The sequence below is a fragment of the Alligator mississippiensis genome, chromosome 15, assembly GCF_030867095.1.
Source record: "Alligator mississippiensis isolate rAllMis1 chromosome 15, rAllMis1, whole genome shotgun sequence".
NCBI lineage: Eukaryota > Metazoa > Chordata > Crocodylia > Alligatoridae > Alligator > Alligator mississippiensis.
The window spans coordinates 16,597,131-16,730,124 of NC_081838.1; the positions used below are offsets into that span (position 1 = coordinate 16,597,131).

Here is a 132,994-nt window from a genome sequence, read left to right on the forward strand (position 1 = left end):
TTGGAGCTGGGACAGCCTGTACTGAGAGCAAGGCCTGGGCCCCGACTCCAGCATCCCACCCTTTCCCCGGACGCCGGCTGCAGGGTGGCATCACCCTGTGGGCAGATCCCAGAGGTCCTGGCAGCCAGGTCCAGCCGGGAGCCCCCTCACCAGCCCTTGCCCCCGGCTCAGTGCACAGGGTGAACACAAAGCAGCTGTGCAGATTAGCTGGCAGCTCTAACCCTGCTCCCCAGGGCACATGGACCTGGCAAACCTCTACCCTGTCCTGGGGCAAGCCATAACCTTGCCCTGTGCCTCAGTTTCCCCTTGCATAAGGCAGCAGTGGGGATGCTGAACAAGCAGAGAGTGTCCCTGGAGAGACAGGCCTGGAGAGCAGAAGCCAGACCCAAGCAGTCAAAGTCCCAGAGCATCCCCTGCCAGCAGTTCAGGGGAATGCACCCCATTGCCTTCTAAGGAGAGGGGGTGCCTTGGTTCTCTGCTGTACCACAGGCCCCTCAGGTGACTGCAGCATGTCATGGAGATCCCCGGTGCCGGAGCTGGCACAGAACCAGACTCTGCCACAGCCTCGGGCCCAGGATGCAGGCTCCCTCGCTCTCAGCCTGTGCAGCACCAGGCTCATGGGGCTCTGCCGTTGCTGAGTTTGGGCAATGCCTGGCATCTTGATTTCCCCATCCGGCATGAGGGTCCCAGTGGCAGGTGGAATCTGCACATATCCAGCTGAGCTGCGTGTCCCCCAGAGAAAGAACCGCAGGGTTGGGGTTCAGGTCCCCCCTGCCCCCCGGCATTGCAACACCCCTGGGAAGAGCCCTTTGGGACAGCCTGGACCCTAGCCAGCATTGCAAGGGGGCTTAGCTCCACCTCCCAGCACCATGAGGTGCCACAGGATCTAGGCTCTTGTCCCAGAGCCAGGAGGGAGTGGGGAAACCCAGCCACAAGCATGGCCAACCAGGTGGGCACAAGTTGAGGGGGCTGCTCCCATCACAAGGGAGAGCCCCAACAGCCAAGAGAGATCCTGGGAGTTTAAAGCCACAGGACAGAGAGAGGGTCAGGGTCAAGGTCATCACTCCTGGCCCTGCTATCTCTGTCCTTCACACCTCCCTGCAGCCAAGGGGATCTAGGCACTGGGATCCCTTTGCTCTGAGAACAAACTGACCTCTTGCAGGCTTTGCTAGTGGCAGGAGACATGTTCCCTGGAGGCATGCAGCTGGGAGTGGGGTCCCCATACTGCGGCGGCTCTGATAGGGGCTCCCAGGGATCAGCTCAGCAGCTGCAGGTCATATGCTTGGCTGTTTGCAGAGCAGCCTGCAGGGGGGACTCGTGGACCGGCTCTGGCACCTCCACAGCGCTGACGGAGATGGGTGTGCATGTGTCTAGGCGCGTGTGCACGCCTGTGGATGCATGGTCCTCATTCAGTCACTGCTCTCCGTGCAAAGCTGTCTGTTCTGGGTACGCGGTAGTGTCAAGCGCTGGGTCTAGGCTCTGCCCTGCTGCCTTCCAGCAGAGAGGCTGAGCAAGGACCCGGTGCCCAGGCTTGGGGGTGCTTGGCTTCCTGGTTCTGCCCTGACCCACTGCAGGCAGGAGGAAGCCAAGGGGGTACAGGCAGTGACCACCAGAGCCTGCCAGCTCCATCCAGAATCAGCTCAGACCCCTCCCCTCCCCCCATCAATTTGAGACCCCACTTGGGAAACACTGGCATTCAGTTTCAGAAGGTGGAAAAACAGCAGAGATTCTTCTGTTGCAAACACCTGCGGGAGGGGGGGGTTGGACCCCCTGGGCATCCAGGTATTTGCCACCTCTGCATTGATCTGGAGAACCAGATTCGCACCCAGTGCAGCACCTTTGAAAGGATCTCCACCTCTCCAAACCCTGCCCGATCCCTGCCATCTCCTTCCCCTCTCCCACAGGCTTGGTGAGATGCCACATGCCCAGGGCTTGCCGGGCCCAGCCACAAAGAGCAGAAAGTGGAGAAAAATCAGGTCCTGGCTTCAACCCCAGGGCCTGGCTCTTCCCCCGGGGGATCCCCAATGGCCTTGTGCCAGATCAGCCTGGCTCTATGTCTCAGGGGCTGGTTTTACCCCCCAACCCAGGCGGGAGGGGGCTTGGCGGAGGCTGGCCCACGCTGCGCTCAGCTCTTCCTTGAGAGTAAGTACATTAGCCAGCCTCAATTGATGTCAAGCTGCCGTTAATTGCCTCTCCTCGTTACGCTAATAACTCTAATCACTCATAATGATTTTCACATTCCAGCGCGCCGCTCTGGCCCCCCTGCCCTTGCCCGCTCCATTAGGACCCCAGCTCCCCACACACCATAAATCAGGCTCAACGGCCCCGGGCTCCATGATGGATGGGCCTGCGGGGGGGGGGGGGAGAAGGCAAATGGCTCAGGGGGTTCCCGGTCTTTCTGCAAAGGAAGGGGAAGGAGATGGGGGTGGGACCTGTGGGAAAATGTGGCAGAGACCCCCGGTGCTCCCTCCCATGGCCACCAGGGTTGGAGGGGCAACCTGTTAACCCAGGGTCCTGCCTGGATCCCTGCATTAGATCACAAATACAGGGGCCTCAGGAGATCACAGGATGGAGCCTGTGACCTTGGTGCATGCACATGGCCTCAGCGGTGTTATCCCGAGGGGCAAGAGGGCACCCCCAGAGGCAGGGGGTGGATGCTCTCCCATTGCCATGGCAACTTGGGATGCTGAGACCCAGCAAACTCCTCTTCAAGACCCACTCCCCCCAGCTCTCTGGCTCTGGGTCACAGCTTCCTCCTGCAGACCCCCACCCACTAGAGAGCAGGGAGCCCCTAGCCCTGGGCACTGCCCCTGAAACAACCTGTCCCCTGCTCCACTTCAACACAGGCAAAGAGATTATGGAGAAATCCAGCTGGCCTCGCCCCCCCCCCCCCACATCCCCCCAGCTGGGACAAAAACGTTGTTCAGGGACCGTTAAGCATCACTTCAATTGTGCCTCATTAGAGCAAGGAGGCCTCTGCAGCTCCCCCCACTCCCCGCAGCTCCTGATGGCAGCAAGGACCAGAAAAGAAGGGGGGGGAAGGAGCTCCTAGGTCAAGTGCATCAGAGCAGCTCTGGGCTTGTGGAGCACAGGGCAGCAGGGGCTGGGTCCCCAGGGCCTGATCTGGGCAGAAAACCCAGCTAGGGGAAGCGGCAGGGGAGGGGAGTGTTTTTCCACCAGGAATCTGGACAGATGCTTGTCCCCTCCTTGCAAAACCAACTGAGCTCCGGCAGCCACAAGCTGCCGGGGTCTAGGGTCCAGGCCTGCCAGCAGTGGGGTCTCGGGAAGGTTTGCACCCTGCCCGCGGGTCCTGGCCCATTCCCACTGCTCCTGCAGCAGTCACAACTGGGTCAAAAACTCCCAGGCAGTTGCAAAGCAGCTGGTGACCAAAAGCAAATCCCAGAAGCCCCCGTCAAAGCACTTGCCTCAAAACCCTCCTGCCTGCCACTCACCGGTGATGGATGAATTGCTTGAGTATTTTCCTGCATCAAAACCCACGTGAAAACAAGAGGCGGCCTCTTCTGTGGGTGCCTCCAGTCCAATGGGGGTTGCCTTTGGTCTAAACCAGTTGAGATCCCCTGGTCTGAGCTGTTCCACAGAGCTGGGGCTGTTTGTACAGCACCTGACACTACATGAGGAAAGGGACTTGTACAAGGCTTGTGCCTCCAGGGCTTTGTTTCAGGGCACAATTGGCACAAATACCCACTCACCGGTGGGGGTAAAACTACTCCCCACCCCTCCATACACCAGCTCATGCCTCTGCTTCTGGATGTCCCATATCCTACACTGCCTGCTGCTGTCTTCCCAGTGCCTCCCGCTCTGGGGATGCTCCCGCAGGTGCCTTCCCTTAAAGCCCCAGCTCCCAGAGTACTGTGGCAACGTGCACAGCTCAGCTGCCATTGCAATACAGTGCAATGCTGATCCCAGCTGGAAAGCACGATCCCTCCAGGCTCCAAGTGCAGCCAGGACCCCCCCAGGACCCCGGCCCTGACACTTTCAGGTGCAAACCCAGACCTGGAAAGCAGCAGGGGCTCTCTTACGGCCACGTCTCTCCATGCCCAGGTGGGCTGAGCACTGGCCCCATCTCCCTGCAAACGGCCCAGTGCACTGAGACGTGGCAATCAATAACCCGCTCTTATTCAGAGGCATTAATAACGGCATCCCTCCCCTGGCCTCCACACCAAGTGCATTAGCCCTGACCACAGGGCCGCGGGCAGCGCGAGCCACTGATGCATGGAGGGACAAGGGAGACCAATAGCTTCTCCCTGGTCGTATTTTCCGAGCCACGGAGCAAGGAAAAGATCCCCCAGGGTGGGGATTTCTGAGCTTTCAAAAGCACAAGAGAAAATCTTTCCGGGAAAGATGGGCCCGGGTGCTGAAAGAACGGGATTTCCAGCTTCAAGAGAGGTTTCCAGACTCTGGTTGCTGTCCCTGAGAAACCCAGATTACTCTGGGTTTGGGCTGGGGCAGTCCAGCAGCAGGGGCTGGGAGTCAGGACTCCTGGGCTCTTTTCCCTGCCACGCTGTGGGGGGAATGGGGTCTGGCAGCAGAGCAGGGGACTCAGCATCAGGACTCCTGGGTTCTCCTTTGCTCAGACTCAGGGCAGCATTTGGCTCGTGCCTCGGTTTCCCTACCTGCAGAGGCAGCAGCAAGGCCGTGGGGCTCCTGGCTCCACTGCCCAAAGAGTCAATCATTAGTTATGGTAACGGCCGGCCTGCCTGGAAGGCCCTGGCAGCCCCAGGCAGGGGGACCCCTGACTTCATGGGTTTTGTGGGCAGCCCTAGCAGCTGTCAGGCAGAACAGGCACCTGGGCCCCTGCCAGCTCTTGCTCTGCACGGCCGCTAAGTGCCTCAGGGCTGTGGCTCGTGCAGCAGCTCGAGCCAGGCCTGCCCTTTAAATAAACTAGGGCATGCTAGGAGGGGAACCCAGGAGTCCGGCTGGGCCAGAGCAGCCAGGATGAGGTCTGAGCTGTGAAGCCACAGAGGCTGCGAGAGTAAAGGCGGCCGGCAGCACGAAAGCCAACGCCAGAGTCTTCTGTGGTCAGCGGAGCTGGAGCCAGGACGCCTGGGTTCCCTCCCTGCCCCCTTGGTCACGAGCAGAGCCCAGCTTCCTGGCCTGCGGGGCGGGGGTGAGGCCGGGTCCCCACAGGGCTGTGAGAGGCTTCATTAATTAATGCTTGTAAAGTGCTTGGAGACTCAGGGGCGCAGAGCGGCACATGGTGGGGCATCAATCACCCCGGAGTGCAGGGCCTGGCGCAGCCGTAAATCTCCCTCTGCCTCTCGCTGCTTTTCCCCGGCGCTTCATCAAATGCCCATTAGCGTCCGGCAATCGATCCACGCGGCCAGGAGGGGATGGTGGCAGAGTCCCCGATACAAGAGAGATGCCCAGGCCTGACTGGAGACCCCAACTTGCACCCTCTGTACCCCCCCGCAAGGGAAACAGCTCTGGGGGGAGGGAAATCAGCCCCTGCTGTAGGGGGTAATGAGTGGAGAGAAGGGGAAGGGGGTCCCAGCATAGTGCTAGGGGTCACCGACTACTGCTGGTGGAGGGGATCCATCCATCTCACCTGGGTCCCCGCCAGCCCAGGCATGGGAGGAGCAAGTGGAGTGGGCCCCAGTAGCCTTCAGACTGGTGGCTCCGGCCACATCAGGCCCGCAGGATCCCAGCTGGAGGGAGCTCCCAGGCACCAGCTGCGCCATCCTGTTCCCCGAACTCAAGGGGAAGAAGGTTTTCCACCCCCAGGGACAAGCTGGAGGAAGCAATAAGCCCCTGCCTATATCCGCTGGGCGCCCACATAAGAGCTTTGATGGGGACTTTGGAAAGAAGGCTGTAATGGGGGGAGGCATCAATCACGGCCAGGAAGCCCGGCAGAGAGAACAGCACCAGCCCTGCTGCATCACACAGAGGCTTGACCAGGCCCCTTGCTCTGGCCAAATGGATCCAGGACTTGAGCGAAGCAAACCCCGGATCCCGAGCAGCCCCGCATCAGCAGCGCCAGCTCTGCGGCGGTGATGCGCCCTGCACCGCGAACGTGCCAGCGCGCCCGCCAAGGACATGCTTCTCGCCGCGGCAAAGATGGCGTGGATACGTGCCAGGCTGCTACTTACGGGGAAAACTTCCACGGGGCTGGCAGCCTCCGGCAACCCTGCCCCGCTCAAAAACTGGGGGGCAGAAAGGAGGGTCAGGAACATGCCCCCATAATGACCCTGCTGGCCTGGCCATGATGCAAAACAGCCACCTGCTTGGGGTGAAACAAACTTAGAGGGGACTCAGCAAGGCAGGAGAGGGTGCTAGGTGCTGTACGCTGGGCCAGCCCCTCTCCAGGCTCCGGCACTGCAGCTCCACTTACTGCCAGCTGCTTTGGCACTGCCCAGGTCCCTTCCCCACTCGGCAACTGGTTCATGGGTAACAAGGGCTTGGCTGCCACGAGCTCCCAGGTCCAGGCCCTTGCGATCAGCAGGGTGAGGATAAGTCTCCCTGGGCAAGCCAGGCGGCTCACAGCCCCTGGAGCAATGCCAGAGACCCTTTGCTGCCTGTTCTGCAGATGCCAATCACCTGGGCTCCACGAGGCCCCTGATGACTGATAGAAAAGTGCTGGCTTGGGGGGAAAAAAAGAAATCTTTCCACTGACTTCACTGCAGGCTTAATGCACTGCCCGGTCTGGGCTGTGAGGAGGGGCCCGGCTGCCCTCCTGCACGTGTCATGGGCACCATACTGCTACAGGGTTGGAGGATTCTCCTCGGCGCAGCCCCAGCCTTCGTTCTCCCTGGCTGTGAGTGTGCAAAGGTGCTTCCCTTCCCATTATGAGCGCCTCACACGAGGGGCCAGGTCCAGCTACAGCCCTATAAGTACCCCCCAACCCCCACCCTGGCCCTGCCTGGTCCCCGCAGCCCCCAGCTTCCCGATCCCAGGGCTGCATTTGGCAGCAGCAGCAGGACCCGAGGCCCAGGAGAGTTTTCCAGCGAGCAGAGCCGTTAATTACCTCATTGTCAGAGTCCATTACCGCTCCCCCCGGAGCCCCCGCACCAGAGATGAAATGGAGAAACTGCTGGGGTGGGGGGATCAATCCATGCTAAACGCTTCAGGGACCGCAGGGGTGGTGATGGTGGGAGGGGGTCACCGTGCTGCACTCTTAACCCTTCAGCGGATGGCACAGGCGAGGGGGCTGGGACCCTGCTTGCTGCCAATCCCGGGGGTTGGAGACTCACAGGCTGGTTTGGACCCCAAACCCCAAGGAAGCCCCCTGCAGTTTGCTTCCCCAGGGCAGTGGGGAGGGGGTGCAGTCACAGAGGAGGCTTGTTTCCTCCTGGCTCCATGCCGCCCCCTGGATCCCCTCCCCAGCTGTTAAGTGTGGTTGTTACGCACCCCAGAGGTGGTCGCACCAACCCAAGCCTTGTCAAGCCTCACTGGACACAGCCATAGCAGAGCTCATTGCCAGTGTCAAGGGCATGGGGTCACATCCGCTGGCTGTGGTGTCCGATGGGGCCCCAGGACAGCTGTCCATGGCTGCCCCACTTCTGTAGCTCTGGGTCCAGCCCACATAGCATTGAAACCCCAAACACCCAATGCAGGGAGGGAGAGAGACTGATATCATCCCCATCTTCCCCCATTCCTGCCCCCCAGACCCTGGCAGGGCCGCGCTGCCTGGCTGTGACCCTGCCACGTCAGGCTCCAGGCATGAGCCGTCGAGCTGATGCGGGCTGGCAGCTCCGCCCGGCGCTGGTGCATATGCGGAGCAAGATGAGTTCAAGACCCCAGTTCAAGCCCTCGATGGAGACTGAAGCCCTGCAGACCCCTGCCCGGCTGGCCCAGGTGGGCACTGTGCACTGGCCCTGGTTTCCCAGTGGGTGCAGGGCTGGAGTAATAGCTTCTGGATTGATTTCAGCTGCAGGAGTCAGTGGGAGCCGCCGATGTGGCGTGAGGCACTGGGGACGGCTCTGGTTTCCTGGATGTTTTCTCACTGCAGTAAACAGCCCGGGCGGCTCACGTGTGTCATGCCACTGAATCCCGGAAAGCCCCGGCCTATGCCAGGGGAAGGCAATGGGGCAACACACACGGGGGAGTGGGGCTGTGCATCTCCAGGGGGGCTACATGCAGCTGGCTCGGGCATGAATGGGGAAAGGGGGAGCCCTGAGGCATTCATGCCCATCTCAGCTCAGCTGCATCCCACCAGGCCTAGCCCAACCCTGGGCAGGGGGCTGGGACCACTGCTCTCACCCCTCCCCAGCCCCATCTTTGTCTGGGCTCAGGTTTGCAAAGTTGCAGCCCTGCAGCCAGCTCTCCACTCTGCCTTAGTTTCTCCACTCAGGAAACCCCCCAGGGAGGGCAGGATGGCAGGTTCGGGTTCCTGCCTTGAGCCCCAGGTCCGACACACCTTGGACATGCCCTCGGGTTCGGCCACGACAGCCTGCCAGCTCTGCAGTGCCTCTCTCTTATCTCCAGCAGGGGCTAGTGACAAAGCACGGGCTGGGACCCAGGCAGCCATGGCTAATTACCCAGATGCAATCCATTCAGCTCCATTACGGGCAGACCCGGGGCTCGAACATTAGCGGTAGAGCAGGCCCATGCCGGCAGATGTGATTATGGGGACGCTGCGGGGCAGGCGATAAGGCCTCTGATTCAATGAAGGGCATATGTGTTCCTGCCTTGCCGGTGGCAGAGACAGAAGCGAGGTCCTGACGTGTCCCAGAGCGTGGTCACGGTCACCCGGCTTCGGTGAAGGGCAGGTCTCAGCCGGGAACAGGGCAAGGCAAGGTGGTGGGAGGGGAGGCACTGAACCAGCTGGGCTTGCTTTTTCCTTCCCAAAGTTTTGCAAACTCTTTCAGCATCACTTCATGCCCCAAGTAGCCGACGGTGCTGGCAGGTCCACAGGCAACCACGGGACCCTCCCCTGGTGCCTTGGCTCTCGGATCCACACCAAGCAAGAACAGGGCAGGAGCCCACCATGGTGCCAGGCCCCCACCCCAGCCTGGCGGCGCCTGAGAAACCCAGCTCCGACCGAGGGACTTGGGCAGAGGTTTTATTTCACAGCAGGTCCCTGTGCAAAGCCACGGGTGCACGTGGCCCCAGCAGCTGTGCTCGTGCAAGGAGGCCCAGTGACAGGGAGGTCCCAGCTGCTGCTAGACCCATGCGGACAGGGTCGAACCAGGCATTGCTGCAGCACAAGCAGAATCGGGCCCATTGCGTAAGCCCAGAGCCACCTCCATCACCTCTGCCCAGTGCCAGCTCCTGCCATGGTGAGGTCTCCCCTTGCTGCAGACCAGCCCCCTTGGCCCCCAGGAGACCCCAACTGGACCTTGCAGGTGGGAAGGATGGGAGCCATGGCCCCCATAAACCCTTCATGGGTGCAATGGATGCTCTAGGGCTGCGATGCAAGATGGTGCAGCCCCCCCGGCTGCCATGAGCCTCTGGTTCTGTACAATCAGGCACCCCCCACCCCGCCCCGAGAAGCCCCTATAGCAATGATCTAGTGCTTACAAGAATAAATAGGTTTAGAAACACACGGGGACTGCGGGACAGCCCCATCCACCCCCCCGTCCCATCAACCCTATTGGCCAACCTCTGATCGGGAAAAGCAAGAGTCCGGCCCGCTCCGAAACACAAGCAGCATCTGGTGGCCCCAGATGCAGGGTAAGGTGGGGGTTGAAGTCCAGGCAGCCCCCAGCCAGGGACAGGGAAAGGGTGAGCAGGGCTGGGGCAGGCACCCAGCAGCAGGAAGCCTCCACCCGTCCATCCTTCGCAGGCTCACAGCAATTTAGGCATCCCCGTCCCGGGCTGCATCGGGTCTGAGGGAGCAGTGGGAGCTCCCCCGGCGGCAGCCGTGGCCCCTTGGCTGCTAGCCCAGGATGTCCAGGTAGACAGGCGGCGTCTTGACCAGGGCTTGCAGCCGGCGGTGGATCTCCTTCATGCTCTGGCGCTGGGGAGGCTCGCGCTGCCAGCAGCTCTGCATGATGTCGTAGACCTCGGAGGGGCAGGTCCGCGGGCGCTCCAGCTCCCGGCCCTGCGTGATGCACTCGATAGCCTAGTAGTGGCAGGGGGACGAAGCGGTTGAGACCACCGCCCCTCTCCTGCCATCCCCCAGCTCAGCACAGGGAGGTCAGCCCCCCGAGGATCTCAATGCCCCCCGGCAGTGACAGTCCCAACCCAGGTCCCCTGACCCCTGCCTGCTGCTCCCTTTTGGGTGTGGGACCCAGGCGTCCTGGTTTCCATTGGCTGCTAGAGCTGGAGGAAGAACCCAGGTGTCCAAGTCCCCAGGGGCAGCCTGGATGGGCCCCGTGAGGCTGAGCCAGCACCCCCTGGCTCCCTAGGCCACCTTCTTGGCCCCCATAGCAGCAGCCGCCTGGACCCCCAGCCCCGCCTATGCCCCCCGCCAGCCCCACACCTCGGTGTTGGAGAGCTGGTACCAGGGCTGCTTCCCGTAGGTAAAGATCTCCCAGAGCACCACCCCGAAGCTCCAGATATCGCTCTCAGTGGTGAACTTGCGGTAGAGGATGCTTTCGGGGGGCATCCACCGGATGGGCAGCATCGTGCGGCCCCCCACCTGCCGAGGTGAGGACAATGATAAAAGGGAGAGAAGAGGAGAGAGAAAGAAAAGTGAAAGATGGAGGAGAGCCCCTTCTGCCCCTGGCTTGTGCCAGGCAAGCAGAATTGGGCCTGGAGACGCCACATGCACGCCCCACCCCCTCGCTGCTCCCCCCCGCTCCACCTGCGCTAAGTGCTCTGCCTCCCCCTTGCCTTGCCAGGCCCCATTAAATATGAATACAGGGCTGGGGTGGGGCAGGAGCTAAAAGGGAAAATTGCAAGCGGCCCCCGGAGCCCCCCGGCTGTCACCACACCGCTCCCAGCAGGGCCCTCCCAGAGATGGATGGAGATGGATGGCTCCAGCCCCTGCTACCCCGGACTCCCGCCCCCACCCCAGGCGAGTGGGCAAGCTGCCATGCCGACCAGCCCAGAAAGGAACAGGATTAGAGGAGGGAAGAAGGACGAGCCTCCCGGGCAGCCAGCAAAGGATCTGCCAAGGGGAGAGTTCAAAAGGGAGCTCCAGAGACTGCACTGGCCAGCAGGTTTGGGAAGCTGTTTTCCTGCCTCCCCTAGCTGGCAGCAGTAGTGAGCTGTTATCCTGCCTAGAGATCAGCCACTCCCCTGGATGGCAGCAGTAGTGAGCTGTTATCCTGCCTAGAGACCAACTACTCCCTTGGATGGCAGCAGTAGTGAGCTGTCATCCTGCCTAGAGACCAGCCCTCCCCTAGCTAGCAGTACTGAGCAGTTATTTTCTATGGGCACAGGCACTACAAGGGGACATGGAGGATGCACACACACGCCCGCCGTGCTCACTCGGTAGTAGTCGGTGCTATAGATATCCCGGGACATGCCGAAGTCCCCAATCTTCACCACCATGCCGTGGCCCACCAGGCAGTTGCGGGTAGCCAGGTCGCGGTGCACGAAGTGCAGGGAGGCCAGGTACACCATGCCCGAGGCGATCTGCGTGGCGATCTGCAGCATGTGGCTCAGTGTCAGCTGCCCAAACGGTTGCCCATTCCTGTTGTCCAGGATCTTGGCATCTGGCCCGTGGGACCTGGGCAGGGCATGGCAGGGCAGGGGTGAGGTCTGGAGAGTGAACTGGCATCTCCAGTGCCCTCTCAGGCCTTTCAGAGCAGGGAAATAGCTCCTGTGTCCAGAGCAGGGGTGGCATAAAGGCTTCATGCCCTGTCCTTCACCCTGGGCAGGGTGGCAGGGCCCCGATCCTCTCTGCTCAGCAGTCTGGAGCAGCCCCGAGGCTGATCCAAGTGCCACTGAGATCAAATATCTGCATGGACAGGGGCAGGGGGGCACCAAACATGGCTCCAGGGGGGCACCAAATGCAGCTCAAATCCTCTGAACACACCCGACACCTCCCAGACCTCAACAGCCTCCCTCAGCCGTGCGTGAAAGTCCATCCGTGGCTTTCCGCAAGGCCACGCGCCTGCTTTGATGCCAAGCGGTGCTGACAGCAGAGGGCGCGGAGCCATTTACGCCAGGTCTCATCACCATCATAATCTTAGCTGCGTCTCCGCGCTCGGCCCGTGGCCGCCCGGCAGCCCCCCGTCTCGCAGCAATGCCTGGGGGGCCCATCGAAGAGTCTCTGCTTATTGCAACTGATGGGCAATCTCCCTCGCTGCCAGCCTCTCAGACAGCTAATCTAATCAATATTGCAAGGAGGGCCGCATTAGCAGGGAGGCTGTCTGAGCCGCGCCAGTAATGGAGCAGTGGGGAGGGCACGCCAGCGGCGGCCAGGGGAAGCAGAAAGAGGAGTGGGTCTCCATGTGGGGTGGGGAGCGTGCAAATGTGTGCAAACATGTGCACGGGGATGAGATTTGGGGAAGGATTAAAAAAGCCTTGAAGGGGTTGTGTTTGCCCCTCCAGGGTTTCAGGTTGGCCCCAGCAGACTAGCTCATGACCCCCTGCTACAGCCCCAAGGAGCTCTGAGCCAGGCCGGGGCATGGATCAGGCCCAGGTGGGTCAGACCTCGTCCCCGGCCCCCACCTGAGGAAGCGGTTGAGGTCGCCGTGCTTCATGTACTCGAAGACCATGATGAGGGGCTCGCCGTCTGTGCACACGCCGTAGAAGCGCACGATGTGCTCGTGCTGCAGCACCGTCAGCAGCTCTGCCTCACGCTGGAAGTCCAGCCGAGCGCTCTCTGTGGCTTCCTTCAGCGCCTGGCAGGGGGGAAATTGGAGCAATGCAACCCTGGGGCTGGAGGGGGCAAGCGGGGAGGCCAGGCCACCTGCCCCCACTGGGCATGGGGTGCAAAGGGTGAGGGGCGAGGGGGCCACACTGACTGCCTGGGGGACCCTGGGCAAGTCCCTGGGAACAAGCTCATGCTGTCATCTGTGCACGCAGCTGCGAGGTCTGGGGGGGACAGGGGGCACCCGTGCAGCTCCGGGCACAACGAAGCAGAGCTCCCACTGCCATCATAATCAGGAGATCTCTGCAAACCAGGGCTGGGAGGGCTGGGTGCTGACTCTCCCACAGGCCTGGACAGGGCCCAGCGGGGTGTTTGTGTGTGCGCCTGCATATGTGCATGCACACCTGCCAGGGGAAATCAGTCATGTGTCATAAGCCCTATACCGCCGGCAGCTGGTGGGGATTCCCCGGAGAGAAGCCCTGGTTGCTGGGAGGGAGTCCCCTGCCCTGGAGACTCAAGCTGTGGAGTGGGGAAGAAAGGGCTGGGGGTTACCTTGACGGCCACAAGCATCTTCTCCTGGTCGGGGATGAGGTTGTAGCATTCGGCCAAGAAAACCTTCCCGAAGGCGCCCTCACCCAGCTCCCACTTCAGCACGATGTCCCGCCGCTTGATGTGGTGGACACCTGCCGGACAGGGGCCGTGAGCCCTGCCCTGCCCCTGGTCTCAGGAGGTAGGGGGGCTTCTGCCCTGTCCGGGTCCAGCTGAACAGGGGTGGATCCGGATGCAGGTGTCGCTCTGGGGCCAAGCGGTTCAGTGGGGACCCCAGGGAAGGGGACTGGACCGGGGCAGAGCCTCCGTACCCACTCCATTCTCAACCAAACCCCGCTAGACACCTCCCACCCCCAGCTCCTACCAGGACCCCCTGGAAGACCCCAGGGCATCTCCCAGCCTCCCCAAAACACCCCAGGGAGCTCCTAATCCCACCCTGCCCTATCCCTTACAGGTGTCGCAGAAGTACTGGGGGTTCTCGATGACGCTGGCTTTCACCCCATCCAGTTTGCTCTCTGCCGAGGACAGGGGGCTGCTGCCCAGGTTCATGAAGTGCAGGGACATGGCTACATCGTCCTCCTGTGCCAGCACGGCCGAGCCTGCCATGGTGGGGGGGGAGGAGAGATGCCAGGATCCCATGCCATGACCCCAAGCAGGCAGGAGCCCATGCCATGAACCCAGGTGGGCAGGGATGCCCTCCTAACCCATGGTCCTGATCCGGGGCGGGGAGAAGCCCCCCAGCTCTAGGAGCTGGTGGTGGCATCGATGCGGGGATGGGGAAGGTGAGTGAAGCACATGAAAGCCCCGAGGGGTCAGGGCCGAGTGCCGTGACGCACCCACGGAGCAGTGAGCACCCCCCTCCCCTCCCCACTCCCAGTCCCAGCCCCGGCCCCGGGGGGAGCCAGGCCGATCAAACCCATTTAGAGGCTGAATCCGTTCCAGGAGTGAATTAGCAGCTGCCGCCTGCCTTGCTTGTCACATGGCTGCGGGGGGGTGGGATTCTCGGACCCGGGGCCCTACATTGCCCCCCTTCCCCATTGCTCCAGCTGCAGGCACCAGCTCCAGCCTCCCTTGCTCCCTGCAGGCAGGATCGGGGCCTGGGCAAGCGCTGGGAGCAGTCGGGGGTGACGCATCCATGGACACGGCCCCCCTTGGACCTCAGGGCATGCATCGAAGCAACCCCCAGCCACCAGCAGGTTTACTCCCCATGGACACAGGGCCGGCTCGTGCAGGGTGAGGGACTTGCATGGAGCCAGGCGGCAGGTTTGAGGCCCCGTGTCAGGGACTTACGATTGATGCCGAACTTGGAGTGTCGCCCACACTTGTTGAGCACAATGAGCATGACGGATAGGAAGACGCAGGCGAAGACGGCCAGCGCCACGGCCACTGAGACCTGGGGAGGGGACACGGCTCAGCCTGGACCCCGGGCACTGCTAGGACAGAGGCCGAGGCCATGCCAGACCTGGCCGTCCCAGGGAGAGACAGCACAGACCAAAGGCCAGGACTCCTGGGCTCTCTTCCCGGGGGGGTGGTTCAGAGTCAGGGCAGGCCTGATGCTGCCTCTGACCCACTGCAGGGAAACAGGCCAGTCCCATGCCTCAGTTTCCCCACCCAGGGAAGGCTGAGCTGGCAGGAAGCAGCAGATCCTGGTGCTTGCCCTGTCCCAACAGAGACGCCCTCTGTGCTCCTCCACAACCCCCTCACCCCAATGCCATGGTCCTCCGATGTCTCCACCGGCCCCTCCTGGGTGCTGTTCCCGTGGCCTGGAGAGAAGCAGGACAGGCAGCATTAGCGCAGGGGGTGCAGCTCTGCCCCCTCCCCCCCCCCCCCGGTGAGGGTCTGGGGGGCTGGTAATGGGGTACGGACCCCCCCCCCATTCCAGCTGTGGGGGCTGCATCTGGAGCAGAGATCCCAGTGACCCCCACCCCGTCCACCAACTTGATCCAGGGCTGGGCTCGTGCATGTGGCCTGGGGTCCCTCTGCGGGTGCAGGCAGGGTGGAAAGCAGCCCCCCAGTCAAGACTTACCCATGGGAGACAGCGACACTGCAGGCGGTGGTGAGGGGAAAGAAGAAGCAGTGTTACTCACCAGCCCCGGGACCCCACTTGCCCCCCCAATCCACATCAGAGCCCCTCTCACTCCCATCTCACCCCTCTCCAACATGGATCAAATGACTGCGGGGAGAAACCAGACACCTGGGTTCCCTGCTGCCTGGACTCGATGCCCAGGGTGGCATCCTCCCATCACCCCTGCCCCTAATAGAGTCAGAGGAATGCATGATTCTCCAGCTCCCCGCTCCCCGAGGGCTCCTGATAGCAGAGAGGCAGGAGGGGAAACTGAGTCCCAGAGGGGTCCTGCTACCCTCAGCTCCCTGGGCATGCACCTGGGATGGGCTCTTCGGGGTTGAAGCTGAAGGGGTTGTCCATGAAGCGCCCGTAGATGGTGCGGGCATCGGTGCCCAGAGGGTTGCGTACGAGCAGCGTGTAGTTGCCATTGTTGACATGTGTGGGGCGGTTGAGGTGCAGGCAGCCATGCAGCACAGTGGAGTTGAGCTCGGCCTCCACGATACGCGTGTAGATGTAGGGCCCTTCAGGCAGCGCCGAGCCGTTGAACAGCCACCGGATGCTGGGCGCCGGGTTCCCGTCCACCGAGAAGGGGATGCACCAGAAGTGCTGCGCGATGGCATCCTGCAGGTCCAGGATCACGGCCGGGACTGCAGGACAGCGGGAGCGTGGGGCAGGGGGCCGGGGACAGCCCCCCACCTGGCCCTCCCGCTGGGAGCAGGGGCTGGAACTGGGGGGCCTGTCCCTAGGGCTCGGAGCTGGGGCAGGCCCTATGCTGCCTTGCACACCCGTGGGTTCACACACACACGCACCCCCACACCTGCAAACACACACACATCCTCATATATGCACCCCTACACGCATGCTTACATGCACACACACATATGTACACCCATAAACACATATGCACCCACATGCATGCTCACGCATCCATGCATGCACGCTCACACCCAGAATGAATACCTATGCATGCCCACACACGTTTGTGCACCTGTAGACACATGTGCATCCACATGCATGTTTGTGCACCTGTAAACATGTATGCATGCACACACAAGTACACACACCTGTGCACTCATACTTACAACCATGAATGCACACCTATACACACCCATGTGCATGTCCACACACCTCTAAACACGCATCCACATGCATGTTTGTGCACCTGTAAGCATGTGTGCATGTGTGTGGATGCACACAAACCCATGCACGCACATTCACACCCATGAATGTACACCTATGCACACTCACAGCCACATGCATGTCCACACACCTGTAAACACATTGTGTATCCACATGTGTATCCACATGCATGTTTGTGCACCCATGAACACGTATACATCCACACAAACCTGTGCACACATGCTCACACCCATGAATGCACACTCACACGCATGTTCACGCGCCTGTAAACATGTATGCATCCACACATATTTGTGCACCCATAAACATGTACTCATCCACACGCAAGCACACATGCCCGTGCACACATACTCACACCCAGGAATGCACACCTATGCACACCCAAACACATGTTTACGAACCTGTAAACATGTACACATCCACATGCATGTTCGTGCACCTGTAAACATGTACGCACCCATACGCATACACACACGCTCATACATGCATGTTCCCAGGCACCTGGGTCTACATGGGAATGCAAGGGGCTGCTGTGAAGCTGCTTGGGGCTGCTAAATGACATAACCAAGACCCCCCCCATGGGCAGCAGTGGCAGAGCCCTTGGCTAGCCCCACACCCATTGTGCCCCACTCTCCCGCCCCCCTGGCCACCTGCACAGGGCTCACAGGTGACATTGAGCTGCACGGCCTCCTCAGTGCGGCCCACCCCATTCTCGGCCCAGCAGGTTACATCCTTGCGGTTGAAGGCAGATGAGACATTGTAGATCTGCAGGGAGACCTCCGAGGCTGACACCTGCAGAGACAGGCCCGGCCTGAGACCCCAGCAGTGGGCAAAGCAAAGCAGGGCTGGGCACCCTCCCTGCCGGCAGCCTTGCCAGGCCATACACACTCTGGGCTGGGGGGAGAATCACCCCTCGCTGGGAACAGTGTGGGGGCTAGGACCCTCTGCTGGGCTGCAATTGCACCTGAGCCAATGGGGCAGGATGGAGCAGCTGGGGACAGAGGGGTTTAATGGAGAACAGGAGGGTGGGAGGCACTGGGACTGCCCCAGCAGGCAGCATACAGCTGACCCCCCCTCCCCCCACCCACAACAACCAAGCAAACCTCCCATGGCCTCCAGCACAAAGAGGAGGCTGCAGGTCATGAGGCCGCAAGGTCAGGACATGAAGGCTGAAAGGCCCCCAGGGACAAGGAGGTCGGATCTGGCACTCCCAGGGGTCAGGGGTTGCTTTCCAGCCGCCTCCTCCTGGGAAGGGGAGCTGTACAGGGGAGAGAAACTGAGGCCCGCAGGCCCAACTTGCCTGGACGATGACAGGCGGTTCAAGGCCCACGTCAGGCACGATCCAAGCACCGGTGGCTGGCGGGTCACCCAGGATGTGGCACGTCAGGTTTACACTCTCGCCCTGCTGCACCGGCACGTCATGGTGCTCGATCCAGATCCGTGGCAGCTCTGTGCGGGGGCAGGGGGGAGAGACACAGTGCCTCAGGGTGGGCACAGCACCCCTTCCACATGCATACACACACATGCACACAAGAACGCGCATGGGCATGTACGTGTTTCTGCATGCACACACATGCACTTGCATAAGCACACACGCATACACATGTACATAGACAGAACACACACACATGCATGCATACATGCACTTGCACATGCACACAGAGAGAACACACACATATGTGCACACCAATGTACTTGCACGTGCACATGCCCACACATACGAACATGCATGCCTGCACACACACAGGCACATGCACACAGGCAGAACACACACACATATGCACATGCAAGCACACGTGCACATGCACATGCATTCACACACATGCACGTGCACATGCATATGCATTCACACACATGCACGTGCACATGCATACACACTCCAGGTCTCAGGGCAGGGCCCACGTACCACAGTCTGGGACTTGCAGCTCAGCCAGCAGGACCTCCACGTTGTGCCCCCAGCAGCTCAGCGACTGGTTCCCCAGCCCAGCCTGGCCACTTCGCTGCCACAGCTGCAGCCACAGGAGGTCACAGGAGCACTGGAAGGGGTTCCCCACAAGCACCCTGCACGGGGACGGGGGTCAGGGAGCAGGACCCTGGGGTGGGGGGGCAGGATCCACCCACTCTGCCCATCCCACGATCACCCCAGCCCTCGGATCACCCCTGGTCCCTGCTCCAGGGCCCTTCCCGGGCTGGGCCAGGCCCTGGCAGTACCCATGGGTACTCACAGCTCCTGCAGTGGCAGGTGGCGGAAGGTTTTCCAGGACAGCGATGCCAGTGCGTTGGATGAGAGGTTCCTGCCGGGGGCAGAGACAGGCACATGGAGCAGGAGCAACCCATCCAGGGTGGTCCCAGCCCCCCTCTTACCCAACCTCAGTGAGGCTGCAACCCCCATTGCCCCAGGAGGGGAAACTGAGGCACAGGGAGATGGAACCCCAGAGCACCTGCGAGGACCCCAGCCCTGCCCACCATCTGGGATGTCTCTCACGCCCTGCCCCCATGCAATGAGTGCCCCTGCTATTGCTCCCCTGCACCACCCACACAGCTACAAACACCCCAGAGAAGGGGGCACTTACAGAAGGGCAAAAGGGGAGCAAGATCTGCCCCAGCAAGCTGGGCAGGGGGCATCACCGGGGGCACCTGGGCCTTGCCCCAGCTCAGAGCAGCACTTCCCCCCGAGCTGCCTCCCCCTCCCCGAGCCCCAGCTGCCGGCAGATTGAGTTTTGCAGCCGGCATTGCTCTCCAGCGCAGGGACAGCTGTGCCCGATCAATCCCTCGCCCCACGACACACAGGGAGGGGGAGGCCGGTACCCGCGATGCACAGACGGAGGCAGGACAGGCCCCATCTTAGTCCCCAGGACTCACAGGTAGCTGAGCTTGGGGGTGGCGTGGAAGGCGTCCTCGGTGATGGAGTGCAGCCCTGAGCCAGAGATGGTACTACGAGGCAGAGGGACTGCCATGAGCAAGGGGAGGCCACACCCCCCACCCCAGCATCATGGAGGGGGCAATTTGGGGAACCCAGGAGGTCACGTGGATGCACCAGAGCCGGGTGCATGGGAGACCCGAGCACCTGCTGGAGCAGCCTTGAGGCGGCTCTCGATAGCCCCGGGGGCTGGTTCCCAGGGGTTGCATCTCCCTTTGCCCCCCCAGTCTCTGCAGGCTTCATGGGGGAGGTGTATTGGGACAGGGGATCTGCCCCCAACCCGCCCCCTTGCACACGCGCGTGTGACGCGCCAGGGATACTCACAGGTTCTTCAGCTCCCGGAAGGCCTTGATGTCATCCGATGTCAGGCGGCTCAGCGCCCTCTGGTTCTCGATGACCCTGGGAAGCAGCAAGGCCGTGAGCAGGATCGGGCCCCGGGCAGGGTGACAGGAGGCAGGCAGCGCTGGGGGCTGATGGATGGGGCCATAAAGGGGCTTCTTCCCTCATTATTCTGCTCCTCCCAGCTGCTCCAGGCCTGGATGGAGCATCTGTCCCCAGCCGCCGATGCCCCTGCTCTCACTGGGGTGGAGGGCCATGGTGCCTCAGTTTCCCCTGAAACCAGCTTGGGGCTGCATTAGGGCACTTTGCCAGTGGGGCTGTGCTGGGCGCTGGTCCGGGTCCACTCCACAGTGATCCATGTCCCATGGCTGGATTCCCCCTTTGCCTGTGGCCCACAAATAGCAATTCCCTTGCTCCCTGGACCCCCCCACCCCAAGATGTCCCAGCCTTGAACCCAGCACCATCCCCCCCGCCTGCCCCCATGTTCGGGCACCAGGCTCTGCTGCAGGGGTGGTGAATGACTCTTCCCAATGCAAACAGCATTGGGAAACCCCTCGATAACCTTCTACAAACCACAGAGGAAGGGAGAAGGGTCCCGATCCCCCAGACCCATGCGAATCCCCTGGGGCTCAGGACCCCGCAGCCCGGGGCGACTTTCCTGGGCTCCATCTCAGGGGCTGGGCCCTGGGTTTTTCCTGGGAGCCTCTGCCCCACCCAGCCTCCATCCCCGTGCCCGAGCAGGGTGGGGCAGCTGCATCACGAGGCTAGAGGGTGAGTCCTGGGTGCGGATCTCAGGGCCTTGCTCCTGTTCTGCGTGGCACCGCGGCCCCTTGGGTGGGATGAGCTGGGGGGTGACAGCTGCCTGGGGTAAGGGGGATGTCCCCTGGCATGGATGCATGGGGCTCAGGAGAGGCCATAAATGCAGCACACAAAGCCGCCTGCACGTGGGGCAGGCAGAGGAGCCCACTCTGGAAGTGCCCTGCCCCTCCCAGCCGCTGCGCAACAAAGGCCTGGCAGCGCCCGCCAGGTTCAGCCCCACCCCAGAAAGGGAAACCGAGGCATGGCCCCAGCCAAGGGGAGCTGGCAAGCCGGGGATGGGATTCGAGGGCCCAAAAGCCAGTGAAGGAACCCAAGTGTCCAGTCTCCCATAGACCTTGCGCCCCTCCCGGAGCTGGGAGCAGAACCCAAGTGTCCGGGCTGCCAGCCTCCCCCTTACCATGTCTGTCCCCCAGGGCACAAGGGGCTGGTGGTGGCCACATGCCTGGTGGTGCTGGGAGCTGCAGCGGGAAGGGGGGCTGGCTCCCATGGCCACCTCCCCACTACCAGCCCTGCCCTGCCCTGCCCTGTCCATCCCTGGCTTTGCCCAGGGTGGATGCAGGGTGGGGGGCAAGGAGCAGGAGCAACCCTGAGCACAACGCCTGGGCACGGGACTGCTCCCACGGCTCCAAGGTGGCCAGGGATGACGGCAGCCCACCCCCCAGGGCCTGAGCCTAGCTGGGGGTGCCCCTCCACTGCCGGCACGATGTCTCCTAGGGATGGAGCAGAGTAGGGGGCACAGACCAGGGGAGGCTGGCTGTGACCCCACCCTGGGCACTCCCAAGCCCTCCTGATCTCCTGGGTCTCCAGCTCCCCACCTGGCCTGCCTCCCCCACACCCCCGAGGTACTCACACGTCGGTGAAGTTCTCCGTCCCTGCCAGCTCTGCCAGGCTGCGGAGGCCACTGGGCTCCAGGCACTGGAGCTGGAGGGTCCCGAAGCACCTGCAGCCCCTGGGGCAGGGGCTGGCACAGCCCAAGGGCAGGAGCAGGCAGCACAGCGGAAGCAGCCAGGCGGGCAGCATGGTGGGCCCCGGTGCCCGGAGCGGGTCCCCAGCGCTCCGTGCACCTGCTGCCCGGGCAGGCGGTGGCCAGCATGGGTGTGCAGGCATCTGCCCGGCTTAAAGGCAACGGCATGTCCAGCCTTGCAGGGAGGAGCTTGTCAGAGCCCTCCTCCCTAGACAGCTGCAGCCAGCCCAGCCCAGCCCAGCCCAGCCCAGGCAGGAGCTGTCCAACATCTGGGCACCCCTGGGCACAGCCCCTGGGCACCAAGGGGAGATTTGGATTGAAGGGAGCATTGCAGGGAACAGGCCCCATTGCAAGGGAGTGGGGGTGTACAGCAGGGAAAGTGGGTCCAACTCCCCACAGCTGTAGGGGGATGAGAAGGGGGCTGCAGGTCGGCAGCGAGGGGCACCGGCATGGCTGGGCTGAAGGGATTGCAGATGTGGGGGCTGTGGGTCAGGAGTGAGGGGCACCAGCACAGTTGGAGTGGGGGGATTGCAGATGGGGGGACTGTGGGTCAGGAGTGAGGGGCACTGGCACAGCTGGGGTGGGGGGCATCAGCAGAGCAGGAGAGGAGCCCCCACCCCAGCCTGGGACCCATGCATACACGTGCACACATGATGCAGCTCCCCACAACTTCCCCCAGTGCCACCACAGTACCTTCCTCAGCTTCCCCCAGCCAGGCACCTTGGCGGTCTGAACCCCCAGCCTCCAAACACACAACTGTGCTCCTCGTGGCCTCATCCAAGCCCAAACCCACAGCACTGCCCTTGCCATGGGGCCTTGCCCCACCTCCAACACACACAAGCCACCTGGCTGCTCCCCAGAGGTGGCTGCATTTCAGCCAAGGGGAGGCCTGGCTGGCTGCATTCTGCACCCCCACCCCCCTGGGGTCCTGAGCTCTGCTCCTCTGGGACCCTGGCTGAGGCCATCGCAGAACCCACAGGCTATGCTCCGGGGTGCTCTGAGGTCACAGGTCAGGACCCCAAGCCAGGGGGCTGCATTTAAATCATGCACTTGGAGGATATATCCATGCACACGCACAGGCACATGTGTGCACACCTCGCCCCTTCTGCTGCAGGGTGTGTGTCAGCTCCCTGGCGCCGTCTGGTGGGCATGCCGGGTAGTGCCAGCATCACCCACACTCCCGGCTGGGAGATCAGATCAGGAGACAAGGGCAGGATCAGGTCCCGGTGACCTTTGCCCTCTGCTGAGATGCTGGGGTGCAGATAGCACCCCCCCCAACACACCTCTTGTGCAAGGGTATTGCATGGGGCGGGGGGAGCTAGCCAGTGCCCCCCACCAAATGCAACACCCTGTGGCCATTAACCCTTTGTATCCCAGCAGCCAACACAACCCAGGGGCTGGGCCTCTGCCCAGTTGGGGGCTGCTGGGGGAATGCTGGTGAGGGGTTACAAAGCTGGGGCGGGGGGTCCTGGAAACACAGGGGAACCTCAGCCCTGCCCTGCTTTGCCTTCCAGCCTGGTGCCCCTCTGGGGTTAATCCTTCCTGCCCGTCACTCATTAATTCCCACCCCCGCCATGTCACCCCCTAGCCCCCCTTCTGCTTCTGCCCTCTGGGGCATGCAGAGGGTCATGGACGTGGGTCCAGGGGTTACTCATTAACCACGTGAGAAGGTCCCAGGCTCCAAAGTGCGTGGTTAATGGGGCTGCTGAGGTGTTTGGTGCCCGGGGCCAGGGCACGACGGGGTGGCAGGTCACACTCGGCTCCAGAGAAACAGGAGCTGCAGCCCTGGGAGCTTCCCTGACATGCCACGAGCAGGGCAGTTCTCTGCCTGAGCTCCCACAAATGGTCCTCAGCAACATCCTGGAAGCAGGGGGAGGTTTGGGACCCCACGCTTGCCTTGGGGCCTGCCCTTGGTCTCTTGGTGAGGGAGAAAGCTGAGGCGCACACGCAGACATGGAGGAGCTGGCTATGCTTGGGGCCTCAACGCCCCATCTTCTTTACTGAACAGCACCAGAAAGACAGAGCCAAGTCAGCGCTGCCCCTGCACGTGGGCTCCAGTGGCCACGGACCCCTCCATGCAGCCCCCAACCCAGTCCTGGCCCCAGGTTTGTGGGGGCATGGCTAATTCCCGGTCCAGAGAGGATGGCTCGGTTCGGCGCGCCACCCCCCTCACCTGCCCTCCAGCTCCATGCAACCATATGGGAATGAGCAAGCATGGCTGGTGCAAGCAGGAGCCAGCCCAGCTGCTGCACCCCGTGGCTCCGCTGGCCCCATCCTGGTTGCCACGTGCTGGAGATGCTGCCCCCACCCCAGCCATGCAAAGACCCCAGCCCCTGGCCCGTTGCAGTCTGGCGTGTGACCCCCCTGCAACACCCAGCTCTGGAGCAGCCTCCCCTTGCATGGGGTAACAGCTGCCTACTGCTGCTGGGGAACTGCCACTCAAGTCCAGGAGGCCTGAGGCAGGTAGCAGCACAGTGCCCAGCTCCCTGCCCAGGCTCTGGCTGAATGCCCAGGGGTGCAAGGTCTGCACCAGGGGTCGTCCAGCCCCATCCCCACCAGCCTGTGCTGGAGGGAGCTTCCAGCATCCCCAGCACAGAAAATCCCTTCAGGTTGGTGCAGCGCGGCCCCAGGGTCCCTGCCAGGGAAGCAGCCAGCTCAGTGAGGGGAAACCTCCAAGCCCCCCACACAGCTGAGAAAGAAACAAGGCAGGAGGGGAGACCCCCTCCCCAGTGTCCGGCCCAGCATGGGCCAAGGCATGGGGGTCCCAGCGTCTCCATCACCCACCTGGGGAAGCCCTGCACACAGTCTGGAGCTGTGATTTGAGCACATGTGTGGGGTGACCCGTGTCTGCATGTGCATGCATGTCCATGGGTGCACAGCCAGCTTGGAGCCCCCGCAGTCCAGCTCTTGCGCAGCCTGCCAGGACTGTTCCCGCAGGAGAGCGGGAAGATCAGCTCCTGACCCAGATGTGCTCCAGGGTGGAAATCCCCGATCCTGAGCAGCCCTGGGACACCGGAGTCCTCTGGGGGGGATGGGGGCAGCTCCAGGGGCTGGGCAGGGCTCTCAGAGGCAGGATGTCCCATTCATGTGCGAACAGTCTCCCAGCTGGCCCTGGCCCAGGTTTGGGTCCTTAGGGGAGCAGGGGGTCTCCTCCACCAGCAGCGCATCAGCCTCGGTGTCAGGGGCCTCGCCGGAGCCGCGGCGCTGGTTCTCGGAGCTGTAGAAGAAGGAGAGGCGCCGGAAGGCCGGGCTCATGTCGTCCTGGATGCGGCGCAGCAGCTGTGTGAAGGATGGGCGCTGCCGCGGGTTCTGCTGCCAGCACCAGCGCATCAGCTCATGGCTGGGGAGAGAGGGGGGTCAGCACACCCCAGACCCCTGCCCTCTCCCCAGCCCCACAGAAGGACCCCATGCAGCTCTGCAAGGATGCAGTGCCAATGCCCACCCTGGGACCCGGGTGCCCACAAAATCGGGCCCAGAGAGGAGGCCGCCAGACCCGGGACACAGAGGGGGTTGGGCATCAGCTCACAGCTTCTCAGGGCAGTTCTCAGGCCGCTCGAGGACGCCGTTGTCCATGACGAAGTGCAGCACCTGCTCATTGGACATGCCCTGGTAGGGCTGCTCAGCCAGCGTGGCGATCTCCCACAGCACCACGCCGAAGGACCTGGGGACACGGCACGATGTCATGGCCCCTGCTGGCCACATCCCCCTGGCCACACACTGCTCCCCGCTGGGAAGCTTGCCAGACCATCCATCCATCCATCCGGGAGAGGGGAGGCACCTACCAGACATCCGAGTGGGTGTTGAAAAGCCCATCCTTCAGGGCTTCGGGGGACATCCAGCGCACGGGCAGCAGCCCCTTCCCACCCTTGCGGTAATAGTCCGTCTCATAGATGTCCCGGGTCATGCCAAAATCTGGGGGCAGGAAGGCAGGGGGGTCACCAGACCAGAACACGCCCCCCCAGATCTGTACAGACCCTGCTGGGAGCAAACCTGAGAGCCCCCGTCCCACTGCCCCCACCTCCAATCTTGACGGTGAAGTCCTCGGACACCATGCAGTTGCGCGCGGCGAGGTCGCGGTGCACAAACTTCTTGGCATTCAGGTATGCCATGCCGTCGGCTATCTCCCCTGCCATCTGGATCATGGTCTTCAGTGAGGGCGGCGGCAGCCCGGGGTTGTTCTGGGAGACACCGAGGGAGGACAGATGGGCAGGGGGCCTAGTGGGATCAGGGCAGCCTCCCCCCTCCAGTGTCCCCAGGAAGGTTCTAGGGGAAGAAGCTTGTGGAGCAGAGGCCCAGAAGCTGCAAGGTATGCTGGGTGGTGGAGCACCCGCAAGCAGGGTGCCAGGTGCTGTACGGACCCAGAGCATCGTGATCCCCGCCTCACCGAGCAGATGTACCCCCCAGAAGGAGTGGGTAGGTCTGTCTGGGATGACACACCTGCCTCGAGATGGTTGGGAATGATGGAGGGAGGGTTGGGTGGATGGATGGAGGGAGGGTTCGGATGGAGAGTTGGGTGGATGGCTGCAGGGTTGGGTGGATAGATGGATGGATGGAGGGTTGGGTGGATGGATGGACAGAGATTGGGTGGATGAATGTGGATGGAGGGTTGGGTGGGTGGGTGGGTGGATGGATGGATGGATGGATGGACAGAGGGTTGGGTGGATGGATGGATGGAGGCAGGGTTGGGTGGATGAAGGGTTGGGTGGATAGATGAATTGAGGAATAGGAGGGGTGGGTGGGCATGCTCCATCCAAGTCAGGTGCTATGGCCTCAGTTGGGGCAGTACATGGTGAGTATCCCCTTCCCAACCCCTGCCCCCAGGCTCAGTCCAACACCATGATGCACCATCCACCTGCCCTAAATTCACCACCCTGAGCAGCTTCCTCCTGCCCCCATCAGCACCTGTGGCTTGGCCCCATCCCACACTGTTCTCCACCCTCTACCCAGCTGGATGCTGGCTGCAGCCTCTCACCTCAGCGTCAGGGCGGAGAGACCGGAGGTAGCTTTTCAGGTCCCCGCGGGTCATCAGCTCCATGATGACCAGGGCAGGCTGGCCCTGCGACACCACGCCAAGGAGACGGACCTAGGGAGAGATCACGTGGCATTAGGACAGGAGCTGTGGCTATGGGGGCTAGCTGGAACATGGATTGTCCAGGCCTCCCCAAGACCCTCCACCGGGTCCCCTGGCCCCCTACCACGTGGTGGCACTTGAAGGCCTTCATGACGGAGGCTTCATTGAGGAACTCGATACGCTCCCGCATGGTGGCCAGCTCATTGACAGTCTTCAGGGCCACCTGGGTCTCCTCGCCCTCCTTCTCCAGGCCACGGGCAATGCCCTCATACACCATACCGAAGGAGCCCTGCCCCAGCTCCCGGATCACCGTGATTTTGTCCCGTGACACTTCCCACTCGTCCGGGACATACACTGAGGTGCAGATGGGGGATAAAAGCCTACTGTTGCTGCTGACCTGGGGAGCTGTGTACTCCGGGTGCCCAGCCACCATCGCGTCCGTCCCCCTGCCCTGCCCCAAGACCCCTTTCTGGGTCTGCTATGCTGCAAGGGGTGAGTTGCAACTCAACCCGGCCCTTCCCAGCTGCGTGCCTGTTTCCCCCTGCCCCAAGTAGTTTCTGGGAGCCGTACATACTGTTGGAGGTGCTGAAGTACTCAGGGTTGACCGAGGCATACAGTGTGCCGCTGGGGTACCCATCGCTGTTCCTGCCAAGGGGAGAGGGCAGGGGTGAGGGTCTCGCCGGAGGGTCACAGCTCCCACCCTGCTCCCTGCCGAACCCCCCAGTAGGACCTAGCACCATCTGACCCTGCTGCAAACAGGTGCCCAAGGGGGGCAGAATCAGGCCCAAGCATCACCTCCAGGCAGGATCAGGCCCTCTGAGCCCTCCAGAGAGCCCAGGCCAGGGAAGGCCGGTGGGTCTCAACTCCATGCAGCCTGGCCCCCATCCTCACTGGCTTGATCTGGACATGATCTCGGTGCAACTCGGGACCCCTGCACATTACCTCTTCTTGTTGTAGAAGAAGACGAAGACAGCCAGGCAGGTGATGAGCACCATGAGCAGGATGGGCATGACAGTCAGCAGCACGTAGATGCCTCCAGACTCTTCCTCCACTGTCAGGGCAGGGAGTAGAAATAAACCCAGCCTTTACAGACGGGTGGGAAGCCAAAAACAACCCTGCCCTGGCCAGTCCTGCAGCACCATGAGCACACCTCAGCTGGACCCACACCCCACTCACCTGGGCCCAGGATGTAAAATTTGACCAGGCCGGTCCAGGAGCCATTTCCGGCCAGTGAGGTGGCCCGGACCTTGGCTGAGTAGTTCCCTGGCTGAAGCAGGGCAAGGTGGACGCCGCCGTATTTTGCATAACGGTGGCGGGAGACACACACCACTGTGGATACGTTCTGGGGCAGAGCAGAGACAGGTTAAAGAGGGGCATGGGGGCGCGGGGCCTGCTTCCAATGCAGCATGCCAAGTGCTGTACAAACCCCGAGGGAGAGGCAGCATCTGCCCCAAAGACCCTCAGGGCAGGAGGCGCGGTCAGTGGGTGCAGAACCCAGGCATCCAGGACAGGGGCACGGGCAGGGGCCAGGGGGAAGGAGTAGGACTCACCTCGGTCTCCCGGCTGTACTTGATCTCATACTTGAGGATGAGCCCATTGGGGTTGTGCGGCTGCTCCCAGCGCAGCAGGACACTGTTCTTGCTGGCTGGCTCCCAGGTGACGTTCCCAGGGATGTTGTCTGCTTCCACTGGAGGGGGAGAAGAGAGGGATCAGAGCCGTGGGGGCAGGTCTGACAGCCCCAATGCTGCCCAGAGCCTCTCCTGTGGGGCCAGGAAGGTGGCGTGGGCCTGGGGGACTCTTCTTGGACCCTCATGGGGCCCTACAGCCCCATCCATCCCTGCCCTGACCCACGGACCCCTATAAATCTGGGGGTCCCACACCCGAGCACTGCCTGGGGGGGGGGGATCCCTCCAAGCTGCCATGAAGCTGAGCCCAAGAAACTCATTGCACAGATGGAAACCAGGATTTGAACTCCGGTCTCCAGGGGCAGAGTGGATTTGCTGCACGGTGCCGCCGTCCCCTCTCCTCGCTGCAGGCCGTACGCTTGGGCATGGTCCTGGCGAAGACGAAGGTGGCGGCGCTGCAGCCCACAGTGTGGGCAGCGTGGTTGCAGGCATGGATGTCAATGCGGTACTCGGTGAAGTGGCGCAGCTGAGACAGCACCGTCCGGTCCCGCAGCACCTTGTCCTCGAAGATCTGGAAGTCAGGCTCGGCCTTGGGGCTCACGCCCCCACGTTGCGGGGCTGACAGATTCCCCCGGGGCTCCGAGGAAAGTGCATCGGGCAGTGCGTGGCCAGGGCTGGTCACAGCCAAGATGTCCCGACGCCTCTTCGGGGTCCTATGGGGGAGAGCGGTGAAAGCCGGGAGGGCTGGGGGACTCCTAAGTCCCTCCCAGACCTCAGGGGTTCATTAATAGTCAGGTCAAGGCAGGACTCCTGCGTCCCGGAGGAGCAAGGGGGTCATGCGGCTAGAGCAAGCCAGGATGCCTGGGTTCTCTTCCTGGGGTTTTCTTCTGCCAAGCAGGGTCTCTACTCACCTCTGCGGGTTCTTGTTCACCGACGTCACCTTCCAGGGGGGTCTGGAAAGACAGAGCCGGGAGACTGCCCAGAGGGTCCTGGCACCCCAGGCACCCTCATGGGATGGACAAAGTATGGTCACAAGCACCCCATCCCAAAGGGAACCCAGGAGTCCTGGCTTCTCAGCTAGACACCCCACTGCCCTCCGCACCCCGCTCTGCCCGGCCCAGAGCACCCTGCAGCATCCCCCAGACCCGTGCGCCCAGAGGCAAGGACCCCCAAGACCCCCAGCACCTGGGGATGATAATCGAGTTGTGCAGGAAGTTCTCGAACTTCTTTTGGAAGGAGACGGCCTCGCCGTCCATGTGCAGCTGCCCGTCGGCCGGGTGACAGGGGCAGCACCGCTCCTCGGCCGCCTCCTCGCCCTCAGGGCCCTCGCTGCCCTCCACATCAAATCGGGTGTCCGCACTGCTGGTTGGCAGCTTCAGGCCTGGGCCGGGGCACAGAGTTGATGGGGTGAACAGGAGGCACCTCCTCTGTGCCCACCTGCCACCCCCCCACAGCGCCTGGGATGGACCCAGGAGACCAAGCAGGTAAGCCCCACCTGGCCCCCTAGCAAGCCCCGCCCCTTGGGACTCCACCTTCCTAAGCCCCGCCCTGAGCATCTCTTGTAAGCCCCTTGGGACTCCACCTGGCTAAGCCCCACCCCTAGCATCTCTTGTAAGCCCCGCCCCTTGGAACTTCACCTTCATAAGCCCTGCCCCTGTCATCCCTTGCAAGTCCCGCCCCATGGTACCCCTTGGAAGCCCCGCCCATGGGAATTCCACCTTCATAAGCCCCGCCCCTGGCATCCCTTGTAGGCCCCACCCCTCCACCTAGGTAAACCCCACCTCTTGGTATCCCTTGTAAGCCCCGCCCCTTGGGGCTCGGCCTGGGTAAGCCCTGCCCCCTGGCACCCCTGCCAGGTAGGGAGGACCTGGGCACATAGCCCATGGCAGGGAGGTGGCCCCTGGCGCCCACCCGCACTGACCTTTGTGGCAGTAGTCGTTGACGTAGAGGTCGGCGTCCTCCGCCAACTGCTGCCACAGCACCAGGTAGTAGGTGATGTTCCCGTTGCGCTGCGTGGGCGGCTTCCAGCGCACGATGATGTGGGACGAGGAGTTGGACATGGAGATGACATCCCTCGGCACCGTCGGGGCTGTGGGACACCACGGCGTGACCCCCCACGCATCCCATCTGCATCCCCATCTGCCCCTGTTCTTCCCTGGGGGCCTGATCCTGCCTGGGACTGGGTCATCCACAGCACCCCTGCGCCCTCCACCCCAGCAGAGGTGCAGAAGCTCCCAGGATGGGGCACTCACCCGGGAGGATTTGCACCCAGGACCCAAACCTCACTTGCTGCAGCTCCATTAGCTGGCGGGAGTGGCTGGTTGCTATCTGCTGGAGCGACCTAACGGGTAGCGGGACATGCCCTGGCACCCCTACCTGCTGGCAGGGTGCGGATGTAGACCACCTCGCTCTGTGCCCCATAGTTGCGGCCTTCTTCTGCCGTGGTGAGGGGGATGGCGCGGACGAAGAGGGCATACTGCGTCCAGGGCTTCAGGCCCAGCAGCGCCACGCCAGGGTCCTGGTCGCTGTGCAGGGGCAGCTCTACATCCACCACGTTCCAGCTGTGAGCCCCGCAGGCGTCTTGGCCCACGTACTCCGTCACGTTCTGGAAGGGCCTGGACACCCCCACCCCCCCAGCGGGGATCAGCATGTGGAGGGCCACAAACTCCCCTCCTCCCGCCCCCTGACTGGGACTCGGCCCCCTCCCATGACTGCTTGCAGGACAGAGGTGCAGCTGCCTCTGGGATCCGATGGCCCCAGATGCACAGCCGACTCTGGGGTGCGGCATGGCACCTGCTTCACACCTCTGCATCCCGTATGCACATACATGATGCAGCCCCCTCTGGGGAGGAAACAGCATGCAGCAACCCCACCCCGCCAGCCTAGGGAGGAAGAGGGGAGCCCTGGGGTACCCCAAGGCAGAGCCAAGCCTGCCAGCTGCCTCCTGGCTGGCTCAGGGTGGGTGGGGGGCCCACGAGGACCCCATCCATCCTGCATTCCTGCGGATGCTGTAGAGGAGCAGCATCCCCACCAGGCATCGGGGGCTGCAGCCTTGGGGAGGGGGTTTCTTTCCCGGGTCCTGGGCACTCACGACTCCTTGTAGTAGACGATGAAGCTGAGCAGGTCACGGTACTCAGGGGGGCGGTACCGCTCCCACTGCAAGAAGATGCGGTCGGACTCAGTGATGTTGGAGACGAAGCGCAGCCGCTGGGTCTTGCCTACGACGATAGAGGCAGGCAGCTCAGGGTTGGCGACCATGGGCATGGAGATCTACCCTCCCCCCAGCCCTGGGCTGCCCTGAGACTTACCCAACTCACTGCATCTACCACCCAGGTCAGAATGGTAGGGGGAGACCTCCTTGGACCTACCAGAGTGGGGCAGTATGATTGTCCCTTTTGCATGCGTTGGTGTGTGTGTGTGTAGACACAGGTATGTGCTTGTGTATGGGTGGGTGTGGGTGCATGCTGTCTGAGTGCACTGTGTGTGTGGGTGTGGGTGTACACGTGTGCAGGCTTCTGTGTGTGTGCCTGGGTGCATGCTGTCTGTATGAGTGCACTGTGTGTGTATATGTGTGCATGGGTACATGCTGCCTGTGTGAGTGTGCTGTGGGTATGTACAAGTGTGGGTGCTTCTGTGTGTGTGCATGGGTGCATGCTGTCTGTGTGAGTGTACTGTGTGTGTACAAGTGTGTGTGCAGGGGGTGGGCACTGGTGGTGCTGATGGCAGAAGGGATGGAAAGGACCATGGCAGGAGGGCACTGGATGTCAACCCCCCACCCCAGCTGGGTAAGGGCAGGGGCACTCACAGCTGGCACGGTCCCCGTTGGTGCGGGGGTTGATCTCAGCCTTGTTCTGCCGACCCTTAGTGCCTGTGACCTCCTCCATGCGGTAGATCTCGGCCAGGCAGAGCTTGGGGTTGAAGGCGAAGTACATCTTGCCCACGGGGATGGAGAGCATGTGGTGGCCCCAGTCCCACAACTGCTGCAGGTTCTGGTTGTCCAGCACGTACAGGGTGTAATTCCTGCAGCCGGGGGGAGGGGGGCAGGATCAGATGGGGTCCCCAGGGAGCAGGTCTCACACACACACACAGGAGTATGCACAGAAGCACAAACATTTGTACAACAGAGCATGCACACACAGTGTGCTCACACACACAGAGCGCACTCATACCAGTATCATGCACCCAGGCATGCAGGAACATGCACACGTGCACACAGTGCATTCACATGTGTGGAGCATCCACGTACACAGAAGCAAATGCACACTGCATGCACAGCATGCACCCAGGCACATGCATACACACACACAGAAGTGCACACATTTGTACACACATGCAGTGTACTCACACAGACCGCATGTACCCAGGCACATGCGCACACACAGAAAAGCACACACAATTGTATATACATACAGTGCACTCACACAGACAACGTGCACACACACAGAAGCACACCCACTTGCACACACACACAGTGCACTCATACCCAGGCACACGCGCAGAAGCACACACACTTGTATACTCACACACACACAATGCACTCAGTATGCATCCACACATAGAAGCACACATATGCATATACACATACACGCCAATGCATACAAAAGGGACAATCATACCATACACACACCCTAGCAGCGTGCACATATGCACACACACAAGTAATGCATAGACACAGACAACACACACACCTTGCAGTGTGCTCACATAATGAGGCAGAGATGTGGGTGGTCACCCCCACACATTTGCACACAAAACCCTTTCACACATGCGCATACAGATGGCACGTGTCCCGGTGTCTTGCACACCCACACCAGGGCACCCTCTCCTACAGCCTCCCGCCCCCTCTCTGCTACCCCTGCCCAGGAGCAGATCCCTGGGCCCCAGGCACAGCTGTGCTCTCCCACCAAACAGGCCTGATGCTTAGAGGAAGGCACCAACCCCACCAGAGCCCTGCAGCCCCCAACCAGCTGGGGAAAGGGAGGAGGGGGCCTCTCACCCATCCACCATGGAGTCCCCGCGGATGAGCTTGAGGTTCTTGAAGAAGGACAAGGAGACAAGGGCGAAGGAGTGCTTGATCTTCAGGAAGCCCGTGATGGTCTCGATGAGCCCCAGGCTGCTCTGCAGTTCGGAGGCCAGGTTGTCTGGGCACGGAGGAGGCAAGAGCCCATCAGGGGGGTGCAGGGGAGGGGGCAGGACTCCTGGGTCCCATCCCACCCTCATCCCAAGCATGCTGAGACTCAGCGAACTTGTCCACCCACGGGCATCGCTGCTGAGGGGCAAGACTCAGCTTCCCCTCACCACCCCCCTGCCACCCCTTCCAACCCTGGCAGGCTGGAGACATGGGGGGACGGGGTGCAGTGTGGGGTGGTGGCAGAGAGCAGGGCAGGGGGCAGGGAGCACTCACAGCCCCGGCGGATGTTGAGGATGAGGCTGCCCTCAAGGAGGGTGCAGCCTGCCAGCTCCTGTGCTGCCCGCGTGGAGTCGATGGTCTTGGTGCCCACCTTGCACTCCTTGGGGCACAGCCCCTCGCACCTGTGGCAGAAGATGCTGCGGGGGAAGGCGAGGGTAGGGAGTCATAGACACAGCCTCCACTGGACTCCCCTGCCCCAGCCAGGGGTGCAGGGCACAGGGCCGGTGTGGGGCACCAGATCCATGCCCTGATTCCCTCCAGAGATGCTTGGAGCCTAGGGGCTGGGAGGGGCCCTGGATGTAACCCCCCAGGGTGCAGCTGCAGTAGGAAGTGTCTGGATTTGGTGGAGGGGGGGGAATCTGGATTTGGCTCTGCGGTTAGATGATGGGGGTGGTGTTTGGTGGGTGCTGACCTGCTCTCGTTGCGGCTGTAGCCAGGCGGGCACTCGGAGAGGCACTGGTGCTGGTGGATCACGAACTTGGAGGCATCACGCGGGTTCTCGGAGACCTTGCGCAGGCTGGCGCAGTACTCGGCCGTCACGCAGCGCCAGCCCTCGTACTGGTAGGTGCGGGCCGGGCAGGCAGGCAGGCAGCGTCCCTGGAAGCGGAAGTGGCGGCAGGCCACACAGGCCCCGCTGTCCCGCGCCCGGCTGCAGCCCCCCAGGCACTCCTCATGGCAGCACTCCCCAGCCACGGTGCAGGCCCCGCCGGCCCCGCACGGGCACACTAGAGGCAGCAAGAGAGCAAGAATTAATCCCTAAGTGCTCAGCCTCTTCGCTCTCCCCAGTGACCTGCTGCCTGAGTCTGCTGAGAGCCTGAAACAAGAGCTTTGCTGCACTCCCAGCCTGGAAGGTTGTGGGGGTTTGTGTCCTGAAACGGCAGGGATCTGAGGGATGGGAAAGGGGAGAAAGAGAGAGCAGGGTAGGAAGGGCAGGTGTGGAGGGATGGATAGAGGGAGCGGAGGCAGGGATGGAGGGACTGCCCTGTGTGTATATGGAGGCGGCAGCTGATAAGGATCTGTGTTGACAGTGTATACCCCATGGCAGGCTGTCTGTTTACAGAAAACCAGCTGCAACCCGGGCTGTATTTACCCCTCCGCTGGGCAAACACGGCAGCAGGGCCCTGGCGGATACACAACGGGTCTGATTACACCCGCCAGCTGCAGGGAGCCTTGGCCCCAGCCTCTGCTGCCTCTCCAGGGGGCTGGGAGAGAAACCCAGACAGGGCTGGGATGGAGGAACCCAGACCTCAGGGCACCCCAAGGCTGTACCTCTGCACCCCCCCACACACACAAACACACAGTGCACACACATGTGCTGTCTCCCAGGGACCCCCCACTCTCCTCTCTCTCTGCATTAAACTCCTTTTGGGGATGGTCACGTCGAATTGTCACCTCCTGCTGGGACGTGCCCAGGAGAGGAGAGGCCTCAGTGACCCCGTGGGTCCCTAGGACAGTTTGTAGCTCCCGTCTCTGGGCGCTTGTATACGGTCTTGATTTTGTCTAGATAAATATATTCTTTGTGGTTTTTTGTCTCTCCATAATGATCTTTTGTAGAAACACGCTGATGCCAGCTCTGGACCTCAGAGCTGCCCAGCCCACAAGCATCTCCTCCGCCTGCCCCGGGGGTTTTCCCTCTTTGCATCTGTACCCAGTCTTCACAGGCACCGGGTGCCTGACGTGACAGCAAACAAACTTGCCGCATGCAAAGAATAGATCCTCTGGAGCCCAAACTAAACCTCTCCGGGTGCACAGGGCCAAGGGCACTAGCAGGTTCCTCTTCTTCCTATGAGGGGCAGGACGGCAGAAGAGGTGGCCAGAAAGGCTGAGCCCCTTGTGGGTTTTAAACATGTTTCTCTCCATAGGGAAACACTTTCTAACACCCCTGGTAGAGGACAGGGCTTCATACTCGTCTAACTGGATTTGCTCCATCGCCCCCAGCGCAGGAACCAACTGCTTCTTTACCACCTCAGTACAATCCCAATTGCAAACCCAGTTAGACCAGTTTAAAGCCCCATTCTCTACTAAGAGCCTTAGAAAGTATTTCCCTATGGAGAGAAGCACATTTATACTGGGCTCACAGCATCCCCCCCTCCCCCCGGCTGGAAAGGACATTCCTCCTTGAATTATTATTTGGGATGGACTGGGTGATACCTTGGCCCCACTAAAATCAATGCCACAGCCCCACAGGCTGATAGTCAATCAGGGCTTTCCTTTGTAGCGGTTTGTACCAGCGCACTCTGCATTTATTAGCATTAAATGATATTGCCTTCACATATTGGGCTGCACCATGGCAGAGCCCAGAGACCCCAGTTGGGGTCCTGATTCTGAGTGCAGATACAGGGCCTGATTCTGGGCTGCTCCAGCCTTTGGGCAGAAAAGGGCCTTGGCATCACCCAACTTCTCACCCTAGCCCAGGAGAGCTGCCAGTCCACGACAGTGCCCCGGGCAGCACATAGCAGAATCGCATGATCCCTGACGCACGTACATGCCTCAGACCACCTCACCCATGAGTCCCGCTTTGCTGGGCCTGTTTCTAACAGCACAGCTGCGGAAGTACAGCCACCTCTGGGGTGGCTCATCTCCCCTCTGCAGGCTGGTTAAACCGTTGGAAAGGGTTTAGAAAAGCTGAATATAAGCAGCACCAGAGCGGGTCAAACCCATGGTCCATCTAGCTTGGGATCCTGTCTCCAACGGAGCCCCTTGGCCCATCCAATAGGCCCGTCTCCGACAGCAGCAGGACTGGAAGCAATACAGAGACTGCACTGACTCAGATCTCCCTCCATCCCCTCTTCAATACCCTCTCTGGCCCCCATTGTGGGGTTAGAAATGCCCGAGGGAATGTCTCCAACCATTAAAAACCAATCTAGGATTTCCTCTGGCTGCAACGCACCCCCTGTCTTCGGGGTGCTGTGTTCTCCCATGATACAGTGCCATGCCGCAAGGGAAAACACAGCCTTAGCTCCTCTCTACAGCCCCCGTGCTTTTCCCCCTCCTTTGCCCGGGTCTCCCTTCCCCAGTCAACCTTGCTCAACTTGCAATGCCCACCTGGGCCCACCCTGCTCAGCTTACAATGCCCGCCCGGTACCCAGCTCCTCACCCCTCTGGCAGTAACTGGAGGTCCAGCAGCGATAGTCCAGCTGCCCGTGGACACTGGTCTGGGTGCAGGGCTTCTCCACGTCCAGGATGCCAGGACAGACATCAGCACACTCCTCGGCCAGCTTGTTCCCCACAATGTAGTTGTTCTCCAGGGCTGCCTCGGGCAGCAGCAGCCCCCAGTCCAGGGTGGAGAGGTGGCAGAGCTCCTGGTTGCGCTCAATGCGCACGGAGCCACGCAGCACGTGGGTGAGGCTGTGGAGGCCGATGTCGCGCAGGTGCGGCATCTCGAAGATGACCAGGGCGTAGTTGAAGAAAAGGCTGGTACCACGGATGACTGAGAGGTTGGGGAAGAGGTCGCGCAGACTCTCCAGCCCGTAGACACGGAAAAGCAGCAGGTACTCGGTGACCATGACCAGGCGTGGGAAGCTCAGGCCCCGGAAGTCCTCGGCGCCCGTGGTGAACATGAGCAGGATCTGCAGGTTGCCCTCCACGATGGTGCAGTTCTCCAGCTTCCGCAGCTGTGAGGCGTCGTTCCGGATGTCCATGCTGCTGCAGACTGCGAGAAACAGGGGGTGAGGGCCTGGGACACCCTGCCACTGATGAGCTGGGCAGCCTTGGCCAAGTCCCTTAGCTCAGAACAGAAGAATTGCCAGGGACTGAGTCAGACCATAGGTCCACCTCACCCAGTCTCCTGTTTCACACCAGGGCAGAGAAGTCACAGAGTTGTGGGGTTGGCAGGGACCTCCTGGGGTCACATCTAGTCCAACCTCTGCTTGAGGCAGAACCAGACCTGCTCTTCATAAGTGAACAAGATCTGACCATGGTCTTCTCCCACTTGCAGCCTCCAGCACTAGAAAGCTAAAAGGGCAAATGCCTCCAGGGCCAGGGGCTACTCAGCCACCCTGGGGGTCAGACACAGCCTAGGATTGGACCCTGCCAGGGTCATCCCAAAGCTGTTTCATGGAGAAGACAGAAGCCGCCGATAACCAAGGCATCTGACACTGAAAAAATCAGCTCTCCAAGCCTCCCCAAAACATCGTTTTGTGGATGGAAAAGCTTTCGCTGGACCCCTTCCCAGCCACAGCCTGGATATCACCCCCAAAGCTGCCTTGCATGCACCCCTGCCTCCCAACACTGCCAGACCCCGTCTGGCAGCCCCTGCTGGCACTTCCTGGCCCCCGAGCCCCAGTCCGGCTCATGTGGCCTCTGTTTACACAGGGACTCTCATCGCCTCCCACAGCCATGCCAGTGTCGCAACATCGGCGCGCTTGTGAAGCTGGCACTGTGCACAAAAACAGAGTGTTCCTGGCAGCTTCCTTGGCACATTGTCCCAGGGTTTTAGACAGCGATGTCACAAGGACCCAGGAGTGCAAAGCCTGCCCGAAACTGCAGCCCCTGTGGGCATGCATGGAAAGGAAACATGTGCCTTGCTTTCGTCTTTGGGGTACATTGCTGCTCTGCCGGCCAGTGCGCTGGGCTAGGGGACCCCGGTGGGATCCAGCTCCGTGCCAGGTGCTGACCCATGCAGCGTGCAGAGCAGTGCGGAGGCTGGCATAGATGTTGGTACATCGCGCTGCCATTCCCCAGCTAGCCTCAGGACAGACAGCAGCCAGGACTGCACGCCCAGGGGCCACGCAGAGCACTGCACTATGGGATAGCTGAGCCTCCAGGGCCCTCGCTAGCTGCAAAAGCTCCAGGAGGGGTAATTTTAAAGGTACTTTCTTTCCTCCGATGAGCCCTGGCAGAGCTGGGGCGCTAGGTCCTGATGCATGTGGGTATGGGGTAGAAGAGATACCGGGCCACACACCACCCAGGGCAACCCCCAGCCTGAGCTGCCTACAGCGCCCAGCTCCCAGGGCAGCCTCTTACCCAGAGGGGAATTTACTGTAAACACCAGGAATCAACATGATGAACTTGGCTTTGAGCCCAAACATACTGCAGGCTGAGGTGGGGGGTGGGCTCTGCCAGCCCCGCACGGACCGGGGAGAGGTCAGTGGGGACAAACAGGGGTCATGGGGTCCCGGCTGTACCATGCACCTGGGAGGGGAAGGGAGGGAGCAAGTTCTCTAGGGGTGTGTGGGGGGCTTAGGGGGGTTCACCTGGCATCAGCCTAAGAAACTAGATTTTCCTCTGCATTTCCCTATCCTGCCCCCGACCCAGGTGCCACCCCTGGCAGGGGAAACACCATGTTTCTGGGTCCACGAAGGCAGTTTTCCTTAAGCGTTCCCAGGGAAAACTGTTCTTCTGGCGTGTTTTAGTACTCACCGAGATGTTGGGGCTTAAAGCCCACTTTATGGAAATGGGAGGCTGTTCCCTAGCTTGCTCCTGCAGCCATATGGCTGAGGGCAGGCGAAACTTGAGGGCATCTGAACCCCAAGCCTCCAGGCTTGGGCCTGCACATAGGATGCCTGGCAAAGGATTTGGAAACATCTGAAGACCCTGGTGGGGGTGCAGGATGTTTGTTGGTTGTAGGGTCACTTATGGTTCTGGACTGACCCAAGGATTTGGACTTGATTTGGCTGATTTGGCTTGGAACAAGAATTTCTTTATTTATTTGAAAGAAAATGCCATCCCCACCAGCCCCCAGAGCAAGCTACATGCACCACCCCAGACCTTCCTACACGCCTGTAGCCCCAAGATCCCTTGCACTCGAGCCTGGCTTGGCCCTGGGGTGCAGCGGGGTGGGCACAGCTGCCCTGGCACCCAAGTTGGACTCTCTGTAGGGAAGCAGAGCCCAGGACCCAGTCAGGGATGCATGGCATCACCTGATCCCCTTTGCCATAGTTGTGGTACCTGCTGCCCCCATCCCTGCCTTTCGGGCACAGCGCCAGCCACAGCAGTGGGCACCATGGCAGCACCTGCCACAGCAGGTCGTTTTCCCAGCGCCCGGCACTGTTGGGAGCAAACAGGCCGCGGCTGGGCGATTACTGCCATCACTCATTAACCACGCCGGCCCCGGGGCTAGGTCTGCGCCTGGCCTCCTCCGCGCACTGCAGCAAACGCGCGATCCCCCCGCAGGGTCCATCCAGCCCCATCAGGGGTCAGATCCTGCTCTTGTTTGCACGGCCCTGACTCTGGAGTGGATCCGGGGGCCTGGCTGCTCGTGGGGCCACCCCCGGCTCTCATGACCCCAATGGGGAAACCGAGGCACCGGGAAGGCAAGGCTACCCAGGCCCCTAACTGCAGCGCTGGGACTCCTAATGGCAAACACTCATCCATGTTGCTGGCCCATCTTCCGGGCGCCCTGAAACACCCCTCCTGGCTCTCTCCTCCGATCCCCACCAGCTTGGTCCTGGCTGCGCGGTCTCCTTCGATCCTGGTGCTGTTGACATCATCCCCCCCCTGCTTCTGCTTAGCTACAATTTTCCGCTTTCCCATCTCTTTCCACTGCTCCCTGCCCCCCTGAATTATTTATCCGTCTCCACCTCACTCTCCCTGCTGCCATCGCATCCTTCCCAGCACAGCCCAAGGACTGGTGAATTGCAGCATCTCCCCCCTGCCCCCCAACCCATCTCATCTCCTTTCACTGCAAGGTGTTGGGGTCCCTGGGAATTATCCAGCCAGGCCCAGGCACCAGGTCCTGGAGCAGCCTGGGCTTCGTTACCTGAGGCCTATTTGCATGCGAACGAGAGCAGATTGGGGTGGGGAGGTAGGGAGGAGACAGCTTTGGGTTCTGGAAAACTCATGATGCTGCAGGCTCATGGCACTGTGTAGCTCAGGTAGAAATAATCTGGACTGCAGGTTCAAATCCCCACCCCACACACACACACACAGACCCCAGGCACAGACAGCCCCCCCGAGAGCCAACAGGCTTAAATGACAAGGGAAAGGAAGCTATTGCCCCCCTTGCAGGGACAAGGCAACTGAGGCACAGGGAAGCAAAGAGACTTCCCCCAGGTCCTGGTGGGTGCTGGTGGCAGAGCTTCAGAGCCCCCCAGCGCGCTTGGTGCCGCACGTACCCGACCTCAAGGCAGCCTCTTCTCCAGGACCTCAGTGGCCGGAGGGGAAACGGAGACCCAGAGAGCAACCCGAGGGTACCCAGAAGAGCGGGGGAGGGAACCCACATCTCCGACCCTTGCCACCTCCAGCATCCCAGGGAAATCTCCCCTCTCCTCCCTCACCCAGGGGCTGCACAGAGAGACCCCCTTAAGCCCCGTCTGTCCATCCAGAGACCCCAGGCTGCACCCCCAAGCTGGCGGGGGGGGACTTACTTTCAGAGGTGGCCTGAGCAGGTGCCAGTGGGAGGAGGCTGAGGACCAGCAGGGCTCCCCAGAGACGCAGAGCACGGGGGTGCTGTGTGGCCCCCATGGCCTACAGATGCCCCCACGGCTTGAGGCTGCAACGCAGACGCCCGTCCTGGGCAGGGCACGGGGGTCCCTCGCTGCCCCCTCCCCTGGTCCCGGCGTGCAGGTGTGTTCCCCTGGGCTCTCCAGCACACCTGAGCGTGGGAAGGCGCTGCCCGCGCCAGCCCCAGATGCAGCGGGGTGGAGCCAGGGCTGGGCTCCCACCTGCTCTGGATAGGGGTGGGCAGGGGGGTTGCCAGGCGCGAGCCAGGCACGAGAGGCTGGGGCTGGGCTCCCAGCACTTGTGTTTGCAAATGTTACACACAAAATATTTAGCCTGACAACTTGAGCCGGGCTGGGTACAGCTGGGGTGGGGGCTTGTTTGGGAAATAACAAGTCAGGAAGGGAAGTGGCAAGGCCACAGCCCTGGGGACAGGCCTCCAAGCTCGGCCATGGGAAACTCCCTCAGGCACAGGGTACCTGGGGTAGAGGGACGTGGAAGCAGGGGGGATGATCAGGACACCTGGGTTCTCCCTACCCTGCAACCTCGCCCCTGCCAGCCTCCATGCCTCGGTTTCCCCCTCCTTGCTCCAGGGAGGATGCCAGGCAGGGGGACTGCTGGCTGGTGCAGAGACAAGACATGGCCACAATGGTGGTGAAGCGGCTGCTGGAAGTCCAGGGGCTTTTTTCCATTGCAACACACTGGGCAGGGGGGGCGGGGGCAGCTTCTTTGCTCAATCATCTTGCACATGAAAAGAGTAGAGCGGGGCTCCCAGGCCAAGGCTGAACCCCAAGTGTCTGGGAGCTGAGGCCATGGAGTGTCTCACCAGCCCCATGCACCGGACCCAGATCCCAGGGGATCCTGGGCAGCAATGGTGACCTTGAACCATTGCCCACACTTCCTGCATGCACACGTGCCCCCTCCCCAACTGCCCCCAGACACTCATGTCACCTCCTCCGACACCAGCAGTTCAGTTCTAGGATCCCTCCTGGGACCCCCTCCCAGGGGTTGGGGGCAGCTACTGATCGAGCACCCGCTGCAGGAATAAACTGCAGCTGCTTCGGTGGCTCCGTCTGCCCCCCAGAGCCACATCGATGCCTCCCCAGGCCAGGGGGTCACAGTATGGACATCTCCACGGCCAGCCTCCCCCCACCGGAAAGTCCCCAGCAGGTCCAGCCACCCCTGCAGGCCCCCAGTGGCCCTGGGGCAGAAGGGAGGGGAGGATGGGAAAACAAGGGGGCAGAAAGAGACCCTTGTGATGGAGCAGGGCCCTCCAGTGCCAGGTCCATGCCCAGCTGCAAGGAGACAACCAGTGAAAGAGCATCTCCCCCATCTCCCATGAGTGCACGGAGCCAGCACCTGGATCAGGGACAGGGGGGCCAAGCCCAGTCCCGACTGCAACCCGCTGGGACAGGGGGGACCCTGGGGACCCTGAGCTGCCTTCCCATTGAATGGGGAAGGGGCAGCCCCCCCAGCCCAGCCAGCCTGGAGAGGCGAGATGGAGATGCCAGCTGCTATGAGCGGGGCAGGAGTGCCCTCGCGTGGCAGCTGCTAGAAGGACACCTCCCTTCTACCCAGCACCGGCTGTAGGGGGTCCTGCCCCCCACCCCCAATGGAGCCAGCCCAACCAGGACACGGGGCAGGGGACAGGGTCCATTTTTATTCCTTTAAAAATAAAATAGTCCAGTGGGGAAGGGGAGACACATGCAGTGAGGGGCAGGGAGAGCACCCTCCCAGCCAGGAGCTCCCCACAGCTGACCTGAGGCCTATTAGCCCTCTGAGTGCCGCCATGCAGTGCAGTCCAGTGCAGTGCAAGGGTAGCAGTGAGGGGGAGGGAAGCCATATTGCCCCCCGCCCCAGTGTCACAGTGTGTAGACCCCACTAAGGAGGGGGTGGGGGGGGTGTTTAGTGGAGGATTAACACCGCATGCGCTGGAGGAAAGAAAGGGGGCAAATGGGACTCAGTGCAAGCGAGTGGAGGAGTGGCATGTCCCCATGTGCCGTCTCAAAAGGGGCCAGGGGGTGACCGACATCCCAAGGGACCCCCAGAGGTGGGAAAGGGAAGGTGCTCCTGGTTGGGGGGGGTGCACAGCAGCGGTGGGGGGGTGTCTCCGAATAGTGAGCAGCAATGCAAAGGTTAAACGCCCCCCCCTTCACATACCCCACCTGCCCTGGGGAAGCAGGAGATGCCCTCAGCACCCCCCTGCCCTTTAGGATGGAGGGGAGCCTGGATCAGGCCCCCAGACCCAAAGTCCATGCCCCTTTCTGCTGAATGGATCCCAGCCATTGGGGGCAAGTGCAGGTGCCCTCCCTCCAGGCTGGTGCTGCCCCCCGAGGAGGCCAGGGGTCCCAGGAGCTGCCGGAGCCACGGGCAGGGCCATCAGGAACAGCTGCTTCTCCGCCGGCGCAGCAAGGTCACTGGGCTGGTGGGCTCGTCCTCCTGGTCACTCTCGCAGCTGCGCTGCAAGGGGACAGGAGGGTCAGGTGGGGGAGGGGGCGCAGGGGGCAGCCATGGCCTGGGGGCACCAAGCCTGGCTCGGTGCCCCTGGGGACTGCACTGACCCCCAGCCCCAAGAGGGAGGTACCCTCCAGGCACGTACCAGGGGCTCGTCAGCCTTGCTCTGGTTGCACAGGAGCTTCATGCGGCAGAGGCGGTTGCAGGCAGACACCATGTTGTAGGAGAGCTGTAGGGTGGGATGCATGCTTGCATACGCTTGCACACACAGACCCTCTCCCCTTGCCCCCAGCTCCTCTCCAAGGCCACAGAAGCCCTTCCAGGCCTGGCCTCTCCTGCCACAGACATGCAGGACACAGCAGCTGTTTAGGACAGGGACAAAGAGGACTCTCAGGACCCCTTTACCTTCCACTTCCTGCGGGCGTTGAACTTGCGGAAGTTCTTCATGTTGATGGAGGACCGACTGCGGTTCGCAACCTGCTTCCGGCTCAGGGGCTGGTGGAGTGGGGCATGCGAGGGGTCACTGCTGCTCAACCCCTTCCAAATCCCTCCTGGCCCTCATGGGCACTGGGCACTGCCGGCAGCCCTTGCCCTACCCCAATGCCTTGGGGGAGGCCCACATGCCCTGTGCCCCTTACCTTGATCCAGGGGTGGACGAGGCTCTCAGCCGCAGTCATTCGGTCCCTGGAACAGAGTTTGGCTTCTTCACTGCCTCCTCCCCACCCTGCTGCTGCCCCACAGAACTGCCCCCTGCTCCCCTCCACTTGGGGGAGATATACAGGGGACCCTCCACCAGACCCAGGCCTCACCCCGGCTCCTTGACCAGCAGCTGGCCGATGAAGTCCTTGGCCATCTCGCTGGTCTGGCTGAAGTACTTGTTCTCGAATTCGTAGCTGCCGGCCACCACATTAGTTAGGGTCTCGGCATCCGTCTCGCCCTGGAAGGGCGACATGCCGCTCAGCCTGGTGGAGGGGGAGATAGGCCCATGAGGCTGTGCAGGTTGGCCCCCCCCCCCCATGCCTGTATGGCCAGATGGTCCCCTGGGTGAAACCCCCTTCCTCTGACCAGCTTCCCCTGGGTCAACCAGGGGCCCCAATTCTGAGCTTCTGCAGATTGGAGCCAACAGCCCCCTGTGCTGGACAGAGGGGGCTGGTTTCCCGGGTCCCATTGACAAGGGGGCAGACCATGCGACTGGGGGGTCTCTAGATCTCCCCACTCCAAGCCAGGACTCCCTGGGAGGGATTTACAGCTGGGGCTAATGAGAGTGATGGAGGCACCGCCGCAGCCCTGGGCACTCACAGGATGTAGGTGATGACCCCAATGCTCCTGAAACAGAGAGAGATGCCCCAGGTGAGCCCCCCACAACAGCTCTGTGCCCCCCACCCCAGGCACAGCAGGTCTTTCAAGGGCATAGGACCTGGCAGTCTCACCCAGGCTGACATAGGGACCCCAGATTCACCTGCCCTGCCCCTGCCCGCCAGCCTTCGAGAGGCAAGAGCACAGCTCGGTCCCTGGATGGCCACCACAGGGACCCCCCCACACACCCCCAACACACTTACCACATATCCGTAGCCGAGCTCAGCGGTTCATAGTTGATCACTTCTGGAGCTGCAAAGCGGGGAGGGAAAATACAGAGAATAGTCACTTCTGCGGCTGGTCCCTTACCCCCTGGGGGTAATGAAGGGGTGTCTCGTGGCCCCTCCCATCTAGTTCATAACAGGGTCCTGCTGCCCCCCATGAGGCAGTAGCAGTGGTGTGGCCCTTGGTCTGGCACCCAAGAAGCTTGAAGACATCGCTGGGGCGCTGAGCCCATCCCCTCCCCCTCTACATCCCCCTCCTCTTCAAAGCCCCCCTCTGCCAAGGAGCCCTTCCATGCCTCGTCTTCCACCACCAGGTTCCACCCCAGAGGTGGCTGCATTTCCATAGCAGGCAGCTATTCCTCTATCTACCCACTGATGCCAGAAGCCACTGGTCACAGCCGCGCGGCAGGACGGGCCGTGGCACAGGTCAGCACCAAAGAGCAGGGCAGGGGTAGAAAGCTCCGGCACCCAGCCAAGCCCCTCACCAATGTACTGCGGGGTGCCGCAGAGGCTCTTGAAGGTCGTGCCATCCTCCAACTTCTGTGCCAGACCAAAGTCAATGATCTTGATCTTTGGGTTGGGCACATCTTTCTCCAGCAGCATGATGTTCTCCGGCTGCAGGGAGGGGCAGGAGGCACCATGAGCCCCAGTCTTCCCCCCCACCAAATCCCTGTGGCCCCTTGGCACATCCCCCTGGCTGGGGGCAGGGGTGGGAAACCTGTGTCCATGGCTGCAAGACCAAGCTAGAGCTGCCCTGGGGCCGCTCGCAGCGGCACGGCACGGCACAAGGCATGGCTCTGTGATGGGACCAGACCCCAGCACAGAGCACCCCCAGGATCAGCCCCCTCCCCAGGGCAGAGGCGGCAGCTCCAGGGGGAGATAGGGGGCACCTTGAGGTCAAAGTGGGCGATGTGCTGGGAGTGCATGTAGGCGACTCCACGTAGGATCTGCTCCAGGAACTCAATGGCCTCGGCCTCTGTCAGCATCTCCTTGGCAGCGATGAAGTCAAAGAGCTCCCCGCCGCAGATCCTGGCGGGGGGAAGGGGGGGGTGAGCACCAGGGAGCAGAGGGCACAGGTGTCCTGCACCTTTCACTGCCAGGATACAGCCAAGGGGCAGGGTCCCATCCCCAGATCTGCTGCACCCTGGCCTTGGTGAGGTCCTGTCCCTGCTCCAGGCCTCAGTTTCCCCATCTGGAAAATGGGGGGAGAGGGGCCATGCAAGCATAGTGTGTGCTGATGTGGGGGGGTAGGGGGAGGAAATCAGAGCCTAGCCCCACCCCCAACCCTGCAGCACTCACAGCTCCAGCACCAGCACCATCTCGGCCTTGCTGGCGAAGAGGTCGTACAGGCGCATGATGTTGGGGTGCTCCAGCTGCTGCAGGATGCCGACCTCACGCTCCACCTGCTCACGGCCCAGCCCCCGGAGGCTGCCCCGGCACTTCCGCGTCTTCACAAACTTAGCGGCGTAGAAGGTCCCTGTCCCACGCTCCCGGCACCGCTTCACTACACCAAAGTGCCCGCTGCAGGAGGGGGCAGAGTAAGGGGAGGCTCTGGCTGGTACAAGCAAGGTCCCCACCCTGCTCTATCCACTCCCTAGGCAGCAAGTCCTGGCTCCCAACCTCAGTGCTCTAACCACTAGCCCCCATTTCCCTCTCAAAGCTGGGAGAGAACCCAAGAGCCCTGGCTCCCAGGTCTCCTAGCTCTTACCCACTAGGCCCTCTTGCCGCCCCGGGCTGCAGTAGAGCCCAGAAGTCCCGGCTCCTAATTTCTTTGATCCAACAACCCTGCTCCCCCCTTCCCACCCACAGCTTTGGGAAGAAGCAGGGCTGGGAACCAGAACTCCTGGGTTCACAGCTCGATTGGGGAAGGAGTCAGGACCCAGCTACAGTTGTCAGCTATGGGAAGGAGCAGAACCTGGACTCCCAGGTTCTGCCGGGGGTTGGAGGGGAGTCCAGTAGCTAGAAGAGTTGCTCTGGGAAATGACCGTGCTGGGTCAAGCCCAGACTCAGCTGGCTGAGCTCAGGGCCCATTGACACCAGGGAAGGCCGTGGGCCAAGAGCCCAGGGACAGCCCAGGGGGAAGAGGAAGGAGCGTGGGTAGACAGTGTGGGCTGTGGGGTCAGGTAGCAGCTTCCGGCCACATTTGCTTCCCTCGCGCCTTGGTCCCAGCCTGTGCTCACCTGCCCAGAGTGTCTAGCAGCTCATACAGCTCCTCCACATTCCCGGCTTTGAACGCAGCCATGGCGTCGGCCCCTGTCACTAGCGCCTCGACATCCTCCGGGCAGCTGGACCCCTGCAATAGGCGCAGGCTGAGTGCTGGTGCCCCGGGATGCAGCTCAGACAGGGCCAAGCTGGCTGCAAAGGAAGGAGCAGCAAGGCCCAGGAGGCAGAGCCAGCTCCAACTGCACCAAGGGGATGCAGGGAGGACCAGCTCTCTGAGCACAGATCGAGGAGAGACACCAGGATCCCAGCGCTGGATCTTCCCAAGAGTGCCCAGTGCCCTTGGCTTCCCTTGAGAAAAACCTCCCCGGGTGCAGACAGGACGAGCTGGCTCACCCCTTTCCCAGCCAAGCTCCCACTCAGTTGGGCTGGGCACATGCCCACGTGCCCAGCAGCCAGGACAGGGAGGGAGCATGGGGAACCTGAGGGCCCGAAACAAGGCAGCTTCCCCCAGCACAGCCCCCAAGTTCAGGGGCTGGGATCCTCAGCCCCAGGGGGCGAGGATGGGACCGGAGGACCACCAGCCACTTTGAATGGCAACAAAAAGCCGAGCCCTAGCGGCACAGAGCTGGGGGCTCATCTATGGAGGGGAAGAAAGAACCCGAAGGCAAGGCTGGAGCCAGGAGCCTAACCCCAGGGAGAGCACATCCCAGACACCAAGCCCCGTGGCTCCGGCTCACCTCCGCAGCACCCGCGGGGAGGCTCATGCCCTCCCCGGCAAGACCACTGGCCCTGCCATCCTCAGCCATGGGCTGCGAAGACAAAAGAAGGGCCTGGGTTAGCTCAGGATGTGGGAACCAGAGCACAGATAACAGCTCACTGCTGCTGCCCGCAGAGGGAGCACAGCCTGTCACTCAGGAGGGACGAGGGTCTCCAGTGGGTGGTAGGGCCGTATTCCTGCCTTCCCTGGGAGGATGCCAGGGGCCAGTGGCCAAGCACCAGGGGAGAGTCAAGACCTCAGGCCCCAGCTGCAGGGCACCAGGACACCTGGGTTCCATTCCCTCTCTGCCACTGACTTCTGAGTAACCTTGGGCATGCCCCTTCGCCTGGGCACAGCAGAGCCCCAGGTGCCTCAGAGGATATGGATCAGTCCTAGCTCTGCAAGCAGCACCTGGGAGAGCTGGGAATCCCCACCCGGAGCAGAACTTCAACCAAGAAGTCAGAAGTCTCCGACCAGGTGCTGGGGGAAGGTCTGCTGTGGCGAAGGCCGACCCTGGCTGTTCCCAGGGCCAGAGAGCTCCCTACCACCTGGGGAACCCGCTCTGCTTTCCAGGGGCTCAGGTGGGGGCTTTGGGGCTGGGGGCTCCGAGATGCAGCTGCCCCCCAGGAGTCGGAGAGCAACATGGCAGCTGCCCAGGAGACTCTGGCCTGGCCTGAAAGTGAAACCGCCCACAAGGAGGAAGCGGCTTTAACGGCTCCAAGCTGGGGGGGCTCCTTCCCCCGCTCAGTGGGGCCCAGCCTGAGTCACGACAGCAGGAGCGCTGGCTGCCTAAAAATACGGCAGCGAAGGCGCCAGCACCTGCCGCTTCTCCAGGAGAACAGGTGCGTCATGCGGGAGGCGATGGAGGCATCTGTCACACGGAGCTGCTGCTGTCGTGAGCTGCAGAGGAGCCTCCACAGAAGAATCCCCACTAGCTATACGGGGCTTAGGACACATGCAGTAGCAAAGGGCAGCGAGTTCAGGGGTAGCACGAAAGCAAAAGTGCCCTGAGCACGGCACTGCCCAGCCCCCAGCCCTGGGCCAAGCTGAGCTGCAGGGGCAGGGAGGCGACAACAGCCGTGCGCCAGGGCCAAACAACACCCCATTGTATGGGGCCCGGCCCTCAGCTCCCAGCACAATAGTCCACTGTGCCGGCGCAGCGGGTCACGGGGAAGCATGGGTGTGCGGGCTGCAACGGGCACAGGGACAGTGAGTTCTTCCTGGGGTGGGTAGAGCACAAGTCCTGCCCCCCTGTGCAAACCCAGGCCCCCTAGGGCTCCCTCCCCAAGACTTCAGAGAGAACCCAGGTGTCCCAGCAACTCCCACGTCCCTGCTCTAACCACTACACCCTTCTCATGCTTCTTCTTACCTCAGTCCCAGGGTGGGGGGATGGAGATGCCAGCAGGGCAGCAGTGTCAATGGTGCCCTGGTGTGGGTCCAGCTGCAGCCCCAGCTCCCCCCAGCCTCATTGGGGCATCTCCTGGGTCCATCTCATGGATATAACCTGGTGCTCCCAGGACCCCCTCCTGATCCTCCCAAAGTGAGCCCAGGCGTAGGGGATTCTCCCCTCCCCAGGAAGAAGGGGTGACCCCGCAGCCTGAGCAGGGAAGGGCTGGTAGGAGGAAGGTGCCCACCTCTCCTCTGCACTGCAGAGAGCCAAGAGGCATCCAGCCAAGGCTGACCTTGCAGCAGGAAGGGAAAATCCCAAGTCCTAGCAGGACAGGGAGGACGGGAGGTAGCTGATGCTGCAAAGCAGAGACATACTGCAACCTTCCCCAGCACCGATCACATCCTCCCAGCCACGGACGTGCTCCAGGGGTCAGGAAGAAACCCCTTCAAGCTGCCAGGCTCTCTGCAGCATCCAGGGATGGGGCTGGACCCAGCCCTGACACCCCCCCCCTCCCAGCCCCGCCTGGGCCTGCGATGCAACCAAGCTCTGGACACAGAGATTTTATTTTTACCAGCATCTCTTAATTGAAGCCTTGTGTCCTCCACCCTCCTTCCCCCGCCTTCCTGGCAAATGCCTTTGGATCTAGCAAGAAATCCCCCCAGGGAGCCTCTATTTCCAGCCCCTTCATTTCCCACCACCCTGGGCCAAGTATGCATTTTTGGGCCTGCTGCTGCCCTTTGGCAGGGGCTGGAAAGCAGCCGGTTTCTCTTGCTCTGCAGCAGTCAACAAGCCACAGAAGCAAAGCACCGGGATGCTTTCGTGCGGGGGAAACACAAGCCGGAGCTTTCTGGCTGCCTCTGGGGAGGGAAGTCCAATCCCCCCCTTGGCTCCAGGGCAGCATTATGATCCAGCTTCTGTGGTGGGAGAGTGCGAGCCGCTCACACCTGCACACACAGGGCCAAGGTTGCTGCAGGGTCCCTATGGGGGTCGTTAAATGACTCTGCCAAGGTCATTTGGGACATCAGTGGCAGGGCAGAGCCTGGGCTCCATCCACTGATGCCCCTAGCACCAAGAGGCTTCTCCTCTGCTTTCCAGCCCCTCTCCGACTTTGCCTGACAGAGGCAGTCCTGGGAGCTGCTCTGGGACCCCCTGCCCCTGGGAGGAGCGGACAGGAGGAGAGGGGAGAGCCTGGGAGGGCGCTGCTGGCACCAGGCTCAACTGTTCCATGGGGAAGAGGGTGCATCATCCTCCCACTGCCTCCTGAGGCAAGTCCAAACACAAACAAACACAGCTGGTGTGCGTGTGTGTGTGGGGGGGGCTGCTCCACACCACCTCCTCCAGCCTGCACGCAACAGCCCACAGCGTTTCACACACACACGCACCACACAGCACCAGCCCCTCCACCTTCACGTGCAGTAACTCCGGCCAATGCAACCCACGCAGGGCCCCTCCCTTTCCCACACACTCACAATCACCTCTTCATGCTCGGCCATCTGCGCACGTGCACGCACACACACCCACAAACACCCTTTCAACTCAACACCACCTGGCAGGCTGCCAGGGGCATGCGCTCAAGGGCAAAAGTGTGTGCGCGAGTGTATGCAAGCGAGGGGGCACAAGTGTGAGTGTGTGTGCATGTCTGTGTTTGCACACTGCCAACCCAGCTGTGCCACAGCCCCCTTGTATGGCAGCACACTTATACATGCCCCTCCCCCCCCATATAATAGACTGGTAGCTATAGCTCCCTTTCCATGCCCACGCACACGCACCCCTATATAGACCGGTAGCTAAATCTCCCCTTTCACACCTACACACACACATATACACACGCACACTTATGAAAACACTCTTATGCACCCCTCCCCCCCTACAAACCCTTACGCGCACACACTCATGAACACAACTGCGTTGGCAGCTGTGGCCGCAGGTGCGCGGACACACGGCCCGAGCCCGGTACCCACCTGCGGGCGGGGCGGGGGCCCGGGGCGGCCAGCGCCTCCCTCCATCCATCCGGGCCGGGCGCTGCGGGGCCGGTACCTGGCGCACCTGGGCCCGGGGGAGGAGCCCGCGGGAGGAGGAGCCGCGCCAGGCGCCGGCCCCCGGGACCGCCCCAGCCCGGCTTCCCGCCCCGGGCGCAGCAGGAGCCGGGGAAACTGAGGCACGGGGCCGGCTTCCCCGCGCTCCCCGGCAACGGGGGAAGCGGCGTCTGCTTGGAGACGCCCATTTTACAGAGAGGGGAAACTGAGGCCCGAGGGGAGGCCGCGACTTGCTCATGCCCCCCCCCCGCAGCAAGGCGGCGGCAGAGGCGATGTTTCCCCCCCCACCACCCCCCACCCCGGCCCAGCCCTTGGCAGAGAAGGAGCGAGCAGACGGGGGTCCGGGGGCCAGCGCTGGGTTAGCCCCTGCAGCCCTCCGCCACCAGCGCACAGCTCCGCCCGACCGGAGCCGGGGGGCAACTGAGGCCGGCCAGCAGCTTGCAGCCACGGCCTGGGGAAAACCCCCGAGGCCCTGGGTTCTTCCCCTTCCCCGAAACCCAGATGCCCAGTCCGCCCTGCCCGGGGGGGGGGTCGCAGCCTCTCCCTCCTCCCAGCAGCACATCTCCCGTGCGCCCATTTCCCAGGTGGGAACACTGAGACCCTTGCCCCACAAACTCTGCCCCTAGGCCCTGCTCTCTCACCACCTCCCCGGAGCCCACGGACCCAGCCCGCGGCCCACGCGTGGGGGCTCCTGCCCCCTCCCTCCAGCCGCAAAGCAGCGCCATCCCCGGGTCATCGACTCCGGGGTCCCCCCCCCCCGAGCTCGGGCCCGGCCCGGCCCCAGCCCCAGCCTCTGCGGTGGGTCCGGGCGGGGACAAACAGCAGCTGCGCAGGATAAATATTATTCCGTTTGAATCAGAGGGAAACAACCCAGTGCGTCCCCCTCCTCCAGCCTCCCCCGGCAAACATGCCACGGGGAAACCGAGGCACAAAGCGGCGGGGTCTGCTCCCTCGCCGGCCCCTCTGCCCCGCGCAAGCAGCCCTGCATAGGGGGGGCTTTGCCAGGTGGGAGACCCCCGCCCCCGGGTCCCGGACCCGACCCCCGCTGCCTGCTCTCTGGAAGCACCCGGGGAGGGGGGGCAAAGCAGCCGGCGGAGGGGACCCGGAGGGTGCGCCCCCGGGGGGCACGGAGCCCCCAGCACCGAGGACCACCTGGAGGGCAAAGCAGCAGGCGGAGGGGTCCCAGCCCCGCTGTGCCCGGACCCAGCCCCCCTCTCCAGCCCCGGGGACCGACCTGTGCCGCAGTTGGACGCCCCCCCGGGGCAGGGCTGTGTCCCCGGAGCCCCCCGGCTGCTTCTCTCCGGAGCCCCCCGAGCCTCTGCGGTGTCCCTTGCGGGGGGGCACCCCCTGGTCCGGTCCCTCTGCAACGGCCCCGCCGGGGATGTGTCTGTCCTCCGGGCCCCGGGTGCTCCCGCAGACCCGAGCAGCCCGGCGGCGGTGGGATCCTGCCGGCCCCGCGCACGGCGAAGCCTCGGCTCGCCCGGGGGGCTGGACCGGCCCCTTCCCAATGCACCGCCCCCCTCCGCGGCTCTTCCCTTTTCTCGGCCGCGTTTGCAGAGGGGAGGGAGGGTGTTTGCAAACAGGAAACCTGCTTGACAAGCCAAACTATTAAAATACTGTCCGGCGCTTGCAGGGGAGGTGTCCGACTTTGCTTCCCTGCAGGGTGAGGGATGGGGTGGGATGGGGTACACCCCTGCCCCTGGGGGAGATGCAGACAGGGTGTTCCCAGGAGACGTCCAGCCCCTGCAGCCACCACTCAGGTTTCAGGCATCAGAGCTCAGCCAGGGGCTCCTGGCATCACACTGTGCAGCACACAAGTCAGGATGCCTTATCCCCAGGGCCAGGCAGGGGTGCAAGGTGGGAGAGAGGAGCCTCCACCGTGTGGGGGATTTGGGTGCCGAAATGACCTGGTTTTACCTCTTTTCTGTCCCCTCAGTCACTCTCCACTCAGCCCCAAGGTCTCTCCAAAGCAAACTGGCTGGTGCCAGCGGGATGTCTCTTGCTCCCTGCCTGGGCAGCCTGGAAAAGTCTCCCCAAAAAGCAAGGGGCTGAAATCCAACTGGGTGAAGACAGCTCGGTTCCCCACACCGCCAGGGCCTGGAGAGCATGCCCAGTCCCAGGGAAGCCCAGCCCAGAAAGGACTGCAACCAGGTGCATGGATGGGAGCATTTGTTGTAATGGGTATAATGGGTTTTACATGTGGTTTAAAATGTGTGAAGACAAGGTTTTGCTAGATGATGTGTGTCTACATATAACTATTTATAACTATAATTATATATATATTATTTCAACTATATGACACTAAGCAGTGGGGAAGTGCAGCCACACATCAGGATAGGCTAACAGTCCAGGCAGATCTAGACAGATTAGTTAGATGGGCAGACCGGATCCAGATGCCGTTCAACACTGAGGAGTGAAAAGTGCTCCATCTAGGGAGGAAAAATCCACAACAAACTTCCAGGCTCAGTGGTGTGCCATGTCCGAAAGGGACCTGGGAGTCATAATAGCCCATAAAATGAATATGAGCCACCAGTGTAATGCTCCAGTTAGCAGAGCAAATAATACTCTGGCATGCATCAACCAATGCATCTCAAGCAAAGCTAAGGAAGTTATGCTCCCACTCTGCTTGGCATTGGTGAGGCCGCAGCTGGAGTACTGCGTCCAGTTCTGGGTGCTGCACTTCAAGGAGGAGGTGGAAAAGCTTGAGAGAGTCCAGAGAAGAGCCACTCGTATGATTAGAGGCCTGAAGAGCAAACCATGTGAGGAGAGGCTGACAGATACGGGACTGTTCAGCCTAGAAAAGACAAGACTTTGTGGGGATTTGGTGGTAGCTTACAAATGTCTCAGGGGAGAGCATCAGGGGCTAGGCAAACAACTATTCACCAAAGTGCCCAGGGGAAAACCAGGAGCAATAGTCATAAACTCCTAGAAGAAGGTTTCAGGCTGGATATAAGAAAAAGCTTCCTCATGGATGGTGTGATCAGACTCTGGAATAGACGCCCAGCGGGGGTGCTGCAAGCACCTACCCTGGAGATCTTCAAAAGGAGACTGGATGCACACCTTGCTGGGGTTATTTCACCCCAAGAGTCTTTCCTGCCCAGAGCAGGGGGGCTGGGCCTGATGATGCCACAAGGTCCCTTCAGGCCCTAAACTTCTGTGTATCTGTGGGGAAAAAAATGCCCAGCCCTGACATTAACTCTATCCTCCCTTTGCAATTGGGGAGAGGAGTCACAAGAGGTCCGGAGTGAACCCAAGTGTCCAGAGTGAACCCAGGTGTCTGGATCTCCTGTAACCAGAGCAGGACCTAGACCCCAGAAATCCTGGCTTGGTTGCCCACCCTAGCCAAGGAGAAGCCCAGGCTGGATCGCACCCTGGCTCTCCCTGCCCCTGACTTTAGGCTCACATCCATGTAGCTGATCTTACAGAAGGGCACAACTAAGCAGTTAAGTGTGCAACATCTGGGATGTGTAGAGGGAGAGGGTGGTTTTACCAACCTGGCAGGGGAGAGCTGCTTCTTCTCAGCCTTGCATAACTTGGAGACCTGGCCCTTGCACCATGGGCGGGCACCCCTGCAAAAGCCTCCAACGCCAGGATCTCAACTACACAATTCCTGGTGATGGTGGGTTGCTCTCGGGCTCTCCCTCCAGCTTGCTCCTTCTGGCTCAGGGCAAGTGAGACCAGGGGGCAGCTGGACCCCAAAGCCTCCGGACTCAGAGCTTGCATGTAGGTACCTGCCATGGATTTGGGAGCATCTGAAGCCCCAGGGAGGTAGGGACTGGCTGGAGGTAGTGCTGCACAGACTGGAACGATTGAGCTCTATTCAGTCAAACTTAATTCGGAAAGGGATTTAGCCTGGAAAAGAAAGTCTATTAATGAAACCTCCTCCCCCCAAAACAAACAGTGAATGGCACTGTAACCAAAGAGCCCCAGGCCTCCCCACCTGGTGACTTCTCCCTTCCTGTTGCCACTCCAGCCCTGGGCAAACACAGCTTGGTGAGCCTTGCACTGGGCTCAGCCTTGCTGAGCTGGGCTGAGCCCTGGGAAACCCAGGCTGGTCTGTGAGATCTGGCCCCTTCCCTGTGGCCCCAGGAAACCTGCCGAGGTTGGAAGTCCCAAGCCCTTTGCATCTCGCAGCCCTGCTCTGTGCCCACGGCCTGTCCTGTTGCAGCTTGTCTGGCTTTATTACCTGCCTCTACCTGCTAGGCACCATGTCCCTCTAGTACAGAAGACACCCAGGCCTGTGCCCCAACCTCCTGCTCCAGCACCGTACGATGGCAAGGGGGTCTACCCCCACCCAAGAGCAGAGAGTCCCTACTTCAGTGGGATCACAGCTGGCTCCAAGGAGCTGAGATGCCCCTGCCCGTTTCACCCCTGGAGGCACCAGAGCCTGGTGACACAAGTGATGTGACCAAGGGCATGCAAGGAGGCAGTGGAAGAGCTCTCATGCAGGGGTGCAGCCTCTGTGCTGCTGTGGAAGCCCCTGATCTGGGGGGTCTGGTCCTTGTGCCCTCCCCCCCCAAAGCAGCCTGATGCCAGCAAGACCCAGGCTCCTTCAGCCGCCCCTCATACCCATGCATGTGGGGGCCACCCCGAACCTGGCTGAGCCGGGCCCATCTCAGACACCTGCCCCAGATAGGGGCGGGGAGTGTTCCCCCGCTGCGGGCTGCTTTTCCGTGACGTCATGCTCTCTTGCTCACCCGTGCCTTGTGGCTTTGCTCGCCACTTCCTGCCCTTCGAGCTTCCTGCCAGGCAGGGGCACACTCAGCGCCTGGTCGGGGAGGGGGCCACAGGCTTGGCATTGCCCACCCAGCCGGCTTGGGTGCACGCATGGACTTCGCCGTCCAGCCAGGGCCTGACAGAGGTAGGAGCAGCTTGGGGGGCGGAGGGGGAGGGGGGTGACTCTGGAGGCAGCGAGGGCTGCTTGCAAGGTGCTTGGGGGTAGACTCCTCAAATCCTACAGCTTCCTGGGCCTGGAGGGGCGGGTGGAGGGCTGCTGGGTGCCCCCCCCAGCTGGCAGGACCACCCCAGCATTGCCAGGAGGGTAGGAGGAAGCCCAGGCCTGTTACAGAGCTGGCCCCAGGAGGGATCCAGCTGTTGAGGGGGGCAATACACACCCCTGCCTGGAAGGACTTGGGCTGAGACCTACCTCACTCGTTACATGTCAGCCCTGCAATGGGTCAGGCTCTGCCCCTGGGCTCAGAGACCAGATCGCGGGCATCATCAGGGATCAGACAGCAAGGTCAGGAGCTTTGTTGTGCTCCATTATTTTGGCGTTGCACAAAACAGAACGCGAAGGGTGACATGGGCAGAGCACCGGGGCACCCATGTCTCAACAGGTTTGTTTTCTAAGCATCGTTAATGATGCTTCCTATCCTGTCTCACTTCTGTAACCGTTCAACCTCCCCTCAAATACCCACCTGGGTCTCGTTGCGCCAGGATCACAGTCTTTCCGGTGCTAGGCGCTGCACGTTATCACACAGCCTTTCCCCATGTCCTGGGGGGGTTGAAGAGACATCACCCAAGCTCTCAGGCCCCATCCACGCGCTCTCACTCCCTAGCCGAGCAGCCAGGGCAGCTGAAACTTTCTCAGCACAGGCGAAGAATCTGGGGCACCAACCAGCACAGGAAGTTTATCTACGCGCCACCAAAACCTGGCCCCGGCCTGGTTGCATAAGGCGGCCTCTGCTTTGGGCCCGCTCCAGGGCGGTGCTGAGTGCGCTGCAAGCAAACCCCAGGGTGAAGATGCAACTGTTCCCCCTGGGGAAGTGTCTTTCCAGCCCTCCTGGCTTTTACGGGGAAACAGATGTCCTCAGGGGCTGGCTGTTCACTGGGGATCCCATCCCTTCCCCCAGCGGCGCATGAAACCTGTGCGGGAGCTGAAAGGCAGCTCCAGACCTTTGAGCCTTCCAGGTTGAGCATTTGGGACTGTCCCCTCCTCTCCAGGGATGAAGGACAGAGTTTGGGGAAGAGGAATGAGCTGCAGTCGCCCCTGTGCTCAAGGCTCTCCCCCCAGGCACAACAGTCCCTGGGCCTCAGTTTCCCCATCGCCAAGTGCCTGGAGGGCAGGTCAGGAAGGAGAAATGTCAAGCTCACGCGCAGGAACCAGCAGCCCTCAGGCTCAAGTATTGGGGCGAGGGGGAAGATTTCCCCCAGAGTCTACCCAGGAGCGCCCCGATTGCAAACAAAACCCATTGCTTTTACACTCACAAACCCCGCATCAGGGCCCCGGGGCAGCCTGCGACGTGGCTGCACCCCGTTCTCTGCCCTGCCAACGCCCAGCTGCATTCCCAGGCGTCTTATCAGCCTCACTGCGCTGCCCTGGACCCCTGCCAGGGCTTCTGCATCCACTCTCCGGCCCAAATCTGGGCACCATGCTCCTGTCACATGGCTGGGGAGAGCCAACCCCCTCTACACACACACATGCACCCACATACACGCTTGTGCATGCCCCTGGCACAGTCACCATTGCTGCAGCCGCCTTGTTGGCTCATGTCCAGGTCCCCGCATCCCCGGACCTCTTTGCAGGTCCCGAGCTCCTTACCAGATCTCATCTTCCGCCCCCAGCCCCTCCCTGGGGGCTTCCCCTGCTCCTACTGCTGAAGGGAGGGTCGGAGCCAGGGCAGGGTGTCGAGGCAGGGCCTCATCCTGCATCTCTCTACCCTGTGCAGGAGCCGATGGCCTGGAGCCCCCAGAGCCCCTGCTCTTCAGTACCTTCCATCCCCATGGCCTGGGCAGATCTGAGGGCTCAGCCCCAGCCCTGGAGGAACGTAGGGCGGCCTCAGCTGGGCCCCAGCAGGGACAGCTGCACCCCAGTTCCCAGAGGGAACAAGCCCCTTCCAGCCAGGTAGGTGTTGGGAGCCGCAGGCCGGGGAGGGCAGGGCTGTGCAGGGTTTGAACGGGGTCAGAGTGCAGTGTTGGCACCCTGTCTGCCAGCTATAGGTAGATAATAGCCACGCTGCAGGACCAGGGCAATTCTTTCTGCCCTTCCCTAACCCTATTGCTAACCTTAACCCTTGCCCTGCAGCTGCGGTGGGCAGTCCCCCATGCACAAAGTGGGTTGCAGCCCCCCATCCTCATGCAGGGCTCTTTGGTTCTCCCTTCTCCCCCCGCAGACCCCTTCTGCCTCAGCTGCTAGGCTACCCTGGCTGGTCCCAGGCTCCGGCGAAGCTGCGGCTGCGCTCCGGGCCAGCACCCAGGCTTGGTTTGAGCAGACGCAGGCAAGCAGGGTCCTTCCTGATGGCCAGCGCCCCGACTGGTTCCACGGCTTCCTCAGCAGGAGGTGAGGGGCGGGGGGTGCTGGGAGCTGGGGTCACCTCGGGAATAGCATTCCCCGGACCATCACGGACCTGCACCCCCACGGGGATACAGCGCTGGGGCGGGAGTAGCAGTGGGGCCCAGCGGTAGAGCAGGAGGGAAGGGGAGCCCAGACACCTGGGTTTTCTTAGCTGCCCTGGGGACCAGAGCAGAAACCATGGGAGCCAGGACGCCTGGGTTTCTCCCAGTTCTGGGGAGGGAGCGTTGTTGGGTGGGCAGAGCCAGGAAACCTGGGTTTTTTCCCTTGTTCTCAAGCTGGGCTTGACTTGAGATGCCCTCAACTCTGCTTTGGGCCAAGCACCGGGTGCCCCGGGCTCCGAGCAGCATGGGTGCTCCAGGCTCCCATGTGCTCAGACGTGCCCACGTGTCCTTCTCCCTCTCTGCGCAGGGAGTCCGAGCAGCTGCTGCAGGACAAGCCGCTGGGCTGCTACCTCATCCGCTTCAGCGAGAGCACAGTTGGCTTCGTGCTGTCCTACAGGTGAGCACCTGGGTGTCCCTGGCGCCTGCCCCCGATTGCCCCTGGCTGGGATGAGGGCCCCAGGAGGCAGATCAAGAGACGCGCCCATCACCCTGGCCCAGCCAGGCTCTCACCTGTGACCCCCAGCCCAGCCAGGCTCTCACGCGCTGCCTCGGTTTCCCCAGGGGCTGGGATCGCTGCCGGCACTACATCCTGGACCAGCTGGAGGATGGGCACTATGTGATCCTGGGGGAGGATAGTGCGCACGCCAGGCTGCAAGAGCTGCTGCAACACTATGCCTCGGCCCCCATCCATCCCTACTACGAGCTCCTCACCATGCCCTGTGCCTGGGTAAGAGGGGCCCTACCACGCTGCCCCCACCTGCCCTGACACGTCTAGACTGCCAGGGCAGCAGCAGGGGCTTGTTTCTGCCACATGTGTCATAAGCCTTGTAGCGTCACTGGAGATTCTCCAGCCCGCACAAAAGGGGCATGGGCAGCAGAGACAGAGTCAAAATCACAGGCAGGCAAAGAAATAGCCCCATTACCCTTCCCCAAGCTACAACAGGGCAGGATTGCACCCATTTTACAGGGAACATGACCCCAAGCTGGGAGAGGGGAGGGCAGAGATGAGAAAAAAACCCAGGCATCCTGACTCTTACACTCTCCACCCAATGCTGGGGGGTGTAGACCCCAGGTTTCCTGACACCCAGGCCTGTGCTTTGGACCTGTGCTCTGCACCCTCTTCGCAGCACTGCTGTTGCTCAGCTCTCCCTTCTCCTCTCCCAAACTTTGCTGCAGAGTGACAAGGAGCCGGTGGATACCGGGATCCCGGCAGGGGCTGAGGCAGCAATGCTCCCCCATGCTGCATTGAGCCCAGCATACAGCGTCGTGCACAAGCAACGCCGAGGCACCAGCCAGGGCTGCTCCTCGCCAGAGGTGAGTTGGGACCAGATGAGGGGCAAACACGGTTCTGTTTCTCCAGCCCCAGACTCACCGCATCTTTGCTTCCCCAGGCTGCCTGTCCTGGCCCCCTGCTCCCTGCCAAGGCCACTCGGGTCCCCAGCAGCCCCTGGATGGACACAACACCCCCCACCCCTCCCTCCGCTCCTGAGGCCAAGTACCAGCAGCTACTGCGCTTCCACACCTATGCCGAGCCCCGCGAGGGGCCCGTGCCCCCAGAGCGGCCCGTGCCCCCCGAGCGCCGCATCTACCATGAGCCTGATGAGCCCATCCCCTTCTACGCCGTGGGCCGGGGGTCGCCGCAGGACCTCGGCCCTGAGAACATCTACTCCGAGGTGGACGTTGTGCAGGAAGTCCAGCTCACGACCTCCACGCTGCCCCCTGGCCTCAGCCGGCCCCGGACGTTCCCCTTGCCCCGCCGGCTTCATCGCAGCGTGTCCAGCCAGGGCTCCAGGCGCCATCGGCTGCCGGCAGCTCCCAGCAGGGACAGGGGCTCCTCAAGGCCGTCCAGCCCAGTGCTGCAGGTGCGTTCCAGGGGGGCAGATGCTCTTCAAACCTGGGGCGAGTTGCTCCCCCTGAGAAGGGACCGCTGGTACCTGGGGCCTGGCCCCTCTGGAAAGGAGAAGCCCCGAGTGGGGCAGAACCCAGGCATCAGGGGTCTCCGTGCAACACCCTACCTGCTGACACCAGGGCAGGGACAGATCCCTTCTGACCCCCACCAAGAGCCAGGCAAAGGCACGGAGTAGAACCAGCCTCCATCGTGTGCCCCCTGTCCCCTCCAGGTGCTGCCACCCCCCCAGCTGGAGTTCGACGACCCCGTCTATAGCAGGAAGGTGCCCATCTGGAGCGGCACGATGCCCGCCACGGGCCAGGAAGGGCTGGAGAACGTTTACGAGCTGCTTCCAGGAGATAGACCTCTGTCCCCAGGAACGGGAGGCTGCAAGGCCTAGGTAGGAGCTGTGGACCTACCTCCATCCAACCTACCCACCCACCTCCAGGGCCTGTGCCATGGACGATCCCTTTGTCTGGGACAGGGATCAGAAGAACCAGCCCCAGCCTGTGCCCTGAGGCAGCCCTGCCCATGCTGGCTCTCCCCAGCACTGCTGCTCCCAGCTCCTGAGAGAGGCAGGAGTCAGGGTGGGGAAGGAACAGGTTTGATCAGTCGAGAGCAGGGGCAGGGGATGCCCAGTTGCCTGTGTTATGCCACAAAGCCCATAGGCATGATCTGAGCTCCTGGGCTGAATCTTTCAGGAGCTCAGGATGCAATTCTGCAGCTCTTAAAAGGCCCCGGCCTCTGGTTTGTATTTAACAGGACAGGACTATCACCGATCTCCGCCCAATACAGCTCAGATGCTGCCAGGGGCGGACAACAAAAGTGGCAGGCGGGAGAGAGGTTTTTTCTGCCCCCCGCCCCTAGCTTCAGTCCCTCTCACCCAGGCTGCTGGGTTTTCTCCTGTCTAGATACAAGTGGTTTGAGTGACCCCGAGGTCCTACCAGCCCACTTCCTGCGACCCCAAGTACAGCCACAGCAGTCATGGCTGGCAGCAAAGCAGCTGATCTGGGAGGTGGAAGGGAATCACAAATGTATGAGGTTGAATTTGTACCTTTGACTCTTTCCAGGCCCTACCTGCCGCCAGCCCCAGACAGCTGGATCACACCCAGCGCCCTGGGTGGAGTTGCTCCTGAGTGGCTGCCATGTCAGGGCTCGATGGCTCCATCAGTGCTGCTCTCCAGTGCCCCGGCTCATAAGCAAGAGCAGCTTGGTACCCTACACAACCCCACCAGCATCACCAGCCGGGGACAGAAGTATCGTCTTCATCGCACAACAGGCTGCGACGGGACTGGCTTCGTGTGAGGGGGACCGGAACCGGTTACCAGCACCCGACAGCCTGTTCGGATCAGAGCTGTCCTCCCAAACACGGAGAAGGGCGCAAGGGAAACCTGCCAAGGCTGGAGACCCCTCTGAGCTCCCCCCACACACCCATGGACAAGCCACTGCTCCCGTCACCGTCCTTCGACTCAGCTCTGCAGGGAGAAGCAATCTGACCCATTCAGGGCCAGCCCAGCTGCAGGGAAGTGTTGCCTGTTCCTTCCCAGGGCCGAATGACACAGCAGCAGCCAAAAAACAGCCAGGCAGGGACTGGCACTTTGAGAGGCATCCATAAGCTGAACTGAGCTGCAGGACCCCCAAATCCGAGTGGGGAACACTGCAGCTACCAACATTTGCTGGGAGATGCCTCCAGCTATTCAGAGACCATCAAGACTCATAGCATAAGAGACTATGTGCCCAGTGTGAAGCTGTTCCTAGCCCTTCAGTGCACAGGGCCCAATTCCCAATTACCTCAAGGCTCCTGTTTTTTGGTTTTTTTTTTACCATTACAGTAGCATAAAAGGACTTGGACATGGGTGGAAATTAGGTGCCCCCTTTTGTGTCCCAAAGCACAGTGTAAACGGGTCATTGGTGTATTACCGCTGCTAACATCTGTAATCCCAGGGAAGCTATCAAAAGCCTAAAACTGTTTGGACAATCACTTGCCGGCGCCAGCAGGGGTGATCTGGTTCATTTAAAAGTTTTATTCCTTTATCAAATCTCTTTCCAGAGGATTTCACTGTACATATATGAATAAATTACTCAACAGTAACTTTATTCAGGTCATCAGAATACTCAAAACGGGGCTTTGCAAGTTACTAAAACGTCCGGGGAGCTAAACTAGAAATCAGATTTTAAAAGACCCTAAGACTTCATTCACCAGGTACTTTCCCCCCCCACCCCTTTAACACAGGGAACAAGGGAGCAAAGAAAAGACCTCTTTGGGAGTTTTCCAGGCTGGAATCACTAAGATTAGCTGTTTTAATTGCAGTTACAACCAATAAAACCTTAGTGTCGGGAATGTCTGTTAAATAACGGGACTAGCGCCCTCCTTGTTTCAGCATTGTACAGGGATAGAAGAACAAAAAGGGGGAAAAAAAAGCAATATGGGGAGGCCACCAAAATTTGGCTGGAGACACAGAGACACGGAACGTTGGCCTGTGCGATGGTTACAGGTTTGCCAGCCTCCATGCCAGTGCTGCAGGTAGCCCATCGCACTCCACAAAACAAAGAGATTCTCGTTTGCAAAGTGTTTGCCAACCACATTTGAAGTCTAGATGCCGTCTCCTGATTCCAGACAGGTGGGTGGCGCTAAGACAGAAACCAAATGCGAGGCTTCAGCAGGAAGTAGAAGTGATAGAGACTGGCCGATAGGCACAGAGAGATAAACAGCAGGCAGCATCTACCTAGGTTTGATTACAGGAAATACTGCTGTCTGCCTCAGTGAACTGAGTTCACTGTCAGCTATAACGCACCATGTGACCAGAAATACTTGAATTCAACTAGTATTTAGAGCAGATTTTTTTTTTCTTCCTTTTACAGCATTGTGGGCTGTGGTTCGGAGGGGCGGGGACGGGGAGAAACAGAGACAACATTCAGAGATCTGAGAGCTTACAGCAGCTTTTGTGCTGGCAGAGAAAAAAAAAAAAAAACGTTCAGGTCTCCTGCATAATCCATGCACAGGGAGATTTTTTGCATGGTTTTCAAACAAACTCAACACCGCTTTGCTAGCCAGCAGCCCTTGGAAAACAAGTAGTCGTTTCCCCTCAGTGTGAGTTGCCAGCAGAGGTGGCTAGGGAAGCAAACACAAAAGATCAGCCACATCTGAAAACTGCCAACATCACAAGCACATGAGGAGCTGTGTATCCACTCAGGTACAGAAAAAAAAGGGGGGGAAACTTGAAAGGCTCTTTCAATGCAAACCCCCTCCCGCTGCCTTTCGGAACGGAGCGACGGTGGAGTTGGAAACAGATGGAGGCTCTGCCTACAGTTCTGGCAGCGACTTGGAAGAGAGAAAGACGGAGGTCTGTGTACCTACAGGGCGAGAGCTCCCAACCTGGCACCAGCGGTGTTCTCTCCGGATGAGCCAGCAGCTCTTTGCGACGGCATCCCTAGCTGCACGGACCAGACGTGATTGGAACCTTCTACACCGTCGTTCAAAATAAAAAGCGCAGAGCATTGGGTTACAGACATGGCTCGCACTAAACCCTGCTCCTGGTGGCCAGGGGAGTGCTGTATCCTCTCACCCACGCAGCAGACAGGGTTCTGTCCAGGGGCCTCGTCACTTCCCGGGGGGCCGGGAGGGATCTGACACAGCAGGTCACCTGGGCTACTACCCCCAGGGGGAGAGGTGCTAAAATCCATATTTGGCCTGGGTCTGGCGCCGGCTGAGTTTGTTTTCGGACCACGTATTTTTCAATTCCAGTTCTCGCTCCTTTGCCTGGGGAAGGAGGGGAGGGTTAAATCAGAACCACTGGCTCCTTGCTTCAATAGCATTCTGGCTTTCCCTAGCCCCCGGCCAGCAAGGACTTGGGAACAGTTGTCACCAGCAGCCAGGATACGGGCATATTTCATAAGTCTTGACAGAGATGCTCATGGGGACATGCAGTCTCCTTTAGGGTGGGGCCTCAGCAGCTATTTAACAGCTACACAGAAACATATTTAAGATAGGACACAAAACTGCCTTGTAGCCAACTGAAACCCTGAGGATGAGAGCAGCTGAGCTGGACGCTGCTGGGAGCCCCGATCATGAAAGAAGGGCCAGAGAGGTGGTGAAATCTCCATCCCTGGAGGTTTTTAAGACCCAGCTAGACAAAGCCTTGGCTGGGATGATCTAGTTGGGGCTGCTCCTGCTTTGAGCAGAGGGTTGGACTGGAAGGGACCTCAGGAGGTCACATTTAACCCTCAGTTTCTATGATTCTCACTTCACCCTTGTGCTGAGCAAGAGCTGTTGGGCCCAGGCATCGACCTGCCTGCTCCCAGTATGCACATACATCTGCCCTGGATGGCTCCATGCCAACAGCAGGCAGCTCACCTGGTGAATCAGGTACGTGATCTGGTGCTTTCTCCTCTGCTGCCCAGTGGGCTGGTCTCCTTTTTTCTGCGGACAAAAGAAAAATGACTATCAGTGCCCAGACCAGAGCCATTGGCAGAGGGGCCTCCAGCTGCTTGGAGAACCTGCCCCTTCCCCTGGCCAGTGGGTAGAACTGGGCCCCGGCACTAATTTGAAGGAATCTGGATTTGACTCCATACCTCCCTTGGTAAGAATTCAGTGCTCCAGTGGATTTTATGCTGAACCCCAGGGGGAGGTGGAAGGACAATTTTCTCTGTTGTACACACAGGAACAAAGATGCAGGGTACAGGAAAGGACTTGCCCAATGCCTGTGACCAAGCTGAAAACTGGATGCAGGTCTCCTGTCTCCCAGCCCAGAGGGCTATCCCTTCCCACCCATACCTTGCTGAAAGACTTCATGGTCTTCTCCTCCGTTAAGGATTTGGTCAACCACTGCTGGGCACCGCTCAGCTGATCGTCTCCTTTGATGTCCACAAAATTGATCTCTTCCCTCCCTCGGTTCCGCTTGCCTTGGAGACGCTTGAACTGAGCGAAGAATCAACATGGATCAACACTATCTCCTGGTTCACTGAGTGAAGGACCAGACCCAAGCTCTATTCTCATGCCTACTACTAATTTGCTGCATGATCTGGGCACTTCTCAGTTTCTGGGTATGTTTCCTCATCTGGCTTCCACTTCCTGTCAGGGATACTTAGCTCTCCTCAGGGTTTGGTGCTTTTCTCTGGTCTTTACAGTAAAACTCTGCAGGGGCAACACCAGGGAGGGGAATCCAGCCTTGCTTCCCTAAGCATTCACGAAATGCAGAGACCAGGATGAGTGCAACTGATTGGTGTGCTCTGTGTAACCGGCCCTGCTGCGCTACACATCCTTCCAAAGAAACCAAAGCCACCTCCTCTGCTGGACTGGAAAGCAGGGCTCCATAGCCATCAGCAGAACCCTAGTGATTTACAGCAGTTGAGAATCCAGCCCAGATATGGTCTGCTCCCTAGCACGAGGAATTTATGTAGATGGAGTGAACGGTGAAGAATTGGCGGTTCACGGAGCCCCTGACTTCTTACTTGGCTGCACTGCTGACTTGGAAGCATTTCACCACTGTGTTTGTCAGGCACTCATCACCATGAAAAGCAAGAATCTTTCCTGAACAGGGGGTTTCTTATGTGGACCGCAAGCCCTTAAGAAGAGAAGTGGGCAGCCATGGGGATCAGACACTGCCTGCAGTGGGCTGCTAGACCTGACAAAACAATGGGCTGAGCCAGCACAGCAGGTAAGGAAGCCCTGAGTGTGGGTGCTACTACGGCAGGCTGCCAAGCCCAGCCCACGCTCCTGCAGCCCCATGGCATCCCCAGGGGAGAAGAGAGCAAACACCCACCGCTTCATCGTCGATGAAGGAGGAGTCACTGCCAGTCTCTTGTGGCGGTCCCTGGGCCGGCTCCATCTCCTGGTAATAGCCACTGCTGTAGTAATCCTGCCAGGAAAGGAAAGGGGTTTGGCACCACAGGGCACATGGATTCCTGTCCCAGCAGCCAGACAAGACTCAGCACTGGAGCTCGAATAAGAGACTGAGAATAAGGTACCTTAGCGTGCCACTTGCAGAACATGGGAGGGCCTCCTCCAGATGCCAACAAACCCTTGCTCTCCCCTACCTGCCCCCTCCTCCTGTAAGGCCTGACCTATTCAGATCAACTCTCCTTGTGACTTTGGCAGCACAACAGGTGTGCGTAGCATTTTCCACACATACTTGAAGACCTAAGGCTTCACTCAGGTTAGTCAGTGAGGCCCTGGCTGGGACTGTTGCTTTGTGTCCCCATGACCAAACCCAAGCCATTCCTGCAGATCTCCCATGCTTGGAGATACTCTTCAATGCCTGATGCTGGTGTCTACCCCACTAGGGATGTCCTTCTGGAGTGGGAAGGCCTCTAGGAATGTCCTGAGGATCCTCAGCTCCACTGAAGATGTTAAAAACCTTTCCCTCCTGCAATTAGCCTCACATGGGAAGTGCAGGGGGTAAAGGGCTAGTGCTGGGAAGGGAGACCCATGGGGAAGACAAAGAATGCTGCAGGAACAGAGCAATACAGAGAGCTCTTCCCAGAACCGAACGGATGTCCCAAGGCACGATTTCAGTACAACTAAGTCATGGCTATAAGCTGCTCCAGCCATTAATCGGATGCACCTAAATCCACGTCCGCACCCCTACAAAATAGGCACCTACCTGGTAGTAAGCACCAGTAGCATTGGCATCACTGTAGCCAGGGAACTGATTGTATGACTGGTCACCATACTCTTCACCAGGCTTGGGTGCCCAGCTGTGCTGTGTGGAGCTCGAACCCACGGCAGTCTTGAATTCCAGAGGGGCATTTGCAGCAGCATCCTGGAACTGGGGCTCTGGTTCTGTGCCAGGGGGCGGGTCCTCTGTCACCACAGTGCCAGAGTACACGTATGCCTCCGTGCTGACCACGCTGGGCTCGCTCTTGTCCGACAAGGAGAAGTAATTCTCGGGCTCCACCTCTTCGTCGCTGTCATCTTCCTCCTGGGTGATCTGCTTGGTCACCTGCAGGGCAGCACTTTTGGCAGCTGCTTTGATAGCAGACGGCGAAGGGGTCGTGGCCACTGCTGGCTTGAACAGGGGTTTTGTCTTAGAGGAGGAGGTTGGGGCCCTGGCCGGTTTGGACTCAGGGGCATTCTCTGCTGCTTTCCGCGTGAAAGCGTAGGGCAAAAGTACCCGATTTGTCTCTTTCACTGTAGAGTTCTTGGGTTGAGGAAGCAGAGCAGACAAACCGGAGCCCTCGCCACGACCCTGGCAGTTCCAATTAGCAAAGATGCGTCATAGAAGGGGAGATGAGAGAGGAGTGAGACAGCTTAACCCAACGCCCACCATCTCCCTTCATTCCCATTCTATCTAACCCTGTTTGGGATCACCTCCAATACTCAGTCCCAGTGCCTGCTGCCTTGAGCACTTGCTGCCAATACTGAACATTACAGGCTGCCGCTCAGAAGATGCCTTGCTCCGTGCATCACCTGCTGCTGTGAACTACCACTGATCTCCCAATGGGGTTTTGCTGATCTGTTTGTTTGAAACCGCTGGAGGAACCAGCTTGTCTGTGCAAATTTACAGGATTTACCTAAACACTAAAAATAATGAAGTTGGGATTTTAGACCTGGCTTTCCAATGCCTTAACCATCACAGGTCACCCCTGCCAACAACAAGACAAGGCTCCTATTTTGACTGCACTCAGGGATGGCTGGATTTCGAAGTCCGCTCTATTTGGATAATCAAGCCTCCAATGAGTTACTTCCATCTCATTGTTTTTAATGGGCACTAAAGCAGGTTCATGGATCTCAGGGACACAACTGCCTGCTAATTACTCTGCTTGCTATAACAGATCAGTTTTCACTTGCAGTGAATTCAAGGCATCATGAAACCTGTGATAACAAATCAAGTGACTGGCTAGTACCACCCCAACCAACTGCTCCAGTGGTGCCCCTGGAATCGCTACTAGAGATGGAGCGGTGCTAAGTTGAGACCAAAATTACAACAATGAAGTGTTTTTACAGGTAGCATTAGCTTGACCATTGCATAGTATAAGTCATTACCTGAAGACTATTCTTCTTCTTTGCTGGTTCATCTTCCTCGGAATCTGACTGAGAAAGAAAAACTGACCTTAGCATAGCACTTGAGACTAGGAAGAGAGAGAGAGAGAGAGAAAGAAACCAGAGGAACAAATTCATCCGTTATCAATTTGGAAGAGGTTACCACAGGGCCAAGTTTAGAACAGGCCTGGCTTTACAGTCTGCGAGAGCCGGAGCTGCTGACAGGGAGAGGCTGTACAATTCAAATTCACTCTCCCCGTCTGGCAGATTTAGGTATTATCAGGTCAAGAAACACTGTTTTGTTAAAACCAGCCCTGGTTACTAGCAAAGGAGGTAAACAGACTGTCCACAATGGAAGCCGGACCGTGCTGCTGGCTATTATGTTTAGAGACAGTTGGAACTAGTGTGGTTGGGACACCGCCATATATAATGCATTATGCAGCTGTCAAAACTACAGCTATGCAAACAAATAAATCAGTGTTTGCATGTTAAATCTCCACAGCTTAAGTTGGATAGATTGTTCTTATCTGTCCAGATGTGGAACAAGAAAGCATTAAATAAAGTTAAGCCTGGAATTCCAATGTTTAACTGGCACTTTAATGCTACTATAAAGCAGGGGACTGGGGTGAAAGGGACAAAAGCAGGAAGCAAAAAGCATAATTTAAAATTTAAGGGAGAACAATATTCAGGCAATAGATTCAAACTGTGCTTTATACCCCACAGCTCCATGTGGACATTGCAAACAGTGGTGAAAAAGGATGATGAGGGCAACAGGCCTTGCTGGGTGGTGCCTTTCAATAGCCTAAGCATGGAAGAGAAAGGGCCAAACCTTAGGTGTGAGCATTTGTGCTGGGGATTAAGGACGGGCTCTTCATAGCTGTGCGAGGCTCCTCAGAACAGCTAAGTCCCAGTCCTGTTCCCGTCCTGCCACCGCACAGGGGTCTTAGCGGGCAGGAGACTCATGCCCGAAGTATTTCTACAGCCTTATGGTTTTACAAAGAGTAACATAGGCAGCAAATAGGAACTCAGCCAAAATAAAGGGAGTCTAGAGTTAAATCTCTGTCTAATTTCTAATCTTTAAAAGTAGGAGCAAGACAGAGCAGCTCAATTCATGGGCGAGGGGAAAAGCGTTCCCAAGGAGGAACAAGGCTGGTTGTCACAAAAGAAAAGGGATAGAGAACAACCATTAAGCGAGACCCATTTCTCACACTCTTCTTTTTCACTGGCTCTTATTCCCCAGCACGAAAGTCTTTAATCTCTATAACAAATGTTTAAAGCTAAAATATAGCATGGGGGGGGGGGGGAGGGGAGGGGAAGGGATCAGCAAATGTGAGGAGAAACAGACCCTCTTCATTTGCCATCACCCCAAGACAGATTTCCAAAAACCTCCTCGTTAACTCTCCTGTAACTGCGCTGGTATGGGCTTTATTACAAAATGCCTGTTTCGAAGCCAAACACTGAAGAAGGGAATAAGTGAATCGTGGGTATGTGGAGGTGGAACATGGCTAGACTGCCAGCAAGACTAATGGATCCATCACGCTGCCCAGCGGATGTGGCAGATAGAAATAAAGGGGCTTGTGACATGGGATACGAAAAGACAGAGAGAATGGAGCCCTTGCAAAGTGAAACCATTTACTTCTCATTTACTTTGCTCTAGTGAAGGGGTTCTCAATCCCCGGGCCACAGCAGGTCAGCTGCTGGTCCGCAGCATGGTCGGCTGCAGGACTGGAAGTGGCTGCAGACTAGCAAACCACAGCCCACCAGAGCCGGGTGGAGGCTGTGGCTCCTTCCACAGGGCCTGCGGCAGCACACAGTTTGGTCCACCCCCAGCCCGGGGGGCGAGGGTATCCTTACCTGTCTTCCAGTCAGAAATTCCAGCCACTGTCGCCTGTGACTGCCCGCGGCTTAAAAACTTTGGGAACCCCTGGTCTAGTCTAAAGCATCCCTGCAGCAGGGACAGTGATCAGCACCATTCATGAGTGGGGAGAGCCGACCTGCTGTCCAGCTGTCCAGCCAGGCTCACCAGCAGCCAGCTCTGCTGTTTTGCAACAAGATATTTTTAGCCACATTGCTGTCATACATTGGGCACCCTAGCAGAGGGGTCCTTGGCTCTGCAGCTCATTAGGCCGGGCCAGGCATCACCACTCACCAGGCGGAAGAGTCCGTGCTCCACATGACCCTTGTGCCTGTTCCAGAGAGGTGGATCTAAATCAACACCACTCCAGCTCTCCCGAGCCAGCTGACCAACTCCACCCCAGTGCTACTTACAACTTTGTGCTCAGGGGCCGCCTCCTCAATACTCTCTTGCTAGCAAGCAGCTTCCTGGTCTCTCCAGACCCTGATGATTCTTTTCAAGAAACCGTAAGTCCCTATGGTAAAACAGTGGGGCATCTTCTCCAAGAGAAGGTAACGCTGAACTAATGTGTAGCCTGAGGAGGGCAGGCTTCGTCGTAACACGTTAACCTCCCAGCGTGAGCTACCTACACGTATGCCCTAGAATCAAAGATGCCGATCCCAGGGGCGCTGACCACACTGAATCCTAGAAAATGAGGATGGGAAGGGACTTCGGGAGGTCGCATCTAGTCCAACCCCCTGCTCCAAGCAGGACCAGCCCCAACTAGATCAACCCAGCCAAGGCTTTGTCTAGCCAGCTCTTAAAACCCTCCAAGGATGGAGACTCCACCACCTCTCTGGGTAACCTGTTTCAATGTTTAGCCACCCTCCTAGTTAGGAAGTTTTTCTTAACATCAAACCTAAACTTCCCCCTTCCCTAAGGCAGGGTAGAGATGCGCATCTATAGGCTAACTAAGATATAGAGAGAGAGAGAACGAGCTTCCACGAACCCAGGTTTACTTCATTACTAAGGCTTCTCACACAGCATCCCCTCCCTGCGGGCTCCTTCCAAGGGAAAGCCCAGATCCCTGCTGCTCTGCTCCGTGAATCCCTGACACTTTCCACAAGAACGGCCTTTTAACCCTATGCTTGCCCAGAATGATCCTGCTCCCTCAGGGCTGCACAGCAATGCATGGCAGCCTGCCAGGATCAATGCCATGGTGCTCTCTGGAGCTGGGCCTCAAAAGTCAGGGGTGCTATTAAAAAACCAACACTTTACAGACAAGCTATTAGCTAATGGTACTGGGGGCAAGCAAAATCTTGGAGGTTTGGGGGGAATAGGCAGTGTAAGTGCACGGGACACCTGGGCTAGAATGGGTGGTATATATGGATGCAGCATCTGGGCTAGGAGAAATAGGTGGGGTATGTGCATGGGACACCTGGGCTAGGGTGCTGTACGTGGATAGGATACCAGGGCTAGGCGGAACAGGCGGTGCACGTGCATGTCACACCCGGGCTAGGAGCAACGAGTGGTGTACGTGCATGGGATACCGGAGCTAGGAAGAATAGGTGGTATATGCGGGTGGGACACCTGGGCTAGGAGGAGTAGGGCAATATATATGGATGGGGCACCGGGGTGAGGAGGAATGGGTGGTGCGTGTGCACGGGACATGTGGGCTAGGAAGAACAGGTGGTGTGTGTGCATGGGACACCCGGGCTAGGCTGGATGGGGGGGTACGTGCATGGGACACGCGGGCTAGGAGGAATACTCTTCAGCCCAAGGAAACGAAGGGCGAGAGGGGACCTGGTAACAGCTTCCTGCCAGACTAGGGGAGGACATCAACTGCTCACCAGGGCACCCGAGGGGAAAACCAGCAGTAATGGCCACAAACTCCTGGAAGACCGATTCAGGCTCAACATTAGGAAAAACTTCTTCACCACGAGGGTGTCCAGGCCGTGGGACAAGCTCCCTGCGGGGCGGTGCAATCGCCTACCCTGCACATCTACAAGAGACCGTCACCTCGCTGGGGTCACCCGACCCCCGCTATCTTCCCTGCTGGGCGCGGGGGGCCGGACCCGATTCTCCCCCCAGGTCCCAGGAGCTACGGCTCGGTGGCGTACACAGATGGGACGCCCGAGCGTGCCATGGCCGGGACACGGGCTCCAGCACCGCCCGCCCCGCGGCGGCCCTGGCCCGACGCCCCCGGCCCCACTCACCTCTCCCCGGGGCAGCTCGGGGGCCGCGATGCGCACGGGCTCGCCGCGCTTCTTGGTCTTGGCGGGGCCCGGCTCGGCGGGGGGCGGCAGGACGAGGCCGGGGCCGGGGCCGGGGGCGCGGGGCGGAGGCGGCAGGGCCAGGCCGGGCGGGGGCGCGCCGAAGGGGGGGCCCAGCAGGAAGGGCGGCGGCGGCAGCAGCGGGAAGCCGGGCCCCAGCGCCTGCGGCGGCGGCAGGGCGGAGAAGAGCCCGCGGGCCGGCGGCGGCGGCAGCGGCGGGGCCTCCTCCTCTGCCTCCGCCTCGCTCTCCTCCTCGCTGCTGGCGTAGGCCACCAGGGACATGGCGCTACGCGAGGCCGGGGTTGCGCCCGCCGGGCTAGGCCGCGCCGCTGCCCGAGGGGCCTAGGCGGTCGCCATGGCAACCGCGGGACGGCAGGCGACGGGCCCCGCGCGGCTCGGCCCCGCGCGCCCCGACAGGGAGATAATGGCCGCCCCCCTGCCCGCGCGCCGGGACTACCGCTCCCGGCGTGCCCCGCGGCCGGCGCCCCCCCATTGGCTCCCCACCGGGCGCGGGGCGCACCGGGAAATGGAGTCCGCGCCCGGCATGCCCCGCGGAAGGCGAGCGGGCGTCGTGCAGGGGGGGAAGCTCCCAGAGCGCCCCGCGCGCCAGCGGCCTGCTGGGAGTTGTAGTCGGTGGGAAGCGGCAGCCACACCGCCCCCTTCCGCCGCGGGACTCCAGCTCCCGGCGTGCCTCGCGCAGCACCCCCGGCCCGCCTACCCCAGCATGCAGCGCAGCCCGGCTGCGCTTGGCGCGGAGGCCGGGCCTTGACGCCGTGCGTGCCAGGGCGCCGGGTGGATCGCCGAGCCGGCCTCGCGGGGAGGGGGAGGGACTACGGCTCCCACAATGCCCCGCGGGGCGGCAGCCCGGAAATCCCCAAGGGGTGGCGGGATGTGGGGCCTAACCCGGGCCCGGCCTATCCTGGGCCTGGCTTAACTCAGGCCCCGTGGCAAGGCCTATCCCTGGCCAGGCCAATTTCTGGCCCCATGGCCAAGCCTAACCTAGACTCTGTGGCATGGCTTGGCCCTGGCTCTGGACCCCCCACAGCAACAGCTCTGCCCCTGAGCCCGTACCAGGCCTGTTTCCGTGCCCACCTCCTGCCCCGATCCCCGCAGGAGGCAGCCTGGAAGCGTAGCTGGACGGGTCTGGCCTGAAGCAGGGTCCCCTCCCTTCTCCCAATCCTCCCTTGCACATCGCTGTCTCGCACCTGAGCGAAGCTCTGTTTAACCCAGACCCGGCCACGCGGCAGAGCCCCTGAACCTGCCCGGGGCAAAGCAGGGGGCCGCGGTGGCCACCGTCCAGCTGCCGCAGGGGTTGGACGAACTGGGGAGACCCAGGATGCCGGAGGAAGGCAGGAGCCCCAGGTTCCTGCCTTGCCACGCTCATCGTTGTATCGCGGCTCTTATTTGAGACCAAATCTTGCCGGGCCGAGTCGGCTGGTGCTTCCCGAATGAAGAGGAGCGGGGGTTGGGCTCTGGAGAAGAGCTGTCGCTTGGAGGCGCCCCTGCAGAAGTAGGGGACGTCTAAGCTGACCCCCCCGTGTGGCGCTACGGCAACCCCGGGCAGGTTGCTTCCTGGCTCCGCTTCCTCTCCCTGATCCTGTCTCCCCTGATCGGTTTGGGGGAAGAGGCTGCCTCCGTCATGCGCCAGCGTGGTTCCGCAGCGATGTAGCCGCAGGTGCTGTTATGACGACGATGGATTTGGAGCGGCCTCGTCAAGATCCTGCTCCGATTCCCTGGGAAGCTGGAGCGCGAGGGGATCGTCTCTTGCTCCATGTGTCGGCAGCACTGGTTCTGCTCCAGAGCTGGGCCCCCCGCCTCCCCCCCGGTCCAAGTAAAATATAACAGGAGGAACCTCTTGTGTGCATTTCAGGCAGGTTGAACTCCCCTGGCTTTGCCGGGACCCCCCTGTTTGGATGTATTCCGGCATTTGAGAAAGCAAGATTTGGGATACGCATTCGGGAAAGCAAGAGGCGGCCTCTGGAGGTCACTCGCATGCTCAAATCCGGGCGCTGCCCCACCGCCCCAGGAAGCCATCTGCCAGGATGCCGTAAAGAGGCCACATCCCCAATTAAGGCTGAATGAAGACAAATGAGCCCGGTGCATTTTGTAATGCAGGCTCCTTCGTTTTGTCACTGGGGATGCCTGGAGCACCAGCTAATCTGTCATGCCCTCCTCCCCTACCCCTGGGCAATAATCTACCAAATTGGCATGTTCCTGCTGTATTAAAGAGGGATGTAATAGAGCTGAAAATGTTAAAAATAGAACAACAGATTTGCCTCCCAGTGGTCAGGATCTTTCTGAGAAGTTTTTCTCCACTTCAGCAAACTTGGAGAAAACTTAGTGCGAGGAGGCCCGTCATTTTTGCCTTCAGTTACAGTTGGTTTCGGTTTCTCAGCAGAAGGCTTTAGGTTGGAGGAAGGCAGGCCTGGCGGTTACAGCACTAGTTGAGTATTCAAGAGGCCTGGGCTAAAGTCTTGCCTGTACCACTGGCTCTCTGTGGGGCCATTGATTCCCTGTATGTAGAACTGGAATAACAACCCTGTGTGCGCCTGGCCCATGTTTGTGTCCAGCACTGCACAGCAGGGCTGGGATCCCACCTGTTGGCACAATCAGATCTAGAATAAAGGGATGGTATTTCCATATCTCCATCTGCCTTGCCCATCACTCCGCACCACCCCCACCCTATTCAGGATTGAAGGAAAGCCATTTCTACAAAAATATCGTGGAACCGGATCAGATGGGGTCAGGCCTGACCTTGCAATCCCTGCTCAGGCAAAACTGCCCCCACCCAAAATCAATGGAGGTCTCATTTGAGGGAGGAAGGTGAAATTGGGACTTTGACCCCTGTCCCACCACACGAGATATCCTGAGTTCCACCGTCCCTGCCCAGAAACCCCCCTGCAGCTCCATTTGCAGATTCTTGTGTCCTGCATTTTGCAATTCTGCATTTTCCACTGTGTCTCTGCCTAGGACACTCCTCTCAACCCGCCCCTTTGCACAGCAGATCTGTAGGGTCACGAACGCACCTTGCTTTTCGCACCAAGAGGCATTGACTTGCCAGAACCCCACAAAACTCAGGAGACAGAGGCCGCATCAGGAATTGTGATGACCCAAGTGGGCTCAAAGGGATCCCAACCCTCCTACTACACCCCACAGAATGGGTGCTAGGTCCAGCCATTCCTATCAGTATCAAGAGCCTCCCAACAGCTGCTATTGGAAGCCATCATCTATCTTCAACCTGGACAGATGGAAGATGTCTTTGCGGAGCTGGAGGGGAGCCTGACCAGCCCAACCATCCTGGAAGACATGGAACATTTAGGGCCGATCCAGTCAACACAGCAGCACGCTTTTAACCCCAAGCCCATGATTTGTCATTTTTATCTCCGTAGCGTGACTCATGTTCTCCTGAGCCCCCACAGCCTCCCCCAGGCCCTTCCCCTTTGACTGTCCTGCGGCTGAATGGGGGGGAGGGAGGAAACAGAAATCCCCATAATGTAAACCTGCATCACTTTCACTCCTGATTTCAGCTGGCCTCACTCTGTTTTAGCTTTGGGGGAAGGGGAAGGGGAGGGAAAGTTTATGAATCATGCATTCACTGGGTAACCTCCTTGCCAGCTGCATATTCATAGCTCTGGCCCCAGATAGCCAGATGTGTTTCACCCCTAGTGCTGTCTGTAATCCTGCTATCCAGGGCCCAAGCCCGCAGTCAGCCCCACGCATGCAAACCTTTTGCTCAAAAAAGAAAGTATCACCCTCTTTTCAGAAAGCCCCTTTGGGCTTTACGGGATTTCCACAGCCCCCTTGCCTCAGCGTGGGAGCCTTGTATGCTTTGCTTTGCAGTCAGGAGGCCCCAAAACTCATATTTTATGAAGGGAAACAAAGATTCTCAGCTACTTCCCCAAGACTCCAGGAGACAAAACACCCAGGAGGGTCAGAGATGTCCCCAGTGAAGCTTTCCTGGTCAGTGAAGTCCTTGCCCAATGGTTCATCTCTGGGCAAGGTCTAGTGATGGATGAGTTATAGTGAACACATAGGGGTTTGGGTCCTGTCTTCACATTCACATATAGCATTCTTGGTTTTTTCTTAATATTTGCTTGTTCTAGGTTCTTTGGCAATGATGCAAATAGGCCCCGATCCTACTAATGCATGCCAGGAATTTGGGGCTCTTTCTGGCAACAAGATGATTGGGGTGCATACATCATTCGAGGATGGGGCATTTAGCTCTGTTCTTTCTTCTCTCATTAACCCTCCAATCCTGCAGGTCACTTCCAGGTCTAAGCAGAGCGGAGGCTGCCAGTATTCGAGTAATGACCAAGGTCTTTGGGCTCACAAGCCCAAGCCTCAACCCCTGTGGCTTTGCAAAGCATCAGCCCCTGGGTGAAGTCAAACACATGGGGAAAGCTTCAAGGGCTGTGACCCAGGTTGTATTGAGTCGTGGGGGAGATAACTCTAAACATGGTGCTAGGCTCTGACATTACCAGGACCCCTCAACCTCTCCCGAGTGACTGCTGGCCCAGAACCTATTCCCGTCTCTGAAATGATTTTGTAGCCGTGATGGCCTAGGAAAGATAGGCAGAATTTCAGAGGGGACGATCTTTTATTGGACCAACCGCATGTGGTTGGGATAGACAAAGACCAATTTTCAGGCATCACATGGCCCTTCCTGGGGTCTCCAGGAGAGAAGGTGCAGCAGAGTGAAGTAACAGATGGAGCCCAAAGTTGCATAAAATTCCCTACAAGCAGGACCCAAGAGAAGCAACCAGGCAGCCAACATCGCCTCTCTTATCTGCCGGGTCATGTCTCTTGTATCCTATTTTGCTTGCCGACAGTTTGACGCAAGCCTTTGGCCCATCTGCTGCTTGGCTCTGCTCTGACACGCTTTCCTTTGGCTGTTTCAGGACCATTTTAGCTGCCAGCCTCACCCGCTCTCTCCCCTTGATCCATAGGGGTCACGCAGCTGCTAGGCGGAGGAGACGTGGGTAGGCCACCCGGTTAGTCCAGAGTCAGGCCCAAGGCAGGACAGGGATGCACCTTATAGACCAACTGAATTGGAGCTGCCTTGTAGTTTTGTAGCATCTGATGGAGCAAGCTCTTGCCTCTCTGGAGCTGGGCAGTTTGTCCTCCCAACCCCAAACTGACCACATGCGGCATAGTGAATGTCTCCGTAGCTTGAGGAAGAGGAAGCAGCAGACTGGATCCTCCCCGTTTTCACTCTTATTCTCCCCCCAAAATCACTCCAGGTAACTGCAGCCTCTTAGGGGATGAGGGTCTCTCTCTGCTCTCACAGGCCTGGAGGGTCCCAAATGGCCTTAATTACAGTCCTAATAATTATAAGTGATGATAGGTATGGGATGGTTTGCATAGGGAGGTCTCACTTGGTGGCAACTCTTTTTTTTTGCAGCCAGCCCCCAAGTGACCCTTCTTTTTTGGCAACCAGATCCCTCCAAGTGACCTGTTTTTTGGCAACCAGACCCCCTCCAAGTGACCTGTTTTTTGGCAACCAGACCCCTCCAAGTGACCCTTCTTTGCTTTTGCAATCAGACCCCTCCAAGTGACCCTTTTTTTTTTGCAACCAACCCCAAGCAACCCTTCTTTTTTAGCAACCAGCCCCTTCCAAGCGACCCTTCTTTTTTCTTTTTACCATCAGACCCCTCCAAGTGACCCTTTTTTTGCAACCAGACCCCTGCAAGCCACCCTTTTTTTTTGGCAACCAGACCCTCTCCAAACGACCCCCTTTTTTTTTTTTTGGAAGCAGACCCCCAACTGACCCTTCCTTTTTTCTTTTCATTTTTTTTTTTTTTTGCAACCAGACCCCTCCAAGCCCCAAGCTCGTCCTGTGCCCCCCAGCGCCTATTTGCAAAGCCGGGCCCCCCTCCAGGGCGCTCCCAGCCTGCGGGGCGCACGCATGCACAGTGGGTGTGCATGCATGCATGCATGCGCGCGTGTGTGTGTGTGTGTGTGCGTGCGTGTGCGTGTGCAAGGGGCAGGCCCGAGCAATCGAGCGCCGATCGGCTCCACCGGGAGAGGGAGGGAGCAATTGAATTTCAAACACAAACAACTGCATGGGGCACTCTCCCACCTCCCTGGAGCTCCCGCGCTGCTAGCACCGAGGGCCGCGGCCGCACGCCGCCCCCACCCAGCGCTCGGGAGGGCCGGGGGCACCATGTCCCGCTCCAACAGGCAGCGGGAGTACAAGTGCGGGGACCTGGTGTTCGCCAAGATGAAGGGCTACCCGCACTGGCCCGCCCGGGTAAGGAGCGCGGGGGGCGCGGGCCGCGCGGAGCGCACACACGTTACATAACGCGCGTTAAGCTGGGGAGGCCCCCCCTCGGGCTGGGTCCACGCTGGGGGGCCTCCCCGTGCTCTGGGGGGGCTGCCCCATTGTAGTTGCACCCTGGCAGCTCCTTGGAGTGCCCCCCCCACCCCCTCGAGCTGGGGATGTGCTAGATGATGGTGGGGGCAAAGAGCAGAGGCAAGGCTGGGGGGGCTACCCCTCCAGGTCTGCACCTTGGCATCCCCCTGCAGTTGCCCTCCAAGCTGGGGATTTGCCTGGGGGGCTGCCCTTCCAGATTTGCACCCTGGTATCCCCTTGGAGGTGCCCCCTGAGCTGGGAATTTGCTAGTTTGGGGGGACAAAGAGAGAAGAGGCAAACCTGGAGGGGGCTGCCCCCCTCCCCAGATTTGCACCCTGGCATCTCCTTGCATCCCTTGAGCTTATAGGGCCCCAGGGTGCAAAGAGAGCATCCAAGGGGAGAAGCCTCCCAGTGTCGGGGCATGGGGCGCAGGCCTGGGTTGCAGCTGAGGGGCTGCATGGGCTGGGGGAGGGGGGTTGCACCCCATGCATCTGCCTGGAACAAAAGGCTGGGCCCTGGGGGGCTCAAGGGAGCAGGGAGGAGGCAGGCAGGACCATCCCCCTCTGCAGGGACAAGGCCCTGTTGCTTCTCGCGGACCCCCAGCCCTGGGGGCACTTCCTAGGATGCTCAGATACCATTTCTGCCCTTCCCTCGTGGCCTGGCCAGCTCGCCCCCCCCCCTGCAGCAGCTCTGTACCAAAGAGGCTTATGGCCCCGGTTTCTTTCTTGGGGGGCTTTGCAAAGAGGAGGGTCTTGGCCCATCTCCTTGGGGGCTCCCAGGGCTTTTCCTTGCCAAGGAAGCACAGAGGCTGGGGGGAGCGAGGGATTCCCCATGGGACCCTCCTGTTTCGGTGTCGGTGGTACTGGGGGGGGGTTCTGTCTGCAAAGTGGAGCGAGGGGATCCCAGGTAACTGCTTTGTTGCAAGCTTGGTGCGAGCACGTGGGCCGGCTGCTGAGTCCTGGAGCCGGGACTGGCGGGTTTGGGGGCAGGAGGGCCCTCTCCTTCCACCTCCTGATTGCCCTCCCCTAAGTGAAAGCCCTGGCCCTAAGGCTTCCCCCCATCCTCTCTTCCTGATTTCCCCCGGGTTTTGTCCCTGGAGCTTGCTCTAAGCTGGGGCCTGGTTGCAGGAACAGACCTGCATGGGGTGCCTATCTGCCCAGGCTCCTCTTGGCAGGGCCGGTGGGGGCCACCCAACTCCTGTGGGGGTCATGTAGGCCCACCCTCCTGGGGTGCTGGGCTGGCTGTGGGGGGCTGTGCCAGCCCTGGGAATGACTGTGGGGGAAGGGGAGCAGGTGCCGACGTGCTGGGCCGGGCTCGCGCGTGTGCGAGATGGGTGCAAGCACCGCGTCACGCCCGCCAAGTCCATGCCCCCCCCACTGCTTGTGGTGGCTCTGGGGAAATGCACTCGACGGCTTGTTACTGAATAACGAGCCTGGAGCCCAGCCAGGCCTAGGGTGGCCAGGGCTCAGGATAGCCCCCATGCTGCGCAGAATCAGGGCCCCGACGTGGCCGCACAAAGGCTGGGGGGGGCTGGGCCCTGGCACCAGCTGGCACTGGGGACCTGCCCTGTGTCCTTGTAGCCTGCTCTGGCCCTAGCCTGCATTCGGACACAAACCGGCATCCTGGGGGGCAGGATTGGGGGGTCCGGGAGGGACCCTGGGGGGGCCTTGCCCTCCCCCTCCACTGCCTCCCAGGCTGGCACTTTAAGACCTGGGCGGGAGACGGGCGATGGCGACATTGCTGGTTATTTTTAAGCGGTTGATGATGCAGTTTAAAATTTCCTTGGAGTGTTTCAATCCCCCCCCCCTTCTCCATGCTCCCTTCCCCCTCCATGCAAACCCCCCCTCTGGCCTCCCCTGGGCTGCAAAGCAAAGCGATGGCGAAGGAGAAGGAGGATTGCAAAGGGCCCTGCCTGGCCGGGAATCCCGGAGGTGGTTGTGCACCTCCCCGGCCCCCCTCCCCGCCCCTTCTCTTCCCTTCTCTTCCCGGGTTTGAATCACTTTTGTTTGGTTTATAGGGTTTTGGCGGCGAAGGGGAGGGGGGAAGGGGAGGATCTGCAGCTTGGCTCCCAGGTGCCAGCGGGTTTCCCTCCCTCCCTCCCTGCCTGCCTGCCTGCCCGCGTCTTTCTGGCGCGGCCGGGAAAGTGCTGAAGCTCCCCCTGCCTGGGCAAAAGCCCCCGGCCCTGCAGTGCCCTGCAGCTCCCCCAGCCCTGGGGACTGTTCCCCTGCCCCATGCTGGCATCAGGGTCTTCCCCTGCATGGGGGTGGGAGTGCTGTGTGCTCTCCAGAGGGACCTGCAAAGGTGGGGTGTGAGGGGGGGGGTCCCAGATTTCCTGGGGGGCAATACCCAGGTGACCCTGTAGCTGCAGCGCATTGCACCTCTCTCGGGAGTGGGCACTGGGGAAAGCGGGGTTCCTGATGCTCGGTGGAATTGTGTTTCACTCCCCTACGAAACTGGAGGCCGGATGCAGCGTGCTGGGCCCTGCCAGCCCCAGCATGGAGCCGAGCAGCCCCTCCAGTCCCGGCTTGGTGCCCACATGCCTCCCAATACAGCTGGGGCTGCTGTTTTTCCCTGTGCAGTTGGGGCTGGGTGGGGGGGACTTGCCCAGGGTCCTCCAGGGAGTCAGTGGCAGAGCCAGGCACCAAACCCAGGCTCCAGGCAGGTGCCAGTGCCCTCAGTCCAGCCCAACTGCCTATGGAGTGGGGGGCAGAGTCTCCAGGTTGGTGCAAAGTTCAGCATCAGGGGCAGGGTCCAGTCTGGGTGTTCGCTTCTCTCCCACAACAGCCCCAGGGTGGTGGAGCTTGGTGCCCTCCAGGCCCTGAGGGACACCCGTACCTGCCCCAGGGGCTACAGCAGGAGCTGGCTGGTGTACACGTGGCTGTGCATGCTTGGGTGTGAGGACTTTGCCCCCCTCCCGAGGCTGCCGTGACCCCTGGGGAGAAAGCTGCCTGGGCCCCCCCTTGGGTCTCCTGCTGGGGCCCCACCTGGGCAAAGTCTATGCCACCTGGTTGCTCCTTGCCAGCACCCCAGGGTCCTGGTGCTCATGTGGGTCACAGCCACACTCAGGCCCCTGCTGCACAAAGGAGCCTCCATCTGGGGGGCTGTGTGGCCTAGTGGGTTGTGCAGGATGCTGGGGCTCTGCCACTGCCTTTGGGTCAGTCCAGAAGGAGGACAAGGCCCCATCTCCAGGCCTTCCTGGGGCTGGTGAGGACAAACAGTTTCTGGCCTCAGTTTATCGGGCCAAGCCCTGAGCAGGTAGATGCAGCCTGGGTGGGTGCCCCTGCCAGGTGCTGGGGTCCAGACACTTGACCCACCTCTGTAGGGGAGATGCCCCTGGGGAGGTAGGTCCAGGCTTCTCGATCCAGGATCCAGTCTCTGCCGTTCCCCCAGGCAGGTGCGGGGTTTACAAAGCACCCAGCCCTGGGCATGCGGGGCAAGCCAGACCAGTGCCGAGGCAGCTGGCTGCAGGGAGGCCTGGCCGGACACCGGAAATCCTGGAAAAATCAGGGTGAGGAAGAGAAGGCTGGAGGGGGGTGGGCGTTGATCAGTCTTCAAGTCCCTGAAGGGCAGTTGCAGAGAGGAGGGAGATGGGCTTTTCCCTGTGGCTGCAGGGGATAGGCCTACAAGCAATGGGCTCCAGCTGCAGCAGGGGAAACTGAGGCTGGTGAGGAGGATGGACTTCCTGGCTAGCTGGAGGGGCTGCGGAGGGCATTGGGAAGCCAGTCCAGGTGGGGTTGGCCTCTGGATCGGGGCCTCAGGGCCATGGGTCAAATCCAGTGTTCAGCAAAGCAGCCCCCATGCCCTGTGTGATGGGCATATTCCCCAGGCTGGGGGCAGTATAAGGCCCAGGACACACAGGTGAACAGTGGCAGTTGCTCCCTTAAGAAAGCAGCAGCATGTGCCTGCAGTGGTTGCCCTGGGGCCTAGTTGCAGCTGGTGCCTTTGTGCTTGGCTCTGTACAAAAATATCTATCCTGAGCATGGAGGAGCTGCCGGGGGATCCCCAGACTCCTGAGTCCAGGCCCGGAGATGTAACCTTCAGCCCTGTGCTTCTCCTCCTCCTCCCTGGTGCTTCAGGGAGCTCCACCCACCTCTGCCTCAGTTTCCGCCTTTGCACACCCCTGTTCCTGGGGAGGCTGTGAGCTCTGCATCGCACAGGGCAGAGGCACTGCACCCCGGGGCCCTCCTGGCACTCCCGCAGGGCCTCGTTCTGCTCAGGAGCTGCACTGGCCTGCCGGGCTCTGAGTCACGGCCCTCCCCGCGCTGAGTCACAGGCAGGCGGAAGGAGGCCGGGCAGGCGCTGGGGCGGCCTTGGCCTGGCTCCCGCTCCCGTGCAGCGTTTCCTGCCGGCTCAGATGCCCGGGCTGCCCCTTGAGGGGGCTGTAGGCAGTAACAGAGGGGGGTTTCCCTGTCGCCAAGCAAGGCACCCCACCTTCCTGCCAGTGTTGGGTTTATCAGGGCTTCTCCACCCACTGAGCCTCCTGGGGGGCAGAGCTGGGGGCAAGGCTGGGAGAGGTCAGGGCTGGCAGGGGTCGTGTGGGGGCAGCACCGAGCTGGCACGGGGGCCAAGGACTCGCCCTTCTCCCCCCCCTGCCTGGAGCTGGGCTGGATCCCAGCCCCTGGGTATGGGCTCATGCCTGGCCCTGCCCCGCCCCCTTGGCAAAGTGACAGAAGTCAGCTCTGTGCCTCAGTTTCCCTCTTTTGCTCATCTTCCTCCACCACCCTGGCTTTGCAGGGAGGGACTCGTGCTGGAGACTGTGGGATGGGGCTGGATGAGCCCGCCTTTGGTGGGATTGGGGGCCTTGCCCCTCCCTGCCCCGTCGGCCTCTGAGTGTCCCTGGGAACCTCTGCCAGCACCGGCTGCCCTAATCGGCTTAGCCCAGCGCCCGGCACCTGCTCCCTTCCTCCTCGTGTTTCAAGGCAGGAGGCCGTGTGTCCTGGTCACGTGGTGCCTGGCGCATCTGCTCCCACCTGGCCCGGTTTGCCATGGGCACACAGACGCTGTGTACCCCTGATGCCCAGGGAAGCGGGTCCTCCGGGATCTCCTCTGGGGTGCGCCTGCTCCCATAGTTGCATGGGGGCGAAACCCTTGCACAGCTGCTTCCTGTCAGTTGTGCTCGTTGGCCTCTCCTGAAATGGCCTGTGCCCCAGTGCCCAGGGCTCCTGGGCTCTCCTGCCTGCCTCTCTAGGGGCAACTGGGGAAACTGAGGAACAAGGGGTGGTGAGCGTGGCTGGCCTGAGAGTTGGCAGCGGAGCACGGCTAGACCCCAGGCATCCTGGAGGCAGGTGGCTTCTGTTTGCTTCCTAACCCATCTGTGCTTGGGAGCAGTCTCTGGATTATTTTAAGGCCCAACCGTTGGGAAACCGAGTCTTCCCCAGGGAGCCCCGGGTCTTGCTCTGTCTGGGGCTGGCGGCTGCAGTGTTCAGGCTGAAATTTGGGGCTGGTCGCAGAGGAGCGGGGAGTTGTACACGATGGAGATGGTTTCTGTCCGGCTGCTGTATGTGCCAGGCTAGGGAGAGAGGGACCTTGTCTTTTATGCTACCCCTACTAGGGAGCCTCAAGGCCCATTTTACAGCGAGGGGAAACTGAGGCAGTGCACAATCAGACTTGGGGTCCTGCTCTGTTGGAGTTTAAGCAGGTGGAGCTGCCCAGACCAAGGGCGCCGGATGCCTTGGCAGGTCCGACCCGCCTCCTCATCCCCAAACAGGATTAACCATGATCTGGGATTGGCACAGCCACATGCAGGGGTGCCCAGTGATAGAGCCTGGAGCCCGGTGCCTGAGAGAGCCCCGAATCGCAGCAGGGCCAGGGGGGCTTGGAGATTGCTTTGGGTTTGGGAGTTGAATGAATTTGCTTCCCCCAGGGCATCGGCACCTGCTTCTGCAGGTGGCAGAGAGGCAAGATCGGGGCCCTGCTTTGTGGGCACAGAGGCTTTGTCCTCTTTAGCTCTGGGCCAGGATGAGGTTGGGGGGCCAGGATGGGGCTGGGGGCACTTGGCTTTGTTCCTGTCTCTGGTGCTGTGTTCCCACAGCATCCTTGTCCTGAGGGCAGGGGCTGCCTGTGCTGCTTCCTCCCCAGGTAGAGCCCCTATGCCTGGGCAAATGGACTACAGGGACGGGGGTAGGGAGGTATCGCCCAGCCCTGCTGCTCAGGTAGACCCTGGCCAGTGAGGGGCTGGGGGGGTCTTCAGGGTAGAAGTGGATCTGGCACCCAGGCTTGGCCAAGCAGGCTTGCCATCCCCCTGCCCACCCGGGGCCGAGCTCTCCCTGGCACAGAGCTGTTGCATGGTCCCTTTGGGGCAGGTGTTGTGTCGGGGTGGGTGTTTCCTGGGCAGCAAAGCTTTGTGCATCTATCTGGTGTCCCCAGAGCCTGGGACCAAAATTGGGGGGGGGGGGGGGGGGTGCAAGGGCCAGCCTGGCTGGATGGGGCCTGAATTTTTCAGGGTCAAGTGCACTCAGGCAGCAGGGTGGGGAGCTGGAGCTGGGCGGGAGAGTTGGTTATCTCTCCCGCCAGGCCCAGAGAGGGTGGAGGCCCCGGTAGCACACAATGGCTGTGTGTGTGCACATGGGTGTGCATGGCTGGGCAAGGGGATCTGTGGGTGTATGGGAAGCTGGCGCATGGCCCCAGCTTGGATGATGTGTACGAGGCATGTCTGGTGCGGGGGTAGATGCTGTGTGTGCATGGGTGGGCAGGGGGCTGCTGTGGGTGTATGGGAAGCTGGTGCGTGGCCCCTGGTGAGATGGCATGTGTGGTGGGGGGGCAGATGCTGTGTGTGTGTGTGTGTGTGCGTGTGCGCACGCGCACATGTATGCACACCGGCCTGTGGGGGGTCGGCCCAGCCCCTTCAGCTTCCCCCAGTAACCCCACACCCAACTCCTCTCTAGCTGCTTTATCCTGGGATAACAGTGTCCACATTTGGAGTTAACCTGGGGCAGGGGCTGGTGGGGAGTGCGGGGGCGGGGGGGGGCATTTCACTTCCTGCCTCCATTTGCTTGATGCAGTCCCCCCTCTCTCTCCCCTCCCAGGCTGTGCCTCCCAGCCCCCTCCCCCTCTAACCACTAGCCCCCCTGCCCCTTGCTGCCCCTTGCTCTTGCCCACCATAGGTCGGATTACAATTAACCCTTTCTTTCCCCCTCCCACCTGCCTCTCTTCTGCTGCATGCACCAAGGGGATGGGGGGAGGCGCTGCCATGGGGGTGATTAAGGAGGATTTATCCCTTTCCTCTGCCCACCCCCAGCCCCCCCTGAGCCTTTGATCCGCGCTGGAGTGGAAAAGCGGCATTGTTCGTTTGTATCGCACCCCCCAGCCCCAGCCCCAGCCCCGGCTCTGCAGCCAGAGAGGAATTTCTCTGTGTCATGGTGTCGTGTTCCCAGCTGCCGGGAAGGGGGAGGGGAGCCTGGGCCTGCCCGCCCGGCCTTGGTGCCATCCTGGGTACCGCCGCCAGGGTCAGGAGACCTCCACCAGTGCATCCTCTGTCCCTGAGGCCTGGGGCAGAGCAGGCCCCAGACCCCCCGAAGTTTTCTTAGCATGTAACCCTTGACACTGCTGCTGGTTTTGGTCCCTTATCCCCACCCCCCAGGGGTTTTGCTTGCAAACCTTGTGCTTGCAACCCCTGGTCAGAAGCATCCTGAAGGGAGTAAGGGGGATAACCAAGGCCGGGTCCACTTGTGCAGTCCACTGAGCACCAGAGCCAGGGTCCGGCTGGCAGACCCAGCCCGCATGTGCTCAGACCTGGATATAGGCAGGGCAGTCGCATCTGCCTGCGCAGCTGCGGTGGGACGGTGGTTGGATGGGGAGGGGGGCAGACTGATTGCAGCATGGATGTGCTGTTGACTGCAAAGGGAGCTTCTGCACATGCGTGCACGCACGTGTGCACCTGTGCTGCAAATATGTGCATGTGCTGCACATGTGTGAGCGCCCATGTGTGCACTTGTTCTTATGTCTTCCTCGTGCTGAACCAGGCAGGGAACCGGTCCAGCTCCCACCCATGGCTCTCTTACAGGGTTCCCTCTGTGTGGCAGGGGGAGATGGCGGCGTTGCAAGGCAGCATGCGGCTAGCCAGCCTTTACTTCCAGCTGCTCCACTCAGTGGCCAGGGAGGGGAAACCTGGCTTGGAGCTCGCATCTGAAGCAGCCCCTTCCCCCTCAGTTTGGGGCTAGGCCGCAGCGAGGCTGGTCCCATGGCGTGTCAGGCTCCCTCCGGCCCACGGGTCTTGCAGCTCACGCCCACATGGGCAATCACAATGCAACCAAAGAAGTGGAAATTGCAGGGAGGGATGAGCAGGGGTGTGGGGCCCTGCTCCGAGCTTTGCCGTCCCCTCTCCTGGGGGTGCACGGTTCTTGCCTGGACGGGGCAACATTCCTGCGAGCAGTGCCCGGGCGAGCTGGGCTGCCGATGCGCTGAGCTAAATCTGTCTGAGCCGGTCTAGACAAGAGCTTACGGTTGGCTGGGAACGCGCCAATCCTTGCCGGGCTCTTGCGCTGCAACGGGGCGGGGGGGAAAACACGGTTGTCCCTTTGGAGAGGGGTCTGGGGGGGCAGAGCGAGGCCCCGGCGGCTGTGTCGTTAGCTGGCATCGTGGAGAGCCAGGGAGCTCATTGGTGACAGGGGAGGGATGGTGACCGGCAGGAGGTGGAGGAAGATGGCCACGGGGCCCTGGGAGCTCCTTTGTGCTGTGTGCGCGTGCGTACATGCATGTGTGTGTGCGTGCATGCCAGTGTATGCATGTGTATGTGTACACCCTGGTGTGTGCATGTACATGTGCACGTATGCATCCTAGTGTGTGTGTGAATGCAGTCTGGTGCATGTGTGCGCATTCTGGTGCATGTGTGTGTACATATGCATGTGTGTGTGTGCATACGTGCATATATGTATGCACATTTGTGTGTGTGTGTATATGCATTGGTCCTACTTTGAGTGTGACCTCCTGAGGTCCCTTCCAACACTAACTTTCTGTGAGTCTGTGTGTGTGTACCTGTATATATTTGCAGTGGTGTGCATTTGTGTGTGTACATGTATGCATATGAATGTATCGGTGCATATGTGCACACATGTGCATGTCTGCATAGGTATATGTGTACATGTGAGTGTATGCATACTTGTGTGTGGGCCTGCGTGCATGCATGGCTCTGCATAGTTATGTGTACATGCAAGTGCATGCTTGTGTGTGGGCCTGCATGTGTGTGGAGAGGGATTCAACTATTCAGCCCCTCCAGCTTTTTTTCCTCAGTAGTGCTGGCTGGAGGTGTTTGGCACTAGCGAAGTGCCAATGCCCCTGCTTCAGCACTCCCTTCACAGCCCGCTTTGCACGGGTGCAGACGGCCATGCAAATGCTGGTTGTAGCACCCAGCTCTGCACACCCATCAGGAGGGGGGGATCCTGTATTGGGCAGTAGCTGCTAGAAGGTTTCCAGCACAGCTTCCCCTCTCCCCTCATCCAAGACCCGGTGGGGAAGGGACTGTCCTTCGGATGCTGCATTTGTACAGTGCCTGGTGCCTCACTGCTATCCTTTGTGTGCTGTTATCCCATCATGCCTCAGTGGGGACACGCAGCCTGGCGGGACATGCAAACTGGGACCCCCTGGCAGTGATTGAGGCAGTGCATTCTGGGATGGCAGAGTCTGCAGCCTGGTCCTCCAAAGCGGGTTTGCCTGGCATGTCACCCCATGCCCATGGTTAGGCCTGGGACTGCTCTGAGGGAAGAGTGGGGGTTGTTGGGGGCAATAAGGCTTTCTCCTTTTTGCCCCTCTCCCCACCCAACACTTTCTATCCCTCCCCCACCAGATCGACGAGATGCCGGAAGCTGCCGTGAAATCCTCCTCCAATAAATACCAAGTCTTTTTCTTCGGGACCCATGAAACGTGAGTAGGGGCCACACATGGGAGGGTGTATGTGTGTGTGTGGGTGAAGCTGTGTGCACCAGTAACATGTGTGCGTGCCCATGTAACACATGTACGCCTGTGTGTGTCAGGGTGGGAACGTGCCTTTGTGCACATGAAGCAGGAGGGGAGCACTTGCATGTGCACATCTGGAAGGGAAAGGGAGTGTGCCCGCATGCACATGTAACACACCTGGATGTGCATGGGGGAGGGAGCCTATGATCGCGGTGCCAGTTGTCCTTGGGGTGGGGTCAACACTGGCCCCAGGGTTGGGGTTCAGATCCCGTGGGGGCTGTAACAAGGAGCGAGGCCTCTTCCATGGGAGCCTCCTTGTCTCTGCTCCTGGGGTCTGCCAAGGTCCTCAGGGGGGTGTAAGGGCCCCAAGATGCCCCTTGCTTCTCCCCAGCCTGCCTCAGATTCCCCTTCTGCACCCTGCTCTGGCCATGGGCCTCACCCCCTGTTCCTTCTTGCAGAGCATTCCTGGGCCCCAAGGACCTGTTCCCCTATGAGGAGTGCAAGGAGAAGTTTGGGAAGCCCAACAAGCGGAAAGGGTTCAGCGAAGGCCTCTGGGAGATCGAGAACAACCCCACCGTCAAAGCCTCGGGCTACCAGGTGTGCGCATGCCCGCCTTCCCACCCCCACCCCCGGCAGCTTCAGCCCTTCTCTAAGAAATCCCCCCTGCAGCTACCCCACTCCTAGCTACCCTAACTCTAACTCCCCAATGCATCCTATGAGCTACGTGGGCATTTAGGCCCGTCGAGAGCCTGCTGAGGAGCTTCCGGTTGCTTTGCAAGTAAAGGCCAGGCATCAGAGGAAGCAGCCACCCCTAACCCCCAGGTACTGACAGGGTCCGGGGCCGAGTTAAAGGGCCCCAGAGCAACATCTCGACCTGCCAGCCCCTGGCAATAACCCCCCTTTCTCTTTGCTTCCTTCCTTCCACCCCTGCTGACCTTCCTCTTCCTTGTCTCCACTCCTCTGCAGCCAACCCAGAAGAAGAGCTGCTCCGGGGATGCTGAGCCGGAGCGAGAGCCGGAGGGTGATGGCGAGAAGAAGGGCAATGCAGAGGGCAGCAGCGATGAGGAGGGCAAGCTGGTGATCGACGAGCAGTCCAAGGAGAAGAACGAGAAGGCCGGGATCAAGCGGAAAGCAGAGGATGCCCTGGAGGTGAGGGGAGAGGAGGGGAGCTGGGGGCTGAGGACATGGGGGGGGTCATGGGTTGGGGAGTGCTAGCGGCCAGCTGCCCCGCTGCAGGACTCCCCCAAACGCTCCAAGGAGGCGGAGGGCCCCGAGGGAGAGAAGAAGGTGGAGAACGAGGAAGCTCCCAAGGATGAGCAGAAGCCCAGTGCCCCTGAGGGTGAGAAGGGAAAGAACAGCGACGCCGCCGATGGCCCCGACGCCCGGGAGGTCAAGCCCGAGGGGAAGGAGAAAGCCCCCGCTGCCGAGGAGATCAGAGATCACAAGGAGAGGTGAGTCCAGTGGGGCAGGGCGGGCACGGCCCCCCGATGGGATTGGGGGCATGGGCATCAGCAAGTCAGGAGCTCCCATACCCCTTGGCTGCAAGCGTGCCCGCTCCTGTAGCAAAACAGGCTCAGGCTAGACTGCTTCTTGGATGGGAGACCTCCAAGGTGCATGGCCAGGAGCCAGGACTGTATGTGTTGAAGGGACATTCACTACCGTTAACCTTCTTCCTTGTGTCCTCTCTGCTCCCGCAGCCCGTAGCTGGCCGGCCTCCCCCAGCCGAGCTGCTGTCCTGGCCTGCCCCTTTACTGCTGGGCTCCCCGGGGGCTAAAGAGTCTCGTCCTCCTCAGCTCGTCTCATCTTGCAACTCTGGAAAAATAAGAAGAAAAGAAGAAAGAAAGAAAGAAAGAAAGAAATAAAGAAGAACCCCCCATTCCCCTGCCCGCCGCACCCCACCCGCGCCACAGGGCGCCTGCTTGTACTAGTGATCCCTCGGGGGGGGCTCCTCCATTGATTTGAAATAAATGCGATTCATGCCTTTTTAACACGCTGCTTATCACTTCCCTCCGAGGTGCTTTCTCTGGGGCTCTTCCCCGCAGCTCGGCACTGCCCTGGCGAGCTGTGGTGGGTGGCAGGAGGCAGATGTCACCCTCTTTGCCGTCCTTCCCTGTCTCGGTTGCGACCGGGTGAGTGGTTGGACGGGGGTTTCTGCGACGTCCAGGATGAGTTGCATCTATATGGAGGGGCCTGAACGTGCTGCTGGCATGGGCAAGGAGTGGTACCCACTGCAAGGCCCCATAGGGCAGTGCCCAGCAGCTTTGAGGTTGCTATGCCCCAGCTCCCAATTTGCTGCTGGCTCCTCTTCTCCTTTTAAACAGGGCCTGCATCTGGCTTTGTCCCCTGAGCTGCCCCTTTGGTCTGGTCTTGTTCCCTCCCTATCACGAACAAGGCCAGCACCCAAAATAGGCGCTTTAATCGCCTGCCCCTGGCGGATCAGAGCCACCCCTGCCTTGGGTCAGCTCGCTAGTCCCTTTCTTCCAACATCCCTTTTGGTCACAGAGCCAAGCAGAGGCAGAGCTGGAAAGTGGCACTGCGGTTGTCCATTTGGCTGCAAAACATGTGGCTTTTCCAGCTGCAATTCAATTTGGGGAAAATTTTGGAGACTTGCAAGAAAAAAAACAAAACATTCAATTTGGAAATGCTGCAGGGAGGTCCCCAGGGAGCTTCAATTAGTGATCTCCACACCAGACTTACAATCTAGCACTGGGTCCAGTCTAGCGATGCTCTCCCTGGGATCCTGGCAGGCGGGTTCTCTCCCTAGGTGGTGAAATTGCAGCTGAATTCTTGGTGCCCTGGCGAGTCGCTGCCTTTCTGGCTGCAGTGCTGCAATTCCAGCTGGATGCGAAGGGGCGAAGCTCCAGACGCAGGTTTCTCGCTGGAATTCCAGCCCACAGCGCTCGTGATGGCGTTTTCTGGAAGGAGCTGGCAGGAAACATCTCTGGCCGGTCCAAAAAAAATGAAAAGGCTTGTTTTTTTCTTAATTTTTTTTTTTAAAGGGAAGGGGGAAGCCCTGGCCTGCCTCCCATGTCCTTCACTAACAAAATCTTAGAGCTCAGTCCAGGTCTAGCCAGACATCAGAGTCCAAAGGCAAAGCAAGAGTCTGAGGCTGGCAGCTTGCACATCTCAGTCCGGTTGCAACGCCTGCCAGCCCCCCGAGTCGTTTGCAAGCCCATCTTAGCACCTAATGGGGATTCCCCCCTGCCCCCACCCAGACTCGAAGGCATTCCTGGGTTCTCTGCCCATCACATCTGTCCAGCTCTTCATTGTCCTGCACCTTGCACCCAGGTAAAACCCCTCATCAGAGCTCTCCCTGCCCTGTTTTGAGGCAGAGACCTGGGATGTTCGGGGCACGGTTGTGCTCCCCAGGCCCTGAACCTCACATGTGCACTAGTGAAACAAGACGGGGTGAAGGACGCTCCAACAGGCATGCATTTTAAAGCAGCCTTTGGCCTGCTCTAAGTTGTGTGTTGCTCCCCACGTCCCTCGATGGGCCCCAGGGATCAGAGAACAGCTACAGCTCAGTTTACCCTGGCTGGGCTCCGAGACCCACGTCCGCCCATTTTAAGGCCCACGTGTGACCAAGAGTCCAGCCCACAGGTCATGAGCCTGACCCCAGGGGACAAGTCCATTTGGGGACCCCAAATGGGTCCCCAAATGGCAGCCATGGTATCCTCAGTTGCAGGGGATGGAGCCAGAGCTCGTTCAGCATCTGTTGTGAATGTCTCTGGGGAAGGTTTCTCCCTCTCCTATCCAGCCACAAACCCAAAGGGAAATTATCTAGAGGCAGCAGCGTCCATTTTAGTCCCTTTGCCCTTCAGTTCTGGGGAATATTTACCAAAATATTACAATAAAGGGGGGGGAGAAGTTTTTAGGGTAATGTTTTTAATAAAAAATAAATAAAAAAGTTCTTAAAAAAAAAAACAAACCACCCACAGGATGATGGTGACTAGCTGGAAAAGTAATTGTTTTAGCTAATGATTTTTTTGTAGTCTGGCTTATTTTTAAACTTGTGTTTCTTGCTGTCCTCTCGGGCCAGGTATGTCGCCTTGGTTTCTCCATCTCTCTCTCTCTCTCTCTCTCTCTCTCTCTCTCCCTCCAAGTCTTTCTCGCTCTGTGATGTAATCGTATTACAATTTGTAACATATGGAGGAAAAAAGAAAAATAAACTCCCAGACACGCCTGCCTTGGCTCTTTTTGGAGGCGGTGATGCAGACTATGGCTGGATTTAGCTTTGGAATAGTTCAGGAAACAAAACAAAAAACAAAAAAAGGAAAAAGAAAAGTATAAAAAAATCTAGCTGATTTCAGTTCTCTCTAGGACAATAAAAGGTTGATTATTATGATGGTGTCCAAAGTGTCTCTTCCTGGGGGTTTCAGTTTCCTGGGACAGTATCTAATGAAGTGAGCCTCCCTATGCAAAAGCTTGGGCTGTGTGTGTGTGTGTGTGTGTGTGTGTATATACACTAACCAAAGTGTGTATGTATAATACTACCTAAAGTATATATGAGCATGTACATTTGTGTATATATGTATGTACACAAGAGAAGGTTGAGAGGCGACCTTGTGGCTGCCTATAAGTTCATCACGGGGGCACAGAAGGGAATTGGTGAGGTTTTATTCACCAAGGCGCCCTGGGGGGTTACAAGAAATAATGGCCACAAGCTAGCAGAGAGCAGATTTAGATTGGACATTAGGAGGAACTTGTTCACAGTTCGAGTGGCCAAGGTGTGGAACGGGCTCCCAAGGGAGGTGGTGCTCTCCCCTACCCTGGGGGTCTTCAAGAGGAGGTTAGATGAGTATCTAGCTGGGGTCATTTAGACCCAGCACTCTTTCCTGCCTATGCAGGGGGTCGGACTCGATGATCTATTGAGGTCCCTTCCGACCCTAACATCTATGAATCTGTGTGTGTGTGTGTGTGTGTACTTTGTGTATATATGTATGGACGTGTGTGTATATACACTAACCAAAGTGTGTGTGTATAATACTAACTAAAGTATATATGAGCATGTACATTTGTGTATATATGTATGTACATATATGTGTGTGTGTGTGTGTACTGTGTGTATATATGGACGTGTGTGTATATACACTAACCAAAGTGTGTGTATTTGTGTATGTATAATACTAAAGTATATATGAGCATGTACATTTGTGTATATATGTATGTACGCATGCATATGTATGTGTGTACACTAACCAAAGTAAGTCTGTGTATATTATATGTATTGTATGTGTAGAAGTATGCGTGTGTATACACTAACCAAAGTAGATGTGTGTATATACACTAACCAAAGTGTGTGTATGCATCTATATACACTAGCCGAAGTATCACATGCCTATCTATTTACTTGATCTATCTACCTATTTATATATATGATAGATATAGCTATATAAATAAATATATACAGACTAAGCAAAGTAGATGGTGTGTGTATCTGCTTTGGTTAGTCTATAAGGTGCAACCCTACCCTGCCTTCTCCTGGGCTTCAGACTAAGGCTCCAACTCCATCTCTTTTCCCGGGCCCGTCAGCGGATGGCGGGTAACACGAGGGCTCTCCCATCTCCTGGGGCCCGCCGGGCCGCCCCTGCGCTCAGCACGTCCCCTCCTGTGCCACCAGCAGCGGGGCTTGGGGTAGGAGCAGGAATCCCACTACTGCCACCATGCCGTTCTCGACGGGCCTAGCCTTGCCCGTCTCTCCTCCGCCCTGGGCATGGTGCCACGGCCCTAGAGCAGCCACATCGTGCTTTGCAAGGAGGATGGAGCTGCTCATCTCGGTGGGGGCAGAAGAAGGAGCAATGGGCTCAGGCTGCAGGTGGGGATTCAGGGATCAAGGAGGGCAGCGCAGCCCTGGACCAGAGAGGGGGAGCTGCAGCTGGGGCTGGAGCAGGGGCACGAGCTAGCCCTGGCCCTGGCCCTAACCCCCGGTGGGCCCTGCCAGGGCTGCCCCACGTCCCCCGGCCGGAGGCGGCGGCGGAAGAGCCGGGGCTGCAGGAGCAAGAAAATGGAGCGGGGCTGGAAGCGCGCCCGGGCCCGCCGCGGACTACGAGTCCCAGCAGGCCCCGCGGGAGGGGGGAGGGGCGGCTCTGCAATGCTGTCCCGGGGCGCTCTGCGATGCTCCTCTGGCGCTCGGTGCTGCGTGGGCCACCATCCCTGCAGCCCGGGGGGGGGTCCTGCCCCCCCTGCTCTAGTCAGTGCACACGGTGCAACCTCTGCCCGGGCCCTGGTGCTGGGAAGCCCCGGGGGAGGGGGGGTTTCAATGCGAGCCCCGCCCCATGCACACGTGTGGCACATGCTTGGAACATGTCTCCCCCTTGTACAGCCAGCTTGCTCTTCCCAGCATGCACCAAGGGAAAGTGGGAGGACTGCGCTTCCCAGCATGCCTTGGGACAGGCCCTCTATTCTCCCCAGGGAAAAGACTGCGACTCCCAGCATGCCACGCGGTGGGACGCGCTAGAGGTGAGGGATGAGGCTCCCAGGGTGCATCGCGGTGGTGCAAGGGGGATGACTACAAGTCCCAGAATGCAGTGCGGCGTCGTCGCCATGCTACTGGGTTCTGAGAACGGCAAGGTGAGAATGGGGCTGGGTTGGGCTGGGGGGCCCTGGCTGCACGCATCTGGGGCTGGGGAGGGGGCCCTGGCTGCACGCATCTGGGGCTGGGGAGGGGGGCCCTGGCTGCACAAATCTGGGGCCCTGGCTGCACGCATCTGGGGCTGGGGGCCCTGGCTGCACAAATCTGGGGCTGGGGAGGGGGCTCTGGCTGCACACATCTGGGGCTGGGGAGGGGGCTCTGGCTGCACACACCTGGGCCTGGGGGGCCCTGGCTGGGAGGTAGTGCAGCTCTGGGATTCTGCTTGCTAGGATGCCTGGGTTCTCTTTCCAGGTCCCTGGGAGGAGCAGGGTGCAGTGGAGGGGCTGAGGGCAGGAGTCCTGGGTTCTCCTTCTTCATCTAACACCCAGACCGCGTCCTCACAGCTGGCACAGAGGTGGTGAGAGCCTGGATGCCTGGGTTCCCTGCTCTGGCAGAGGAGTAGCTGCCTGGGGGGTTGTATCCCGGAGGGGGGGGTGCCTCTTGCAGTTGGAGCCAGAGCCAGGACACCTGGGTCCCATTTCTCAGCTGTGTCCACTGACTTGCCCAGTGCCCTTCGTTCCCATCCGTGCCAGGCCCTGGTGTGCTCTGACTGTCCGCCATGCGTCTGACTGCACTGCTCGCCATGACTGCCGGGGCCACGGCGAAGCTGCCACCTGGCTACCGCCACGGCACCCACCGGCCCGGGTCCTATGCCGATAAGCTTAGGAACCCACCCTGGCTGCGGCGCAAGAGGGTGATCTTGGAGCCGCTGAGCGAGGAGGACTGGAAGGTGTTCAAGGGTGACACGGTGAGTCGTGGCACGTGGGCTGCCCACATCCCTCTCTGCTTCCAGAGGAGCCCTCCTCTGGCCCCTCACCCCCTGCCAAGTGGCTCTGAGCTTTTGGTCTCGCAGCTTCTCTCTGCTCTAGCTGCCAGAAGCTGGTTTAGCGCTTCATCCAGCTCTGACAGCTTCACTAGCAACTGCTGGTGGGTTTGGCTTTTTCCCTAGATCATAGGGCCAAAGTGGGGCTGGAAGAGGCCTTGTGAGGTCACATCCAGTCCAGCCGCCTCTTCAAGGCAGGATCATCCCTAGCTAAAACATCCCAGCCCAGCATACTTCTGACCTTCCTGGGATGGAGACCCCACCACCTCTCTAGGGGTCTTTTCCAGTGCTTGACTACCCTCTGGGTCAGGGAGCTCCTCATCTCCAACCTAATGCTGCCCTGCTGCAACTTGAGTCCTATCCCCTGCGGCCAGAGAGAAAAGCCTATCTTCATCCTCTCCAGAGCATTTGCAGCCGGCAGGCCCTGCTGGACCCATTCCCCTCCAGCCCTGAGATAGACCCTGGCTGGCACAGTTGACAGCTGCGTGTTACATGCCCGTGCCATAGCTACGTAGTCAGAGCTTAGAGAAATGGGTCTTGGTATATTCAGCACATCGACCACTTTTCTCTTTTGGCTTAGACTCATAGACTCATAGAAAATGAAGGTTAGAAGGGACCGCAGGAGGTCACATCTAGTCTAAACCCCGTGCTCAAAGCCCATCTCCAACCTCTTTTGGAATCTCCCTTCAGGTATTTGAAGACTGTTATCAAATCCCCCCCTTAGTCTTCTCTTCTCTGCACTGACAAACCCAAGCTTTTCCAGCCTTTCCTCGGATCTCTAACCATCCAGCAGCTGCCCACTGCCCTGCCCCGGGTGCTCTTGTTTGAGGCACCAAATGCATTTTAATGCCATTGCCTGGACTTTGCACCAACGGAAAAATGCATCTCCCATCTCCAGGGAACAGGAGAGCAGGAAAGTGGGTGTTCTCAGTGGTGGCAGATGACAGAAGGAGCAGTGGGCTCAAGTTGCAGCAAGGGAAGTTTAGGTTGGATATTAGGGAACTTTCTTACTAGGAGGGTTGTAAAGCACTGGAACAGGTTACTCAGGGAAGTGGTGGATTCTTCATCCTTGGAGGTTTTTAAGACCCAGGTAGACAGCCTTGGCTGGGATGATGTAGTTCTGGCTGGTCCTGCTTTGAGCAGGGGGTTGGACTAGATGTGACCGCCTGAGGTCCCTTCCCACCCTCACTGTCTGTGATTCTATGAAATCAGCAACAGAAAATTATAGTTGTACTGATTTCATGCCTTTATACAAAATGGCCTAAGACAGACCTGTCCTCCAAACATGATAACACAAGGGTTGGTGATATAATTCCCCCTGCCCCGCCCCGCCCCGCCCCCATGCTGATTTCTGGGTTCGGGTCTCGTCTGGGTAACTTACAGGGCTGCTTGGCTCCAGGTGGAGATCCTAAAGGGGAAGGATGCCGGGAAGCAAGGACTGGTGAGCCAGGTCATCCGAGCCCGCCACTGGATCTTGGTGAAAGGCTTGAACGTGGTAAGGGGGCGGGGGCTCTACTTCCTGCAGCTGGGCTTGCCCTGCTGTGTGTCAGAGCCCCCACCCTGCTGGTGGGGATTCTCCTTTGGCTGGACTGCAGGGGTTTGGCAGCACTATTCTGTATGGAGGGTGGCTGATGAAAAGCACTCCACTCAGTTCTCCAGGTGCTTTTCTGTGCCGTGGGCAGGGCAGGGTGGGCAGGATTGTCTGCCCCCCAAGATGGGATGGGAGATCCCTGGGGGTTTTATTAATACATGGCAGGGGAGAGGGGGGCAGGTCTAAGCTGACCCAGCTGCAGAACAGGCTAAAGGTGCACGTGACCCCAGCTGTGATGCTTCTGAATCTGCCTCTGCTGCTGCCCCTGGGCACAAAACAAGCTGCCCGAGGGCCCTGGCAGTGCCCCACCCCAGAACAGACTGCACCAGGACTGCAGTGCAGGGTCCTATGCAACCAAAACCCCCTCATACATCCCCTCCCTGTGATGACCTGTCCTCATGCTGCCCATGCCAGGGCTTGGAGGCTTTGGCTTGTTCCTCTTGGGGCAGGTAAAGCCTGGACTTGTCCTGCCATGTTTGCTTGAACCCTGGTTGTCCATCCGCAGCACTATCGCTGCGTAGGGAAAACGGGCAACTACCCGGGCATATACGTTCCCAGCGAGGCACCCTTGATGCTCCAACAGGTCACCCTTATTGACCCTGCGGACAGGTAACCCCCTACTCACCCTGTGCCAGCTCTGTGTCCCCTGCCCCCTGCGTGTGCTGCAGGGGATCTCACTAGCTAAGCTGGGCTTGGAGGGGAGTCTGAGCCCCGTCCTGGTCTGCTTGTGCAGCACTGAGCGCAGCAGGGTGCTGGATGACCACTGGGGGTGGTGGGTGATGCCTGAGGCTTTGGCAGCCAGGGGTGGGAGACCAGGAGTCAAATGGAAGAGATCTCTGCTGTGGTAGTGAGCAGCTGTGTGGGATCAAGGAGGCTGGGGTGGGAAGGAGGCTGTGGTTGCAGGGAAGTGGGGTCTCCTGAGATTGCTCCCCTGGGGTTCTGGTCCAGCCCTGAACCATCCTTGCCGTGGCACGGCTCATCCCACCCCCAGGAAACCGACAGAGGTGGAGTGGCGCTACACAGAGGAGGGCGAGCGTGTGCGGGTGTCCATGCGAACGGGTAGGATCATCCCTTTGCCTGAGTTCGAGCACCCGGATGGTATCGTGCCAGAGCTGTGGGTTGGTGAGTCTTCCCCCCTGTGGCCCCAGTGCTGGGGCTTGTCCTGCCCACAGCAGGACAGAGTCATCTGCCCCTGGGCCGCTCCTGCCCGAGGCAGCAGGGCTCTGCCTACATCTTGTGGGGGGGCTGCCCTTACCAGCAACCTGCTTCCCCCAATGCCAAAGGGCCGGAGGATGCAATGGGACACTGATAGCATCCAGGCTCATGAAGCCTTAGGTCACACCCTGCAGCTCAGGGTGTAACATGCTCCTTTTCCCCGGGCAGACGGGCCCAAGGACACCTCAGAGGATGATGCTGTAGCCAAGACCTACAAGGCATCCCTGAAGACCTTCGAGGAGGAGATCATGGAGCGCATGGGCATCATAGAAACACGCAGGGCCCGCAAGTCCTTCTGGTACTGAGCTGAACTGAGGCTTGTAATAAAGACATTCTCTTTTAAAGACCTACCCACAAGACCTGTTTTTTAAGCCACAGGAACACAGATGAGCATGTATTCTGCTGAACCCTTTCAAGGCAGTGAATACTGCCCTGACTTGGAGCAGGTTAGGGGGCTGGACAATGGGGCTCTGGGTGGGAGAGGCCTGGCCCCAGCCTCTGGAGCAAGGGGGAGGGGGTGTGATGGTCCTTGGGCATGTCACTTTGCTGTCCTCTGCTTGCACCAGTGGAAGGGACAGGCATCTCACTGCCCAGTGTTGCAGTAACAGCCCGGAAGGCTTCCAGAGAGGGGTTGTGAGTCCTTTATTGGGGGGACCAGACGCAGCCCTGAGCATGGGCATCACTAATCAACTGCCTACCCCAGAGCAGAGGAGGGTGGGCACGGAGCTTGGGCCGTGCCCATGGTGCCAAGCATAAGCTCAGTCTTTTCCTTCCAGACACAACACTGGAAAATAATAGGTTACTGGCTGCGCACGCAGCTGCCAGCTCAGCCCAGCAGGCCCTCCAGGGAGCAGGGGCGGCGAGGCCATGTTAAGAGCCCAGGTGCCCATGGCTGCGGGGCCTGGAGCTTTCAGCAGTGAATGCATGGGTCCCATCCTGCCCCTGTGCTGGTTTTCACTGGGACCACGAGGTCTTACCCTGCTGTTTACCCAGCCCCTGGCATGTGCCTTTTCTTCTGGCACAGGCTCTGTGTGGTGCTGTACCGCTCCTGTGCTCCTCCCCAGAGCCAGCTGCATGTGCTTTCCTGGTCGAGCCACGAAGCCTAGCCCTTGCTGTTATCCTCCACCAGAGTGGACAGGGCTGAGGCCGACTGGGCCTTGGCAGCCACCAGCACTAGGTTCCGGGGGGAGAATTGAGGGTCGAAGAGGGGGATGAGCCTGCATTGAAACCCTGCCAGGGACAGCAAGCTGGGGGTCACACCACCAGCCTGGAGAGGCAGATGCCCGCTGTACCAGGAGGGAGGGGCCATGGCTCCCACACTTGCCTTGCTCCTGCAGGTAGATGACGCGGTCCAGTAGGATGAGACTCTCCACCAGTGGGGACAGCAATAGCACCAGGGTGAAGTAGGCAATCACCTGCTGCTGTCGCCGCAGCAGGGCATCCACATGGGCTGCATCTAGGGGGGTGCTGGGGTCCAGTCCCACGCGGGCCAGGCCCAGCCGTGCATACCTGCCAGGGAGCAGTGCCACTAGGTCAGCTTAGCTCTCTGCTCCCCCTCCTTGGTGGGCATCCCGCCCAGACAGCAGAAGTGTCTTGCCCAAGGCCTGCCCTTCAGCCAGTTGGTGGCAGGGTAGGGGGTAGAACCCAGGGGTCTTGGCCCCAGCCCCTGGGTTTGGCAGGCTCCCAAATGCATCACTGGCCATGACTGGTGGAGGAAGCCATTGTGTTACTATGAAACAGCACAGGGTGGAGGTAAGTGTCTTCCCTCCCCTGCCTCGGTTTTCCCATTTGTTAAAAGGGGAGAACGTGCCCTTGACAAGCCATCGCAAGCCTGATTGAGGCCCCTTTCATCAGCTCCCCCTTGGATAAAGGATGAGGCCCTGGTGACTGGTTAGCAGAGGTGCTGCCATGGAAATCCCCAACTCCCTAGGGTCACTCACTCGTGGAAGGAGAGGCAGTGGGCTCCAGGGATGGTCTGCACGCCCAGGTGCTGCTTGCTGGGGTCAGCTGCACAGATGAGGGTCTCCAGCACGGCCCGGTAGCAGTGCGCCCGCAGCCCGGGGCTCTGGCTCCGCAGGCGCTGCACATAGTCCTCGGCTGCATGGCATGCCCCTTCCCGGGCCTTGTAGGACAGCGTGTGGCCCGGCAGCCCAGCCACCCATGCGCTCAGCGGGTAGCCATACGTGGCTGGGGGCACGGTGGGTGGCAGGACGAGGCCGGGTGGGACAGGGGTCTCGCGGGTGCTGAGCTTCATGTAGCAGCAGGCTACAGAGGTGATGGCAGCCACGTGGGGACAGTGGACGAAGTGGCGGAGCAGGGTCACGCTGAGGTCACCACAGGCGTGCAGACCCGTCAGCAGCACCCTGCCCGGGATGGGGGGATGCTCTGCTGGCTGGCTCAGCTCCTGGAGGTGCCCAATGGGGACACCAGTGCCTACGTGGCTCCTGGCACCCGTGGGATCCGCTGCGGCCCTGCCTGGCTGAGCCACATCTCTGCCGAGCACCGTGGGCAGGGTCCTCATCCCTGGCTCCAGGGATGGGGGGCCGGCGCCTGCTGTGGGAGGGTGGCTTATGTCCACTCCAGGCTGCAGCAGGAGAAGGAATTCTGGCCATGGTGCCTGGGGGTCGACCCAGCCTGCCACATGGCTTGGGCCACGGAGAGACAGCTCCCATGCAGCCTACAGGGCAGGAGAGGGGGGGAATCACCAATGTGACCCTTTAGCCTGCTCGTTTGCTGTTACCACGAGGTCCTGCAGGACTAGGGTGTTACTGGAAGCGTTGGCAGGCCCAGAACACCTGCTAATCCCACCCAGAACCCCCAGCACACGCTAAGACACCCATTGCCCCTCAACCTCATCAGGCAGCAGGAGGGGAAACTGAGGCACAGGGTGGTAAGGAGCCTTGCTCGAGGTGTGCACAGCCAGGCAGGGAACCCAGGATGCCCAACACATCCTGGGGTGGCCACCCATGACCCCTGACTCCCTCTCCGCTCTGTACCTTGCCCCCCCGCGCTCGCTCCTTCTCCAGCGCCTGCACCAGCTCCCGGTCGAACCTCTTCGCTGTGTCCACCAGGTGCCTGTTGCCCTCGACAGCAGTGACGGGTAGACCAAGGCCAAAGGATAGGAAGCGGGACAGGTGGCCCTGGCCCAGGAGAAGCAGACAGAGCCTCAGCCATGTGCTGCTCTTGGCCCCTGGGGATTGGGATGCCCCAAACTCTTCCAGTCTGCTCTTGGCACCCATGGGATCAGGCTTCCCCCTCCAGTCTGGGGCTGGCCGTACAGCAGTGCTGGGGGCCTGGGCATGGGAACCGTGGGGAAGAAATGCCTAGGGAGAGGCTGTTCCCAGACAGAGATATGCCACAGCCAGGTCTCTGCTGAAGGGACCAGGAGGGGGTAACTGCTGCACCCCATCGGCGTCTCAGATCTCCATCACATGGAGATCCCAGCAGCAGCCACAGTTTGGGGACATCAAGCCCCAGGAGGAGAGGAACCCCGTCCTGGCTGCAGTGAGGGGCCTGGGGTTACCCCTACCTAACCCATGGGGCAGCAGCAGGGTCTCAGGGACTCACCTGGCCAGAGCCAACGTCTACAACGTGGTCACACTGGGCAAGCTCACTCAGCCGCTTCACCAGCTGGGGGGAGAACAGGGCCATGGGTCAGCTGGGATCCAGGAATGCCTCGCCTGACCCTGGGGGCTGAGCAGAAACCCAGCAGGGGAGTGGCTGCCCTCAGGCACGCACCTTGCCCAGCTGCCATATCTCGTGCTGCTTCTTGGGCTTGACGTGCTTGCGGAAGACAGGGTGGAGCCGGGCACTCTGGCACAGGTTCTCCTGGAACTCCTCGGGCCTGCCGCTGGCTCCACCGCAATGCGCCCGGGGCAGCGCTAGGGCGTGTGCTGTGGCTTTGAAGGCCAGCAAGGACAGCGGCCACACCATGCTGTAACTGTCCGGGCAAGACAGGAGGAATCAGCTTCCTGTTCCCTCCGTGGGACTGAACAGACTAGGAAATGCAGCCACCTCTGGGGTGGAATAGCAGGTACCAGTGCAGAAGGGGCAGCTCAGATCCTATTGAAACTACCAGGGAATTCAGACATGGCAACTGGTGGATTCAAACCTGGGCCTAACCTGTGCTGAGGAGCCCAGGAAAGCCCTGCTTCCCAGGAGGGGGGTGGGGGGTGCGTTTCTCACCTTGCTTCCTCCGGGTTTGCCTTCTCCAGCAGAAGAGCAGCCAGCTGCGGGGAGGGCAGGTCAGCCAGGACGTCCTGCCAGGAAGGAGGCAGCATCGCCCACTGGTCATTCGTGAAAAACTCCTGCAGGGAGGCAGAAACAAAAGGGGATGGGGAGGGCACCTGCAAGCTGAATGGGCAGCTGGGGAAACTGAGGCACGACTGGCCCAAGGGCCTGGGCTTCAAGCTGAGCAGCCTCCCCCAAGCATGCGCACGACCATACTCACGATGACAAAGGAGTCCAGGAGGAAGCGATAGCGGGCGAGGACGTGGGCAATGCTCGCTGCCAGCTGCTGCTCCAGGGAGAGGGGCCGGCCGGGAGCCGCCATGGGGCTGTGGGAGAGCAGAGGGGTCCCGGGCAGGGAGACGGAGCGGACGTGGGCTGCCAGGGGCACAGGCCCTACACGAGCGAGGCACTGCGGGCACCTGTCTGCTGGTGATGTCACGCCTCCCGCAGTGACGCCATAACGACCCGTGGCACCATGATGGCACCCGGGGCTCGGTGCCGTGCCAAGGCCCAGGCTTCTTCCCCTGGAGGCAGAGCAGCCATGTGGAACTGCGACATCACCCCACCACTCACTGAAAAGATGCCAGGTTGTGACATCACAGTAGTATGACATCGCAAGCCTCCTCGCCAGGGTGCCCTGGAGCAATGCGATACTATGACATCACCCCCGCAGTGTACTGCAACAATGCAATGCTGTGACATCACTGTGATATGACATCACAAGCCTCCTTGCCAGGGTGCACTGCAGCAATGTCTTAGTATGACATCACCCCACGGTCTACCGCAACGATGCCATGCTTTGACATCACAGCGGTATGGCATCTCAAGCCTACTCGAAAGGGTGCCTTGGGGCTATGTCATACTATGCCATCAACCCACTGGGCACTACAATGATGTCAGGCTGCGACACCACATTGACGCGACATCACCGGCCTGCTCCCCAGCATGCACTGCCACTGATGCGATGCTATGACATCACCGCAACGCGCTGTGAGGACATCACTATGTGACACCACACGAAGATGACATCATCAGCCTCCTCCCCCCGCCAGACACTACTGACACATCACGGCCACAGGGTGGCGCGCTGCCGGAGTGACGTCATCCCGGATAGCGCCCGCGCTGCTCTGTACCCAGCCCCCCCCCCCACGCCCATAGAGCTCGCCCGCCGGAGGGCTAGAGCGGCCGCAGCACCGGGCACTTACTCACCACCGCCGGCGTTTATGGTCTCCCTGCGGCGCCGCGCGTGCGCAGACGCCCTCCCCGCCTCTCCCTCCAACCACGTGCGCTCCCCCACCGGCAGCCCGGCGCACAGGCGCAGACCCGTCCCCTCTGTGGCGTCACAGCCTATGGCGCATGCGCAGCTACCCCCCCCCCCGGCCGGCGCTTGCGCACTCCGCCCTTTGCGGGCCACGCGCCGGCCCTAGTCCTCGCAGGGCCGCCACTTCCGCTTCCGGTGCGCGGGGGCCCGGGCTGGCCTGACCCCGGGGGGAGGTGAGGGGGGCGAAAGGGGTCAGGATTGGGGGGGGGACCTGTGGGGGACATCAATGAGGTGGGGGGAGGGGCAGGGGCCTGTGGGGGGGCAGTATGTGGGAGGCAGGGGTTGGTGGAAGTGGGTCTAGGGGGAGTGGGGGGAGGGGCAGGTAGCTGGGGGGCAGGGTCTGTGGGGAGGCCATGGGAGGTCAGGGCTAGGGGTGCAAGAACTGGGAGGGGGCAGCAGGGAGGGTCCCACTTGGGGGGCAGGGGATCAGCGGCGGCTCTGTGAGGTCGGGGGGGGGAGCAGCGAAACCGCTGTGCCTGGGCCCGACTGCCGGGTTGCGAGCGCCTCTTCCTGGCCCCCCCTCGGGTGAAAGCGGCAGGCGTTCCCTGCCCCCAGTTCCCTTCCCCATTTGGGCTTCGGTTTGTGGCGTCCCTGAGAGAGGGAAATGTCGGCATCTGCTTCCTCTTCCCCAGGTACCGGCTCAACGCTGCCCCGAGCCTCCACGGTACCCGGGAAGGTTTGGCCCCAAGCTAAACCCTGTGTCTGTGGGGGCAGGAGGGTGAGGGGACCCCCGAGAGGTGTGTCTGCCCCTTTGGGGGCTCACCTCTATGCTGTGCTCATCCCTGGATTTTGCATCTCATTGCAGGTGAGGCCGAGAGCATCCATCGCCTGTTGTGTGGGGCCAGGGCGTGTGATATGTTGAGGACACGAGACCCCTTCCAGACCCTCTGCCCACCTGCTGCTTCCTGCTAGCACCCATCATGTCGGGCTTCATCATCAACGTGGACTTCAGCCTCCATGAGGCCTCCAAGAAGCAGTCAGATGGCAACCAGAAGCACCAGCGCTTTGTGAGGCGGCGCCGGTTCCTGGAGCGGAAAGGCTTCCTCAAGAAGAAGCAGTTGCCCGCACCACAGCAGCAGCCGCAGCCCGCACCCAAAGGGCACGTCTCCCACCAGGGGCAACCCAGGAAGAAGCGGCCAGCGGAGGCAGGGACAGACCACGACTCCTTCCATGCCAGTGGCTTTTCCCACGCACCCAGGACGCTCCCCAAAGGGAAGGATGGGTGTCGTGTTGTCCAGGTTGGCAGGGCCATGGACTCCAGCTCCCAGCTGACCTGCTTCCCTTCCAAAGTGAGGAAGGTGGCAGGATCAATAAAGTCCCTGGCTGGTGTGCACAGAGAAGCTCTGCTGAGCGAGTATGACAGTGGTCTGCCCGCTGCCCCCGTCTCGAGCAAACCCAGTAAGCTGGTGGCCATTGACTGTGAGATGGTGGGTACGGGGCCTGGCGGGCGGACCAGTGACCTGGCCCGGTGCAGCATTGTCAACTACCATGGTGACGTGGTGTACGACAAGTACATCAGACCCATTGAGCCCATCGCTGACTACCGCACCCGGTGGAGTGGCATCCGGAAGCACCATATGAAGAATGCCACCCCCTTCAAAACGGCCCAGAAGGAGGTGAGTGCCCAGGGCTGGGGGTGGGCTGGGGTCTGGTACAGGCTTGCAGTGGGGGGCACACTCTTTCCAGTCCATTCCAAAGCCCTCCAGCAACAGGGAATCTCTTCAGGGGACCTGGTTGAAGGGGTGCAGACACCCTTGCACCTCACTGCCAGCTCTGCTGGATGTCAAGCCAGGAGCTGGGGTCTTCCTGGGTGCCCTTGGCTCTCTAGTGGAGCTGCCCAAAGCTGCCAGAAGCCTCCATGCGCTCTCTGATCCCTTTGCAGCCCCTGTCCCAAATACACTTGTTATAGCCCTTTGTGCCAGTCCCATGCGTCAGGGCAATAGAACCCCCACAGCAGAGGCTGGCATGTAGAAAGCTGGGGGCAGCTCCGGAGACACCGCGTATGATCTTGGGCAGTGTCCTATCTGCAATAGGGCCTGGCTTGTCGGCCCTGTGTGTGAACTGAGAGGAGCAGGAGCTACATCTGCAGCCTCTAGCTCTGCTCTGAGCTTGGGACCTCCTGGCATTGGGATAACAGAGGCCGGGAAACTCATCTTTGTAGGCCCTAGACGTGGACTTCAGTGGGAGGTGTGTGCTTAATGTCTCTGCAAGCCAGGCCTGTAGCTAAGGCTGGTTCTAACCAGGCCTAGCCCCAGAGAAGGTGATAACGGAGCCAAGTCCCCTGCTCACTCACTAGGCTCCATGTGCACGCTGTAGATCCTCTGCCTCTGATCATGCTAAATGCCCACTGGAGAAGACCACAACACCTCTCCTCTCACAGCGGCGGGGTGGGGCTTTTGTCCAGGATCTTGTAATATTTAAATGATGGTGACTCCAGGGGCATTTAGGGTTCCCCAAGGGAACCCCAGCTGCTGGCACCTCCCCTCTCTGAGCTCTGTCTCCATCCCCAGATCCTGAAGCTGCTGACAGGGAAGGTGGTGGTGGGCCATGCCATCCACAATGACTTCAAAGCCCTCAAGTACTTCCACCCCAAGGTGGCAACACGGGACACAGCTCAGATCCCGCTCCTGAACCGCCGTGCTGGCTTCCCCGAGCACGAGACTGCCTCGCTGAAGCGCCTCACCAAGCAGCTGCTGCACCGCGACATCCAGGTACCCACATCTGGCCCAGCTGCTGCCTTCTGGGCAGTCCAGGCCCATCATTTCCCCTGTCCCTTCCCTTGCCGGCCCAGCTCCTGCTGGGCTCCCTGTGGGTCTGAGCATCAGCCGCAGGGAGGCACTCCGGAGCTGTGCTGCTGTGAAGCCCGGCTTATTCCCAGAACCAAGGGAGAGGGGGATCCGGCGCACAGGGATGTGCTGTTCACTGTGTGCCTGGGAGGTGCCGCTAGATACCACTCCAAGGCTCCCTCGTGGGCCTTGTGGTCCTGTGCAACTGGGCTGAGACTCAGGACACCTGGGTTCCATTCTCAGCTCTGCCAGTGACAATGGGGAGCTGGGTGTTGCCATAGGGGCTCAGAGCCATAAGCAGGCTGGGGTGTTATGCAACCACGCCACCTTGGTCCTAACCCTGGGCTTTTTGGTTCCTGGCAGGTCGGCAGGGACGGGCATTCTTCAGTGGAAGATGCCAGGGCCACCATGGAGCTGTACAAGGTGATTGAGGCCGAGTGGGAGAAGCACCTGGCCCTGAGCAGGCAGCAGGAGTGACTTATATGGAGCCAGCCTCAGAGAGGGACTGGCAGGGTTAGAAATAAAGAGCTGCTCCCACCCTGCAGAGGGGGAATGATGGCAGAGCAGCAGCCATCAGATGCTAGGGGCCCTGGCCAGGGTCTCTGGTGCAGCAGGTGTCTGGGAGGGAACACTCACTTGCCGGTTGCCACGCAGTGTGCCTCTCCAGGGGCCCTTGTCTTGGCCCCGTGCTGGGGATGGGGTGGGGTAGGGGAACCCTCTACCTCTGAGCCAGGGCATCCAGGCTTGACCTCAGTGTGTCCCATGACCTGCCTCTCCTGTGCTTCCTCCACCCCCATCTCCAAATCATTCAGACTGGGGGCGAAGGCGTCTCCAGGGGGGCTGCGGCTCTCCCACTGCCAGGGACATCTTCAGGGCTTGTTGGGCATCTGCAGAGCTCTGCTCAAGTGCCTGGCTTCCCCTGGTTCCCAGACCAGGGGCCTGGATGCCTTTTGCCTGCTAGAGCCCCCTCCTCACAGAGGTGAAAGGGAACAGCCCACCTGTGGTGCCCCTATCAGCGTGGGTGGCCAGCTGAAACCTCCCATGTGACAGGCTATACCCATGCTACTGAGGTTAGAATCAGGCTGAGCCTGGGAACCCATTTCTGAACCCCAGAGCCAGCTGATACCAGCTTTTGCCCCCTGCCCCACTTTGCTTCTGCAAGGGGTTCACGGCACATCTCAGTCTGATCTGATGGGCTGGGGCTCTGGACTGGTTCCAGCCCTGCCAGCTCAGTTGGCTGGGTCCATGGAACTGGGCAGGGGACATTGCCACAAATGGGGCATGCCCTGTGTGGGGCCAGGACAGAGTAGGGCCTGGTGTCTGGAGCAGCAGGTTCAGCCCCAGGAGAGCGGCTCTGCTCCTCCCCTGCTACCCTGCTGAGTCTGGGCCTGATGTCTTACATGCGTGGGTATCATCTCCATTGACTCCAGTGGAGTTACTCCTGATTTACACTGGGGACTGCCAGCACAGAACCTGGTCCCACGTGTGGCCTTGAGGCAGGACATTTCATCGCTCTGTACCTCAGTTTCCCCACTGGGGAATGTGACACTGACTGGCCTCCCAGTCATGGTAAGATATAATTGACATGGTGCTCAGAGATAATCCTGGATTGGACTCAGTGCCATCCTGCCTTCAAGGGCCAGGTCCCCTTGCACTGTTAGTCCCCCCGTGCAAGTGCTATAAGCGGAGAGAAGCCCAGGGTGACACTGGCTGTGCCATGGAGCTCAGAGAGAATCGGGGGTGGGGGAGCAGCTCAGCTTTCCCCATCCACATGCAGCTCTGAGCACAGGCTTCTTCTGGAAAGGGGGGCATCTCCCTCTCATTTGACACCAGCAGCCACCAACTGTTTGCTTCTTTGTAGCACCGAGGTGCCTGACAAGGACCTGCTTCATGTTGAAAGCCATTAAAGGACTTGCCTGAGGGAACCCCTCTGTCTCCATGTGCTCTGTGGGGGCGGCATCTGCTGAGCTCCAGGACTTTCCTCATGGCCATCATAAGTCCACCTTCGATGCAGTTCCAGCCACGGGCTGGCTTGCCTTGTTTTGGCATGGCAGGGACCAGAGACCTGCAAGCCATCTGGTTGTTTGGGGGTGACTAAGCTGGAGATGCCTGAAAAGGGGCTGGTGTTAAGCCCCCTCCCCTGGCAGTTGCCTCCTTCACGCTGAGCACCCACCCCTGCAGATCCCTGGGGAAGACCTCAGCCCTCTGCCCATTCCCCTCCTGCATTATCCAGACTCTTCCGAGTGGCCGTATCCCTGCTGGCCTCTCAGCTCTGCCTTGGACTGAGCAGACATGGTTCTGGGTTTCACCATCCTTTGCCACCAGAGGGCACCACAGGCCCAGCAGCAGGGCCAAGCTGTATAATGGGTACAAACCCTGCCGAAACCAGTTTCCAGGGCTCCCCCAGCCTGGCTGGACTGGGGGCAGCTCCCATCTGTCAACCTGAGGCACTGGGCAAGGAGATGCCGAAAGGTCTCTGCAGCGCCTGGCACAACTGAGGGTCCTGATCTCAGCCAGGGCCTCGCTGCTGCAGCTCCTATGCTAACCCAGCACCAACTTTTGCTGTCTCCTCTCTCTCTCCCCCAGGCCTGGATTTGGCCCTGACCATCAACTTGCTCCATTCTGGCCAGGAGGGGCTGGGCCAGCAAAGCTTGATGTGGGGCTGGTGGTTGCAGAAGGGGGGAGAAGCAGCTGCTGCCGGGAGCTGGGCTATGGCCCTCTCTCCTCCACCACCACTGACAGCTGAGGCTGAGCAGGCTCTGGTGAGGGAGCTGCAGCAGTTCCCACATCTTGTTCACATCTGGGTCCCCTTGATGTTGGGAAGCAGCTCAGTGGGGTCAGCACAGGGGCAGGGTGGGGGCTGGCAGCCCAGGGTTTCCAGGCTCCAGTAAATCCAGCCCAGCCCCTAGCAACAAGTCCCTTCTGCTGGACCCACTGGCTGGTGTGTGTGGTGGGAGACCTGGGAGGGGGTCTCAGCACAGCTGTGGGGTCCTGGGGCCGGGCTGGGCTCCCCCAGCCAGCTGGTGCCTGTGGCTGGGCAGGACTGGGCGGCTTCCAGCAGCTGGATGGAGAACCCAGGAGTCCTGGCTCCCACCCTGGCTGCCAGCAGGGCCCTGTGGTTCTTCTAGATGCCTGGCACCATCCCCTGATGCCCTCGCTCTTCCCCACTTCCTCTGCACCAGCTGCCTCCTTGTCCCTATGGTAGCTCCACTCCACCCATCTGGGGCAAGGTAATTAGCACAGCTCATTAGCCTGGCCCATGCTGAATTGCTTAGCTGGGGTCCTTGCCTGCTCTGCTTCCACTCCAGGAAGGAAAGGGTGAGGCTGCTGCTGGGCAGGGTGAATTCACTGCCCTTTGGGTTGCCCAGATGCCAGGGTGGTGGGCCCTGGGGGGTGCTGTCCAGGGGAACATGAGCTCTGGGTGTGAGGTGCCCTGGGGAGTTGGAGCAGAGCAGGGCTGTTATTAGCTGAGCAGGGGGAATGTGGGGAAGGCTGGGAGCCTGGACTCCTGGGTTCTGGCCCTGAGAGGGGGCAATAAGGTGTGTGTGTGGGGGGGTCTGCTGGGGTAAGACTGGGCAGGGGGACAGGACTCTTGGGTGCTATTTTGGGCTCTGGGGGCTGCTGCCAACTCCATGCAATGCATTGGCAGCCTCAAATTATGTTTCCGTGCCTTGGTTTCTCTCTACAACAAAGTATTTCCCTCCCTTGCTGGGATGATCCCCTGAGTGCAAAGGGCTGATAGTAGGGGGGAGGGGGGGCTGCTGCCCTGAGTGGGGGCTTTCTCATCCCCAGCTCTGCCCCAGGCCATGTCCTGAGCCAGCCCCTGCCCCCCCAGATCTCTCCGAGGGTAGCTACACTGTCCATAAGGGGCCAAGAGGGAAAACATCAGGGGCCTGATGGAGTCCCCCACCATCCAGAGATGGTGACTACTGGTGACCTGTCCGGGGGCATGTGGGGAGGGGGGGGCAGAGGCTGACTGCCAAGGGAGGGCTTCTCTACCTCCCAAGAAACGCAGTGATTGCTCTAATTGCCAAGCACTTTAATACCTGCAATTAAAACCCAGTGGGGGAACGGATATGTCCACCAGGCTGGGATGGGAGACTCCGGGAGGCTGCTGCGCTTGGAGTCTGGGGTTTCCTTGCAACTGGGGGCATTTCTTGGTGTGTGGCTATGCCATGCCGAGCTAGGGCTCCCCCAGGCCCCTCGCTGTGTGATGGATGGAGCAGCTGGCCCTGACCCCTGGCCGGGCTTGGCGGGATGGGGGAAGGGGGTCCCTGCCTCCATGCTATGCACGTTGGCTACTAAGTTCCAGCATCCTGCCAAGCCCTTGCACCTGAGTGCAAAGCACCTGGGGAGGCCAGGGCTGCAGCAACCCACTTCTGTCTACAGCTTGGACCCTGACTCCCTGTCTGGGCTTGGGTCCCAGCCACAATGCAGGGTGCTGCTAAGAGCAGCCCGGGGGCTGTGCGGATCTGGCCCCTTCCCCTCCCCTCTGCAGATCTGTTAGCAATTGCATTCCCCAGCCCACAGCCAAGAACAATAGGCCCCTCCCGGCTCATGAAACCAAGCCGGAGGCGGTCAGGAGGGGGGCTGGGCCGGATCCAGCAGAGAGCCAGGGGTTATCATCACATAGCTCGTTAACATGTCAGCCCTAATTGAGGCTCCTGCTCCACTTGGCAGAGCCTCTGCGCTGGGGCCCAGCTCCAAGCACGGCGGCTGGGGAAGCCCCATACGAGGGGCTGAGCTGGTGTGGGGCGGGGGGCTCCATGTTCACAACTGCCTGTGCACATGAACAGCCCTGGAGCCACATTCCCAGCCAGGGGTGCATTAGCTCCCCGGTCTCCAGTTCTGCAGAGACACAAGGGGAGGTATCCAGGGGGCTTGGATGCTGTAGCAGAGGTCTCTGCAAGGCCTGGGAGCACTGGCCATGTTGTGGGGGGGAGCGGCACAAAGCTTCATCTGCAAGCAACTGCCCTGGGTTGACTCCTAATATCTTGTTCCGTTTGTTCCACTCCAGAGGTGGCTGCATTTCATGGCTAAGCTGGCAATCTCCAGGCAGGCTGCATGTGAGCAGCTGCCATTCCTTGGTGAATGAATCACCTCCCAGCATGGCTAATAACCAGCTGCTCGGCCCCACCCAGAGACAGCCGCATTTCATGAGCGCATTGTTAAGACTTTTGTTTGAAACGTCCCAGGCCTGGGACCTGCAGCACCTGGGGGAAGGCAAATCAGATTCACTCCTCGTCTCTGTCCTCCTCCCTGATGGACTGGGGTTCAATTTCGAGTTGATGCAAACCTCCTGTCCCCCTGAAGGAAGCCCGGGCCTCGCCGGCCTGGGACCTATTTGTGGTGTACACTGCTCTCACGTCACCATGGCGAACCAGCCAGATGTTTGACCTTCTTTGCAGGAGGATGGAGAGACAAATTGGGCGGAGAATGGATCAGGGCCCAGAAGTGTCTGAACCATCGGAAAGGACCCATCAGCCAAAGCTGAGCTGGCGTGTGGAGGGGGCAGTTAGAAGTAGAGGACATGTTTCGGGGAAGGCACGTGGAAGTATCCAGGAAGGGGAGAAGCCCTGGGGTCTCGGAAGGTTTCAATCCCACTCTGGAGGAGCACTGGCAGGATGCAAGAAGTAGCTGCAACCTCTGGCAGGAGAGCTGCCCCCTAATCTTAGAGCTCTAAATAGATGCAGGAGGTCTGGGGTCTCTGCCACTGACTCCCCCCATGACCGCAGTCAAGTCCCTGCACATCTTGGCTTTCCCTCAGGGAAATCATGGCTTTGCCCTGTGCCAAGCAGGTGCTGCTGGCTGTCTCTGGACCACTGCAGGCGCTGAGATCCCTGTTGCAACTCTCCTGGAGCAGGGCAAGGAAGTGCTGTGAGCCCTTTGGGGGCAAAGCACCAGAAGGGCTCGGAGATGGAGTGGATGGGATCGCAGTCTGCAGTGGCTCACAGGGCTGGGCTGGCTGAGCCAGGAGCTGGCGCTGAGCTGAACTGAGAGCCAGGCGCTGGAAGCATGGATGTGCCAACCCCATCCCGCAGCCCACCCGCTCCTGATGGGGCTGGAGCAGCCCTGGCCCTGGCCTTGCTGCTGGGCCGCTGGATGTGGACTGAAAGCAGCGTGATAAGGATGGGCCCGCGGGGGTCCCAGGCTTGCTGCGGCTACAGAGCCCTGGCTCTCTGGTGCCCCAGACACCTGGATTCAATTCTTCTGGGTGCTCTGGAGTAAGTAAGCCCCTTTCCCTCCCTGTCCCCAAGGAGCCACTGACTGCCCCAGACAGGCATGGCCTTGTTTGTCCCAAGGTCTGCACTGCAGCAAGGCAGAGGGGACCCTGTGCCAGGCATGTGCCCGCGTCCTTCTCCATGTGCCACGCATGCCCTGGGCCCTGCATTCCCTGGGCTCTGGCAGGTCTTCCCCATGAACACAGAGCCAGTATTAAATAGCAGTAATGACTTCCTGCCTCGTTAGGGAAACAGGAAGTCATAGAAGTGGGTGTCAGGGCAATAGCTGGCTGGCTCGGGGCAGGGCAGGAGCGTGCGCTCTAGGAGCATCCTCGTTGGTCAGTCTGCACTCAGGGCTGTACGTCTCCCAGGGGTCACGGGAGTGGGTCCCCACTGTTCAGTGTCTGTGCCCAGCTCTGTTCTCTGCTGCATCTCTTGGGCTGGAGTCTGCGTGGCTGGGGCTGAGCTGGAAATCCAGGTCTGTGCTGCAGAGACCCGCTCAGCGCCAAGGTTTCCCTTGCATGGGACTGTGGGTTGAGCCTGTGGGTTTTCAGGACCGGGGGTGACAGGACCTGCTCCACATAGACATCCTGGTGCCTTCACATCAGGCTCCCACTGTATCCCAGCATGGCACAGTGGGGCCAAGGCTCCCAGGAGATGGACCCCAGCAGGGCCATGACTGATGGGCAGCAGGGCCTTTGTACCAGGGATCCCTTCAGCTCGCCTTGTGCTTCCCTCCCAGGGTCAGACAACAGGGCCCCAGGATGGATGCAGGAGGCTTCTTGCTAATGCAGGAGGGGGGAAGCCTGGGAGCAGAGAGGGTGCGAGGGGAAGGGAAAGGAAAGTGGGAGTGAAGGAGGAAGAGGAGTGAAGCCAGGGAGAGGGCGCAGGGGTGGGGGCTGCTCCTTTGTTCTGGGCCAAGGTCAGCGCGGGTTCAGAGACGGGAGCCCCGGCTGCTTATCACCCAGACTGGCAGCCCCGGGGCTCCCTTCCCTTCCATGGGACTGAGGCTGTCTGCCCCTGGCACAGCTGGGCATGAAGCTCAGGGAGAGGCAAGGGGGTGGGGGGGAGCTGCTCATCGCTTTCTGGCTTCAGGTAGGCTGGTGGGCATGCATGTGTGTCTGTGAGTGCACACGTGTGTGAAAGTACATGTGCGCCTGTGTGTGCATATGTGTGATGGCATGTGTGTGTACTGTGAAGGGGGGTGTGTGTGTGTGTGTGTGTGTGTGTGTGTGCATGCGCATGTGTGTTTTGGTGCGTGCAGCTGAAGGGGGGGGTGCACGTGTATGTGCGTGCAGTGTAAAGAGTGCATGTGTGTAGTGTGAAGGTGTGGATGTCTGGGTGTGCCTGTGTGTGCAGCTCGAAGGGGGGGGGTGTGCATGCATGTTTATGTTTTGGTGTGTGCAGGCGAAGGGGTGTGTGCACATATGTATGTGCCTGCAGTGCAAAGGGGGTATGTGTGTATGTGTACACGTATGCATTTGTGCCTGTGAAGGCATGTGTATGCATGTGCTTGTGTGTGTGCGATTCTGCCCTAAAGAGTGAGGAAGCCACAGTTCAAGCCCGAGGTACCCAGGCCAGCCGGGGTGGGGGGGGACAGCACGGGGCCCTTTGTGTCTGGCCGGGCCGTGGGAGCCAGGTTACATATGGGTTATAAATGGCCGGTCGTTAAAACTTTTATGCCTTTGCAAATCAGAACCAGGTGCCCCGGCCCCAGCTTGGCGGCAGATGCTGGACCAGCCCTTTCTAGCAAGGGGAGCGCCAGACTCCACTTTCCTTCTGCAGCAGGGGTGCCGGGTCAGAGCAGGGCCAGCCCCTTTCCAGGGGAAGGGGTCATGGGCAGGGGTCAGACGGAGCGAGATAAGCAAGGCAGTGACCTTGGGCTGGGGCAGAGCTATGGACTGCTGGCAGCGCGGGTCAGTGGGTAGTGCAGGTCTGCATTCAGGCAGCATCTCCAAAGCAAGGACTCTGCCTCTGTGCCCAGGGTGAGATCCCTGGAAGGTCTTGCCTAGGCAGTGGCTTGTCCTTGACCCCAGCTAGGGATCCAGGGCTGGCAGGGAGGAATTGGGAACCTGTGTACTTGTTCTGGGCCAGAAGCCCATATCAAGTACCATTAGTTGGGGCTGGGAAGCCTTTCCCCAGCTCCAGTTGCCAGGGGCTGAAGCCTTCTGCATCCTGTTCATCTAACCCCGGCAGCCTTTTGGCCAAGGGAGCTTCCCCTCCTACCCCACCCCGTGCCCCCCGGAGCAGGCTGCAGCAGGTGCCTGGAGCAGAGAGGGGCAAAGAGAAAAATGTGGAGGGGGAAGAAAAGCTTTGGGCTGAGCAGATATGAAGGAGGGAACTTAAACTGCAAAGCACCCCAGCTTTCTGTTCTGGGGTAGATCTGGGCTTGGGCTTTCTCTGGCTGCCCCCTCCAGGCCTGCTGACCCCCCGCACAGGCTCCCGGGTGCAAAGGATCTGGTGGGGACAGCTGGGGGCTGGCAAAAGGAGCTGAGTCTTGCAGGAGAGGATGGGATGCCGTGGGAAGAGAAGGTGGTTTTAGCTGAAGGGGTTAGGGTCATGGCTCAATCCAGGACTCAGTGCGTGCCAGCCATACCCTGATCTGTCCTAGAAGCCAGGCACCCGGGTGCAGGAAAATGCCATGCACAGGGGAGATACTGGCAGCCGTTTTCCCCTCCCCTGCAAGGCCTCTTTCTTGCTGCAACCCAGAGAATCAGGCCCCGCAGTGCAGGGGACGTCTCGGTCGGGGCCAGGGTCATGCCCTGGAAGGGGTGAGAAGTGCTGCCACCACATGGGGGTCTCACAACCCAGCAGGGCCCCATGGCCCATCCTGAGGGATGGGTCACAGCAAGTATGTCCAGCTGCGCTGCATTTCCCCCCCCCTCCCACGGCACAAGGCGGCTTGGGGACTGTTCAAAACCACAAACCATGCACAGGCTGGCTCTTCCTGGATGGGCGAGGGGCTGGGCTGGGAAGCAGCCGGCATGAATCAAGCTGCCGGAAAGCCCTCTGGGATGCCCCTGGAGGGGTGGCTGGGGGAGGAAGGACACCGCTGCACCCGAAGCCCCAGGCAAGGACCAGGCTCATTGGGCCCCTGCCACCCCCAGACCTTTGGCCCAAGGGTTTTGGCACCAGGCTGAATGAAAGGCACAAATCGCGAGCTCAGTGGGGGATCTCATGGGATCTCAGTAGCCATCAGGGGTTGGGGGGCCAAGTGGGAGTATCGTCTTCTTTCTTTTCCATTTCTAGGAGTGGCATCTTTCCTCCCTGCCCCCTAGTCAAGGACAGCCAGAAGCGCCTGGGGGATAGGAAGCAGAGTGGTGGAGAGCCAGCCCCCTGGTGTCCCAAATCCTTCAGCCTCTACGACCCCCAGGCCCTGGCAAAGCCAGAACCGCTGGCCCCTGGCAAAGCTCCCCCAGCCATATGCAGCGAGAGCTCGGGGATGAACAAGGCAGGACACAGGGTGGAAGTGGAGACAAGTGGGAACGGGCAGATCCATCATTGAATGCTGGTGTCCCAGCCTGCGGCTCTGACCGCTGCACTACACTGCCTCAGCATAACCTAGCCTCCATCCACAATGCCTCGTGGACTCGCTATCGTGCTCTGGGCCAGCTCTTGCCCCCCGCCGCGCCTGGTGACGCTCAGGGCTGCACCTGCAATAATATTTGTGGCAGATACAATAATACACCACTGGGAGCCGGCTGCGATTTCCCAACTCAAATCATCTCCTGCGGAAGAAAGGGTTTCAGGCGTGTCCCTTTCTAGGCGTGAATTGTCCATCTTCTGGAAAGACGAGAATTGGCTTATTGGGTCATATCAGCGTTTGGGGGCTTAGGGTTTCCCTTCCCTTCGTTAGAGGAAGTCCTTGGCAGGGCTGCAGTTTTTCAAGGAAGAAGCATTGGGGGACATGGTTGTTCCTTGCAGAAGGAGAAAGGGGTCTTGCTTTTGTAGACGACACCTTGTTATGGGCTGGCAGGTTTGAAGCAGGATCTCGGTTCAGGGGACGGAGCAATGCTAATATTGGCCCTGATAAAGACATCGGGGTGATGCCTGCAGGAAAAGGCTTTTCTGCTGCTAGAGCTCGTGTCTGCGATGGGTGGAGGATGGGGGGCTTTATCCCTTGGGGTGGCTAAGTGGGGAGGTTGCTTACAATGGTCAGGGATGGAGCAGGCTGGGTGATGTGGGGGGCCAGGGAAGAGGGTGGAAGGGGTTTTGGGGGGTACTTATCATGGAATTGGATGTGGGGTCTGGGGCCGTGGGGTCTGGGGCCAGGGTCTCTGGCTGTGCTGAGCAACCCTGTGCATGGCCCATCGCCAAGGGTCCTGGCTGTGAGTGGGGGGGCTACAGGGTGGGAGGCTCAATCCAACTGTTTTCAGAGCCCCATCCAGCTGCGGGAAGGGGGCAAGACGCACCCGCCTTGCGGGGTGCCTGTGGGTCTCCAGCCCGGCCTCCCACCCCCCTCTGTCTGATCCGCTTGGCTTTATTTGCAGAGCGAAGCTGGAATGTTTGTCTCGGAGCCGCCCGCCTGCCCGGGGGCTGCCAGGAAAACAAAGCGGGAAGATGGAGGTGGGGGAGACGGGACAAGGGATTCTCAGGCCTGCCCAGCCGAATTCCTTCCAGATGTGCACTCCCGCCTGGCCCTTGTTCATGGACCTGCTGCATTCCCTTTCCCAGTGATGGGCTCCTCTCCCTGCCCTGTCCAGGCTCCCAGCAAGAGTGAGCAGGGAGATACAGGGGACCTAGCACCAAAGCAAGATGCTGCCCACACCCAGGATCGACCCTCAGGATTCCTGCGTTCTTTTTCCAGCTCCAGGAGGGAGTTAGGTGGGCTAGTGGTTAGAGCAGGGGCTAGCACCAGGACACCTGGGTTCTCTTTCCAGTGCTGTTAATGGAAACCAGCAGCTGACTCTCCAGGGGTTATGACAGCAAAGGGGACCTTGGAGACGGCCCCCTGCCCCGGGTGACCGGGTCTGAGTGTGCAGGGAGCCTGAGACAACAGCTGGCAAGTGGGGCAGCTGCTGTCTGCTTCACGGCAGGGGTGAGAGATAGTTGGGGGGGGTCAGATTAGGAGGTTCATAGTCTTCACTGCGTCATTTTAGGTGGGTTTTTGTAGCACTGGAAGGGAGGCAGGAGATGATCGGCTTCACGGTGAGCCCTTCGCTTCCTGCTCTCTGCTCTATTTCCATCGGATCCTGGAGCCTGCATCGATTCGTGTCCTCCTTTTCCCACCCTGCAACTGCTGAGAACAATCCTTACTTTCCACCCTAAACTGAATGCACCTTTACCTCTAGGACCCTGTTCCTTTCCTGCTTGAAACAGGTTCTGTAGCATCATGGGGTGGCTGTCTGTGCCCCACCCCAGAGCTGGCTGCATTTCAGGGCGGTGGGGCACCTTGTTCCAGGCTTGAGTGCAGCTGTTCCAGCCCTCCCTTGTGGTTCGGGGACATGGTCTTTGCAACTGAGGGTTAAACGGCTACCCCGTTCCACCCCAGAAGTGGCTGCAATCAAATGTGTTGAGCTGGGAGGCACCATACAGCACCCGCTCCGTGTGTTTTGCAAGCCTGTCGAATGTGGCGAAGATGCGACCACCCACACTCACTGTGTCTGCCTCTAACCTCAGTGTCTTGCACACAATAGCTCGCGGGTAACATCATACTTTCCCTCCCTGGATTTTTTGGGGGTCGCCGTTGCAATGCTGTAGGTAAGGTTATGTCAGCCTGCTTTGTTATAAATCCCGTTCTTCGGGGGATTCATGCCTGACAGTAAAAATTCACTCCAGGTCCAAACTTGGCTTGTGAAAATCGCAGCCTAGAAATTAGGGGCGGGAGGTGGGGGTGGGGGTGGGCAGGGGGAGATGGAGAAGGGAAAAACAATCCATCCAGCTTTCCCTGCAAAGCCGAGAAAACCCCAAGAGCCTTCGAGGGGAGGGGGCTGAGCGCTGTTCAGATGCCTTCGGAGTGGGAATCACTGCAGGATCTTTTGGCTTGTGTTTAGCTCACAGTGTTTCATTTAAAAAATAATCGTAGGCATTTAGAGTTGAAAGGGCCAAAAATGTTATGGGACATATGGAGCTTTTTGATCACTTTGGGATGGGTGGGACAGGGAGAAAATCCTCCCTTTCCCTCCATGAGTTTCAAGCCCTGGTGACTTGGCACTGATGCATTTGGAGCCCATCAGGAATTTGGTCTCGCAAACCCATGGTGAGGTGCAGTGCATGCTGGGAAGAGCAGTGTGGCCCAAAGGGCAGAGCAGCAGTTGGTACTCATGATGAGCAAGTCCTTTGCCACCCTGTGCCTCGGTTTCCCCAGTTTGCTCAGTTGCAGAAACTGAGTTTGTCTCAGTGCCTCAAACTGAGGCACTGAGACTCCTTTGTGCCTCAGTTTCTCCATCTGTGATATGGGGGTAATGATACTAACTGTTTTTATACAACACTTGGAGAGCTATTGGTGGCAACCTCCAGGTCAGAGCTGGCAGCAGGGGAGGAGGAGAAGGATCTGGACCAGACAAAGGGTGGGAAGAAAATCTTGACCCCATTTTCCAAATACAGAGCCTGCTACAAGGCCTGTTCTTAGTAACCACTGGACCAGACCCTGCAGTTTTTCACTGTAAATTATTTTAATTGTAGGTAGAGAGAAACACCCATGATTTGAAAGAAGCAAAGAGTAAATTCTTCATGAGAAAGGAGAGATGCACACATTGCGCTCTCTCTTTCTAACACCCCACACAAAATGCCGGGTGTGACACACAGCAACGAAACACCCCCAGCTGTGCAGGGAGATGGGTCCTGCTCTGCAGATGCCAGTCCTTCATCTAACTAGACCCTGAGGAGTTAGAACTAACTAGCTGATCTAATCAGAGGAGCTAATTACATTGGATGATTTGTGCAGAGAGCTAATCTGCTGCAATTTGATGGATAAATAGAATTTGCTCCTCTCCCCTGCTTAGAGAGGGAGGCAAAAGGATAAGCAGGGCTCTCACCCTACTGATACCATCCACCTCAATTAGAGAAACAGATCTCATTAGACAACGATGCAGCCTTATCAGGTTATCACTGGCAGGCTCCTCCTTTATGGTTAAAGGGGCTCTCTCCTGTGCCCTGCAGATGGGTGACTAGTTGCAAAGGCCATCCAAAAAGAGCCACATCCAAACTGGGATAAACCCTGCTGCTTCCCAGGCTGTGCGGAGGCTTTGGAAGAGAGGTGGTGACAAAGACCGGGGCCTGTGTCAATGCGGGGTCTGCTACGGACAGGACTGGGGTCTGGTACGAACATCCCAGCCAACATGTGGGAAGGTTTCTGGGTTTCGGTGGTGCTGGTTTACTGGTTTTCTGACTTATCTACAAAAGCACAAATAACATTGCCTGTGTTTCAGTGGGGAATTTATCAGGTTGAAATGGGAGGGGATGGTCATGTCCTGTCCTTGGCTGGGATGATGTAGTTGGTCCTGCTTGGAGCAAGAGGTCGGACTAGATGTGACCTCCTGAGGTCCTTTCTGAGGTCCCCTTTCTATGCGTTTATGGACACATCCTGTCTCCCTAAAGCCGTGCTTCTCAACCTCCTTAGACTCCTTTGTGCCTCGGTTTCCCCATCTGTGATATGGGAGTAATGATACCAACTGCTTGGAGAGCTATTGATGGAAAGCTCCAGGTCAGAGTGGGTGGCAGACCCTCCCCTCCCCTGGAAAAGCCCAGCTCTTCTCCTACTCACTTTCACTATGAGAAGGTGCCTAGAGCACTTCTGCCCTTTGCAAGGGGATCCCAGAGATCCTAGACAGGTTTGTGAGCTCTGGATTCCTATTAGTATCCTCTGGGGGGGTTTTCTTGTGCATCATGCGTAATTGTTTGCACCTAAATTCACTAATATTGTGCCACAGCACCCTTAAAAAGATCTTGCAGCCCACCCCCAGGGCCTTCCCATAGAGAATCCCTGCTCTAAAACATCTGCTACTATGCGCTGTCAGAGCATAGCTTATTTGTAGTGCCGGACCAAACATTTCCAGCCCCTCTCAGTGGTCTCGGAGACCCCTGGGTGCAAAACGGCCGATTCCTTGGGTCAGCAATGGACAGGACAGGCAGGAGAGGGCATGGAGAAGGTGCTTTTGAGAGCAAAACAAGAAGGATTTGGTGATATTGGAGGTCTGCTCTTTTTCCGAACCTGGATATTTTTGCCTTGTCTAGCCCGGGAATCTGGAGGAAGCTGGGAGAATAATTCATGAGGCGTTAGCACGGCCTAATTTCTCCGGGTTTTTAATCCAGCATGAGTTGTTAATCTTTTGACTTTGTCTCAGGCTGGGAGCCAAGGCAAACTCTCCCCCAGCACAGGGCAGTCTCCCTTTTTTTTTTGTTAAAGGGGACAATGTCGGAGCAGACGAGCTGGAGAAAGTCTTCAATACAAGCACCCTGCTGGCGCATGGGTATTTGTAAGGTTGTCCTCAGGACCCTATAAACAGCTTTTCCAGGAGAGTTGCAAATTGTCAGGGCCTTGGCTGCTCTGTGGTCACTGCCCATGTGTGTCTGCTCTTACCCCAGGGTAGTTCTTGTGGTGTAAGGGCATGGTGACAGGCAGGGATTAGCACCCTGTAGTGCTCAGAGCACTTTGCAATGGGGCAGCAGTTTCCCTAGCCCCACATCCCAGAGGGATTTTGACTGTGACGGAGCTCAGGGGTTGCGCAGAGAGATGCAGAGTCCGTCCTCCAGCCGGGTAAGGAGGCAGACAAAGAAGGAGCAGGCGGGAGGATCTCCGGAGAAGAGAACCCAGGCATCCTAAGGGGGTGGGGTAGTCTTGTGAGCCCCTTCATCCAGAGCAGAAGGCTGGCACCCTCCACGCCTGGGGGTGCCACTTCTGGCCTAATGATCCCACTTCGTTAACTGCTAGGGAGTTGTAAATGAGTGCCCCCACCCCAGCAAAGCCTACCAGCCCTGCCACTGCCCGGGGACTCTCCTGCTCGGTGCCACCAGGCGGAGCTGTTGTTTCGCTCCAGGTCCTGGGACCCCCCAACACCCAGGTGGCCCCCCAGTCCGGCCTCAGCACCCCTCCGGCTTGCCCCCAGCCTGCCCCCAGAGAGGGGTTCATTCTTCCCGTCTCAGAGACAGGCGCTGATTGGGGTCCCCTCCACAGCCCCCCGAGATGCCTGGGAAATGCCGCATCCTGCTCCAACACTTGTGCATGTTGGGGGTCTGACCTGACTGCAGCCCCCCTAAAATGAGACCATATATCTCCCTATCTATAGATAGGGAGACATCCCAATAGATAGGGAGAGATCTATATATTGCACCAATTACAGGAGCACCCACCGGTGCTAGGTGCTGTTGGGGGTTCAGGCCAGGATCCCTGTTCCCCAGTGGAGCTTTGAGTGGGGCAGATAAAACCCATTCAGTTGAACCCGGTCTGGGATGGGAGAGAATGGGGTTGGACTGTTGTGGGGGGGTCCTAGACATGGGATTGCACAGGATGGGGCTGTGCCCCCTGCCACGGAGATTGGGGGCCGCATGATCCCTCTGCACTGGAGGCTCCCAAAGCCCTTGGGCAGGTCCCCCAGGCTGACCAAGGGCAGAAGGGGAGGGCCCCCAGGTGAGTGGGGGGAGCTGCTCTCCTCCTCTCCCAGGAGCACGGGGGAGGGACTAGACAGGGCGGCTGAGCCATAAAATGACACATCGGAGCGGGAGCGGGGGGAGAAAGCCTGGCGGAGCCGGGAGAGGAGGCTGCGGCCGGGCAGGGACGGGGGAGCCGCCTCGGGAGCCATCCACGCCCAGCAGACAGTGAGAGACCCCGGCCCGGCCATGCCCAACTTCTCCGGCAACTGGAAGATGAAGAGCTCGGAGAACTTCGAGGAGCTGCTCAAGGCGCTGGGTGAGCGGCAATGGGTCGGGCTGCGGAGCCGCACCCGCGGGGCTCGTGCTGAGCTTGATGTGGGGGCTCAGTCCGGAGTAACCCGGGCTGCTGCAGGTGGGGAGGGTTTTGTCTGCCCCCCACCCCCTTCTCTGATCCAGGGGGTGGGGGTGGATGCAGCCGCCCCCTGCCCGGGAGGGGGGAGTCCCCTGAGCCGGCCTGCCTCAGTTTCCCCGCTCCATGCCCCAGGCTGGAGGAACCGCGGGGTGCAGGGAGGGAGATGGGGCTGCGCAGGTCCTAGCAAGAGCAGAAGCACATTCAAGTTGGGGAAGGGAGGGAGCCGGGGGCTTGGGTCTGGTCCCAGACAATGCACAGAGCTCGGGTGTGTGAGTGTGAGTGCGAGTGTGCATATGTGTGTGTGTGTGCGCCAGGGCCATCGCGGACCTCCTGCAGTCGGAGCGAAGGAGCGATAACACCTGTAAGAGACACCGAGCAGGCGCCAGTGCGCTGAACCCTTCCCATCGCAGTCTGTATCTTCACCTCCTGAAAGGGCTTCTTCATGCAAGGGGGGGGGGGTGGGGAACAGGCCTGAGCCATCCCTGTTTGGATCCCTGGGGCGCCACAGCACGTGGGGACCACGCGTGCACCCATTGTACAGATAGGGAAACTGAGGCATGGTTAAGGAGGCAAAGTCTCTGGCCTCAGAGACCCCCCAGGAAGCCCAGGACTGGCGCCAGGGGCAGAAGCTAAGAATCCCGGGCCTGAGCTGCCCCCTGCTCTAACCACTGGCCCAGGCTGCGTCTAGGCTTCCTTCCACCTCCCCCTCCCCAAGCGCCAGCTGCTGGATTTCCTCCCCCCGGCTCTGGAGTGGTATCGCAGGACAAGCCTGGCTGGCAGCGTTCATGTCGCAATCAGATGATATCCCCCAAGCTGAGGGCTAGGCTGCTGGATGCGGCCGGGTGCAGGGCGGGGATTGCTATAACAGCTGTCTGGCTTGGCTCGGCTCCGGCGGTGCTCATGGGATGCAGCTCGGGAGTGGACACGTGTCCCTGCAGAGACCCCCGCCCCAAGGCTGGGGATCAGGGCCTCACAGCCCTGCCAACAAGCAGCCTCGTGCCCCCTGCTCCCCAGGGTGCTCTTGTCTGGGCCTGTGCCCACTGCAAGGCAAAGTGGGCAAGGCAGAGGGCACACATGTGCACCGTGTGGGTGGGCATGAGGCATCCCACCCTACTGAGCACCTCAGGGGGAGGAGTGCTATGTGTGACACCTCATTTCCACTCCTGGCGCTGCCACTGCCTGCTGGGAGACCTTTGCCAAATCCCTTTGTCTCGCTGCCTCAGTTTCTGCATCTGTGGAATGGGAGTGACGTTGAGTTGAGGCTCAGAGATCCACCTGGCATCTGAAGCACGTGGTAGCACCGAGGGTTCCCCCAGGGTAAAATTGCTCCTTGACAACTCAGCCCCTCTTGCCTTTGCATCTTGGAGGGGGGCTGGTGGAACCCAGGCAGCCGGGCTTTAAAAAGCACCAGGCTTTTCCAGCTGAGCTTGAAACAGGCAGCGCTGCTTGGGGTCAGCCAATATGACACAACCCCCCCCACCCCTGAAACCCACTCAGGCCGGGAGGGCTGGACCAGCCCCTTGCAGCCTGGGAGGGGTGTATCCCTTCTCCCCACCTGGGGTAGGGCTGGGCATCTTCTCCTGTATTACAGACCTGGCCCTGAGGCAGAGTTGAAGCAACTTGTCCAAGGGCCCCTGGGCAGTCGGTGGCAGAGGAAGGGAAACCCCAAATTAACCCTTTGCTTCCTGGTGGCATTGAATTGGAGGGAGAGGCCTGGAGATATTTAGCTTGGGGCGGGGGAAACCATCTCCTCCAACAGCAGTTTTATCACTCCAAGTCTTTCTTTGCTGGTGATGCTGGTGACCCCAGTGTTGCCCATTGCCAGGGGTTGTTCTGTGTTTTTCAGGAGGGGAAACTGAGGTACAAAGAGGCAGCCCATCCACCACCCGGTGGAGCCTCCAAGGGTGGTGGGAGTGGTGAAGAACCTGGCAGTGGCATGGGGGGGGATGTGAGATGGGGGAGCAGGAGGGGCTTGGCAGTGGCATTTGGGGAAGGGGTGGTTTGTGGCAGGAGGGGATCCGGCTCAGGGTCTGGCTGACCCTGGATCCCACCTGGAGGCAGGGAGCTGCCTTGAGGACAGACCTAGCAAGCAGGAGCTGGAGAACAATGGAAACCCCCTCCCCCACAACCCTGGAGAACAATGAAGAGCTGCTCTCCCGCTCCCAAACCTGCTGGGCAACAGTGGCTCCCTCCCCTCCCTGGAGCAGGCCTCCACGGCTACCCGCTTCCATGCAACCCCATCCCAAGCCCCTAAGGATGGGGATACACCCTGCCCGCGCCCCCTCCCCCTGCAACGGATGGAGCAGAATATTTTCCAGCCGAGGGGCTCGGCGCGAAATACTTGGGGATAATTATCACTTGCTTCTATTTCACTCCCGCACCCCCCCTTCCTCTCCCAGCCCAGCCCGGCGGAGAAATAAATCTGCCAGCGATAGCGTAAATCTCTGCCTTTCCCACGGCGGCGAAGCAGGGTCCCGGCTCTTATCAGCCTGGGTTTTATTGGCATCGGAGCTGCCGGAGGGGAAGCGGATCTCTCTTGGCACCTTGGCTGCGAGGGAAAGGGGGGGACTCCATGGAAAGGGCCTGATGAGATAACGAGTCATTAAATTTCAGCCTGGGACAGAGCCAAGTGAGGCGGGGCGGGGGGCAAGGGTCCCCAACCCGTGTGCGAAGCCAGTTGCCCCCCTGACAACACCCGAGGGACTGTCAGGGTTTTCCTCCTGCGGCCCCCATTGGAGATCGCTTTACTTGGCAGCCGCTTGCGTATGCCAGTTCAGAGGAGAAATGCCAGGTGGGGGTCTCGGGAGGGCATTGGGGCCACATTCGCCAGGGCACCTGGGCTTTGAGGCTGGCCCTGCGTGGCGGGTGGGCTTCTTCAGTCCCTCTGGCCCTGCGTGTCCTGACTCTTGCTTTCTTTTCCTACGAGAGCTGGTGTGATTCCTGGAGCTGGGGCTTTACAGGCACTCATGGAGCCCTGTGAGGCAGCATTCTCTAAGCTGCGTGGTGTGTGCGACTGCACAGGCGTGCCTGGCAGTGTGGCCTGAGGACGCCTGCGTGGCCACGCATGCCACGCAGCTTAGGGGGAACACTGCTATGAGGCCCACAAAGCTGCGGCCGAGGCTTCTGGTTGAAGGCTCTGCCTCTTCCCCTTGCCCATGTGAATGCCCCTCCCTGCCTCATTCGCTCCCATTCCACAGCTGGAGAAACTGAGGCAGGGAGGCCAAGGGAGTTGGCAAAGGTCTTCCAGAAAGTCATTGGCAGCGCCAGGAGTGGAAACAAGGTGTCAGCCCACAACGCTGCCTGGGGTCCTTCCAGTGCAGCTCCCACCAGGGAGCTCAGCAGGGTGGGGTGCCTCACGCCCTCCTGCACAGTGCACACACGTGTGCCCTCTGCCTTGTCCCCTTCGCCCTGCAGGCTGGACACCAGAAAAAGACTCACCCATGTCCTGTTTCTCCTTCTGGGACTGGCGTGCCCCTCTCGACTGCAGCCCCCATGTCGTGGTGGCAGTGACCCCCCAGAAGAAGCTGCAGGCCAGAGCCAGGGACTGGGAGCTGGGAGGGGAGAGCCCGAAACAGCCCGGCCGTGGGAGCGGGGGCGCCAGGCAGGCCGAACAATGGGGGGTCTGTGCCGGGCTGGGCCCTGGGGCTCACGGCCAGACCTCTGCCAGGAAAAATCTGCCCTGCAGCTTTCCACGGCCAGAGGTTAATCCGGCTCCCAGGGCTCAGTGCACGGCGGCCCCCCCTCCTCGTGTGACACCCAGGGATGTCGCACGCCTGGGGGCTCCCAGACCCCTGAGCTGGGGTAAGCCGGTGCTGTCAGCTGGGTTGCTCGCCTCCTTTGGCCTGATCCTGATGACTCCCTCCCCTGATCTGCACATCATGGAGATGGGGGGCAAGGAGAGGGCACCCCTGGCTGGAAGCCTCCCACCCACCTGCCCTGCCCCAGCAGGGGAGCCTGGAGCTGGGCCAGCTCCTGGCATGGAGCCCTGGGCAAGCAGGCTGGGTGGGTCACCAGGGCTCATCCTGCCCCCTCCTCACCCCTAGCCCCTGCCTGGCATGTCAGTGAATGCCCATGTGTCTGCATGGCTGTCTGCAAGGGGGGGGGCGGGGCGGGTGTGCACATCTGTGTGCATGCTTCTATGTCTGTGTCTGTGTGTGCATCTGGGTGGGTACACGTGTGTGTCTGCATTTATGGTTGCATGTATGTGTCTGTCTCTGTGTGCATGATATATGTGCATCTGTGTTTGTGTACGCACGTTTCTGTTCTTGTGTGCATATCTTGTGAGTGCACATGTGCATCTGTGTATGCATGTGCATGTGTCTGTCCATGTCTCTAGGTGTGCATGTCTTGTGTGTGCATCTGTTTGCATGTGTGCATGCATCTGAGTGTCTCTGTGCATGCATCCGTGTCTGTGTGTGAGTGCATGTCTCTCTCCATGTATCTGTGTCCGTGTGTGTATGTGTCCATTTGTGTGCATGTCCGTCTGTGTGTGCATGTCTTGTTTGTGCACTTGTGTCTGGGTGCATCTGTGTGTACATCTGTGTGTGGGTGTGTGTATGCGTGTGTGTGTCAGGGTGTGTTTGTGCACATCTGTGTCTGTGTGAGTGTCTTGTCTGTCTGTGTGTCTCTGTGCCTGGGTGTGTATACATATGTGTGTCTGTGTGCACGTGCACGCGCGTGCATCTTGTCATCAATCATTCCCCTCGCTGAAAAATAACCCCACAGTGGCCCCCAGGATGGCGGCTGACTTGCAGAGCCCATCAGCCCCCCTCCGAGGCAGGCGAGAGCCACTTGACCCCGCTGGCCTGCAGGAGGGAGATGCCGCAACTCACCTGCAGCCCAGATGTGCAGGGCCAGGGCTGTGGTGCTACCCTGAGGCTTTCCCACTCCTCTTGGGGAGAGGTCCTCTCTTCTCCCAGCCTCAGGGGAGCCAGCTGCCCCACGCCAGCTTGCTCATGGGGTCCCACCCCACCCGTGGCCTGACCTGCTCCCCTCCACAGGCGTCAATGTGATGCTGAGAAAAATCGCAGTGGCCGCGGCCTCCAAGCCGGCAGTGGAGATCAAGCAGGACGGAGAGACCTTTTACATCAAGACCTCAACCACAGTGCGCACCACCGAGATCCACTTCAAGATTGGTGAGGAGTTTGAGGAGCAGACTGTGGATGGGCGGCCGTGCAAGGTGAGGGGGTGTGGGGGCTGTACTGTTGCCGGGGGGGACCCTGGATGGGGCAGGTCTTGGCTTGGGGTCTTCTGCACCCATCAAAGCCCAGGGCAGAACAGGGTGTGAAGGCGCTGCAACAAACAGGGCTTTTGCCAGCTGGGTCTGAGACACCCTGTGCAAACCCAAGACTCCAGCTCTTAGTGTGATACTTGCACACACATGTGTGTGCATACACTTGCCAGGGCTCCAGCTCTCAGCATGATACCTCCACATGTATGTGCCAGCACACACCCCAAGACTTGTCCTCTTAGCATGATACGTGTATGTGCATGCCCAGCTCTTTTCATGTGACTCATGCACATGTAGGTATGTGCCCATGCCCTGTGACTCCAGCTGTCTTAGCACGACACTTGCATATGCACGTCCACCATGTCACACCCCTGGAGTCCAGCTTAGTTGGTGCAACACCCATGTGTACACCTGCGTGCACTGCCCCTGGACTCCAGCTGTTTTTATATGACACGCACATGTATCTTCTGGAGTCCAAGTCACTGGGTATGATGTGTGTGTACACCCCCGCTCCCCGGTATCTGTGTTTTGCATTGATCTCATGCACAAATGCACATGCACACATGCACCCCCCCGTTATCTGTGCTTTGCATTGATCTCACGCATACATGCACACATATGCACACCCCCCTGTTATCTGTGCTCTGTGTTGATCTCACACACGTGTGCACACACACGCACATGCCCCCATTATCTGTGTTTTGCATTGATCTCACACACACACAAACATACCCTGTGGGGACAAACCCAGCATCCGCCTGCTCCAGAGGGTGGAACAAATGGCCAACACCTGGCTGCGCTAACGAGGCCCTGCTGTTCCTCTCCTCCCTGGCAGAGCTTGGCCAAATGGGAGAGCGAGAACAAGATGGTGTGTGAGCAGCGGCTGCTCAAGGGCGAGGGGCCCAAGACAGGCTGGTCCAGGGAGATGACCAATGACGGGGAACTCATCCTGGTAAGGCCAACTGCAGCGTGCGAAGCGTTAACCCCAAGGGGGTACTCGGGGGGGAATCCCTCCCAGTGTATCAGAGACCTTGATTTCCCTTCCCATCCTCTGCTCTGTTTCACCAAGGCTCTCTTAAGGGTGCTCAGGCCCTACGTCCAGAATTGGGGCCCTTGGTGCCCCAGGATGTAGTGCCGATGCCCCAGCAGTGGGCGTCGGGCCCTGGTATCCCCTGACATCCACTCTCATCCTTTCTAGACCATGACAGCTGATGATGTCGTCTGCACGAGGGTCTACATCCGGGAGTGAGGCTCCGGCAGGGCCGCACCGGGCTCCTATGGCCCCAATCCTGCCCCCTCCACAGACCTCCAAGACCCCTGGCATGGAGACCCAACCCAGGTGCCCCAGAGGCCCCACTCCACAATCACCCCTGCCCCTTTGCCCTGCCACCTCCATCCCATCCCGGCACAGCAGGGTTCAAGCAACTCTGATTAACCCCTCATGGGCTTGTCCTGTCCAGCCCCAGCAGTGGGTGCTTCACCCTTGCACCCTTCCCATTTGCCCAATGACACCAACAGTTTTCCCATCTGCTGCAAACCCAGCTGCCCCTTGATGCCTGTGGGAGCCTAGCAGCTTGCCCAAACCCTGGAAGCCTGCAAGACCGCAATGCCTTCAGTGCAATTTGAAGGACCCTTTGCTCTCTGGGGTGGCAGGGAATAGCCCAGCTGTGCTGCCTTTGCCAGAAATAGCGGTGCAAGCACTTGTGCATAAACTGGAATAAGAGCGTCCACATGCAGGAGATGCCCAGCGTTAAGGAAACTGGGGTCATCCTTGAATTGGGACAGCCCTGCTCCCTGACTTCCTTCCAACCCCATCTCCCCCAATTCCTGACTAGACCCCTCCCTTTGCCTCTCCTGCCCCATCAAAGCCATCTCCATGCCTGCCTGCCCCCCTCCAAGCACCATGTGCTTTTCCAACCTGCATCCATGTCCCAGGGCCTCGCCAAAATTGTCCGTGATCTTACCTGTCCAAACAGGATCCTTCCCCCTCCATGGAGGTTTCCCTCCCCGGTTCCCTCCCCGCCCCCAGACAACAGTTCAAGACGAGAAGTGGAAAGTGCTGTGCGTTCCTTTTTAATTTCCCCTGGCTTTGATTTTTGATTTTATACAGAATATTTTTTCATATGCCCCTAGGAAGAACCTGTAGTGTTGTCTAGACATGCTCTTTTCCCCATGTAGAGCCTTGAAACTCTTGCTCGCTCGCTCGCTGTCTCCTGTCCTGGTAGTTTATCCTCATTTTTCTTTGTTTGAGTATTTATTTGTTAATATTTTATTAAAAAGGAAGCAATCCACACCACAAAAGAAATCCCAGCCCCAGCCAGCCAGGCCTCCAGGGATCTTGCCTTGAACGTCGTGTCCTTCTGGACGCCTCTTTCTTTTAATAAATGTCTCACAAGTTACTTCCTTGTCTTGGTTATGGTTGGAAATTAGGACCATTTCTTGTGAGCATTACAGCATTAAGTCATGAGCTTGTGACAATGGGGGATTGCTGAGACCGAGAGGAGAATGGGGTTCCTCCCGGGATTAGGACGACGTCTGATCCATTCGGAGGAGATCCAGCCAGGCCGTATTCCCTGGATATCTTGAACCCAGGGGTGGTGGGTGCCTGTGGGGTGGGCTGATAGGGCACGGCTAGCTCTAGACAGGCCCTGCTCACCATGCTTTCTCCCCTTTCACCATGGAGGGGCAGGAAGGCAAACTCATGGCTGGTGTGAGTTTCCCTTTAAGAGCAGAGCATGATGGGAGCTCTTGCACACATATAAAAAAGGGCGATCCAGGTGCCTGCTCACTTTGTCGATGCTGCTGGAGAGGAAGGAAGCAACTGCTGCTTGGGGCACTGCGGAGGTGAGGCTGCGCACTCACAGGTGTTTCTCCCTTGTGTCCAGCCCAACCTCCTTGCAAACCCCAGGGGTGATTTAACTCCATGGGGAAGTCAAGGGGTGCAGATAATACCCATCCTTGTCTGCGGGGGGGAGGAAGAGCCCAGCTCCCCTTGCCGGGATGCATTTGGGAATCAGCAGACGGGGCAGTGGGTAAGCACCAATCCCTCAGGGTTAAGCCATGTGCAGATGCCCCCAGGTCATCTCCCAAGAGCCTTGGGGGCTCCCAGCTGTGCTAGGGAGACCCTGCAAACACTGGGGTGCAATGGGAGCTGGGGCTGCTGGTGGTGAAGAAGTGGGGGACTGTGACTGGAGCTCTGGCCAAGATGGTGGGATTCTTCCAGCCCGCTGCAGGGCTCAGCCCTGTGTCCAGCTCTGAGCTTTGCAGCTGTCTCTAGCATGTGGAAGCCAGGTCCTCATACATCTTCCTGACACTTTGGGGCTCTCTCCTGCTGCTGCTTTGTTCTGGCTTCGCCCCCTGCTCTTTCCAGGCCTCGTTCAGAAGCTGCCACTGCAATAATGGAGCCATTTGTCACCCTCTGGCTGCCTGGCTTGAAGATGCCCCAGGCAGGGGCAGCATTTTGCGGGGAGCAGGAAGGAGTCATCCCCGCTCCGCAGCAAATGAGGTGCTGAGAGGATCCTCAAAGATCTGCTTGGAGCCTTTGGGGCTTAACCCTAGGGTCTCGGATCCACAAAACGGCCAGGGAGAGGCTGCAGTGCCGTCGCAGCCCCTCTCCGCCTGCCTGTTGTCTCTGCGCGGGGGCATGCCTGCTCAGATCAAAGCCTGAAAAACTGGCGGAGAACAAAGGCCTCGTCCTCGCCAGCTGGGATCAAGCAGGCTCGCCCGGCTCCCTGGCACGCAGGGCGGGACGGGTCCCGAGTGCCGTGGGCAGGACATGCAGAGGGAAGGCGGTTTGTGGGGGGCAGCCAAGACGCCTGGGCTCTTTCCAATCTAGGGGCTCAGAACAGGGAATATCTGGAAACTGGGGGCTCTGTCCATAGGTGTGAGGAGTGTTTGGGCTAGTGGTTAGAGCAGGGGGTGACGGTGTCAGGATGCATGAACTGCACTGGGAAGGGGAATTTCTAGTGGTTAAACTGGGGAAGACTGGGAATCAGGACTCCTGGGTTCTCATCTCTTTGCCCCAGGCCACCCCCTCCCCCTCCCCCCACCTAGGCTAAGCGGG

General features: G+C 59.9%; 10 protein-coding genes across 22 annotated transcripts; 5 read left to right on the forward strand and 5 right to left on the reverse strand.

Annotated features, from left to right (window-relative positions):
- Window positions 1–9,005: 9,005 nt before the first annotated feature.
- Window positions 9,006–21,614, reverse strand: NTRK1 (neurotrophic receptor tyrosine kinase 1). 2 transcript variants are annotated; one of them, XM_019495639.2, is made up of 17 exons: window positions 21,347–21,614; window positions 19,663–19,737; window positions 19,281–19,352; window positions 18,644–18,712; window positions 18,325–18,479; window positions 17,719–17,867; window positions 17,084–17,210; window positions 15,596–15,925; window positions 15,240–15,257; window positions 14,918–14,976; window positions 14,504–14,606; window positions 13,666–13,812; window positions 13,217–13,347; window positions 12,523–12,695; window positions 11,335–11,575; window positions 10,382–10,540; window positions 9,006–10,021 (listed from the first exon to the last, which is right to left on the reverse strand). In XM_019495639.2, exons 1-17 carry the CDS (start codon window positions 21,601–21,603, stop codon window positions 9,836–9,838), a joined length of 2,451 nt encoding a protein of 816 aa, XP_019351184.2. In that variant the 5' UTR covers window positions 21,604–21,614; the 3' UTR covers window positions 9,006–9,835. The 2 variants fall into 2 exon arrangements, with proteins under 2 accessions (XP_019351184.2, XP_019351187.2); XM_019495642.2 differs by lacking the exons at window positions 19,663–19,737; window positions 21,347–21,614 and having other exon boundaries at window positions 19,227–19,316.
- A 1,813-nt stretch (window positions 21,615–23,427) lies between these two features.
- Window positions 23,428–41,121, reverse strand: INSRR (insulin receptor related receptor). Of its 2 annotated transcripts, none has more exons than XM_019495623.2 (22): window positions 40,874–41,121; window positions 36,664–37,218; window positions 33,979–34,291; window positions 33,561–33,703; window positions 33,153–33,297; window positions 31,962–32,176; window positions 31,248–31,374; window positions 30,533–30,771; window positions 30,078–30,245; window positions 29,342–29,537; window positions 29,068–29,109; window positions 28,574–28,869; window positions 28,082–28,218; window positions 27,708–27,873; window positions 27,474–27,582; window positions 27,106–27,176; window positions 26,656–26,885; window positions 26,433–26,543; window positions 25,479–25,638; window positions 25,243–25,372; window positions 24,987–25,121; window positions 23,428–24,800 (listed from the first exon to the last, which is right to left on the reverse strand). In XM_019495623.2, exons 1-22 carry the CDS (start codon window positions 40,968–40,970, stop codon window positions 24,524–24,526), a joined length of 4,062 nt encoding a protein of 1,353 aa, XP_019351168.1. In that variant the 5' UTR covers window positions 40,971–41,121; the 3' UTR covers window positions 23,428–24,523. The 2 variants fall into 2 exon arrangements, with proteins under 2 accessions (XP_019351168.1, XP_014453204.1); XM_014597718.3 differs by lacking the exon at window positions 40,874–41,121 and adding an exon at window positions 37,346–37,851.
- Window positions 41,122–42,586: 1,465 nt separating this feature from the next.
- Window positions 42,587–52,833, reverse strand: LOC102568891 (death-associated protein kinase 2). 4 transcript variants are annotated; one of them, XM_006275863.4, is made up of 13 exons: window positions 52,561–52,833; window positions 47,881–47,952; window positions 47,161–47,273; window positions 46,280–46,501; window positions 45,871–46,009; window positions 45,466–45,595; window positions 44,960–45,008; window positions 44,700–44,726; window positions 44,210–44,362; window positions 44,039–44,084; window positions 43,806–43,895; window positions 43,546–43,629; window positions 42,587–43,406 (listed from the first exon to the last, which is right to left on the reverse strand). In XM_006275863.4, exons 2-13 carry the CDS (start codon window positions 47,947–47,949, stop codon window positions 43,326–43,328), a joined length of 1,203 nt encoding a protein of 400 aa, XP_006275925.3. In that variant the 5' UTR covers window positions 47,950–47,952; window positions 52,561–52,833; the 3' UTR covers window positions 42,587–43,325. The 4 variants fall into 4 exon arrangements, with proteins under 4 accessions (XP_006275925.3, XP_019351160.1, XP_014453198.1 ...); XM_019495615.2 differs by lacking the exon at window positions 52,561–52,833 and adding an exon at window positions 51,252–51,380; XM_014597712.3 differs by lacking the exon at window positions 47,881–47,952 and having other exon boundaries at window positions 52,561–52,832.
- A 5,536-nt stretch (window positions 52,834–58,369) lies between these two features.
- Window positions 58,370–60,805, forward strand: SH2D2A (SH2 domain containing 2A). The gene is made up of 6 exons (XM_059719084.1): window positions 58,370–58,378; window positions 58,439–58,605; window positions 59,029–59,118; window positions 59,283–59,448; window positions 59,898–60,035; window positions 60,113–60,805. Exons 1-6 carry the CDS (start codon window positions 58,370–58,372, stop codon window positions 60,803–60,805), a joined length of 1,263 nt encoding a protein of 420 aa, XP_059575067.1.
- Window positions 60,806–62,613: 1,808 nt separating this feature from the next.
- Window positions 62,614–73,145, reverse strand: PRCC (proline rich mitotic checkpoint control factor). The gene is made up of 7 exons (XM_059718734.1): window positions 72,641–73,145; window positions 68,594–68,641; window positions 67,212–67,796; window positions 66,372–66,467; window positions 65,384–65,527; window positions 64,964–65,029; window positions 62,614–64,369 (listed from the first exon to the last, which is right to left on the reverse strand). Exons 1-7 carry the CDS (start codon window positions 72,977–72,979, stop codon window positions 64,283–64,285), a joined length of 1,365 nt encoding a protein of 454 aa, XP_059574717.1. The 5' UTR covers window positions 72,980–73,145; the 3' UTR covers window positions 62,614–64,282.
- A 5,577-nt stretch (window positions 73,146–78,722) lies between these two features.
- HDGF (heparin binding growth factor) lies at window positions 78,723–90,928 on the forward strand. The gene is made up of 6 exons (XM_006275864.4): window positions 78,723–78,947; window positions 88,831–88,907; window positions 89,399–89,537; window positions 89,907–90,089; window positions 90,177–90,391; window positions 90,638–90,928. Exons 1-6 carry the CDS (start codon window positions 78,861–78,863, stop codon window positions 90,642–90,644), a joined length of 708 nt encoding a protein of 235 aa, XP_006275926.2. The 5' UTR covers window positions 78,723–78,860; the 3' UTR covers window positions 90,645–90,928.
- A 4,484-nt stretch (window positions 90,929–95,412) lies between these two features.
- Window positions 95,413–99,550, forward strand: MRPL24 (mitochondrial ribosomal protein L24). Of its 3 annotated transcripts, none has more exons than XM_019495595.1 (7): window positions 95,413–95,510; window positions 95,824–95,929; window positions 96,058–96,319; window positions 97,794–97,889; window positions 98,491–98,594; window positions 98,977–99,107; window positions 99,369–99,550. In XM_019495595.1, exons 3-7 carry the CDS (start codon window positions 96,131–96,133, stop codon window positions 99,503–99,505), a joined length of 657 nt encoding a protein of 218 aa, XP_019351140.1. In that variant the 5' UTR covers window positions 95,413–95,510; window positions 95,824–95,929; window positions 96,058–96,130; the 3' UTR covers window positions 99,506–99,550. The 3 variants fall into 3 exon arrangements, with proteins under 3 accessions (XP_019351140.1, XP_019351136.1, XP_019351142.1); XM_019495591.1 differs by having other exon boundaries at window positions 96,105–96,319; XM_019495597.1 differs by having other exon boundaries at window positions 95,824–95,926; window positions 96,105–96,319.
- Window positions 99,551–99,823: 273 nt separating this feature from the next.
- On the reverse strand, window positions 99,824–104,736 carry METTL25B (methyltransferase like 25B). 4 transcript variants are annotated; one of them, XM_059719147.1, is made up of 8 exons: window positions 104,640–104,736; window positions 103,651–103,954; window positions 103,386–103,507; window positions 102,939–103,140; window positions 102,768–102,830; window positions 102,197–102,340; window positions 101,141–101,877; window positions 99,824–100,709 (listed from the first exon to the last, which is right to left on the reverse strand). In XM_059719147.1, exons 2-8 carry the CDS (start codon window positions 103,750–103,752, stop codon window positions 100,316–100,318), a joined length of 1,764 nt encoding a protein of 587 aa, XP_059575130.1. In that variant the 5' UTR covers window positions 103,753–103,954; window positions 104,640–104,736; the 3' UTR covers window positions 99,824–100,315. The 4 variants fall into 4 exon arrangements, with proteins under 4 accessions (XP_059575130.1, XP_059575129.1, XP_019351131.1 ...); XM_059719146.1 differs by having other exon boundaries at window positions 103,651–104,002; XM_019495586.2 differs by lacking the exon at window positions 104,640–104,736 and having other exon boundaries at window positions 99,824–100,430; window positions 100,525–100,709; window positions 103,651–104,532.
- Window positions 104,737–104,799: 63 nt separating this feature from the next.
- ISG20L2 (interferon stimulated exonuclease gene 20 like 2) lies at window positions 104,800–109,462 on the forward strand. 3 transcript variants are annotated; one of them, XM_059719150.1, is made up of 4 exons: window positions 104,800–104,886; window positions 105,557–106,367; window positions 107,262–107,462; window positions 107,901–109,462. In XM_059719150.1, the coding sequence occupies exons 2-4, from the start codon at window positions 105,672–105,674 to the stop codon at window positions 108,012–108,014; spliced, it is 1,011 nt and encodes a 336-aa protein (XP_059575133.1). In that variant the 5' UTR covers window positions 104,800–104,886; window positions 105,557–105,671; the 3' UTR covers window positions 108,015–109,462. The 3 variants fall into 3 exon arrangements, with proteins under 3 accessions (XP_059575133.1, XP_059575131.1, XP_006275928.1); XM_059719148.1 differs by having other exon boundaries at window positions 104,821–104,924; XM_006275866.4 differs by lacking the exon at window positions 104,800–104,886 and adding an exon at window positions 105,173–105,383.
- A 13,958-nt stretch (window positions 109,463–123,420) lies between these two features.
- Window positions 123,421–131,330, forward strand: CRABP2 (cellular retinoic acid binding protein 2). Its single transcript, XM_006275867.4, has 4 exons — window positions 123,421–123,605; window positions 128,702–128,880; window positions 129,767–129,883; window positions 130,130–131,330. Exons 1-4 carry the CDS (start codon window positions 123,536–123,538, stop codon window positions 130,178–130,180), a joined length of 417 nt encoding a protein of 138 aa, XP_006275929.1. The 5' UTR covers window positions 123,421–123,535; the 3' UTR covers window positions 130,181–131,330.
- Window positions 131,331–132,994: the final 1,664 nt, after the last annotated feature.

Excerpts from the sequence above, each read along its gene's own strand:
- NTRK1 (XM_019495639.2), bottom strand. The coding sequence starts at position 21,603 with ATGCCTGCACACCCATGCTGGCCACCGCCTGCCCGGGCAGCAGGTGCA. Across the intron at positions 13,348-13,665 it reads CCAGTACTTCTGCGACACCT|GTGTCCACCACATCAAGCGG; the intron begins GTAAGGGATAGG and ends CCTGTCCGGCAG. Across the intron at positions 11,576-12,522 it reads GACCTCAACCGCTTCCTCAG|GTCCCACGGGCCAGATGCCA; the intron begins GTGGGGGCCGGG and ends TGCCCTGCCCAG.
- INSRR (XM_019495623.2), bottom strand. The coding sequence starts at position 40,970 with ATGGGGGCCACACAGCACCCCCGTGCTCTGCGTCTCTGGGGAGCCCTG. Across the intron at positions 34,292-36,663 it reads CTCCAGTTACTGCCAGAGGG|TGTGCCCGTGCGGGGCCGGC; the intron begins GTGAGGAGCTGG and ends TGCTGCCTCTAG. Across the intron at positions 24,801-24,986 it reads GAGAACTGCCCTGAGAAGCT|CCATGAGCTGATGCGCTGGT; the intron begins GTGAGCTGATGC and ends CTCTCTCCCCAG.
- LOC102568891 (XM_019495615.2), bottom strand. The coding sequence starts at position 51,296 with ATGGAGGGAGGCGCTGGCCGCCCCGGGCCCCCGCCCCGCCCGCAG. Across the intron at positions 45,596-45,870 it reads TCGCCCACTTTGACCTCAAG|CCGGAGAACATCATGCTGCT; the intron begins GTGCCCCCTATC and ends CCCTCCCTGCAG. Across the intron at positions 45,009-45,465 it reads CGGCACCCCGCAGTACATTG|CTCCAGAAGTGATCAACTAT; the intron begins GTGAGGGGCTTG and ends CCCGCTTTGCAG.
- SH2D2A (XM_059719084.1), top strand. Across the intron at positions 59,119-59,282 it reads GGCTTCGTGCTGTCCTACAG|GGGCTGGGATCGCTGCCGGC; the intron begins GTGAGCACCTGG and ends CGGTTTCCCCAG. Across the intron at positions 59,449-59,897 it reads TCACCATGCCCTGTGCCTGG|AGTGACAAGGAGCCGGTGGA; the intron begins GTAAGAGGGGCC and ends ACTTTGCTGCAG.
- PRCC (XM_059718734.1), bottom strand. The coding sequence starts at position 72,979 with ATGTCCCTGGTGGCCTACGCCAGCAGCGAGGAGGAGAGCGAGGCGGAG. Across the intron at positions 65,528-66,371 it reads CCTTCATCGACGATGAAGCG|TTCAAGCGTCTCCAAGGCAA; the intron begins GTGGGTGTTTGC and ends TTCTTCGCTCAG. Across the intron at positions 64,370-64,963 it reads TCACGTACCTGATTCACCAG|GCAAAGGAGCGAGAACTGGA; the intron begins GTGAGCTGCCTG and ends CTCCTTCCCCAG.
- HDGF (XM_006275864.4), top strand. The coding sequence starts at position 78,861 with ATGTCCCGCTCCAACAGGCAGCGGGAGTACAAGTGCGGGGACCTGGTG. Across the intron at positions 88,908-89,398 it reads TTCTTCGGGACCCATGAAAC|AGCATTCCTGGGCCCCAAGG; the intron begins GTGAGTAGGGGC and ends TCCTTCTTGCAG. Across the intron at positions 90,090-90,176 it reads AAGCAGAGGATGCCCTGGAG|GACTCCCCCAAACGCTCCAA; the intron begins GTGAGGGGAGAG and ends GCCCCGCTGCAG.
- MRPL24 (XM_019495595.1), top strand. The coding sequence starts at position 96,131 with ATGCGTCTGACTGCACTGCTCGCCATGACTGCCGGGGCCACGGCGAAG. Across the intron at positions 97,890-98,490 it reads TGGTGAAAGGCTTGAACGTG|CACTATCGCTGCGTAGGGAA; the intron begins GTAAGGGGGCGG and ends GTCCATCCGCAG. Across the intron at positions 98,595-98,976 it reads CTTATTGACCCTGCGGACAG|GAAACCGACAGAGGTGGAGT; the intron begins GTAACCCCCTAC and ends TCCCACCCCCAG.
- METTL25B (XM_019495580.2), bottom strand. The coding sequence starts at position 104,043 with ATGTCATACTACTGTGATGTCACAACCTGGCATCTTTTCAGTGAGTGG. Across the intron at positions 103,508-103,650 it reads TCCTGGACTCCTTTGTCATC|GAGTTTTTCACGAATGACCA; the intron begins GTGAGTATGGTC and ends GCCTCCCTGCAG. Across the intron at positions 102,341-102,767 it reads TAGACGTTGGCTCTGGCCAG|GGCCACCTGTCCCGCTTCCT; the intron begins GTGAGTCCCTGA and ends CTCCTGGGCCAG.
- ISG20L2 (XM_059719150.1), top strand. The coding sequence starts at position 105,672 with ATGTCGGGCTTCATCATCAACGTGGACTTCAGCCTCCATGAGGCCTCC. Across the intron at positions 106,368-107,261 it reads TCAAAACGGCCCAGAAGGAG|ATCCTGAAGCTGCTGACAGG; the intron begins GTGAGTGCCCAG and ends CTCCATCCCCAG. Across the intron at positions 107,463-107,900 it reads TGCTGCACCGCGACATCCAG|GTCGGCAGGGACGGGCATTC; the intron begins GTACCCACATCT and ends GGTTCCTGGCAG.
- CRABP2 (XM_006275867.4), top strand. The coding sequence starts at position 123,536 with ATGCCCAACTTCTCCGGCAACTGGAAGATGAAGAGCTCGGAGAACTTC. Across the intron at positions 123,606-128,701 it reads GGAGCTGCTCAAGGCGCTGG|GCGTCAATGTGATGCTGAGA; the intron begins GTGAGCGGCAAT and ends TCCCCTCCACAG. Across the intron at positions 128,881-129,766 it reads TGGATGGGCGGCCGTGCAAG|AGCTTGGCCAAATGGGAGAG; the intron begins GTGAGGGGGTGT and ends CCTCCCTGGCAG.